Source organism: Eumetopias jubatus, unplaced genomic scaffold (assembly GCF_037043125.1).
Source record: "Eumetopias jubatus isolate StellerSeaLion01/CBP00866 unplaced genomic scaffold, mEumJub1_p1.0 scaffold_3, whole genome shotgun sequence".
In the NCBI taxonomy this organism is placed as follows: Eukaryota; Metazoa; Chordata; class Mammalia; order Carnivora; family Otariidae; genus Eumetopias; species Eumetopias jubatus.
Window position 1 is genome coordinate 139,260,136 of NW_028274809.1, and position 144,179 is coordinate 139,404,314.

General features: G+C 40.7%; 2 protein-coding genes and 1 non-coding gene across 4 annotated transcripts; 2 read left to right on the forward strand and 1 right to left on the reverse strand.

Moving 5' to 3' along the window:
- Nucleotides 1–3,291: 3,291 nt before the first annotated feature.
- GPALPP1 (GPALPP motifs containing 1) lies at nt 3,292–43,226 on the reverse strand. Of its 2 annotated transcripts, none has more exons than XM_028107643.2 (9): nt 43,060–43,226; nt 32,030–32,162; nt 30,919–31,017; nt 28,297–28,405; nt 21,383–21,514; nt 20,804–20,968; nt 16,212–16,310; nt 7,564–7,782; nt 3,292–6,786 (listed from the first exon to the last, which is right to left on the reverse strand). In XM_028107643.2, exons 1-8 carry the CDS (start codon nt 43,172–43,174, stop codon nt 7,564–7,566), a joined length of 1,071 nt encoding a protein of 356 aa, XP_027963444.1. In that variant the 5' UTR covers nt 43,175–43,226; the 3' UTR covers nt 3,292–6,786. The 2 variants fall into 2 exon arrangements, with proteins under 2 accessions (XP_027963444.1, XP_027963435.1); XM_028107634.2 differs by having other exon boundaries at nt 21,383–21,517.
- A 101-nt stretch (nt 43,227–43,327) lies between these two features.
- NUFIP1 (nuclear FMR1 interacting protein 1) lies at nt 43,328–90,816 on the forward strand. The gene is made up of 10 exons (XM_028105710.2): nt 43,328–43,772; nt 45,659–45,741; nt 47,583–47,681; nt 48,424–48,486; nt 49,280–49,356; nt 62,796–62,888; nt 71,740–71,933; nt 81,577–81,693; nt 88,901–89,118; nt 90,529–90,816. Exons 1-10 carry the CDS (start codon nt 43,367–43,369, stop codon nt 90,643–90,645), a joined length of 1,467 nt encoding a protein of 488 aa, XP_027961511.2. The 5' UTR covers nt 43,328–43,366; the 3' UTR covers nt 90,646–90,816.
- Nucleotides 90,817–115,407: 24,591 nt separating this feature from the next.
- Nucleotides 115,408–115,479, forward strand: TRNAE-UUC (transfer RNA glutamic acid (anticodon UUC)). The gene has a single exon. It is a non-coding gene; the product is annotated as a tRNA-Glu (tRNA).
- The last annotated feature ends 28,700 nt before the right edge of the window (nt 115,480–144,179 follow it).

Sequence of the window (144,179 nt, forward strand, 5' to 3'; positions counted from 1 at the left end):
GCAGGGCCTGGATTCTGTCCCAGGCTGTTCTTTCCAATGTTTCTACTCTTAATTAGCATAGTGTAACACCCCTGCGTTAGTGACGGCTCTTGTGACGAGTGATAAAAGAAGCACATCCGTTTCCATCTCAGAGCATTGACTGTATGAAGAGAAAACTTCAGGACTAACTACCTTACCATATGACCTGTTTGGCCAACATTACTCCATCCTAAGGAAACCAAATGGAAGGGTTGGACGGTAGAAAAGTGGTTATCAGAGAGACTTGAATTTAGTTTTGCAGTTCTTTTTAATATTCTAGCATGGGTCCTTGAAATTTTTCAGCCTTAACACAATCATGCCCCTTTGTTTCTTTTTGACATTCTTTGATCTACTGTCATCTTTCTTTTGCTAGGAAACGCAGAAAATGGTATCTAAAAGTAAACTCATTTGCTTTCAAATTCTTTAGTTAAGATAATTTAGCTGTCAAGGCACAGTTATCTAAGACCTCAAAGCACTTCGGTAACACTGATGAATTTTGCTAAGGAAAAGTCAGAAGGCAGAGACCACCTCTGGAGTTCATCATTAGCATCCATTGTGCCCCTGGCCCTTTCAGGGTTCTGCAATTCCAGGGTATTCAGTTCTGCAATTCCAGCATTCAGATCTCATGGGACCCAACAGCCAGGGACAAGAATCTTATAACCTAACTACTCCTCCTAAAGACTTCCATTTTATTTTATTTTAAAAAAGATTTTATTTACTTATTTGTCAGAGAGAGAGAGAAAGAGAGAGAACAAGCAGGGGGAGCGGCAGGCAGAGGGAGAGGGAGAAGCAGGCTTCCCGCCGAGCAAGAGCCTGATGTGGGGACTCGATCCCAGGACACTGGGACCATGACCTGAGCCGAAAGGAGACCCTTAACCGACTGAACCACCCAGGCACGCCCCAAGATTCTTCCATTTTAGAAGAAGCCTAAGAGAAGGCAGTCTCATGAAACCAAATTATCATTGACAGTAGAATGTTAAAGCCTGTAGTAGCTGGCTGGTAAAAATGTTTGAAGAATAAAGACTTTTATGCATCAATTCACCAACAGAAATGACAATCCAGGCGCCTGGGTGGCTCAGTCGGTTAAGCGTCCGCCTTCGGCTCAGGTCATGATCCCAGGGTCCTGGGATCGAGCCCCGCATTGGGCTCCCTGCTCGGCAGGAAGCCTGCTTCTCCCTCTCCCACTTCCCCTGCTTGTGTTCCCTCTCTCGCTGTGTCTCTGTCAAATAAATATCAAATCTTAAAAAAAAAAAAACAAGAAATGACAATTTAATTTCTCTACTCTTCATAATGCAAGTTATTGCTGGTACTAGTGACTGTAGCTATGCAACATAGAACGACTATGTAGATAATAAATGCAGTGATTCTCAAACTTGAGTTTATAAAGAATGACCTGGGAAATTGTTAAAAACAGAGATTGCCTGACTCTAACCTCAAAGATTCCCAACCCCAGCTCTACTTAAAATAATCAGTTTTGGTGACAGGTATGGACAGAAGTTCAATGTGCTAATTTTCTGCTGATGACATGAGTGGAGTACATGCTGTCTTCAGAGCAAGGGCCTAAAGGGTGAATTCAGACATGGTTGGGAAATTCTAGAAGGCCAGTAGGGTAGATTTTTGGTTTAGGACCCATCTAGCTAACTCCTGGGTGATGTTTATGACTTGGCTAAGGTATACTCTTCTGGGGGCGCCTGGGTGGCTCAGTTGGTTAAGTGACTGCCTTCGGCTCGGGTCGTGATCCCGGAGTCCTGGGATCGAGTCCCACGTCGGGCTCCCGGCTCAGCGGGGAGCCTGCTTCTCCCTGACCCTTTCCCCTCTCATGCTGTTTCTCTCTCTCTCTCTCTCTCAAATAAATAAATAAAATCTTTAAAAAAAAAGTATACTCTTCTGGGAGGCTTCCTTTCACCTTCTAAAACTGGGTCAGATGCCCTTATATGGGGTTCCTAGCATTAGTAGCAAGGACCAACGCTGAGCCCCCATATTTCTTATATACCACCCACACAGGTGCATTTCTTCAAACACTTCAGAACTAATGCTTCAAGGCCTTTGCATGTGTAGTCAGTCACTGTTCACACTGCTAGCATCTTTTTCTTTTTTAATTTTATTTTATTATGTTATGTTAATGACCATCATTAGTTTTTTTAATTTTTTAAAGATTTTATTTATTTATTTGAGAGAAAGAATGAGAGAGAGAGAGAGAGAGAGAGAGAGAGAGAGAGAGAGCACATGAGAGGGGGGAGGGTCAGAGGGAGAAGCAGACTCCCTCCCGAGCAGGGGGCCCGATGAGGGACCCGATCCCGGGACTCCAGGATCATGACCTGAGCCGAAGGCAGTCACTTAACCAACTGAGCCACCCAGGCGCCCCTACATCATTAGTTTTTGATGTAGTGTCCCATGATTCATTGTTTGTGTTTAACACCCAGTGCTCCATGCAGTACGTGCCCTCTTTAATACCCATCACCAGGCTAACCCATCCCCCACTCCCCTCCCCTCTAGAACCCACAGTTTGTTTTTCAGAGTCCATAGTCTCTCATGGTTCGTCTCCCCTCCGAATTCCCCCCCTTCATTTTTCCCTTCCTATCTTCTTCTTCTTTTTTAAACATATAATGTATTATTCATTTCAGAGGTACAGGTCTGTGATTCATCAGTTTACACAATTCACGGCGCTTACCATAGCACATACCCTCCCCAATGTCTATCACCCAGCCACCCCATCCCTCCACATCTCTTCAGAAAGACTTTCCTTATCATTTTACCTAAAAAGTTTCTCGTCCTCAACCAACCCTATATAATAAAAAATTAGGACCTTATAAAAAGGGGGGATAACCTCCCCACCCCAAATTATAAAAGAACACATGCTTTCTGAAAGAATTTGGGAAGTAGAGAAAGGAAAAAAAAAAGCTGATAATTAAACACCCCTGAAAACACCTACCATTATAAAACCTTATGATACATAGAACAATGGAATCTTGGTTATAAGCCAGTTCTAGTCCCTCTTGGGCCATGGTGCTCTTAAGAGCATTTCCAATTTGTCTTGCATGTCTAAAGAAAGAGTTACTAATTGTAGTTATATTGGGATAATGAAAACGTGGCAAGTGAGTTTTCTTCCTAAAATGATCTGATTGGCCAGAATATATTTTTGTGGAATATTCTCTTTGCCAATATTGCCTGCTTCAGAGGAGTTAATTATATTAAAACAGAACAAAAATAAAAGACCACAACTTCTCAGATAGAGATGAAACTTTATTTATACATAAGAAATTATACATCAGGAATTCTTTTCTAAAAACAGTCTTTTCCTGTAAAGTTCAAAATGAAAAGGTTCAAAGGGGCAGTGTATAGCTCTTTATAATACTTTACAAACTAGAGTCCCAGTTAGACAATTTTTTAAGCTGCAAAAAAATATACCTCTCCTATAATAGAAAATGCATGGCCTCTGTAAGTGCAGACTTAAATCTCATGATGATGTCAAAAGCCAAAGTAAAATAAATTAATACCATGAAAAAATAGAAGACTTGGCACTGATGTTACACTGGCATTATCTCTAACCACTTCCCACCACATTAATTCTTCCTCTTAGGTACATAACTCAACAGAAAATTGTTTTTTCTAATAATACTTATCATTACCATGGAAGAAATACAAAGGAGACGTGACTGGACTCCTGTAGATAGTTTAACAACATATCTGCCATGATCATATGTTTCTTGAGTAATAATATTAACATTATCCATTCTATATAAGAAATAAAAAGTGCCATCATGTTTGGGGACCAAATAATTTATAGAATAACTACTAATCTATTCTGGAGCACGTAAGCTTCAGTACCATGTCAATTTCAACCTCACTTCTAAAAAAAGTCATTAATTCAAAGAACTATTAAAAGTTCAAGAGATAAATTAAATGTCAAATGGTTGCTATATCCAAATATGATTAAAAACTCTTAGAAAGACCATGGCTTTTTTTTTTTCTTTTTAAGAGCAGGGCTTAATTTACAGTATTTTGCCCAATATAGAAGGCTTTAATTTATCTGATAATGATTGGGTGAAACCATCACCTCTCACCTTCTGTCCCCACTCCCAATTCCCTCACTTCTGAAGCCACCATTTATTTATCAGTAATGTGGTTACTTTGTGGAAGTAACTCAATCTATCTGAGATGACGATTTACAGAGGTGGACAAAAATCATGTAATTTCAGGTACAATGAACTTAGATGTTACCTTCAACAGAAAAGAAAGTTAAAGTATTTGCTTGACCTTTTGAACGTAGTGTTGCTCTTTTTTCTTCTTCATTTTTAAGTTTCACAGGAGGTCACAGTTCTATAAAACTTAGCCAAGACGTATAGGAAATCAAAAAGTTCTTATTAGAAGATGTCAACAATGCCAATTTTCTGCCAGATGGATGGAGACTTGATTTAAGTAGGTTTTTTTACCACTTTGGAAGAGGGGAGGGGCAGACATGGGCACCTTTCCATTCTGCGTAAACAGCAACTCTCTTCTTTTATTATCAATGCTGTTATACTGGGCGTGGGCTCTCTGAGGGGCATAAAAAACTCTGGTCTGGCCTTACATTTCATTCAAACTGCCCTGGGCTGGCATGAAAGAGCATGACACCCAAGCAAGCAGTAAGGCGGCAACTCACGGAAAGCATTAGGCAGAAAGAAGAGGTTTTTCTCCCTTTTGCTGAGGACAAAGATGCTTCAAGGCGAGGGGAAAAACAACAAATGTGTGATATGGAAATATCCTATCTCCTTAAGGTGAAGAAAACAAAAATAAGTAATGAAAGGTGACATTTTTACTTTAAAAAATTCCAAGTTTCTCAAAAATATATGTTAGAAATTTATATAAGGGTGAGGAACTTTTGAAAACATTTTTTCCTTTCATCGGGGAAAAATTATAACACAATTAAATGAGAGCAATGGATGCTTTGCACAAAGTTTTGTGTTCAGAAAATATTGCTCATTAAAAATGACATCTTAGGCAAATGGTGGTTCTGTTCAATTTTGCTTAGACAAGCTTTTTCATTTTGCTTAGGAGAATAATTCATCTTTTTAATAGCTATGCTCCTTGAGTAGGCTACTGTTTATGCTGATATCATAAAAGCAAATAATAATTTGTGCCATAATTTGAACAGTTCACTCAATTGTCATAAAGCCTAAATGAACTAGGAGTCCGAAGGTTTTTCCATTAAAACCTCACACTTTCCACCTAGTCTCTTGTTTTGTGTTCTTTTTTTCCCCACAGAAAACAAAAAACAAAACCTCTCATGCTTTATCAAAACTACAACATAGAACTAGTGAACAGTTAGGATGGTTCTGTAAGAAAACATAACGTAGAGAATTTGAATTTAGGCTTTAACTGTTTAGAATGTTCTATTTAACATCTTAATAGACAGTACCTCAAGCATTACAAACTTACATACTCTCATTAGGGTGGTTATGATTCGAGTTGCCATTTATATTTTTGTATTCAGAGATTATGAACTTGATTTTTTTAAAAGACTATTCATGACTGATATAAAAGATCAGTCCCCAATAAATTAGCTAAAATCTGTTAAATATAAATGGGTAAAATAAGATCACTGCAAAGCAAAGTTTAAAGACTTAGAGAGCTTTGGCTGAGACCATGGAGACCAAGTCTTAGACTTCACACTGCTAATGCTTAATGGCGTATTTTTTTTTTTAAAGATTTTATTTATTTATTTGACAGAGAGAGACACAGCGAGAGAGGGAACACAAGCAGGGGGAGTGGGAGAGGGAGAAACAGGCTTCCTGCGGAGCAGGGAGCCCGATGCGGGACTCGATCCCAGGACCCTGGGATCATGACCTGAGCCGAAGGCAGATGTTTAACGACTGAGCCACTCAGGCGCCCCTTCATGGCATATTTTGTCCCTTAGATTGCCTCCCCTAGAAATACTTATTAAGGTTGGAAAAATCAAAATAGTTTTTCCTTAGCACATGAGATAATGCAGAGGCCCTTCTTTCTTTCTTTTTTTTTTTTTTTTAAGATTTTATTTATTTGACAGAGAGAGAGATAGAAGAGCACAAGCAGAGGGAATGGCAGAGGGAGAGGGAGAAGCAGGCTCTGCACTGAGCAGGGAGCCTGATACGGGACTTGATCCCAGCACCCTGGGATCATGACCCGAGCCGAAGGCAGACACTTAACCATCTGAGCCACCCAGGCGCCCGGCCCTTCTTTCTGACTTAAAAACCAACCAACCAACAAAAACAAAAGCCCAAGCAACAAATAAAAAGCCCTGATTGCCCAAACAAGCAAAATGTGAACAAAACAGATGAAACCTCCGAGTCCTCTATTTGTAAATGTGTATTCACAGGCTGCAGTTCAGAGGGAAAACCCCAACAATTTCAAATTCATGGACTGACTACAAGGACCCGACACACTTACTCCAGGGCAGGTGAGTAATATTTGATGAGGAAGTCTAAGCTCTGGTGGAGATTCAGTGGATAGTCCTGACCAGATCTTATAGGATACTTGTGAGACACCACAGAAATTAAAGAACAGATGGGTCCTCAAAATAATTATTTGAAGAAAAGCCCACACTTCCTCAGAAGCCAAAAACACATAAAACTCTATTCCACATAAGAAATACTGACTTTAGGTTCCCACAGGACTTATAGGACGTACAGCACAAGGTAAGTTTTTAAGACTAAAGTCACCTCTAATCTTAAGGAATTCAAAACAAAGGGATAAAGGTAGATAGATAAAAGAGTATTCTTCAACTTTTCTTCATTGCACAGGGAAATCCCCCTGAGGAATAAGAAAGTTCAGTAAGTTGGAACATATTTCTAACTTTAACTGTATTTTCCTTTTTTTTTAATTTTTAATTTTTTTAGATTTTAAGTAATCTCTACACCCAATGTGGGGCTTGAACTCACAACCCTGAGATCAAAAGTCACATGCTCCACTGACCGAGCCAACCAGGTGCCTCTGTATTTTCCTTTAAAGCCACATTTTAATATTGATGTAGGTTTCATACAGTTAAAAATGATAAAGATTTTAAGAAGCAACCTTAGCTTTTAGGTAATTCCTTACTCACCTTTATGAACCCTTGTCAGATTGAGCTGTGGATGAAGGATATAATGATTTTGAACCTTAATTTATAGAGAGGCTTTCAAAGCAATGAACGTTTCCTAACTGTGATCTTGTTTAACACAGGGATTATAAACACATCTCCTTTCTCCGTTCTTTACAAAAGCATGCATATTTACCCAAGCTTCAAACCACTCTTTCCTTTGCCATTTCTTATAAACTAAACTTTACTTTTAGTGTCTTTAATGGCAATGCCTGGTTAATAGCAGTGCCTGAAGACAAAAGCTACTTTTCTGGTAAAACTACATTTTTTATCCCACAAGGGCTGAATATTCAAAAGAAACATGGTTGACTTATCAAAAAAGATTTCCAGGTTTATAATCTACTTTATTATAAAAGGAAATAGATTTTTACACACAATTATTTATGGATAACAGAACATTCAGAAAAGTTCAAATTTATCAGTTTGAAAGTATACCTCAATGAAATACTTACTTATAAAAACATACTGCCTTTGCCATGGGAAAATCTGGTGTTTAGTTCTCTAGATTTCTTTATCAGAGCTTTTTTCTGAGCTTCGTCAAACCGATTAACCTTGAGATCTTTATCACGGTCAAATGGTATTCTTTCTTGGGGCTTATTTTTCTCTTCAGCAGCCTTATTCTTTAATTTTTTATGATGAATGTCCATAAGAGATTCTGATCTTTTTGATTCCTTGGGGAAAGCAAGAGAGTAGAAATGAAAATCTTTGTTTGTATAGATTACGGACAGAATATGATCGTGAAGCAAAATGATTAAGCAGTAATGATGAACCTTAAGGAGGACTTTTTACAAACCCTGTCAGGTTTTGCCAAATCCAAGACAGGATCTATGAAGAAGATCTGTATCAGAGGGAAATTCAATTCAACCAAAATGAAGATATCTACTAACTACCATTATTATATAATAGTAATAAAAAAAAAGCAAGACAGAGAGGAAATAAACTTTGAAATAACCACGTGTGGTGTGTCATAATTAGAGTCCAAGCCAAGAACATGGGTGAGAAGGAAGAGCAATTACATTGTCACCGAGGAGCCTGGGTAAAGTGTCATGGATGTGCTGGTCTGTGAAGCCTGAACAGGTGGATAGGAAGGAAAGGGCATGGCTAAGCTGAAGCAGAAACAAGGGCAAACCCAAAAAATAATGGCACAGGAGTGACAAAATTCAAGGCCCGCTCAGGATATCCTGGCATATTCCATAAGCTAAGAGATTTTTGTTCCTTTCAGTTTTCTGTTTTCTCCTACATCCCTCACTTTCTTTCTTCTTAGTTGGGACAGGTGCTCACGGTTTCAAATGTACCTAGTAGGATAAAGTCTGAGCAAAGGCCATTGGTTTCATCAACTAGAGAGTCATTCTAGACCTTCCAGTATTGATTCAAGTACAAGAATGAATGGCCCTGGGATGCCTGGGTGGCTCAGTCCTTGGGCGTCTGCCTTCGGCTTGGGTCATGATCCCAGGGTCCTGGGATCGAGTCCTGTGTCGGGCTCCCTGCTCAGCGGGAAGCCTGCTTCTCCCTCTCCCACTCCCCCTGCTTGTGTTCCCTCTCTTGCTGTCTCTCTATCAAATAAATAAATGAGATCTTTAAAAAAAAAAAAAAAAAGAAAGAAAGAAAAAGAAAGAAAGAAAGAAAGAAAGAAAGAAAGAAAGGCCCTGAGTTAAAGGAGCAGGGAGTGGAATGCATCAGTGGTTCTAGGCAGTATAGACCGGCAGCCTTCAGAGGTGGGCAGACGTGGGCCTGCGGGCTACAGAGAGTGGGGTCCATGTGGTATGGAGGCGTGGATAATTTTAAGGTTATCCACCCACAATGCTCAACTTCTTCATGTACCCTCACTTAAAACTGATTTGCTCCATAAGGCATCTTGTTATCTTGATCTCTCTCTCCCCTTTTATTATAGCCCTTTACCACTTCACAAAGGAGAGGCCTCTCAGATTCTTACTGTAAGAATACTGCCTAGGAGACCAAGTCTCCATGGTTTCAAACAAAAATGTGAAATACTGGCATGGGGAAACTTCCTCTGAGGTACTATAAACCCAGGGAGGCTTTGTGTTCTTCTGTGTCTTTTTTTTTTTTAAGACTTTTATTTATGTATTTATTTAGAGAGTAGGAGTGGGGGGGCAGAGGATCTTTTTTTAAAAAGAAGATTTATTTATTTATTTGAGAGAGAGAGAGAAAGGGAGAGCAAGCCTGAGCAGAGGGAGAGAATCTCAAGTAGCTTCCCCACTTACTGGGGAGCCTGAAGCGGGGCTTTATCTCACAACCCAGAGATTGTGACCTGAGTGGAAATCAAGTCAGATGCTTAACCGACTGAGCCACCCAGGCATCCTGTTCTGTGTCTTAAACATATTTCTCTTAAGTGTGTGGTATCCCTCAGAAATTGGTGTTTTGGTTTTTGTTCGAATGTTCTGTGCTCAGACTGAATAGAAGGGCACTGGAAGAAAGGGTCATTTTTGCTTAGCAACCACACCTCTTCCAGGCCCTACCCTGTTAAAGAATGTGTTTGAGAGCAAAGAAGTAAAGAGAGCTTAGTGAAAGCAACACAAGAAGGCACTGGTAAGAAACACTGAAAATGTAGCATCCTATTTCATCCAAGAGACAAACTATCATGCCTACCTCTCTACTTTAGAATTCAGAAGTGTCACTGGAATAATCATCAACACATCTATTTGAATGGAAAAACAAAGCGAGATCTTCTGACAGAAAGTAAGTCTTACTTCGCTGATTTGACAACCAGAACCGACTTTATCAATTAGGTTATGTGGTAGTTATTCTCCATCAACTGAATAAGCTCAATCTGGAGCTATGGGTTTTAACAGAATGTACAAAAGATATCATGTTGGGATGCCTGGGTGGCTCAGTTGGTTGAGGGTCTGCCTTCAGCTCAGGTCATTATCCCAGGGCCCTGGGATTGAGCCCCGCATCAGGCTCCCTGCTCCATGGGAAGCCTGCTTCTCCCTCTGCCTGCCATTCCCCCTGCTTTTTACTCTTCTCTCTCTCTCTCCCCAAAACTCTCTCTCTGGCAAAAAAATAAAAAAATAAAAAAAATCTTAAAAAAAAAAGATACTGTATTAGTTAAGTACGTATTTGAATTACCACTACTTCCATTTTCCTAATCCCTCTCATTCATTTCATAAATCTTGGTAAAATCTTTTAGAAACAAATTTATTTGCATGTCAAGTGCTTTCCAATTCTTTTTTTTTAAAGATTTTATTTATTTATTTGACAGATAGAGACACAGCGAGAGAAGGAACACAGGCAGGGGGGAGCGGCAGAGGGAGAAGCAGGCTTCCCGCAGAGCAGGGAGCCCGATGCGGGGCTTGATCCCAGGACCCTGGGATCATGACCTGAGCTGAAGGCAGATGCCCAATGACTGAGCCACCCAGGCGCCCCTCCAATTCTCTTTTTTTTAAAAAAAGATTTATTTATTTTAAAGAGCGAGCAAGCGTGAGGTGGGGAGGGGCAGAAGGAGAGGGAGAGATACTTGTCAATATAATCATACAAGATTTTCAAGAGTAAGAGACTTTCATTATGATAAAATTCTGTGGCAGAAGAGAAAGAAAATTATGAATTCAAGGAGAAAAAGAGATGAAATAAAATTTCCAAATGTTACAGAAGTGCTTGTTCAGGTATATTTTTTAATGGATAATAACTGATATTGAATTGCTATGGCACTTGGATTCCATTTGAAACATTTAACAGAGTAATGCCCTATAAAATACATTTTTGGTAACTATTGAAACTTACAATAAAAATTTTTAGATGTGAAGGATAAAGGTTTCTTTTAGGGGTTACCAAGCAAAAACACCTGAAGACTGCTGGTCTCCACTCCTGACTGACTGAAAAGAAATACAGATTCCTGAGCCCCATCGTAGATTTCGCCAATCTAAATTGCTAACTGTGAGTCTCAGAAACCCGTGCTTTTAAAAATCACCCAGGTTCTCAGATAGGTGACCCACCAGATGTGGAACCTGCTATGTAGATCATTCTTTCTGATGACTGGGTATTAATAGAGAGGAGAGGGAAAGCAACACAAAGGACATGAAGGGCAGGGTTAACTGGATGATGAGGAACTATAATGTAACAGAATTATGTATGAATGTATAAATATAAGAAAGCCATACGAGAAAACCTTAATCTTTTAGCATCATTTCTCCACATTCTCCCTCCCTTTTTCATGAATGAGAAAATACCTCATTAATGGGGTAATACGGATGAAGGTAGACAGGCTATCAAGAATTGGAAGGGGAAAGGCGTGAAGATCTAAGAAGGTGCTAGAGAAAACAGAGAACAGAGGAGATGCATGAAGATGTGAAAAAGAATGAAGCCGTAGAGGCCCTACTTCACCTAGAGCTACTACTGAGGAACAGGATTGATACTGATGATCAAAACTACACAAAAGGATGGGGGCGCCTGGGTGGTGTAGTCAGTTAAGTGTCTGACTCTTGATTTCAGCTCAGGTCATGATTTCAGCGTTGTGAGATCAAGACCCCAGTCAACTTGCTCTTCCTCTCCCTCTGCTCCCCCATCCCTCTCTTACAAACAAACAAATGTACTGTACAAAAGGTAACAAAAGCAAACAAAAATGGAGAAATAAAGATAGCAGGTTTCAATTTACTGATCCCCTATATTAGTAAATTAAATATCAATAAAAAGAGGAATACATTAAACCACTGGACTACTACAATCAATTCAAACAATTCAAGTGCTCAAATTTGTTATGATAAATGAACTGTTTTATCTGCACCTTCAGGGATACTGTTTCAGCATAACTTGCACATTGTGACACCCATGACCAAACCAATGCTGGAGCTATAAAAAAAATAACGAAAACAACCAGAAACAGTTCACTAAAAATCACCCTGAGGACAATTCATGTACAGAGCAATTTGCTAAATGACCAATTTCTGATTTACCAAATTTAATCATTTAACAAAATGTGTGTTTTATAACAATTTATAAAAGCCAGGGCAATTTGTTTAGAATGAGATAATTTTTTAGCTGCTTTTGAAAATTCATGCTAAGAGTCTAGTTCTTTGGGTTTTTTTTGTCTTCATGTCTTAATGTCTTAATTAAAGAGTGTTTGATTAATCCAAACCAAGAGTTAAGAGGGTGGTTTTTAAGACCATTACTGTTTTGAAAAGTAAATCTTGTGAATAAAATTTCAGCACAAGATTATAACTCTAATCTTTTCGGCATATTTTTAAAATTTATTTTATTTTATTTTAGATAGAGAGGGCGAGACAGAGTGTGCAAAGGGAGCTGGGGGAGGGGCAGAGAGAGAATCTTAAACAGGCTCTAAGCCCAGCACAGAACCCAACTTGGGGCTAGATCTCAGGACCCTGAGATCAGACCTGAGCCAAAATCAAGAGTTGGATGCCTAACCGACTGCGCTACCCAGGCGCCCTTTGATGCATCTTAAAGTAAACTGCAGACATCATTACAGATATCCCTAAGTACTTCAGCATTCATTTCATTAGCTCGAATTCAATATTTATTCACAATTTTTTCCTTCAAGGTAAATTAACATACAATGAAATGCACAAATCTTAAGTGTTACATTCACTGAGTTTTACAATACAAAATCTTATCAAAATCTGGAACATTTCTATCACTGAGAACACTTTGCCCCTTCCTGGTCAATGCCCACACCCCCCTCCAACAGCCAGTATTCTGATTTTTTTCAACCACAGACTCATTCTGCTTAATGTAGAGCATCACATAAACGGAATGGTGTAGTATTTCCTTGTACATACTTCCTTGTACTCAGTGTAATGACTTCGAGACTCATCCAAGTTGTTCCATTTATTTGTAATTGGTTCCTTTTTATTGGTGAGTAGTATTTCACTGTATTCAGTTTTTCTTTCTCTTATTGATTAACATCTGAGCTGTCCACAGAATGTTGCTAATATGAATAAAGCTTCTATGAACATTCTTGTAGAAGTCTTTTTTCTTTTTCTTTTTTTTTAAAGATTTATCCATTTATTTTGCGAGAGTGAGAATGAGAGAGAGAGTACATGAGGGGGGGAGGGCCAGAGGGAGAAGCAGGCTCCCCGCTGAGCAGGGAGCCCGATGCAGGACTCGATCTCAGGACTCCAGGATCATGACCTGAGCTGAAGGCAGTCGCTTAACCAACTGAGCCACCCAGGCGCCCAGAAGTCTTTTTTTTTTCAATGTGCAAATCTTTTTTGTTAATTTAAATTCAGTTAATTAACATATAGTATATTATTAGTTTCACAGATAGAGTTTCTTCTTTTTTTTTTTTTTAAGATTTTATTTATTTATTTGTCAGAGACACAGAGAGAGAGTACAAGCAGGGGGAGTGGCAGGCAGAGGGAGAGGGAGAAGCAGGCTTCCTGCAGAGCAGGGAGCCTGATGTGGGACTCGATCCCAGGACCCCGGGATCATGACCTGAGCTGAAGGCAGACGCTCAACTGACTGAGCCACCCAGGCATCCCGAGGTAGAGTTTCTTGTAGAAGTCTTTTTGAGAACATTAAAAATAAAGCATATTCAAGTCTTTGTGTGGACAAGTTTTCATTTGCCTTGAGTAGATAGATGCCCAAGGATGAAACTCTAGGGTCACGGGGTAGATATATGTTTACTATAGGAAATGCCTATTTGGAAAAAGGCCCAGCTTATTGATCTTTAGCTATTCTTTTCTAACAGAACTCACTAGGGCTCTAATTTTGCCTCTAAGTATCACCTGATAGTGCACTGCACATATTTTTGACATGTGGTATTTTTGTGTTATTCACATCTACGTATTTTCTAACGTCCATTATCATGTTGTCTTTCATGCAAAATTTAAATTCTGAATTTTTCTAACTTCCAGTTGTACAAGGCTTTTAAATTATTCTGAATTTAACTTAAATTCCTTGTAGTCAGGGAACATGGTTTTAATGACAGTAATTCTTTCAGTTGTGTTGAGATTTGACTCTAAAGCTGGTCAGTTTTCATAAATGTTCCATTGTGGGTTGAGTTTTGGTCAGTTTCAAAAAATGTTTCATGTATGCTTCACTGTTTGTGTACTGGTCTACATATGTCCAAATAATCATGCTAAAAATATTTTTAATGCTTATGGAACTTTTCATTAACTAATACACTGGGAACAGAGGTAATTTTCCTTAAACACTTGAACACTGCAGGGGCCAAAGGGTTTAGTGATTTACATTTAGCTGGACCACTCACCAGTTTTTGTTTTTTTAATGCAAGAGAATATAATGAAATAAAATGTCAAATGAATACTGTTTATAAATTTAGATCAAACTGTATCTTAAAAACCATTTTTCTCCCATATTTAAATCCTCATATTGAACATTCCAAATCTGCTTATAATTTAAAATATGAACTGAGGATCTCTAGGAGTTAGTGGGGCTCTTGCTTTCTTTTGTTGTTGTTGTTTAGTTTTTATGCCATAATCATAAACTTAACTCTGCAATCCAGCTGGACTTGGAAGGGGAGCGAGGAAAACATGGAACCCATAGCACTGCAGCGAGAGCACAAAGATTGCTGGATATTTCGAGCAGATTGAGTGAAAGGGGGCTCTCCGGAGCTACAGAAGGAATGGTCTGGTAGTTAAGGTAAAATATAAGTCAAATTTATCAGATTTGTCTACAGTCAGCAATAGGGATCTTAGTGATCTTGCTGGTCTTGCCGTTCCTGGCCCCAAACTGCTCCACGGCTTGCACAGAATTCCTGCCCTCTCTCACCTTGCCCGAGACCATTGGCCTGCCATCCAACCACTCAGCGTGGGCAGTGCCGATAAAAACCTGGGAAGTGTTTGTGTGGGGTCCAGCCTCTGCCATGGACAAGATGCCAGGACCCGTGTTCTTCAGGACGAAATTCTCATCGCAAATTTCTCATGGATGGACCGGCCGCCAGTGCCAGTACGGTGTGTGAAGTCCCCAGCCTGGCACGTAAGTGCCGGAATGATCCTGCAAAAGCGGGCACCTTTATCACCAAATCCTTTCTCCCCAGCGCTCAGAGCACGAAAGTTCTCTGCAGTCTCTTTGGAACTTGATCTGCAAACAGCTTGAAGGTGATGCGGCCTGAGGGCTCCCCGTCCACCACAACTTCAGAGAATGCGGTGGGACTGACCATGGCTGGGTGGTGCAGGCAGCTTGGCGGAGGTGGGGGGGGCACATGGCTGCAAGACCAGGGCTCTTGCTTTCTGATCATCTGTTACTAATCTCTACAAGTTAAATTTCTAGGGGCGTCTGGGTGGCTCAGTCGGTTAAGCGGCTGCCTTCGGCTGGGGTCATGATCCCAGGGTCCTGGGATCGAGTCCCGCATCGGGCTCCCTGCTCAGCAGGGAGCCTGCTTCTCGTTCTCCCTCTGCCTGCCTACTTGTTCTCTCTATCTCTCTGTCAGATAAATAAATCAAATCTTTAAAAAAAATTAAATTTCTAATATATGACTGAAGTAAATAAAATAAAAACTGAAAAGATTACATGAATACATTAAAAAATCCTATAATAAGGATTTTATATAAATATATATAACACAACAGAGTGGACTATTTCTCAGGGCAGATGTACAGAGAAAGACTGAGGTAAAAAGGAAGACATATAAAAGAAAGAGAAAAAATATGGGAAGAACACTGTAGGGAAAAAAAAAAAGCGTAGGGGCCCCTGGGTGGCACAGTCGGTTAAGCATCTGACTCTTGGTTTTGGCTCAGGTTGTGATCTCAGGGTTGTGGGATCAAGCCCCAAGTTGGGCTCCGCGCTCAGTGCGGGGTCTGCTTGGGATTCTCTCTCTCCCTCTCTCTCTGCCCCTCCCATCATGCATGCTCTCTCTCAGATAAATAAATCTTTTATTTTTATTTTTTTTTAAAGATTTTATTTATTTATTTGATAGAGACAGAGACAGCGAGAGCAGGAATACAAGCAGCGGGAGTGGGAGAGGGAGAAGCAGGCTTCCCGCCAAGCAGGGAGCCCAGTGTGGGGCTCAATCCCAGGACCCTGAGATCACGACCTGAGCCAGAGGCAGACGCTTAACGACTGAGCCACCCAGGCGCCCTCAAATAAATAAATCTTTTAAAAAACAACAACAACTTATGACCACTCTGTTAAAAAAAAAGAAAAGCTTATATATTTTATTCTTACTTACATTGTATGAGGATACCTGCTCAGCCAATCTCTTTTCCCTTCCTGACAATATATGTTCTTCATCCTTCTTATTGAATGACTTTCTTGCTTCTTGTGTTTCCTGAAGAATGAACATAGGTAACACATTACTGAACCATATAGTTAAGAAAAACTAAAAAAGAAATACTATTATTTCTACTCATATTGAGTAATAAAAGACTAAACTAAGATTGTTGAATCTTTTCCCACTAGGAATATATATACATATAGATGATAAGGGATCAGTTCGTGTTCTACTTCATGATTTTCTTGAAAACAAGAAAAAAACCTATACAATCAACTAACTGGAAGAAATCACTTATTTATCGAACTCACAAAGGAGTTTGACAAACAATGATGAAATGTAGGAGAGAAAATTAGGCTTTAAAAGAAATCTTACAGGGGCGGCTAGCTGGTTCAGTCAGTAGAGCATGTGACTCTTGATTTTGGGGTTTTAAGTTCGAGCCCCACAGTGGGTACAGAGATTACTTAAAAACAAAATCTTAAATAAAAAAAAAAAGAAATCTTACATTATCTGTTTTTAAAACTAGTAAAACCACTTTTAAGGGAAAAAATAAAGAGAAAAGGTTTAAAAAGTCTGGAAAAGAAATAATAAAACTATCTTTATTCACAGATGACATGATTGTTTATATAGAAAACTCCAAAGCATCTACAAAAATACTCCTGGAACTAATAAGCAAGTACACCATAGCAAGGCTGCAGGATACAAGGTTAATATACAAAATATACCCGCAATGAACAACTGGAATTTGAACTTAAAAAAAAAAATTAACAATAGTGCATACACAAGATGAAGTGCTGAGGTAGATTTCCAACAAATCTCAAAGCGTATTTTTAAACTGTTGTTATCTGCTTAAGAAAACCAAGGAGGTCATCTACAATTTTTATCTTAATAATGTACAAAACGGGCGCCTGGCTTGCTCAGCTGGTAGAGCATGTGACTCTCAATCTCAGGGTTGTTGAGTTCAAACCCCACATTGGGCGTGGAGCCTACTTAAAAAAAAATTGTACAAAACAATGCTGTATTTAATAAAGTACTGTTAAAAACACAGGAATAGCTCAGCTCTTATTTTCTCATAAAAATTTTCCTAGAAAACAGATGCTTTCATTTATAAATCTTAAGGAAAAAATGATGTTATGGTAAGAGAGAGATAAAAACCTATATTAAGAGTTAATCTAGTCAAGACTGGGAGGTGAGGATATGATAGATGTCAGTCAATTTATATTGAACACTTCCATTTTTTTCTAAAGAGCAATCTTACTTCTTTTAGGCCATTTTGGCTAAGTGAATGTGAGAACTTAGTAGCATGGGAGATTATGCTGGGAAGTCAAATATTAAAAAAGAAAGATGAGTAGAAGGAAAAAAATACATGGAAATAAATGAAAATGAAAACACAATGGTCCAAAACCTTTGGAATGAAGCAAAAGCAGTCCTCATAGGGAAGTGTCTAGCAATACAGGTCTACCTCAAGAAGCAAGAAAAATCTCAAATAAACAACCTAATCTTACAACTAAAGGAGATAGAAAAAGAACAAAAAAATGAAGCCTAAAGCTAGCAGGAATAGTAAAGATTAGAGTAGAAATAAATGACAGAAACTAAAAAATAGTAGAACAGATCGATGAAACCAGGAGCTAGTTCTTCAGAAAAAAAAAAATTTAATAAAATTAATAAACCTCTAGCCACACTTACAAAAGAACACAGAAAGGACCCAAATAAATAAAATCATGAGAGAGGAGAAATAACAACCAACACCCTAGAAATACAAACAATCATAAGAGAATATTATGAAAAACTATATGCCAACAAATTAGACAATCTAGAAGAAATGGATAAATGCCTAGAAACATATAAAATACTAAAACCGAAGCAGGAAGAAATAGAAAAGATGAACAGACTGATAACCAGCAAAGAAATTCGATCAGTAATCAGAAACTCCCAACAAACAAAAGTTCAGGACCAGGTAGATGGCTTCACAGAGAATTCTACCAAACATTTAAAGAAGAGTTAAGACCTATTCTCAAAAAAATAGAAAAAAAAAACCTTTCAAATTCATTCTATGAGGCCGGCATTACCCTAATACTAAAACCAGATAAAGATACCCCTAAAAAAGAGAACTACAGGGGTGCCTGGGTGGCTCAGTCAGTTAAACATCCAACACTTGATCTCAGCTCAGGTCTTGATATCAGGGTTGTGAGTTCAAAGCCCTGCGCCGGGCTCTGCGCTGGGCATGAAGCCTACTTAAAATAAGTTAAAAAATAAAAAAAGGTGAGAACTACAGGCCAATATCCCTGGTGAACATAGATGTAGAAATTCTCAATAAAATACTAGCAAACCAAATCAAACAATACATTAAAAAAATCATTCACTATGATCAAGTGGGATTTATTCCTGGGTTGCAAGGGTGGTTCAATATTTGCAAATTAATCAATGTGAGACATCACATTAATAAAAGAAAGGATAAGAACCATATGATCATTTCAATAGATGCAGAAAAAGCATTTGACAAGGTACAACATCCATTCATGATAAAAATCCTCAAAAAAGTAGGTTTAAAGGGAACATAACCTCAACATAATAAAGGCCGTATATGAAAAAAACCATAGCTAAGATCATCCTAAATGGGGAAAAACTGAGAGCTTTTCCTCTGAAGTCAGGAACACTACAGGGATGTCTACTCTCACCACTTTTATTTAACATAGTACTGGAAGTCCCAGCCATAGGAACCAGACAACAAAAAGAAATAAAAGGCATCCAAATTGGCAAGGAAGAAGTGAAACTTCCACTATTTGCAGACGACATGATACTCTATATAGCAAACCCAAAAGACTTCACCAAAACACTGCTGAACTGATAAATGAATTCAGTAAAGTCACACAGAACAAAAATCAATGTACAGGAATCTGTTGCATTTGTATACACCAATAATGAAGCAAGAGAAAGAGAAATTAAGGAATCAATCCCATTTACAAATGTACCAAGACCAGTAAGATACCTAGTAATAAACCTAACTAAAGTACTCTGGAAACTATAAAAGGTTGATGAAAGAAATTCAAGATGACACAGAGAAACAGACATTCCAGGCTCATGGACTGGAATAACAAATATTGTTAAAATGTTCATACTACCCAAAGCAATCTACACATTTAATGCAACCCCATCAAAATACCAACAGCATTTTTCAGAGCTAGAGCCAGTAATCCTAAAATTTGCATGGAACCACAAAAGACCCCAAATAGCCAAAGCAACCTCCAAACAGAAAAAGCTGGAGGCATCACAATTCCGGACTTGAAGCTCTATTACAAAGCTGTCATGATCAAAACAGTACAGTACTGGCACAAAAATAGACACATAAATCAATGGAACAGAATAGAGAGCCTAGAAGTGAACCCACAAGTATATGGTCAATTAATCTTCAACAAAGCAGGAAAAGAATACCCACTGGGAAAAAGGACGTTTCTTCAACAAATGGTGTTGGGAAAACTGGACAACATGCAAAAGAATGAAACTGGACCACTTTCTCACACCACACACAAAAATAAAATAAAATTGGATTCAAGACCTAAATGTGAGGCCTGAAACTATAAAAATCCTAGAAGAGAACACAAGCAGTAACTTCTTTGACATTGGCCTTAGCAACTTCTTCTAGATATGTCTCCTGAGGTAAGGGAAACAAAATAAAAAATAAACTACTGGGACTACCTCAAAAATGAATAGCTGATAGCGATACTATATAGTTTATGCCATAAATAAAGTCTGTGGTACTATATACTTAATATAGTATAGCATAAAGTTTAAGGAGTATTAATAATCCCTTTATGAGTTCACGATAAAACTGAGCAAAACACTTTCTGTACTGAAAAGGATCTAAAGAACTCAAACACAGGGCCTAAAATCACTGTGTTGTCTAATTTCCATTTGCTCCATTTTCTGTGATATTGTCCTCTGAAGAAGACTGCCTGCATATCTGGCTGTAGGCTAGACATCTATTTACCTATAATGAGGAACAGAAGGACAGAGAAAAGCACAACTAAATGTAGGCATGATTAAATCCATGTAAACAAGGGAATGTCTTTTTTGAAACCATCTTAAAGGCTAATTATAAAAATGCCAATACGTTATTTTTATAAAACACCAGTTAAGAAAGAGTAGACAGGCACTCCAGCACCAGTCATCCAAAGTGTGCAGCTCACTTCCACATCTCCTCTTTTGTGGCCTCCTCTGCTGTTATAGAAAGGTCTAGAATAGAATTATTGTTCATTACTTACCAGTCCTCTAATTCCAGAAAAGTTGACCTCATAAAAGTTAGTTTCTCCCTCTAGAAAATGAAGTCAATAAGTCCATGTCTCTGGGTTTTCTTGAGATTTAAATGAGACAGTTCATTGGGACATATTAAGCAATTGGTGTCACTTTCATTATTTTCTTTCAGGGGGAAATCTGTATTTTCCCTTTGGAATCATAATTTTAAAAGTAGTACCCTGAAATAATTATGCTTTATCCCTTTTCAAAATAGAGCAGACATGGGCAGAAATACATGAACAAACAAACCCTCTCACCTTGGCTTGCCTCTCCCTGTCCGCTGGGGTGTCTGTCCAGACTGATCGATCTCCAGATCTGTCATCGGCTCTTCTCTTAAAAGTTCTGGGCCCAAGACCAAAGTCTTTCATTTCTGGAGGAAGCTCAGTCATCCATGATTCTCTTGTCATTGGTTTAGATGAATCCTTTAGGAGAAATAAAAAGCCAAAAAAAAAAAAGAAAAAAGGTAGACTGGACAGTGTGTGTGTGTGTGTATGTAAAATACTCTGTAAGTGGCCATGTTTCTCAGTTGAGGCTTTAAGGTTAAAAAATACACTTTAAGAGAAAGAATTTAATATAAAGGATTGATATTTTGTCATATATGTTACAAATACCTTCATCTAATTTATTATTTTTTCCACTCTGTTATGTTTTGCCATACAGAAATTTTTAGATAGGCAAATCTGCCAGTCTTTTCCTTTTCCAGCTTCTGGGTTACTTTGCTCCTAAATTTTCTTTATATACATTCGTGCATGTATTTTCTTTCATGTCTATTTTTAAAATTTAGATTTTTAATCCATTTAGCTTAGCTCTCAGAGTATAGTCTCTTTAAAACTTACATTGTCTCCTTTGGTCAGTTTTTCTTTCATTCGCTGGGCCCTTTTTTCAAACTCTGTTGTGACGCTATAGTTAACTGGTCCTTTTGCAGGCATTGGTCCAACAATGTCCTCATCTTCACTGCTGTCGGTTTCCTTCTGAAATAAGACATTACCTTTAAACCAGGAACAGAGCCACAGCTTATAGAAAATGATACTAAATTACTTAAAATTTCTCTGAAGCTGAATACCTAGAGACACCAAAACAAAAAAGCAAACAATGCACTGCTGGCTAATCACTGAGCAATGAGGACTTTTTCTTCGCCTTCCTTAAGTACACAGTACTTCCTCGTACTTCCTATGACAAATACACGTAATGTGGATTGTCTCCACCCTCCCATTTCCATGGCAGACCTCATTAAATTATTTCAGTTTTCTTCCCGATGGACACAGATGTGGCCTCACAATTCCTCTCAATGTAATAGTCCAGGTAATTATTACTAGTTGGTTGGAGATGACAAAAGTTGAAACCATTTTCATTCCTGGTACAGAAAAAGCTCTTTGGAATAAGACATACACAAGTAAGATGTTCTTGGAAGCTCTATGAGCCTTCATGACTCAGCACAGTGCACGGAGATACAAATGCTTGCAACAGTCCACAAATACTGGCCCAAATGAGTTAACTTCGTTCCCAAAGCACCCCCTTTATCCTAAAGACCTAACAGTATTGTAATAAGTGAATTGAATTTGTTCTCAAGCAATCATTTGAATAAAGGGTTTAAATGTAAGACTCTGTTAAATGCTATATACTCTAGGGCTTCAAGCAGTCCTTGTTCTCAAGGAGGAGACAGGTTAAGATAAACAACAATAAGACATCTGTCCTCCAGCTCTGACGAGCAGCTTCTTGCTCGTCTTTTTTCAAACTATCAGGATCAAGTTCATTTGTGTTGTTTACATTTTCCCCACAAGCTACTCAGTGGTAACTATCTGTGGTTTCTTCTCTGCACCCTTAACCCAATTGCTATTGGTACAAATAATTAGATAATTACATGTTATCTCTTGGCTTACTCTAAATCACTCACACACACACATACACCCACTTTAACTATGGACTTTGGTATACAATGCATCATTTGATCCTTATAACAACTGTGAAAAGGCATAATTATTCCTATTTTCTTTTCTAGGAAACCTAGGTTTGGAGAAGTATATTTAGAAAGGTTAAACAACTTGTTCAAGGTTATAAAACTGGTATTTAAGATGAAAATATTCTAAGATTAAGAGTATGTTTTATACTTACACTAGAGAATCCCCTATTTTTTTTTATTTCAACTGTTAATGTTTAACCTTAAGTGTTTATAGCTCACCTCTACAAAGGTAAGCTCTTTGATGTCAAAGATACTATCTTAAACATATTCATACCCCTTACAAAATAATACTTGGTGACATAAAATGAAGAAATATAAAAGATACAATGAACTTTTACAAGTATAAGAGGCATGACATTAATATAGTATTAAAGTGTAAGATGATGGGATAAGCAAATGTTGTTTTTACTTCCATCTAACAAGAGATGATTTTATAAAAATAGAATTCGGCATATCTTGCACATCTTGGTAGGATGATGAGTGGAATTTTTAGAAACAGAGATCAAATAGAGTGTTGGGAGTTATAAACTAAGGGAGCAAAATGAAAATCAGGCCCAACACACTAAACTGAAAAAGAAAAACTGGGATCACAATCCAAATCCAATCTAGCTATCTAATCATTTTGGTGTCCTGGTTGAGTTAAATTTTTTTTTTAAAGATTTTATTTATTCATTTGACAGAAAGAGAAACAGCAAGAGAGGGAACACAAGCAGGGGGAGTGGGAGAGGCAGAGGCAGGCTCCCCACTGAGCAGGGAGTCCGATGGGGGACTCAATCCCAGGACTCTGAGATCATGACCTGAGCCAAAGGCAGACGCTTAACGACCGAGCCACCCAGGTGCCCCGAATTAAAAATTTTTTTAAAGGTGAGCTATTTTATCCAGAAGTACAGTAGAAATTACATATCTTACTGATTTATACTGTGGACCGCAGTTAGAACTAGTTTCAAGGCCTCAATTTGCTTTCGTATTAGCATGTGACTTCGGACGTGCTATTTAGCCTTTTTAGGCCTTAGTTTTTTGTCTTTTATATATTTTAAGATTTATTTATTTTAGAGAGAGAGAGAGACGGGGGGGAGCAGAGGGAGAGGGAGAGAGAGAATCCTCAAGCAGACTCCCCGCTGAGCATGGAGCCTTATACGGGGCTTGATTCCAGGACCCTGAGATCATGGCCTGAGCTGAAATCAAGAGCTGGCTGCTTCACTGACTGAGCCACCCAGGAGTTCTGGTTTTTTGTTTTTTAGATCGGGATTATAACAGCTCCAAACAGTAACTACTCTATTTTTAAGAGAACCCATGTTTTGTTCATCCTCTTTGGAGCCATGCCTTTCTCAGGAAACCGGGACTTCTCTTAACTCCTGGGGAAAAATGTTGGTAATTCTTAGCCAATCAATTTGGTTGAATTCCTCTTGCCCAACTGACTAGCCAAGGCGTGGGCATGTGATCCAATTCTGGCGGAGGAAACCCGAGGAGAGGCCTACAGGAAACCTGGAAAGGTGTTCCTTCCTCTACAAAAGGGGCACAGGGTAGGATCATTCCCTCCTCTGTCTGGACATTGGCATGTGCGTGGGAATCTTAGAACTTTGACAGGCTTCCTGCTATAACGAAGGGTCACCCTAAGAGGAATTAACATACTGTAGATGACAGAAAAGACGAAAAAGCTGCAGGCCTGGATATCATTTAGGCTGTTCAATCAACCAATGTAGCATGACCCTAGTTCTATACCTTTTATTACATAAGAAAGACATTTTCCTTATTTTGGGAATATAGATTATATATCACCCAGGCAATTACATAAACAGGCCATTTGCTAACTAAGTAGGTTAAGACAAAGTTCCATTTTGAGTGGGATTTTCTGTTGTTTGCTGCTAAAAGCTTTTTGACTGACACACCATTTCCCAGGATTGCTGTTTCGATTAAATTCAGTTTATGTGGCCTGGGAATATAATTAAGTCATGCAAATACATGTTTATGTTGTGCTTTGCAGTGTCAGGCTTATGGCAATTGCTCAACAAATGCTAACAATTAGTATTATTGTGTATGTCTTAATTTAGGGGTATATGTTGTGAATGAGAGACTAAGAGAAGTCCCTCTTTGAAAAAGGAAAATATGCAACAAAAAGAAGTATTTTTTGAAAAAGGTTTCGTTAGAGGGAAAGGATAAAGCAATTATTCGAAACCGAAAGTACTACCAAGCACAACAGATACACAGTGGGGTGAGCCCTGGTCCACCCTTACCCTCACCTTCTGCCAAGAGAAGTAGAAAATACAGAACAGATACCACCAGGGAATTATATAAACTATCCATCTGTTGTCTAGGTGAATTAGGACAAAATTCCAAGCATGAATAATGCTGAATTATGCTACACTTTTAACAAACTTTTTGGAAAATGTAGTTCCCAACTAACACCCATGTATCCTCACCCAAATTCATCAGCTGCTAACATTTTACCATATTTATCTTTCTTTCCCCATTCCCCTGCCCCTCTGTGTGTGAGGCAGACAGACAGACATATTGGGAATCATCTGAAGTAGGTTATGGAGAGCATGAAACTTCCTTCCCACTTTCAATGGGCCGCGGTTATATTTCTCCAGGACTCTTCTTGCAGACAGAGTGGAACTCTGAGGCTGTGGGTTTTATTCAGAGACTCAATTCCCCCTCCTCTGCCTGCACAGCCGAAGCTGCAGCTCTGTTCCCCAAGCCCAACTCTAGGGCTATGGCTGGCTTCCCTAAAACCACCCTAGTCCTCTGCTGTGTTTCCTGCCCTAGCTTTGAATTCTCTCAATGTCACTAGCACCTGTAGACTTCCCTTTCTTTTGAGCTTCGCTGTGTATTAACTTTGTTGCTATTTCCCCCCAGCATTTCTTTGGGTTTGTGGCAGGGAGACCCAAGCATGACCTGTCAGCTCAGTCTTCCATGTGCCTGGGGGTACTTCCTCTGGGAATTTATTCTTGTATTTAGCAACCTTGCTAGCAGGATTCCTTATACTTAGACTAAATTTTTCAAAGATACTCTCATGGCATCAGTAGTGAAGATGGTAAGAATAATGACAAGAGCTACTATAAGTTGAATACCTACTGTTCTGACTTAATCCTTGCAACAACCCTCTAAGATAAGGATAACAACCCGCATGATACTGACATGAAACTAAACTCACCCAGGATTCGAAGCTCCAGTGGCTCTTGCCTTCTCCTTCTTTCCACGCTACCAACCACACTGGACTTCTTAAACCCCAACTCTCCCTCCCCATACTCTTTTGCCTTCAAAGAAGCTATCTGTACTTTCTGGAACAATCTTTCCTGCCGTCTTTGCTGAGATATCTCCAACTCATCAATCTTTAGACATTTTCTCAAAGACTTTGTCTCATTTCTTCAGATTAGTTTAAAGTTGTCTGTCATGCTTCCACTATATTTTGTCTTGCCTTTGGAACCACTCATAATGTTGGATGTTTGTTTAATGTCTGTATTCTCCACTACACTGCAGGTGTGATTAGCTGGGACTATGTCTAACTTATTCATTCATTCAACAAACACTTCTGAATATAGAGAGAAGACAAAAATCTCTGTCCTCAATGGACTCACATTCTAGGGGGAGAGGTCAACAATAAACAAAAAGAAGCAGTAAAATAAATGGTATCTGAGGTGGTGATAGATGCTCTGGAGAAAATTAAAGGAGGGAAGGAGATAGGAGGGGAAGAGGAGTTAGCAATTTTGAATTAGGAGGTCAGAAACGACCTCATTAAGGTGACATTCCAGGCAAAACGGAAGTTCTGGGAGGCAAGCCACACAGATATCTAGGGGAAGACCATTCTGGAGAGAATTACAGGCATCAATACTCAGGGGTAGGAGCCTGCCCAGCATATGTGAGGAGGTACAGCAAGGAGCACAGTGTGGTCAGATTAAAGTAAGAGAGAAAAGCAGGGAGCTAAAAGGAGACCAGATTGTAGAGGTTCCTGTAAGGGCTTTTTTTATTTTTCATTTAAAAAAATTATTTATTTATTTATTTATTTGAGAGAGAGAATGAGATAGAGCATGAGAGGGGGGAGGGTCAGAGGGAGAAGAAGACTCCCTGCTGAGCAGGGAGCCCGATGAGGGACTCGATCCCAGGACTCCAGGATCATGACCTGAGCCGAAGGCAGTCGCTTAACCAACTGAGCCACCCAGGCGCCCTTCATTTTTTTTTTTTTTTAAGTAATCCCTACACCCGAGGTGGGGCTCAAACTTATGGCCCTGAGATCAAGAACTGCATGCTCTACTGACTGAGACAGCCAGGCGCCCTGGGCTTCGGCTTTTACGCAGAGACAGGAGGAGCAAGTCGACGGCTCTGAGTGTGGGTGACACGATCTGACTTCATTTTATCCGGGCCACTCTAGCCGCTGTGTTGAGAAGAGGTAGCAGAAAAACAAGGGCTAAAGTATCAAGACCAATAAAACAGGTGAAATATGATATTGATTTAGATCAGGGTGGTCGCAAAAATGGCTGGATTGTGGATATCTTTTGAAGGTAGGAACAACAGGATTTGCTGACAGACTCATTTCTGTAACTATGTGCCTGATACATTGTAGGTACTCTATAAGTATCTGTTGAAGGAATGAATAAATGACTCTGAAGTTCATGATCTTAACCACTGTGTTACATTTTCCTTAGTAACAACCTCAGTGTAACTGCTGAATTCTCAGTAGAGATGAATGTACAGGAAGCTACTGTAGAATAATAGATTGAACAGGTGATCCAAAGTCTTAAGAACTGAGTTTAAGGGGTGCCTGGCTAGTTCAGTTGGTAGAGCGAGTGCCTCTTGATTTTGGGGTTGTGGATTCAAGCCTGAGTTGAGTGTAGAGATTACTTAAAGATAAATCTTAAAAAAAAAAAAAAAAACTGGGTTTAAGCCTTGGCTTTGATAAGTATAAACTGCAATCTTAGGATCTTGGGTAAGTTACCTAATTTGTTTTTTTTTTTTCTTTTTTTTTTTTAGCATCTGTAAGGTGGCAGATCATATCCATTGCATACGGTTGAAGAGAAGATAAAAATAATATCCAACCATAGACAGGGAAAAAGCATTACAAGTTATAAACGACTCTATAATTCTCAGCTATTGTTAAGGACTAGGCCTCTAGGGGCGCCTGGGTGGCTCAGTTGGTTAAGCGACGGCCTTTGGCTCAGGTCATGATCCCGGAGTCCTAGGATCGAGTCCCGCATCGGGCTCCCAGCTCAGTGGGGAGTCTGCTTCTCCCTCTGGCCCTCCTCCCTCTCATGCTCTCTCTATCTCATTCTCTCTCTCTCTCAATAAATAAAAATCTTAAAAAAAAAAAAAGGAAAAGGACTAGGCCTCTAACAAGAAAACAGCTTTTATACTTGACTCTCATATCATTTGACCTGTCTTTTCATAAAATCACTTAACTCCCAGCTTCGTTATATACAGACACCAGAGCTGTATAGGTACGAGCTGATTTCAAGGCAAAGATCATTGTCAACAAATTCCTCGGCTTTCTCTTTTTCAGGTCAAATCACAATGATTCTTTAAACTTTTCATCATGTTCTATTTCCTAGCACTTTAAAGCTTCCCTTTAAAGGTAAGGCCTTTAGGTAACACCTTTGTCACCATGTAACTGCCTTATTATTTTTCTAACACCTTGGTTCTGGGACAAGCTTTTGATTTCATCTATCTACCTTACAATCCTAGATTAATGGGAATAGCATTGCATATTTGTTACATTTGAGCCAAATGGTTACAATTATTACTCTGTAAAATCTTGAGTTTGCTACATCTTATTCTTTAATCAAAAAATTTCCAAACCTCAGAGTTGAAATATGATGATACTTGTGGTCCTGGATCATCTCTGCCTTTGTCACTTTTCTGTGTAGATTTAATAAAACCAGGTGGTAGTGCAGGACCTATTATAGGCCTGAAAAATAAAATGTACCTTTAACATTCTCCCTGACTTTAAAAAAAGCAGTTTTTAGAATAAAAGATCACAAATATAAAGCCAAATAATAGCAAATGTTGAAAATGAGAATTTTATTTAACATACTATTTTTATTTTATAACCTAGTATTTTCCCACTTAGTAGTATCTTTAAAAAAAATCTAATTTTCTCATTTTTATTTTCTATTTGTTAGTCAATGCTAAGAAACTAAACCAGTAATTCTCAAATCTCTGTGGCAGTGGTGTATACCCACTTCCTAAAAGAACTACATTAAAGAAAAATAACAGTTTTTTAAAAGTCCTTATTAAGAATTAAAGCCTGTGAAGATCTTTTTCTATTTTGTGCTTTGGCCTTCACTTTTGATCGTCACTGTCCATTGACGCATTCTTCAGGGGCAATCTAATTATAGTCAGAACTCCTTAAGTAGAAATTGAGTTCTAAGAATGTAAACAGCACATGCATACAACAGATGTTGGCAACTTATAGGTTACGTGTGCCAAGGTAGTATAAAAATCTAAACACCATCCTCGCTAATGATCTAATAAGTATGTGGAGGTCTACAAGAATGAACGTAAGTCACGCAAGACCTCCAGACAAGGGAAAAGGTGCTGTGCTAACCACATATCAACCAGAGCACCTTTCTGTTTCCTTCAAACAACGCTGGTTGGTATAAGTCACTCCATCTTCTAGGTGAGCAAAATCATGCCCAAGGACATCACAAACTAGTAAGTGGCTGAGCTAGAGTATGAACCCTGGTCTCCTTGATGCCAAAGTTCATTTTCTTTCAAGCTGCCCCACTGCCATATTTCTGCGGAAACAGATCAGTCCAAATGGGAGAAGTGCCTAAAATCTGGGTCTTAAAAAGAGAAAGCCTTACGTCAGGGGAAAAAAATAACAGAGACAAGATATTTTCTCCTTTCTTTTGTGCTTTTTAGTTTCTCCATCCTTTCTTTCATACCAGTGTTTTTCCGAGATGTCACTGTGCCAGGATTACCAACCAGCATGGCACTGAAGTCCTAAGCTGAATTTTCCAGGTTGCACTGTGTTCAACGAGAGCCTCAGACACAAGCTTCTTGGCAGAGAGAAAAACACTACCCAGAATCAGCAGGTCTGGGTTCAGATCCTGGCCATTTTATAGCCAAAATATAACTCTCAAGAAAGAATTTGCTGTACATCTAATAATGTGTTTTATTGAAAGGAATGTTATGCCCCAGTGGTCAGCAAATTTTCTGTAAAAGGCCAAATAGGACATTTTAGGCTTTGAGGGCCATCTATAGGGCTCTTAGGCATGACTGTCTTTGTTCTTTAAACGATCCTTTAAAGATTATGCTTGGCTTGGGGGCCATATAAAATCAGTGGAGAGTCTATCTCTATTAATCTAAAAGGACCAAGGTAATATGAAAATTGGAGCTGACGAATGTGATTACAAAGTTTGAATGTAAAAAGTACAATGTACTTTTCTATTTGCTCTTGCGTATTAGTAATAGTGTTCTGGTATAAACAATTTGGTGCGCAACTTCATATCCAGCATTTAAAAATTTTATAATTCTGAGAAGAAGATAGGAATCAATACTTACTATATACTTACTTGGGGCCAGGCATCACGTAAGAGACACACACACACACGTGTATATGTAAATATGAAATCTCAATCATCACAACAGTTTTGAAAGGTACTTGTTGTTATCCTATTTTTCAGATGGCAAATTTGAGGTACAGAGAAGTTAGTCAAATTGTTTAACGTGGCATACAGGAATTGTTTCTTCTGTCACCAAATAACTAAGAAAGCGTCTGATTTTAAAGTCAAATACCAGGATTCCAGTCCCAGGCCAGATAGGATACTCACTATGTGTGCAACCTTATGTATTTAAAAAAGGGGCGGAAGAAGGATAATGTTCCAGTCTACTATAAAACGCTCTTTGAGCGCTGTGAATTGTGCAAGACTGTGGAACCACAGATCTGTACTTCTGAAACAAATAATGCAAGATATGTTAAGAAAAAAGAAAAAGAAGAAGATAGCAGGAGGGGAAGAACGAGGGGGAGTAAGTCGGAGGGGGAGACGAACCATGAGAGATGATGGACTCTGAAAAACAAACGGAGGGTTCTAGAGGGGAGGGGGTGGGGGCATGGGTTAGCCTGGTGATGGGTATTAAAGAGGGCACGTTCTGCGTGGAGCACTGGGTGTTATGCACAAACAATGAACCATGGAACACTACATCAAGAACTAATGATGTAATGTATGGTGATTAACATAATAAAAAAATTTAAAAAACACACTCTTGTGAGCACCAACTAAGAGATGTGGAAGTTTTTTTATAAACTACAATTAAATAATCATTTTTTGTTATAGGAAACAACTACTTTTCCCTATGCATTTCAAATGTTATATAAATCTCTAAGTTAAACAACAATTTCGGACAACTCTTCAGTGAATTAACAAACACTAACCGAAATATTTAAAAAGACAGGCTTAAACTATCACACATTATTACCTTGGAGGAGAATCATCCTGCTTTTTAAATCCAGGAGGAAGAGCTGGTCCAAAAAACCCTTCATCATCATCGTCATCATCTTGATTTCTCCTCTGTTTTCTAAAAACAGAGTAGCGCAACTTTATGCAATTTTTTCATAGAGAAATTTTAAGGTTTTTTTTTTTTTTTTAAAGATTTTATTTATTTATTTGACAGAGAGAGACACAGCGAGAGAGGGAACACTAGCAGAAGGAGTGGGAGAGGGAGAAGCAGGCTTCCCGCGGAGCAGGGAGCTCGATGCGGGGCTCGATCCCAGGACCCTGGGATCATGACCTGAGCCGAAGGCAGACGCTTAACGACTGAGCCACCCAGGCGCCCCGAGAAATTTTAAGTTTTAAAGGAAGCACTAACTTCAACTAGTTGTATAAATACTGAAACAATAAATTAATCTTGCCCAGTAAGAACAAATGGATACCACAGTAGATCTTATACTAACCTTTTCCTGGAATTTATTTTTTGGTTAATTCTCTACAGGAGGAATACTTTATCAGTTTTCTATATCTTCTACAGTGTTAAAGATTCCACTTGCTGAGGTTTTGAACCTCAGTCTACATGCTGAAAAGTTTTTGAGCAAAAAGTTCATGACTCTTGATTTTAATCTCATTCAGGAAGGGTTTTAAGTTGCTATTTCTGTCTCATAATCTTTAAAATACATCAAAAAAAAATCTTGTCCCCCAATACTAAACAAAGATTCTACTTCTTATTTTCATGGACCTAGAGTAAATAAGATTGTTAGAGGGAAATCATTCATTTACTTAAGCAAAAACCATCCACTGCATAAATAATTTTTAAAAGAAATGCTATGGCTTATTTAGAATATTTAGTCACTTCAGTAGTCCCTTGGGGAAAAATCCTTTCTATAAGAATTTAATTGAAATCCTAGGTATCTCCACAGCTATCTGCTACTAGAATACATTTCTTTCTCAAAATATAGTTCATGAGGCAATACCATATGAAAGGATTTCTTTTTGTGCTGTAAAAATACAGATACGGTGTTCTCTGACTAGCTTCTGTTCCAGCCAATGTATACTAGGTTTGAAGCTTGGTTCATCATTTAATTTAAGTGACTGACCTTGCCGCTGGACCGGTGTCATCTTCTTCAGATTCTTGATTTTCTTCTTCGTATAATGAACTACTGTCCTCATCGCTGTCTGAGGACTCTGAGCTACTGCTTTTATAATTAGGGGGCAGAGCTGGTCCTGCAACTAAAGAAAATTTCATGTGTAAGTCCTAACCAGCCACAACTGTTTCAATGAACCCCCTAGCTGACATCTTATATTTTCTTTTCTGAAATTCACAGCACTCGCTGGCTATCACTTATTACGAACTTGAATTTCATTTGTTCCTGTTTTGTGTGCGCTGGTTTTGTCTTTCCAACTCCAGGAGGGCAGAAATCGTGTCTTATGTAGGATGAGATTCACAAAAAAATTAATACCCAAACTTGTAACTATAACAATGGCATATAACTTCCCTGACATCTTACAATTTTTGCATTGGTTGCCATTTTGGTTGGTGCAACTGCCAAAATAGTTTCACGAGTTTTTGTTCTTACAGACAGCATTTGGTAGACAATATTTAAGGCACGGTGCTAACCAAGCAACAAATTTGCCATTCCATACTCTAATGTGCTAGGTGCTAACCAAGCAACAAATTTGCCATTCCATACTCTAATGTATCAATCATCAAAACTATCCATTCTGGTTTCTGATTAAGAACCACCACTTTAAAAAGTATCTTTCCTGGCATCACCATAATTCTCCATAATTTTCTCTCCATAATTCCAATTTCTCTCCATAATTTCTCTCCATAAAAATCTCTCCATAATTTTTTTTTTTAAGATTTTGTTTATTTGTCTGAGAGTGAGTGAGAGAGAGTGAGAGTGAGAGAGAGAGAGCATGCACAAGCAGGGGCAGAGGGAGCGGGAGAGGGAGAAGCAGATTCCCCTGCTGAACAGGGAGCCTGACTTGGGGCTTGATCCCAGAACCCCGGAATCATGACCTGAGCTGAAGGCAGACGCTTAACTGACTGAGCCACCCGGAGGGCCCCTCAGTTTTCTTTTTGAGATGATTTTTCAAGCAGAAATAAAAATTAGAGTCACTCTAAGCTTTACTGCTTACTAGTAGAGACACAGAGAAGAAAATGAAGCTACACCAGGATGGGGATGCCAGGGAGGGGGGGTGGGAGTCTTCTGGACCCACTCACCACAATGACTTACTCTCACTTTACAACTTAGCAAAATTATAAATTACTGCGTGATGCCAATGCATGATGTCATGATGTCACACATGTCTATGTAGAACCTGAGTAGTGATGCTCAAACTCTACTGCCACAGTTCCCAAGCTTGGGTGTTTATCACAATTGCCAAAATCTTTTAAAAAAAAAAAGATTCCTGGGCCCTTTCCACAGAGATTCTGATTCAGCTGGAGTAGGGCATGAAAATATGATTTTCCAAAGAGCTTCCTTGATATGCTATTAATAACAGCAAAAACCTGAAAATAATAAGTATAAGAGAAATAACATGTCTTGAGTTGTGACATGCTATGCACTTTTAAAAAAAAGTAATCTCTACACCCAACATAGGGCTTGAACCCACAACCCTGAGATCACGAGTTATATGCTACACTGACTGAGCCAGCCAGGCACCCCTTCTACATCCTGTTTTAAGATAGTCACATGCAGGGGTGCTTGGGTGGCTCAGCTGGTTAAGTGTCTGATTCTTTTTTTTTTTTTTTTAAGATTTTATTTATTTTTCAGAGAGAGAGAGAGAGAACACAAACAGGGGGAGTGGCAGAGGGAGAAGCAGGCTCCTTGCAGCTCATGACCTGAGCTGAAGGCAGACGCTTAACTGATTGAGCCGCCCAGGCGTCCCTAAGTGTCTGATTCTTGATCTCAGCTCAGGTCTTGATCTCAGGGTCATGAATTAAAGCCCTGCTCTGGGCTCCATGCATTAACCGTTAACTTATTTAATTCTAAGGTAAGTAGTAGTATTTTTATTTTTCAGATGAGGAAACTGAGGCAGATAACAACTTTCCCAACTTCACACAATTCAACAAGGGAGTTGGGATATGAACCCAGGAGTCTGATTTCAGAGCCTATACCCTTAATCACTATTACTGGACAACATTCAACAAAGAGTCAACATCCATCCATCCAACAAATACTTACTGAGTAAATACTTCTCTTCTACAAAAACAACATAAAAAGGAAACAAATATAAAGAGTGACTGTGAATATGTGGGAAAGTAATTTTAAAGAGGTCAGGGAAGGCCTCTCAGAGAAAACATCTGAATGGAGACTTTAATGATGAGATGACAGTGGCCATCCAACTTGTCTGAGGAGAGAACATTCTAGATGGAGAAATAGCGAGTGCAAAAGTCCTATGGAGAAAACAAGCTTGATATGCTTGAAGGACAAAAAGACTTGTGTAGCTAAAGCCAAGTCAGTAAAAGGACAAGATGAGGCTGGGATAGTTTAAAGGGGCCAGACTGTATTCTCTGGAGTCACTCTTTGGCTTTGAATTCCAGCTTAGCTGCTAACTAGCTGTGTGATTTGGATGTTATTTATTTATTAAAGATTTATTTATTTATTTGAGAGCGAGAGCATGTGCAAGCAGGGAGAGGGAGACTCTCAAGCAGACACCCCCCCCCGCCCACGTGGGAGTCTGACACAGGACTTGATCTCACAACCCTGAGATCATGACCTGAGCTGACCAAGAGCCAGTTGCTCAACCGACTGAGTCACCGAGGTGCCCCTGGATGTTATTTAACCATCCTGTGTTATACTCTTGATCTGTAAAATGAGGTTAATAATATTTCCAATCTCACTAGGCTGTTGTGAAGATCATGTCAGTTAACACATGCAAGCATCTAACACAGTAGCTGGCATACAGTAAGCACTCGATACATACTAATATAAGATGTGGTAAGGAGTTTGGATTTTAATAACAGGCAGTCACTGAGAGGTTTTAAGTCTGGAGAGATAATCTGAATTACCTTTTTTTTTTTTTTTTAACATGTCTGCTTATGGACAATAGACTGGGAGATCGGGAGCAAGGGAGACAAGTTAGAAAGCTGGTAAGAAATGGTTTGATTTCCAGCATAATTTGAAGGAAAGGCAAAGAGGATTTGCTAATGGTCTGTATGAGAGAAGTGACGGGCGGCGGGGGGAAGAACTTGAGGATGAGTCTTAGGTTTATGGCCTGACTGGCTAGCTAGGAGGATGGTAACTCTATTCTCTAATATGGGGAAGACTAAGAGGGAAGCAGGTTTGGGGGAAGAGTCAAGAGTTTGTTTTCCACATTTTTTTTTTTTTATTAAGATTATTTATTTAAGTAATCTCTGCACTCAACATGGGATTTGAACTCATGACCGCAACATCGAGAGTCACAACTCTTCTGACTGAGCCAGTCAGGTGCCCCGAGAGTTTGCTTTTCACACTGTAAGTTTAACATGACCACTAAACATGTCAGTGGCACTTCCAGTGGTACTTGGGTATACTGGTATAAAGCTCAGGGGAAAAGTTAGGGCCAGTTTTGGAACATTTGGTCAATTTCTGAACCTTCTTTTCCTATCCCCTCTTGATGTATTTTTATAGAACAAATACTCAATATACAGTAAATTGACTTAAAAATCCAAACTTTTATCTTAAAAAATTTGATGCATTTTTTCCCAATATTCTTCTATATGTCATTAAATAAAGGTAGGAATTTTAGAACACACTAAACTAGTAATATAGCATGCCTAGAAAATAACAGTCAAGCAGCAAAAAGGGGAAAATATTAAGAATTCAGGGATAAGATCGTGTCTCCAACCCCTGTTCAAGAATGAGTGAAGTTAGCATGTGAGTGTTCTCCAACTATACATGGAGATCATATCTGACTTGCAACCTTAATGAATAATGTCTTCGCTAATTTCTAATTATCTCTTTATGTATATTAATTCCTAGAGAAAATACCTTTTAGACTATAGCGAGAAGGGGAGGCTACCACCTTCCATAAATACACTTCTTCAAAACTCTAGACGTCACAGCTTGACCACGAAGACTAGAGGATTACATTTGCCTTTCATAGTGATTGTCTCTTACGTCTTCCTCTTCATTCTGCATGTTAAAGAGAAGATTTTTTTTTTCTTTTGCTTCCATCTTTTCTTTTATGAGAGTGTTACCAATGTAATTTGTCAATTTGACATTAACTGGCTAATTTTGGATTGGTTTGGATCAAAAAGAGATTTTATGGGGCGCCTGACTGACTCAGTCCGTAGAGCATCTCTCTTGATCTCAGGGTTGTAGGTTCAAGCTCCACGCTGGGTGTAGAGATTATTTAAAAATGAAATCTTAAAAAGAAAAAAAGAGATTTTACTATTCTTTTATATAGTTCAAATGATTAAAAGACTAAATGGTCTAAATATGTGCTATCCTTGGTTTTATAACTAACAGATAAATTTGCCTTAAATTTTTATGTTTTGTTTTGTTTTCTGCCTTAAATTTTTAAAGAAACCAGTGTGTCATATAAAAAAGAAAATAGTTAAATAGGTGAAGAGAAAAACTCATCCGAGAAGAATGCAAAGCCTTATTTCTTAAAAATGATCTCAGGAAAAATAATGTAAAAGAGTGAGATTCCACTTGGGTTGTATCAAAGGAAATAACTATTACATAATGAAGTAACAGAATATTAAGAGACAGTGACCTAAAAAGGAAAAAGAATATTGAAAAATAAGTTGGTATAAGCCACACTATAGACTTTCTAATAAAATTAAGGACACACCTGGCTTCACTTTTTTATAGTTATCCTTCTTTAGAACCCTATAAATTGTCTCAAAATTATTTTAGGCACTTGTAATGAACTAGTTCATCTCTGTCCTAAAACAATAATGTTATATTATAATTATTAGGGTAGCTCTCCCACTGCAATGGTAATTTTACAAATAGGTAATCAATTCCATGAGAATAGGGGTTACGCCTTTTATTTCATTATTTTCCCCTTGTAACATCTATAACACGAAATTACGCACAGAAAAAAATATATTCGGTATGGTAAATAAGACCTCATTATAGGGGCACCTGGGTGGCTCAGTTGACTAAACATCCAACTCTTGATTTCTGCTTGGGTCACGATTGTAGGGTCATGAGACTGAGCCCTGCGTCGGGCCTGCACTGGGCTTGAAGCCTGCTTGGGATTCTCTCTCTCCCTCTCCATCTGCTCCCCCACCCCAACCCCCATGTACACACACGTTCTTTCTCTTGAAGAAACAACCTTCATTACAGATCAGCTATGGATTCTGATTATAGGGAACACTAACTTAGAACCCCAGTTAAATGAAATGTTATTCCCACCAAAAGCAATCCCATTCTTCTCGTTAGTAGACTTATATACAATAAAATTGTACTCCTTTTTATGTTTTGAATTTCAACAAAAATTTATGAAAATTTGTTTTCTCTCTTATTGTATACATACTTTCACACTAATCTTGATTTTGCCTGTTAACCTGCAAAGCCTAAAATGTTTACTATCTGGTCCTTTATAGGAAAAGAATGCTGATCCTGTGACAAGATTAAGCACGGAAATATCAGGGGCGCCTGGGTGGCTTAGTCGTTAAGCGTCTGCCTTCGGCTCAGGTCATGATCCCAGGATCCTGGGATCGGGCCCTGCATCGGGCTCCTTGCTTGGCGGGAAGCCTGCTTCTCCCTCTTCCACTCCCCCTGCTTGTGTTCCCTCTCTTGCTGTGTCTTTCTCTGTCAAATAAATAAAATCTTTAAAAAAAAAAGCACGGAAATATCAGTAAGGAGAACCCAACTCCGTCTTTTGTAGGGAATAGACAGTTACGTCACAGAATGTTTCCTAGAGAAAGTGATGGTTGGGGTAGGGCTGAAGGATTCAAGTGACTTAGCTGGTGAGGACTGGAGGAAGGGCAGTCCAGGCAGAGGCAAAAGCATCTCCAAAGAACTGGAAGCATAAGGCCTACCACATTTAGAAAAACTGAAATGTGATCAGGGGGCTGGAACCAAGAATGGACAGAAAGGAGGGATCCATGGGGTTAAATGTTACTGTGGGGTCAAGCAAGGTCAGGACTAAAAAAGAGTGCTTTGGATTTTAGCAAAACGTGCTGAAAAACAAGTGGTGGGTGGTCCTTATTTATTTTCACAGTGGATTTAGTGACAGCATCCTCAGCAGACTGCCAAGAACAGAAGCCAGAATGTAGTGGGTTAAGAAGCTACAATGCAGAGGGTAAGGAGAAAATGGAGAGGATTCAGAGAGAAAGAGTACTAGCTACAGGGGAATGTAGAGTAGAATTTTCATAAAGATGGGAAAGACTGGAATGCTTTGGTCAAATGCTACAGGCAAAGAACCCTGAGAACAAATAAGGGAAGGGATTCAGAGTAAAAATGGAAGGCTTAGCTTTAAAAGAAGGTAGTGTACCTTTTCTACTGTAATCAAAGGGAAGACAAAAATGCAGGGCATACATTCAGGAAAGTTTTAGGCATAGTGACAGAAAACTGAGGAAGATCTTTTAAGATGGCATTTATTCCTAAGCAAAGTAGAGGGAGAGACAGTCTCAGAAAGGAAAAGAGGCTTTTAGAAAACCATGGTTGATAATGGGAAAGAGCTGCATGGGGAAGCCTCTGAGGATTGCTGGGCAGAGCTGAGAACCCAACTGGAGAGGGGACTGTAATTTTTAGTAACATTAGCCTGTGGAGATCTGAGGTTTTTTCTAGCAGCATTTGGAAGGCTGGAGGTAGGCTCATGAGATGTCAATATTTGGATTCCCAGAGCTGGGTTTTTGCCAGATGGGTTTAACGGAATCCTGAATGGGTAAGACAGTTGAAAATACTACAAGAGACGGGATGAAGTGATGGATCGTGAAGTCTAGGTCAAGCAGGGGCAGAAGTGATTAAATGGAGGAGCCCAAAAAGGACAGAGGGCAGAGAGAGACTGCATAGCTTAGTGATGTTTTAAAACAAAAATAAAAAAACAAGTATAACAGGAATAACTGAATGAGAATGATGGCTGAGTAAGGGATTCTTGCTCTGAATGAAATATGAATTTAAGTCTTCAGAGATGGAGGAGTCCAGTGTGTGATTACAAATATAGCTGAAATTAGTGGAGGTGAAGGTCATTGCACATGAGGAATCTGGAGTTGGGGTCAAAATAGCCAAGGCTCCACGTAGCTTCCACAAAGCAGCATCTGGAGGATATGGCCTGGTCTTGAGAAAACATTTCCCCCTACAGTTTTTCTAATGACATGATCTGAGGGGACATTTCCCAGCATTCAGTATTCTAGAGTATTTGAATAAAGTTAATTTGTTCCATCTCAGACCTGTGTGCTCACTCCCTCCTCCAAATTCTATCAGTGATCTCTTTCAGGGACGTAGCTGAGTATGAGGGACACAGGGCAGATATCCGACTGGGTTTCTGGCGCATGCTACAACATTGATGAACCCGAAGACATTATGGTAAGTGAAATAAACCAGTCACAAAAAGACAGATACTGTATGATGCCACTTATTTTTTTTTTTTAAGATTTTTATTTATTTATTTACGAGAGAGAGAGAGAGAGACAGAGAGTAAAGGCAAGCTGAGCAGGGAGCCCGACGCGGGGCTCGATCCCAGGACCCCAGGGATCATAACCTGAGCCGAAGCAGACTTTTAACTGACTGAGCCATCCAGGTGCCCCTGTATGATTCCACTTGTATGAGAGACCTAGAGTAGTTAAATTCATGGAGACAGAAAGTAAAATGGTGTTTGCCGGGGGCTGGGGGAAGTGGGAACGGGGACTCACTGTTTAATGGGTACAGAGTTTCAGTTTTGCAAGAGGGAAAGTGTTCTGGAAATGGATAGTGGTGATGGTTGCACAATGTGAATGCACTTAATGATGAATGATACATTTAAAAATGGTTAGCATGGGGCGCCTGGGTGGCTCAGTTGTTAAGCATCTGCCTTCAGCTCAGACCATGGTCCCAGGGTCCTGGGATCGAGCCCTGCATCGGGTTCCCTGCTCAGTGGGAAGCCTGTTTCTCCCTCTCCCACCCCCCTGCTTGTGTTCCCTCTCTCGCTGTGTCTCTCTCTGTCAAATAAATAAAATCTTAAAAAAAAAAATGGTTAGCATGGTAAATGTTATGTATATTTTATCAGAATGAAAAAGAAAAAAACTAGATGCACATATATGGCCACATGATATATAAAGATGACATTACAGTATCATGGAGAAGGGAGGGTGATGGGTCAATTGGATATCTGTGAAGAAAAAAATAAATCTTCACCCCTATCTCACACCATACACAAATACCAATTCCAGATGAACTGCAAATATAAATGTGAAAGCTAAAACAATAACGCTTGTAGGATAAATGAAGAACAACTCTGTAACCTTAGAGGAGGAAAAGACTACTTAACTAGGGTACAAAAAGCTCTAACCATAAAAGAAAAAAAAAATCTTAAAAATCAGAATATGTTAAAATTAAAACCTTCTGTTCATCGAAACATACTGATGAGAGAATGAAAAGGGGAGCCAGAGAATTAGAGAAGATATCTGCAACACACATAACTGATAAATGCCTTGTCAAAACTATGTAAAGAACTCAATAGCTCAGTTAAGGAAAGGCAGACAAATCAGTGGAAAAATGAACAAAAGACTGACACACATCCGCATTTCCAAGAAAAATATGAAAAGGTAGTGAACTTCATTTGTTATCAGAGAACTGCAAATTAAAACTACCATGAGATACTGCTAAACCCATCAGATTAAAAAAGACAGAAACAACTAAGTGAGAGCATAGAATCATGAGAATTCTCATCCAGGCTGGTGGGCGTGTAAACTGGTACTACATTGGAATCTGTTTGGCAGTATCCACTAAAGCTGAATAGATGCATATCCAATGATCCAAAAATTTCAAAAGGAATGCAACATGTGTTCACTAAAAGACATGTACTATAATGCACAGCAGGACTTTATTAACTGCCAAAAAAGGGGAACTACTCAAATGTCCATCAAGAGTAAAATGGGTAAGGAAATTGCAGAACATTCACATAATAGACTGCTAAACAGCAGTGACAATAAACAATCTGTAGTAACACCCACAATAATTCATCGACATGATGAATCTCACAAAATAATGTTATGCCAAAATATAAAGCCAGTTACAAAAAAGTTCATATTGTATTTTTCCATTTACATACAGCACACAAAACCAATCTATGATAAGTCAAGACAGTAGTTCCCCTTTGGCTGAAAGAGGGATGGGGAGGCAGGTAGTGACTGGAAGATGGCATCAAGGGAAGGTCTAAGGTGCGACCGAGTGTATTTCAAGGATACTGGTACTGATAAACTTTTTAAGAAACCAGACAGAAGAAGAATGAGATAAAAAGTATCTCAAGATGTTTTGGCAACAGTTTTAGGATCAGCCATCTAGGAGGTTATGAGGGGAACAGAATTACAGTGGGGGGATTTTATGTGTTAAAAATGACATGATGTGTGCAAGAGGTTGTCCGTGGTGAAGAAGTGGCCAACAAATATCTATCATGGATCTTCTATGCTCCAGGAAGAAGGAAAACTTGGTCAAGACGGGGGGGGGGGGGGGGGGGGGGGGATACATACACACACAGTGTTAAGTGCTGAGAGTGGGGGTGAGTAGAGAAGAAATACACAAAAGAAACAAACATAAGAGAGTGGTCAGAGAAAGGAGTACCTGAAATAAATGCTGCAGAATGATGGAAGTAAATCATAATAAAAGTACCTGTTTGGGAGATAGTGGTTATTTACCTGCAAATCCTGCCTTGGTTTAAAATCAGGGAATATGGTGAACCAAAAAACAACATACACGTAGAAACCCAACTAATAAACCTGGTTAACCCCACTTTTCTTCAACTGTAGTTGAACGGGTCCTTCCTTGCTAAAAATAAAAAATATGACTTGTTAGCCGTTATAACAGAAAGGAAATCTGGAAGAAAATCTCTAGGTGGAAACATGCCACCCTTCCCCCCCAGTTAAAGAATGAAAATTAGATTAAGAAATCGGAGGGTTAGGGGCGCCTGGGTGGCTCGGTTCCTTAAGCGTCTGCCTTCCGCTGGGGTCGTGATCTCAGGGTCCTGGGATCCAGCCCTACATCGGGCTCCCTGCTCAGCGGGGCGTCTGCTTCTCCCTCTCCCTCTGCCTCTGCCTCTCCTCCGGGCTTGTGCTCTCTCTCCCTCTCATTCACTCTCTACTCTTTCTCAAATAAATACATAAAATCTTAAAAAAAAAAAAAAGAAATGGGAGGGTTAGTTTTCCAGCTTTAATCTTTTCAACTTTGGTGTCAATCTGTCTACAAATTAGAGCAAACATTGAGGGAGATAGATAGGAAGCATTTATTTGGTAAGTGCCCACTCTGTTAAGGGGAGATCATACTGTCACGGTGAGGCAGATATGTCACAGGTTATTTTTTAAAAAAAATGTATTAAATATGTAATTAAGTAGAAGAAAACCCCGTGGGGGAAAAAGGAAGGCGTAACAATTCTTGGGAGAGTTTGGAAACGCTTCACTGACATTTAAGTTGGGCCTTGGAGAATGGAGTAGGAGCTTGTCGGGTATGTCAAGAAGTGGAGTGAGGCCAGAAAGACCCTAGAGAATTGAACGGCGCAGCTGGGCTGTGTGTGTCGTATACAATGAGAGAAAGAGGGGCTAGGAAGGCAGGTCGGGGGCTAGGGAGCAAAGCATCTTCTGCAAGAGCCAAGAGCATCACACGTCAGAAAGCAATATGGCACAGAGATAGGAGCACTTGGCTGTGTTCTAAATCGGGCTCCACCGTTTACCCGCTGTGTGATATGGGCAACAGCCTGGGCCTCAGTATTCGCGTTTGTAACATGGAAATAATCTTTACCTTATACAGTTGCTAGATCGTTTAGCACAGAGTCCAGCCCATTCAGCGCTAAATGAGAATACATCATCGTTGTATGATTACCAGCCCCCTCACCTCCCCGTGACAGCTAAAGAAGCAAAGTTAGCTCGGGCCGGCCGCGCCCACTTGCCACTGCTCCGCCCTTTCAGGCCTTAGACCTCTATTCAGAGAGTGGGGCCGGGCCAGAGAAAGGGCGGCCGGGCCTGGCGGGCAGCGTGCACGCCGCCGCTTACCAGGGCTGGGGTCTCGCTCCTCGTCCTCTGCTGTCCCGCGGGCCTTGAAGCCGGGCGGCAGCGCCGGCCCGATCAGATCCCTCGCCATCCGCGGTAGCGGACACGGGTCAAGCATACAACTCTAACCACGCAGTCAAGTCTACCCCAAAAGGCAGCCCGGGATCCGTCGCAAACGCAGGAAGTTTTTCCGGCGCCTACCAATGACGTAGAAGCCCGTGGTTGGCAGAGTCGTGTAATCGCGAGAACGGAAGTGACGCCTAAGGTTTGTTCCACATTCGCATGCTAGGTTCCCTACCTGGCGGGAGGCATGGCTGAGCCGGCTGGTGGTTTCGTGACTTCTGCGGCGTGGTTTCCAGCATCCGAAGGGACCCCCACGTTGGGGCCTCTGAGCGACACTGCCGCACCGCGGGACAACTGGATGCTCTGGGCAATGCTGCCGCCGCCACCACCACCGCCTTCGTCGTCGCCTCCCGTAGTAGGGTCACAGCCTTCCTCAGAGGAGCAGCCCCCCCAGGAGGCCCAGGCTCTCCCCGAGGCGCCTCCTCCCTTCGACGCCCAGATTCTTCCCGGGGCACAGCCTCCCTTCGACGCCCAGTCCCCCCTTGATTCTCAGCCTCACCTCAACGGCCAGCCTTCCTGGAATTTCCAGGCTTCGACATCATGGTACTGGAGACAGTCTCCTGGTGTTTTTCCTGGGCATCAGAACGCTCCGGGTAGGCTGTTATCCTCTCCTTACCACCCCTTTACTTTCCCTCTCCCACCTTCCCCCTTTTCCTCTCTCTACTTCTGATTCTGCCCTGCACTCTTGGAGTCTGTTCATTAATGTCCACAATTTGTCCCACAGTAGTGTTTTCCCCGCCTATTCAGTCGGTTCAGCAGTTAGGATAAAGCAGTGTGTATTAGAAGGCAATGAGTGCCACGGAGAGAAACAAAGCAAAGAAGAATGATAGGTAGTGCAGTTTTAAATGTCAGTGTGGTCATAAACAAGGTGACATTCGAGCAAAGACTTCAGGGAGGTGAGGGATCAGAGCTGTGGTGAATAGGGATGCAAGCAGGATGAACTGAAAGTGCAAAGACCTTGAGGCAGGAGCTATGGATCAGAACCAAAGCCCGTGTGGCTAGAGAGGAAGGAGCCTGGAATTGAATTGTAGATTGGGGAAGAGGGCAGACCTGCTAGGGCCTTGTAGATGATGGGACTTTGACTTTTTACAGCTGTGATAGGTGTAGTGCGGGGGAGTGACATGATTTGATTTATATTTTAGAAGGATTAATGTGGCTACTGATGGGAATTGACTTAAAGGGCAACGAATTGAGAAGCTTTTGCAGGTTATCCAAGTGAGAGATACTGGGGGCTTGGACCAGATGGAGCTCAGGAGGTGATGAGAAGTGTTGGATTCTAGATCTGTTTTGAAGGTAGGGTAGGGCCAACACGATTTGCTGAAGGATCAGATATAAGGTGTGAGGTAAAAGTGAGACAAGAGTAACTTAAATTTTTTTGCCAAACAAGCAGAAAGGATGGGAGTGGAACAGATTTGGAAGGAAGACCAGGAGTTGAGTTTGTGTGAAGTAGAGATATTGAATAATAGGCTGTTAGTTTGTACTTTCCAGGGGAGATTTGTGGCTGGAGCTGTGAATTTGGGTGTCATCAGCATACAGATCATATTTAAAGCCACGAGATTGTTAACTTAAAACCGTTATCTAACTGCATAAGATTTAATTTACATTAACTTTAATCCAAATCAGTGTTTACTGTGTGCCAAACGCTGGGAATAGGAATGTGCCTAAGACAGTTCTAAGTCAGATGAGATGGGCTCATAAGTGTAAATCAGTGCAGCGTGACTGGTGATGGAGGCATATGAAAGGTGATTTTAGAGTTTAGAGGAAGTTGGGGAAAGCTTTTGGAAGAAGTGTCTTGGGAGATGTTTAGGATTTAGGAAGAGATACTTTTTAGACAGGGCAAAGAGGTGTGAGTACAAGGTGAGTTCTGAGAATTGCACTGTTCTGGTGTGACTGAAGCAAAGTAAAGTGGAGGTATGGGGGGAAGTGTAGGATGAGAAAATAAAACGGGTTCTCATTAAAGGACTCTGGGAAGTCATTCGTAGATTTTCCAGCAGGGTTGTGACCAGTGGAGGATTATTTTTGTGGTGTCAGTGTGCAGGGTCTGTTGGAAGAGAGGGCTTAGGAACTGGAAGACAATGGGGGAGGCTGTCAGAGTAATTGAGGTGAAAGATAAGGGTTTCAGAGTTGGGTCCTGGCAGTAATATTTCACAAGGCTCTGTTTTCCTGGGATAAAATTGATGCTGAAAGCACTATATTGGGATTTTATTGTTTACATTTCTAATGTTTGAAATAACTACAAGAAATTTCATCAGGTTAGAGTGGCCATTCCTTTCTTTGACACCTAAAGCATGTATGGGCATGTAATCTTACCAATTATATATTCATTTGGTAGATAGTCTTAATCTTTGTTAATTTGTTTGAACTACTTTTCTTCTTAGAAGAGGTAGTTTTTACTCAAGTATTTGTGACATGTTAGGGTAAATAAAAATTTAAAAATTGTGTAGTTGGAAATATTTATGGATTTCTTTTTGTTTTTTAGTTAAACATCCTTATTTTCCACGAAAATATGATCCAAAGTTCACTGATGTCAACTTCCCTCCCAGTAGAAAACAGAAAAAAAAGGTATTTTTAAAGATATTCTTGAATGTGACACTTGGGTCCCTATGTCACTGTTTCATGCCTTTTGTTTCTATTACAATGGTCTCAGTGTTTTGCACCCATTTTTGACACAGTGAGGCCTTGCTATAGTAGGATCTTTAAGGATCTTAGCTTTAAGTAAAAACTTTAAGCAAAATCTTTTTGAGAAATAAATGGAGAAATTGTAGAAAAAAAACAATCCATTTCAGTATATTTTCATGAATAAATATAATTGAGAACTACGATTACTAGTAAATGTAAATGTTATTAAACCTTAGTGAACTAAAAAAAAAAATGTATATATATACATGTACATTAGTGAATTGGGATAGGAAGGGTGGAATTTAGGGAGAAGAATGGAAATCCAAACTCTTCTCTTGTAAAATTGAAAGTATGGAGTTAAGAACAAATTACAATGACACAAACCTTTTTTTTTTTTTACAATTTTTCTTCATGACATGGATTTTTTAGGGACAGATATTTCTGTGATTAAAAAAAGCATTTGCAGTATTTCTCGTGTTAAATTCAATTAAAATTAAATTTAATGTTAATTTAAAATAGTTTATAATTAGTTTATCTTCTGTGCCTGAAGTAATGTCTGAAATTGTTCAGACAGGGTTTGTATTATTATTGTTATTTATTATTTATCTTAACTCACTGTAATGCTTCATTTCTTTTCAGTAGTGGATATTTATCATTTTTATGAAAAAAGTTATTTTTTTTAAATCAGGATCAACTCTTGGTTATGCTTCAGAGACCAAATCTTAAAAATAGGCTTCTTTTATTCTTTTTTTTTTAAAGATTTATTTATTTACTTTAGAGAGGGAGAAAGAAAGAGAGAGAGAGAGCTTGCGCACATGTGTGCACAGGGGGAAGGGGCAGAGGGAGAGAGAATCTCAAGCCGACTCCCCACTGAGCATTGAGCAGACCGGGGCGTGATCTCAAGACCCCGAGATCATGACCTGAGCTGAGATCAAGAGTCCTGGACACTGAGCCACCCAGGCGTCCCAGGCTTCTTTTATTCTGATGAAGCTTATCAATCTGGTCTGTTTTAAGGTGTATAAATGTCAGGGTGCCTGGCTGGCTCTGTTGGTAGAGCATGTGACTCTTGATCTTGGGGTTGTAAGTTTGAGACCCACACTGGGTGTAGAGATTACTTAAAATCTTAAAAAAAAAGTAATGTCATTATTTTAGAATGAGTTGAATAAAGTCTACAGCATGAAATTAGTATCGTTCATTTTGGCATGGCAACTATGTAGCTAATACTAAGAAAATATTGTGCATGTATAATGTGTTAACATAATCCCAACATTAAACAATGGGAGACCATTTCCTATATACTCTTATCATTGTAGTAATTTTTTTTTGTTTTATGTTTAAGCATAAAAATAGCAAATTTGGAACAAATAACTGACCTTTACTAAATGATTCTTTTTTTCCTTTTTGGGGTTTAAAAAAATGTGATATATTTGTTTTTCCTAAAAGTTGAAATGCTGTTTTTACCATGAATATTAACTATTAGATCATTTTGACATATGCTGTACTTTTAATTAGATTACCAATTTGAAATCTACTCACAGATTATATTAGCTCTACTCAGATTTAAAATTTCTTTATCATGCCTGGCTTTTCCTAATGTACTTCCTAAAAATAAAATAAAAGAAACAGAATTATCCCTTCATTAGAAATGTATTCAGAAGTTTCTCCCACATACAGGGGTTATGTGAAAAATCAAAGTACATACCACCGGAAGGATAGTTAATATTTTTATTATTGATTAAACATTTTTTATCAAAAGCCTAATGCCTTTCTGTTTTTATTTGCAGAAAAGAAAGGAACCAGTTTTTCATTGTTTTTGTGATACCTGTGATCGTGGTTTTAAAAATCAAGAAAAGTATGATAAACACATGTCTGAACATATGAAAGTAGGTTTTTCTTGGTTGCCCTGAAATTTATAGAAAAATGGGTATATTTGGTAGAAATTTGAGCATTTTTCCTTAAAAGTTTATAGTTTTCATAGAAAAGTTGTTTGATTACTTGACAAATTGAGACCGAGACCCTGGGATGTGCGGTTTGAGGGTGGGGAGCCCACTGCTTCAGGAAGAGGCAAGATGGCAGCAAAGAAGGGGGGTCTGACAGCTGTGTGTGTGCACCTCCTCTGTTTTGTAAGTGTTGGGCCTCGCCTCCAGCTCCTCTGTGCACCTTTGTGTGTTTTTTCCCCTTCAAGGCTACCCTTGACCGTTTAACCACACCGTAATTTGCCATGGCCCATCACTCTCTAAGGATGGTCTGGACCTTATTAAGTACTTTTAGGAAATTTTTAATCAGAATGTTCTTAATTTGGAAAGGTTCTTTTCAATTAATAGGAATGCCCCTTCAACTTTAGGAATTAGGAAAATTTTATAATGTTGCTGATGTCATGCATTTACTAAGTAGAGAAGTAATTGATATATATTACTGTTCTATATGCTTTGAGGGTGTCATTCCTTTTTAAATACAATCCTGTTTTGGAGTGCTGTTTGTTTTGCTATGGACGTAAGTATGGGATGATAACACGACGTAGATTGGATAACTATGTAATTGAACCAGATTACGTCTGAATATGTGGTAGTTGGGTAAATTTAATATGGAAAACATTGAATGGTCTTTTTTTCTAAACTCTTGCAGTGTCCTGAAGTAGATTGTTCTTTTAGTGCCCATGAGAAAATTGTCCAATTCCATTGGAGAAATGTAAGTTCTTGTGTGGGTTTTTTTTTTAATTCATGCTCTTTTTATTTCATTGATTTGCTATCTTCACAGCTCTTCATTTACATAGCCTAATAATAAGTAACATTCAAGGAGTACTTTGTACTTTGTATTACTCAATTTTATCCTCACAAACCACTATGTGAAGTAGATAGATACTGGCCAGAGTTAATAGATTAAAAAAAAAAAATGACTGCTCAGGGCCTTAGTGCTGACTCTTGCACTTGAGTTTCTTGACCACACATTCTATATGTGTTTTACTACACTGTGCTGCTTCAAATCGTTCTGTGTATTCATTATTTCTTTAGCTACCTCAATCGGTTTTGGTTGGTAGGTCATTCATTTGGGTATTTGATGTCAGTTGAGAAATGGTGACATACCTACTTTGTAACCAGAGTTATGTTACTCCTTTTTTCTTTATCAGCACTAATCCAAACAAGAAATTACTCTTTTTCCTTTAAAGGAGAAGTCATAATAATGGATAGATAAAACCTGCTTACTTTGTTTTAAAATTGTCTCTGCTAGTAAATTTAATGTTGAGTACAGAGTCTCCATTATCCCCCATGATACTGGAAATTTAGTCAGAAACATACAATATGAGGGTGCCTGGCTGGTTCAGTTGGTGTAGCATGTGACTTGATCTCAGGGTTGTGAGTTCAAGCCCCATGTGGACATGGAGCCTACTTTAAAAAACAAAAAATTAAAAAACAACAACAACAAAAAAACGACCAACACATACAATATGCTTCCTGATGTTCAGCAGGCTTTTTCTCCCTAGATGCATGCTCCTGGTATGAAGAAGATCAAGTTAGACACTCCAGAGGAGATTGCAAGATGGAGGGAAGAAAGAAGGAAGTGAGTCAAGAGTTCAGAACTAGTGAAATAACTTTCTTGTACTGTGGCAAGGCTGAGTACTTCCAAATAATGCCTGTTCTGGCCCTAATGAGTAATTTGAAAAAGGAAATATGGTGTTTTTTAACATTGCAAATATTCCTCTGAAAATGACTAGTACTAATTTTGCTGTTCTTCAGAGTTGGTATATAGTGAATTTGAGATTGTTATTTGATGTTTTAAAAATAAGCATACAATTTTTACTAGGGTAGTTTTGATTCATTGAATTCCCTTACAGTGTTGGTACTAGGGAATGTGGCTGTGAGCTATGTTATATGAAGTTATTATTGAATAAGTTTTGAGAGGACCTAATACAAACTCTTTGTAAATAACTGGTGTCATAATGGGACCGTACTCTACTCTTTGAGGGGAGCTACTACATGCCAGCTATGTTAGATGTTCAGTGCTCAGATAATCATGAGTGGGTGCTCTTATTAAAAAAATACATAATACTTTGCCATGTTTTTCTTTTGATTTTTTTTTTCCCCCAACAAAAGTTTGTAATGACTGCAGTATGCTAGGTAGAGGAAGTATAGCAATGATACATGGGTTTATCCTTAATTAAAAAAAGACCAGGAATTCTTTCCTATGAGTAATGGCTAAGAAAATTGAGCCACAGTGTGACTTGTGGCTTTATGCTTATCAGGGAAGAAAGTTTCATAGAGGTCTAGCTAGAATATTCTCATGAAAACTCCCAGGAGGACACTCTTTTACTGTCTTCTCAGAAAGGAATATGACAGCTCACCCTAAAGCCAAAACTAGGTAGAATTATTAGAATGGTTAGATGCATTTTTAAGTCAGATGTTTTTCTGGAATTAAAAAATGAGGAGAGCCTGAGATGAGAAAGGGGATAGTTATCTTCTGAGGTCAAGAAAAATACTTAAAACTCTTTGGACCGGCAGGTCAAATTTTTGCTTTGTTGAACTTAATTTTTTAGTTTATTTTTAAATTCAACATTTTTATTTATAATGAATAATTTGAGACCGTGTTGATGTTATGAAAAGAGGATGTTAGTAAAATTATGGGTATTATTACCACTGTCATCATCCTCAAAGTCTTGGGTATGTGAGTAAGGTAAGCTTGATCAGATGCCCAGCAAACAATAAAACGTGACATAGCATGTTTTATTAGTTTGTTAATATGTGCTGTGGGTACAATGTGAGGTGAGTAAATGTATAAATGAAATACACCCCAGGGCATCTTAATGCTTTTATATAGCACTCACTGTCTCACTTTTAAACCTCTTAAAATACATGTTTTTGGTTTTTTTTTTAATATTTGAGTATAGTTGGCACATAATGTCATATTGGTTTCAGGTATAAAGTGTAGTAATTCAACAAGTCTGTGCGTTATGCTGTGCTCACAAATGTAGCTACCGTCTGTCACCATACAACACTATTATAATACCATTGACTACATTCCTATGCTGCACCTTTTACCCCAGTGACTCACTCATTCCATAACTGGAAGCCTGTGTCTCCCACTCCCCTTCACCCATTGTGCCCCTCCCTCCCCCCCACCGCCCCTCCAGCCACCATGAGTTTGTTCTCTGTATCTATAGGCTTGACTCTGCTTTTCGTTTATTATTTAATTTGTTTTATTTTTCAGATTCCACATATAAATGAGGTCATGTGGTGTTTGTCTTTCTCTTTCTGACTTATTCCACTTACCATCATTCCCTCTAGGTCCATCCATGGTATCTTAAATTTTTAGTTTAGATCCATTTACATATGTAGTGTCGTGGCAGATATTATACTGTTAGGTGAAAAAGTTAGTGACTGCCCTTTAAAACTATAGAGGTAATTCTATGGGAAGCCAGCATAAACATAAAGATTTAGAACCAACTGAGAACAAATAGAATTTAGTCAATGTGTGTATAAGTATCAGTTATGAATATTGTAAAATGCAGAGATGGATGAGGGTGAAGGGACAATTAGAAGAATTTAATTTTTAAGCAAGTGGAGTCTAGCCAGTCAGCATGGACGTGGTGGATTTAATAGAATTTTAGTCACATCTTTGACTAACAAATGAAGGCGTTTAGGCCACCAGGGGTAGAGTACACTAGAATGCCTTTTTCTCTTTATCTCCTTGGCAGAATCTTACTATCTTGAAAGACCTGTTTCAGATGTCCCCTGATTTATCACTCTCTTCTTAATCTTCATTTTATCTCAGTGCTGCAGGGTGCTAGTCTGTAATAAGATGAGAAACTTGTATCAGAATGTAAATTGATACATTTTTTACTGAGAGAAAATCTTGGTAGGAAAAGATGTCAGCTGATTAAATATTTTACTTCGTAACATAGTTGGTTTATATTCTGGCATCAGCATGTGGATTGGCTGCCAGTCCACAGACCACCCTACCCTAAGGCACTATTTACTACATCATCTGTGACTAAGTAGTTTATGAATACAACCACAGTAGCATCTGTTGCATTATATCAGTTATCCCTAGTCTTGGACATCTTTGGTTCTGCTGCACTTTGGGCTGTTCCTGGAATTTAGTATGTGGAGAATAAATATTTGTGGATTGACTTTCTGTTAAATGGTGCAGGGTAGGAAGACCCAGTCTCAGCATGAAGGGAGCCTAGCCAATTGCATAGTCAAACTTAGAAGTCAGAGTAGTTAGGACCATGACATGGTTTGACTTAGTGAAGAATTCTGAAGCATGGCATATTGCAGCATCCTGCTCCATTTAACTGGCTTCTTTATATATACAATTTTTTTCTCCTCACAACTCCCTAAGTATATGGTTATTTTGTTTTGTTTTTTGCTTTGCTTGTTTGTTTTTATCAATAGGTTATATCTTTTTATCATTTTACACAGAAAAATAATAAAACAAGAAGAATTAACTCCATTTCCTGTTTGATACTTAGTTTTTGAAGAGCAGATGCTGACGGTGTTGAAGATTTTATCCTGCTAGATGGGGTGGAAGTGACCTAAGTGCTAAAACAGTAGGCTGTTCCCCTTGCTACTTAGCCCTGACTTTGATCAGTTGGAAGTTAGTGCAGCTCATTGGTGCCAGGCCTTTTTATAAATGTTTAATTCTTTTGAAGAGGATGACAATGGCTCCTAGTCAGCATAGATTATAAAGCAGTTAGGAAGTTAACTAAGTTGTTGAATCTTGCAAGTTTTGAGTTCACTTAAGTCAGTAGGAAAGGTCTGAGATGAGTTTCTAATTTGCCAGCTTTGGTTCTCTTATCTCTAGTGGCTGTATAAATTGAATCATGAACTCTGAGAAAATTAGACCACTATTAATAATGGTCACCACTTTCTTCCTTTTTTTTTTTTTAAAGATTTTATTTACTTATTTGTCAGAGAGAGAGAGAGCACAGGCAGGGGGAGTGGCAGGCAGAGGGAGAAGCAGACTCCCTATTGAGCAAGGAGCCCAATGCAGGACTCAATCCCAGGACCCTGGGATCATGACCTAAGCTGAAGGCAGACGCTTAACTGACTGAGCCACCCAGGTGTCCCAATGGTCACCACTTTCAATGACTCTGTTCTACAAGTCTAGCTATTTCACTTTCTCACAATCCTTCCCTGCTTCTCAGCATGTAGTCTGGAGGAGTACGGTGTTTCTTGGCAAAGGGAGGTTGAGCTGAACTCAGATCTTACTAGGAAAAGATGAGGGGAGGCAGGGATAGTATCTAGATGGATGGGCGTGTTCAAGGAACTTGAGTATGGGTAAGAGAGGATAGAAGTTCTTGGAAGATGGCAGGGATACGGACAGAAAGAACTAGGTGGATACAGAACATCTGGGAGGTAAATGGGCACTCTTCGGAGATTGAATGTTAAGAGGTTGAGGAGGAAAGGTTTTGAGGAAACTTACAGGTTCCTGATGTGAGCCCCTCTATATAGTGAATCCTGGAAGAGGGTTTGGATGTATTGATTTTGGACATTGTTGAGTATGAGGAGATTCTGAGATATTTATTTGAAGATGTTGCATAGGCGTTGGGTCTTGGACCAGACTGGGCTGGAGATATATATTTTTAAATAATAAGGTTATAAATATAAAGACATTCCCCCCAGAAAGAGAGGATAGAGTGAAAGAAGACAGCCTAACAGAGTAAAAATCAGTAAGACTGCCAAGTGAGAGCTGGAGAGGTAGAAGAAAACTAGGAATATGACATGTCATGAAAGCCAGTAGAGGGGAGGATTTCAAGAAGGAAGATGTGATTAGTAGTAGCAGTGTAGTTTGCTGTGGAAAGGTGAAATAAAACAAAAAAAGTGACTGATTTTGTGACAGGTAGGGCCTACTTGATGTGGACGCAGATGATTGCTCCTTCACCCTTCTTTGAATTTCCTGCCATCTGTCTACACAGCTCTCTGCAGTTCTAACACCCTCCCCAGTGACTCGTAACAAGATGGGTTGCAGTGGGTTGCAGTTACCTTTGCTACCTGCTGTTGGCATATTAGATGCTCCAACAGAAGCGTGTATACTTTGAATTCCTCTGACTTTTTGAGACTCATAGCTTATAATAAATAGTTCATTAGGGCCTTTTTATATTCAGATTTCCTTCACCTCCATGCAATTTTAGCCACTCACTTTCATGATCACAGTCTGGATTTTATACTCTGGATTTTTGCCCTGGAAATTCTAAAGCTAGGCATACTCGTCTTTCTATAAATTAAAAAAAAATTTTGTTTTGTTTTGTTTTTAAGTAATTTCTACACCCAGTGTGGGGCTTGAGCTCACAACCTTGATCAAGAGTCGTGTGCTCTACTGACTGAGCCAGCCAGGTGCCCTTGGGCATACTCCTTTTTGATCATAACTTCCATTCTATCCAGTTCTCACTGTCACCTCTACGTGGTCTTGCACTAGTCGAGACTTCCCATCCCTTACCCCCTTTACTTTCTTCTGTCATCCCCTCTGTCTTCACCTCCCTACCCAGTTTGTTTGTTTGTTTGTTTATTTATTTATCAGACAGAGTGAGCACAAGGAGGGGGAGTGGTAGGCAGAGGGATAAGCAGACTTCCTGCTGGGCATGGAGCCTGATTCGGGAACCGATCCCAGGGCACTGGGGTATGATCTGAGCCAAAGGCAGATGCTTAACCGACTGAGCCACCCAGGCGTCCCTTTATTTATTTTTAAAAAAGATTCATTTATTTTAGAGAAAACACGTGCATGCGTGCACAGGTTGGGGGAGGGGCAGAGGGAGAGAATATTCAAGCAGACTCCCCACTGAGTGTGGAGCCACAGTTGGGGCTTGATCTCACGACCCATAAGCTCATGACCTGAGCCGAAACCAAGAGTCTGACACTCAACCGACTGTGCCACACAGGCACCTCTCCTTACCCAGTTTAACTCACTTCAGCTACTCTGGTCAGTATCCCAGCTCCCTTATTCCTTTATCCTTCATTGCACCTACCTGGCAAAGTCTCAGCTCTGGCTCAGTTGCTAAGTGCTGTTCAAGAAAATCACACAGTTGAAGTGTTCTCTGCAGGCGAATACTCAGCAGTGCTATCACGCTTAAGGAGCTGACTTGACGGATGAGAAGGTTATGTTATTTTCTTTGTACTTGTGCAAAATTGTATGTTCAACAGGCATGTATTTCTTAGTTATATAGGTCACTGTAGAATAAAATAGAAAAATAAAGTCGTTAAACTAATTGTATTTGTTTTCGCCAACTAAAATGCCAGTGAAGACAAAGCTCCTTGAAACTGGCAGTCAGGATTCTGTAATGTGGGCTTAACATGTCTTTTCTGATTATTCCTACATTACTTGCTCATAAGAGCTCTTTCTCCTAGCCAGACTCGTTATTTAGCATATCCCAAACAGGGGTTTTGACCTTTCAGCCTCAGTTTTGCTCATGCTCTTGCTTCTAGAGTGTCTTACCTTCTCCATCTTTGAGTTTTCCCCTTAGACCACCTGAAATCCTGATGCTTGAGGGTTTTTTTTTCCCCCCCAATCTGGCTAGAGGAATATCTTGTCGTTCTTTTCCATCTGCCACTTTGGTATAGATGTCCTTTATGATCCTGTTAATGAACTTCTTTGCATATGTGTCTTTAAAAGAAAACTAAATTATAGTCTTTAGAAATATAAGAATTATTTTTTATATGACTGTTTATATTCCCTGGTGCCATAGATCTAAAGGATGGTTGTAAATGTTGGTATATGTAAATGTGGCTTGATAATGTTTTTATTATGGGTGTAATTCTATTCTGGTATACCCAAGTAAGTGGTTGTAGATATCTTGCTAAGACTTATGTTTTTAATTCATGTTTCAAACTGTACCTTTGTCATTTTAATTTTTAATTTTTTTACCTTTGTTGTTTTTAGTTTTTACTTTTTTAAGATTTTATTTATTTATTTATTTGTCAGAGAGAGAGAGCAAGCGTGCGTGTGCCCAAGCAGGGGGAACGGCAGGCAGAAGGAGAAGCAGGCTCCCTGCTGAGCAAGGAGCCTGATGCGGGACTCGATCCCAGGACCCTGGGATCATGACCTGAGCCGAGGGCAGATGCTTAACTGACTGAGCCGCCCAGGCGTCCTACCTTTGTTGTTTTTAAAGAAATTGGGTAAAAGTGTGTTGATCCGATTAATAATTGTGGTTGGAAATTAGTAATAATAACTAATGATACTTAAACTGCTGTGGTTTTGAACGTTAAATTGTCACCACATAGGACAGACCATCACTAGACAAACCAAATTGATCTGCGTTTGAATGCATTGTTTTCTAGAGTAGCTTTCCCTCTGTGAATATGAACTATGCCCCCTTGTGGTTTTGTATAAAAAGTGCTTTAAAGGAAAAAAATTACACAGGCTAAAGAAACTTAAGGTATATTAATATTTGAAGACAAAAACCAGCTTAGGTAGCAAGTGTAAAGGCTCTGGTAGAAGGCTAGTTTGATTTTCTAATGTTAGTGAGAAATCTTAGTAACCTTTGAATTTATATTATGTTAATGTAAATTATGATATGTTTGTTAGGATACTTTATGTTAATGTATGTTAGGATACCTTTGGCTAACTTCTTGACAGTCGTTTAGCTTAAAAATTAGAGGTAAACATTGAGTATTTGAAAAGGCAAGGATTTTATTATATATGGCTGAGGTCACCAAAAACATATAGGAGTAGACATTGCCTTACCTTTAAGACTCTTACCCTAATATGAGATATAAGATAAATATATGTGAGATGGTCATGAGACCACAGGCAACTGAAGCAATAATTTTAACCATGTAGGGATAATAATGTCTGGTCAAGGGGTACTTGAAATCTTTGGAAGGCAGGGCTACTAATTTGTTTTGCAAGACTTCTTGTAGGAGGTATAGTGCCTGCCCACCCATCCTCCCCGTTTATTTTAAGGTATGTTATACATAGAGTGAAGTTCATCTTTTTTAATACGTAGTTCTGACAGATGTATATCGTCGTGTAATCACGGCCACAATCAAGGCATAGGACTGTTCCTTTAAGCCCCCAAAATTCCCTCATGCCCTTTGTGGTCAACTTCTACCCCCAGCTCTAGCCCCTGATAACCACTGATATTTTTCCTGCTCCTATATTTGTATCTTTGCAGAACACGATATAAATGGAATCATAGTGTGTGGCTTTTTGAGTCCGACTCTTTGACTTAGCTGTAGTGCATTCGAGATTCATTTATGTTGTTGCGTGTAGCAGTAGTCTGTTCCTATCCTGTTCCCTTGTATGGATATACCACAGTTTGTTCATTTATTTCCCAGTTGAGGGACATTTGGGATGTTACCCGTATTTGGCGAATATGAGTGAAGCCTTTGTAAACATTATATACAGGTTTTTGTTTTGTTTATACTTTCTTTTTTTTGACTTGGGTAAATAGCTGGGAGTGGGATTGTTTGTCATATAATAAGTATAACTTTATAAGAAGCATATGGTTAACTTTATAAGAAACTGCTTTGAGGAGGCAAGTTTTTAAATGAAGATATGCCTAGTAGGGCGTGATCAGCATTCTGATGAAAGAGGATGGCTAGGGTGCAGTGCTGCTTGCATCAGTCAGGGTCCTGTTTCAGTAAATGGAACAGCGACCTTACTACCTTAGCTTAGCACAAAGAGCGCTGTTTTTCCCAGGTAGAAAAAAGTCTTGGGCTACTGTATCAGGCACATTTTCTTGCTTGTTGCTCCTTAGTAGGTGGCTTTCATCTTCATGTCCACCAGGAGGTTCCTGCATATCCAAATATTAAGCCCTCATTCTAGGCAGGCTGATGAGAAAAAGTCAAAAGGCACACAGAGCTGAATTTGCCTCTTTTCATTGGGACAACAATAGCTTTATTTTTCAGAACCAACCAGGAGACTTCCACGTAGCTCTCATTGGCTACAAGGGGGTTGCTTGACCACCTTTAGTGACAACAGAGTTGATGGAATATCCGCAAACAAAATTGTTAAGGAAAAGGGGGATAACAGGCAGTTAGTAGTGTTTGCCTCAGTGCTTGGTGGCAGAGTTTAAAGCTCATTGTATTTCAAAACTCTTTTAGAAGATTTATTTTTAAAGATTTTATTTATATATTTGACAGAGAGAGACACAGCGAGAGAGGGAACACAAGCAGGGGGAGTGGGAGAGGGAGAAGCAGGCTTCCCGCGGAGCAGGGAGCCCGATGCCGGGCTCGATCCCAGGAACCTGGGATCACGACCTCTGAGCTGAAGGCAGACGCTTAACGACTGAACCCCCCAGGCGCCCCTGTTTTTCAAAACTCTTAAGTGGTATTTGGAAGCAGGTCTGTCTTGAATAAGGAATAAACTTGGGCAAGTGTTTAATATGCTTATTGGTGATGATTTTTATGTAAGATAGGTGAGGGCACAGGGGCTAGGATAGAGTGTAGTTCAAGTTTCTAGAATGTAGACTGAAGGTACACTGTGATAGTGGACAGAAATGTCTCGGAAGAGGAGTGGGCAAAACCTTTGAAGTGAATAAATGAAATTACGGATTTGTGAAATTTAGAGATGTTTAGAGAGAATGAGGAAATTGGGTGAGGATGACTGGGATGAAGTTTATTGGTACCTGTGATATGGACTTGTTAATACAGTGTTCTGAAATTATCGCTTGGCACTTGCTGATTCATCTGAGGTTATTCCATATCTTGTTTCTGAAGTTCTTTTGCTGTAACATGCTCATACATTATTTCTATAAATGTACTTTATTAATAAAAGTATGGGAAACATTTCTCTTTTGGCACATTTGATACATTTCTCAAGAATACATTAACATTCTCTCCACTAGCAGTTTTTAAAAAAAACTTATTATAAAAATATATTTACTTTCTAAATTTCTATCGTTCTGCATTTAAAAAAATGTTCTTTGAAGGCCTGAAAAGAATAAATTTAATGTTGATGTGGCAGAATAGTCGTTATGTCTTGAATTTTCTTTTGAGGGCCACATTCTTCCTGAGGAAGGCACTGTATTCTTTAATATGCAGGAAAGATAAGATCTTTATGTAATTGTTATGTTAGAAAACCTTGTAAAAGACTTTAATATAGCAAGAATTTTAGAGTTGGAAGAAAATGCCAAAGATTTACTTGGTATATTGTCCTTTAAGGAAGGCACATCTTTGCTTATTCCTTTATCTAGCCAAACCCAGAGATGCCCACTGTGTTTAATTAAAAACTTTAAGGCTTTCTAATAAGAACTTTCAACCCACCCCTCACCCCTCACCCCACCTCACCCTGTCAGAAGTGATTCTTTCTTAATTCCTGATCTGTGAGGTACAAATGCTGTATGATTGGGCATTATAGAAAACACTGGTAGAAGTTTGCTAGAAATATCGAAACATACTTTACATAGATTGTGAGTCCACTAGGTGGAGTAGTTTTGTGATCTATATTTAAATGGTTACTGTGGTGCTGAGGAAATCCTTCTAAACTGTATCTCCATTTCTTTCAGAATTCCAACAGAGGGGGTTGGCTTCTAAAAAATGCTATGTGTTTTTGAAGTTCAGAAAGAGTTTGAAATAAAAATACAGTGGTATGGCTTGTTTTGAAGCAGTTGTGGGTCAATGCCAGTAAAGAGGGATTGTGTTTTTATTCTTTTTTTTTTAAAGATTTTATTTTATTTTATTTATTTTTTTTAAAGATTTATTTGAGAGAGAGAGGATGAGAGATAGCACAAGAGGGAAGAGGGTCAGAGGGAGAAGCAGACTCCCTGCTGAGCAGGGAGCCCCATGTAGGACTCGATCCTGGGACTCCAGGATCATGACCTGAGCCGAAGGCAGTCGCTTAACCAACTGAGCCACCCAGGCGCCCAAGGGATTGTGTTTTTATAGAGAATAGGCTTAGGGGAAAAGTCAATAAGTGGGTGGTGATTTGAGAGGGAGAGTCAGAGTATAATGTAACCAAATGATATGTGCTCGGGTCAGAGTTGGCACAGTTTTGCCCATTTATTGATGGTAGTGCTTAAGGATTGTCACTGCAGACTTAAGGCTTAGGCAAGGGGAGGGCAAAGAGTAGGGAAGACATGAAAGAAGGAGGAGAAGAAGAGACATAATACAGTTTCAGGGCCAGTTCCTCGTGGAGTATTGGGGAAAGATGGAAGTACAGGGAGAAAGTGATTTTAGCAGGTAAAAGCAGAGAAACCAACTGTGGAAATAGCACTTGTCACAGGCTTTATAAGTTCATAATACCCATTCTCTAACAGGAGACACTGGACTAAGTTTCGTCTGTATGTAATTGTGTAATGTAAGACAGTTTGTGATTTTTTTCTCAACAGTCTTTGGATTTATTTCAAGTGTACTTTAGGAACTTTAACTGCATTTCATTTTTTTGTTTATCAAAGCTCCAGACTTTCCCTTATTTTTGTATTTCAGTATCATGTTGCTGGAGGGGGCTTTCTGATTTTTTTTTTTTTATGTGTAACAAGGTTTTGTGTTTCTGGTTTCCTTTTTTTTTTTTTTTTGGATCATTTGCTTTCTAGTGCCTTTGTTTTTCCTAGTTTTTAGTCTCTGGGTTCTGTGTTAATAAGAATGGTATACATTTTGGAAGAGGGTTTTATTTTAAGCCCTGAAAAATGGCATCTTCTAGCTTTGCAAGGGACATTGAAAGATCCCTTACCTTTCAGGAAGTGTTACTTTGATCTGCCAGAAAGAGAAAGTGAGCTGTTTTAAAAGACTTCCACCAAAGGAGATTGCACAACATCTTTGATATCTTATTTAAGGAATTCTTTCTCAGATCTCATGTAAAATCCACTTGCTATAACAAACATTGACATTTTTTACCTTTGGGAAGCACTTAGGTAGCATCTGCTCGCTTGTACGTGGTACACTGTAGTACCACATCTTTACTATTCAGCATATGGCTCAACATGTTAAGGGTCTGCAATACTCAAGAAAAATTTTGAAGAGACCCCAGTAGTAAGAATAAGTGCATTTCAGAGATGTGAAGGGTATTGAGTAGCTGTGAGTTATATGCCTAGACAGCGCGGGGCCTGTGAAAGTCATCACTGATTTTCTCACCATTTCTGCTTCTGCATATTTCTGTCTTCAGATTGAGACCAGCTGGCTACCATCCTTTCTGTTAGAGCATTTACTGTCACTTCTCTTCCTCTTTTAGAGGCTACAAATTGTTCCAGTTCCTTTCATCTTTCCTCAGAGGTTTTAGTTTTCAGCCTGTTAATCATCTTTGAGTCTCTTCTGAATCCCATCCAACTTTTATTTTTCCTTAACATTCCTTTTCAGTTTAGAAGCACAAAACTGAACACAGTGCCCTGAGAGTTTCTGACCCCTTTCGAGTACTACCAGAGGAAGATTTCACACTTGTACATGGGCCAAACTCCAATTCACATAACCTTAGATGATGTTTGCTTTCCAAAAGTCCAGTCATATGGTGCTGACTGGCTGTCAGATTTTTATCTCCTATGACCTTGATCTTTTCCTCTTATGTTTATTTATAGCTTGTACATTCATCATCTTTTATTTATGGAGTTTACTTTTCTTGGCTGGATAGATCTTGGCTAGATTGCTTTGCACTGTCCTCATTGAAATTCATTGCCTTTTTTTCTAATGACTTCACCACTTACTCAGTGTCGTTTCCATGCTTATTTTCCAGTGTGGCCAACCCAAAGGCTTCATATTGTCTGTGCTATTCAAGTCATTGATGCAGATGTTAAAAAAAGAAAAAAAAAAAAGAAGGGAGGGGGGAAACAATGTCTTGAAACAATGGCAGAACACAATTTATTGGTATTTCTTAAAACTTACTCTGATGACTAGCCAAGCTGAGTGGTAGAGGGCTGTCTGTGTTTCCCCTCCATTTGTACTTTCATATTCCTAGGATCTCTTCCCCTTACCACCAGTTTGGTGCTCGCATCTCCATACAACTGTGCCAAGGAACAAAGAAACTTTGTCAGAGCAATTCACCTTGCACACTGTTGTCAGATTTAATCTTAATCACTGCCTTGTACACATCTCTCCCTGTTTATAACTTTCAGTGGCTCCCAATTGTCACTGAATTAAATATAAAATTTCTTTTTTTTTTTTTTAAAGATTTTATTTATTTATTTGACAGACACAGCGAGAGAGGGAACACAAGCAGGGGGAGAGGGAGAGTGAGAAGCAGGCTTCCCACCGAGCCGGGAGCCCTATGCGGGGCTTGATCCCAGGACCCTGGGATCATGACCTGAGCCGAAGGCAGATGCTTAATGACTGAGCTACCCAGGCACCCCTATAAAATTTCTAATCTGGTATTCAAGGCACATTATTTAATGGCCTTAGCCTCCCTTTCTGTCTGATTGCTTGTAACGATACAAAACGAACCAGTTGACATTCCCTGGATATCTTGCGCACCTTCTGAGGCCTTGGTTTGTTTGCATTGTTTGCTCTACTTAGAACCCTGAAGGTTTTCCATCTAATTTCTGTTTATTAACACCATGTAAGATCAACTTCTTTCATCTTTCTTTTTGGATTTCTGGATTTCTCCAGCTAGATACGATCTTTTCTTCCCACCTCATCTTTATACTCTTTGGGGCACTTTTACTATGTTTTGATCTTTGTTATAGTTATTTGTGTGCTTTTCTCATCCTTCTACCAGACTACCTTTTTTGAGAACTTTTTCTTCCTCATTTTGGTAACTTTAGGTATACCTAGTATGTATTTGCAGAAGTATTTACATAGACTTACTTTTTTTTAATAGTATTTACAGGTATATGGCAAATAAATGAACTATCTCAGTTTGAGCACATTTTAGGATATTTGATTCAAATTCTATAAACTCCTTACGTACTCATAGACTGGTAGCAAAGTTTGTGGACTGACAGCTGGTCTACATTTTGAATAGTATTGGCACAGTCAACTTGTTTTCCCTTAAAAAAATTCTAGAAAGTATTAAAGGTTTAAAATGATTTATTGTATTAGTCATTAATTAAACAAAAGTTGCTAAATGCAGTAATTGCTTGATTGCATAATTAAATTTGTATTCTAAAAGCCCTTTTATAATTGACTTATATTGTTTCCTAGGAACTACCCAACTCTGGCCAATATCGAAAGAAAGAAAAAGTTAAAACTTGAAAAGGAAAAGAGAGGAGCAGTTTTGACAACGACACAGTATGGGTAAGTTCCTTAAAATTGCTTGCATTCTCCGTGCTTATTTCAAATGAGTGTTCTTACAGATAATAAACAAGAACATGTACCAAACAAAATCTTAAAATTTCTACACTCCTAATTCTGAAATCTTTGCTTTTATAATGTTTTTTACTTCAAAATTTCTTTAAATTATATTTTTAAATAAGTAGTACCTTATATTCATGTGGTTTTCAAAAAGATACAATAAATCTGTTGTCTTTGTCTCCTAACTAAACAATTATCCTTCCCAGAGACAATCCATTTTATCCTTCCAAAGATACTTCATTTGTATATAGCACATAAGATAATAGTCTTTTTTTTTCCTTTTTGACACTATAATGCATTTTGCTTTTTTTAGCCAAATGATATACTTGGAGATATTAATGCATAACTAGCCTTCTCATTCTTCAAGGATGTGTAGAACCCTAAGGGTGTCCCACAAGGTTGGTTTGTTGTTGTTTTTTTTTTAACCCAATTTCCTATTGACAGATACTTATTTACCAGTCTTTTACTAATAAAAATTTGCCATTATTGCCCTGTACATGCATTTTACACATATGCAAGTATTCCTGAGGATGGATTCTGAGAAGTGGATTTGCTGAGTCAAAAGATAATATGTATATATATATTTTTTTCAAATAAAGATTTTTTAATTTATTTATTTGACAGAGAGAGACACAGCGAGAGAGGGAACACAAGCAGGGGGAGTGGGAGAGGGAGAAGCAGGCTTCCCGCAGAGCAGGGAGCCCGATGCGGGGCTTGACCCTGAGCCGAAGGCAGATGCTTAATGACTGAGCCACCCAGGCGCCCCTGTTTTTTGTTTTTTTTTTAAGATTTATTTATTTATTAGAGAGGGAGAGAGAGCATGGTGGGGAGGGGCAAAGAGAGGGGGAGAGGAAGAGAATCCCAAGCACACTCCCCACTGAGCGTGGAGTCTGACTTGAGGCTCGATCCCACGACCCTGAGACCATGACCTGAGCTGCAGTCAAGAGTCGGAAGCTTAACTGACTGAGCCATCCGGTGCCCCATATATATTTGTATTTGTAATATTAATGGCTAATTGCCAAATGTCTGTCATAGTTAACTCTCCAACCAGCATTGTGTGAGACACCCTATTTTCTCCAATCCCTCACCTTCATAGAATTTTTTTCAGAATTTTTTCCATTTTTTTACTGAAGTTTATTTTTAATATAAATGAAAGATACAAATCGCAAATGTGCAATTCAAATTCATACACATACACACACCTATACACCCATGTAACCTCCACACAGAGTAATAATATTGAAAACATCTTCACCTCATAAATTTTTCTTAAGCTCTCCGTAGTTCATTGCCTCCCCACAAAGATGACCTCTTTTCTGATTTCTGTAATAGATTTATCTTTCGTGCTCTTGGAACCATATATAAGTAGAATTATATGTATTCTTTGGTGTGTGATTTCTATGATTTGTAATTGTTTTGTGGTATTTACCCATATTGTGTGTAGCTCTAAACTGTTCATTCTTATTGTTGTGTAGAACTTGTTTGTGAGAATATCCATTCTACTGTTGGACATTTGGGTTGTTTCCAGTTTGGGTTATTATGAATAAAGCTGCATTGGACATTGTTTTACATGTCTTTTGGGGACATAAGTACTCGTTTTCACTGGTCATATATATATGCTGAATCATTGGGCATCTATATATTTAGTTCTAATAGATAAAGCCAAACAATTTTCCATAAAGGTTGTACCAGTTTATGCTCCTACTGATTGTGCATATAATTGCTCTGTCTTTGGTTCATGCTTGGTTACACCTTTTCCTCATGTCCTCCCATTTCCCTCTTGACTAATGCTGTTGGACACCTTTTTATTTTTTAATTTTTTTAAAGATTTTTTTAATTTATTTGAGAGAGAGAATGAGATAGAGCATGAGAGGAGGCAGGGTCAGAGGGAGAAGCAGACTCCCTGCTGAGCAGGGAGCCCGATGCGGGACTCGATCTCGGGACTCCAGGATCATGACCTGAGCTGAAGGCAGTTGCTCAACCAACTGGGCCACCCAGGCACCCTGTTGGACACCTTTTTATATGCTTATGAGCCATTTTGATATTTCCTTGTGAAGTGCCAGTTCAAGTTTTGACCAGTTTTTAATTGGGTTGCTTTTCTTGATTTGTAGGAGTGATTTACTTAGACACAAATCCTTTCTTGAGTAGATAGATATATTGTAAATATATCCTCACAGTTTCTGACTTGCCTTTTTACTCTCTTAATGGGTGTCCTTTTTTCCCCCCATATAGTAGTAAGTACTAATTGTTCAGACATCTGGGGTCATGTGGGGTTCAGTTAGACATATCTGCTGATCTTGACAAGGCTCAGTCACAGCTGGGGGTTGGTTAGCTGATGGCTGATCTAGCCTGGCTGAAGGCTGAGATGCCTACAGTTACCATTTCTGGTACACTTCATTCTTTAGTGTTGATCCACCATCTGATAGCATTTTCCTTTTGCCTAAAAGGAAAGTTTTTCTTTGGCATTTCTTGTACTGAGGATCTGCTGGAGGTCTAAAAACGTCTTTGTCTTTCTTTTTGAAAGATATTTTTGCTGGATATGCAATTCTACTTTAACAGGTTGTTTTGTTTAGTTTTAGTTTTTTTGTTTTTTTTTAATTTAAGGATTTTCTCCGTTGTCTTTTCACTTGCATTGTTTCCAAAGAAATCTGCTGTTATCATTATTTTGTTCCTATATATAAAATGCTTTTTTTTGCTAGCTGCTTTTAATATTTCTTTATTGCTGGTTTAAACAATTTGATAATGTGGCTTTGTATTATTTTCTTCATGTTTCTTGTGCTTGGGATTTGTTGAAATTCTTGGTTTATGGGTTTATAGTTTATCAATTTTGGAAAAATTTTGACCATTATTTCTTCAAATATTTTTTTCTATCTCTGTCCTTCAGATACTCCATTTAAATGCATATTAGGCTGCTTGAAGTTGTTCCTTAGCTTGCTGGTGCTCTTTTCACTTTTAAAAATTCTTTTTTCTCTTTGTCTCATTTTGGATAGTTTCTGTTCTTATGCCTTTATGTTCATTAATCTTTCCTTAGGCAGTATCTAATCTTCCATTAATCTCTTGGTGTATATTTTGCATCTTTTACCACAAACATTGTGGTTTTCATCTTAAGTTTGGCTTGGATCTTTTAAAAATATCTTCCATGTCTCTACTTTGAATTTTTTGAACATTTTGGAATATAGTTTTTTTTTTTTAAAGATTTTATTTATTATTTGACAGAGAGAGAAACACAGCGAGACGAGAGAGGGAACAGAAGCAGGGGGAGTGGGAGAGGGAGAGGGAGAAGCAGGCTCCCAGCTGAGCAGGGAGCCCGATGTGGGGCTCGATCCCAGGATCCTGGGACCATGACCTGAGCCGAAGGCAGACGCTTAACGACTGAGCCACCCAGGCGCCCCCATTTTGGAGTATAGTTATAATAGCTTTTAATCTCTTTTTTTGCTAATATTCAGTTCTAGATTCATTTTGATTGATTTTTCTCTTTACCATGGGTCATATTTTCCTGCCTTTTTTGCATGCCTGGTAATTTGTTATTGGGTACTGGACATTAGGAACTTTATCTTGTTGGGTATTTTCATATGTCAATAAATATTCTTGAACTTTTCCCTAGGAACACAGCTAAATTACTTAAAAACAGTTTGATCCTTTAGGTATCTTGGTTTCTCTAGGATCTTAACTCTGTTTTCTCAATTCAGGGAGTCTGCCAGATGCCAGGTTCTCTCGCTGCACTGCGATCTGAAACCTTCTAAGGCAGTAAGATAGGGTAGTCATAGGGCTCACTGCTCATTTATTTCTTATTTTCCCATATTCACTGCTCTTATTATCTGATGTCCAGCGTCTTAAAAACTGTTGTTTCTGTGTTTTGCCTAGATTTTTGGTTGTTTGAGGTGGGAGAATAAATCTAGTCCCTGTTACTTTATTTTGGCCATAAACAGAGGTCCCTGATGGTGTCTTTTGATAAAGAAGTTCTTAGTTTTCCTGAAGTCCAATTCATAACCAGTGCTGTTTATGTTCCGCTTAAGAAATCTTTGCTTACAGCAAGGTCGTGAAGCTATTCTTCTGTTTTCTTTTAGATTTATTTCTTTACTATTCACATTTGTGTCTTGAATTAATTTTTATATACAGCATAGGGATTAAGGTTCTTCTCCTCTCCCCATATGAATTGTAGTTAATCCAGCACCAATTTTGCTACACCACGCAAACACCAACCAAAAGTAACCTGATACAATGGTATTAATATCACACAAAGTAGCTGTTAAAAAAAGAAGTGTTACTGGCGATACATATGGATTTTTATTTTATTTAAGATTTTATTTATTTATTTCGCAGAGAGAGAGACAATGAGAGAGGGAACACAAGCAGGGGGCGTGGGAGAGGGAGAAGCAGGCTTCCTGTTGAGCAGGAAGCCTGACACGGGGCTCTATTCCAGGACCCTGGGATTATGACTTGAGCCGAAGGCAGGTGCTTAATGACTGAGCCACCCAGGCGCCCCCATATGGGTATTTTATAATATTAAAAGGAACAGGAAGCAACAGAAAGACAGAATAAGCTGTAAATCTATATGCAGCTAATAACATAACTTTAAAATACATAAAGCAAAAATTATTGACTGCCTCAAAGGAGAACTAGATAAATTCACAGAGTTGAAGATTTTTAACACACCTTTCCCTGTATTTATTAGAAAGTGATCTATAGGATTTTAGAAGATTTGAATACAACCAGTCTAAATCTAGAATATTTATATTCCCAACAACTTTTTATTTACACAAAGAATATACATTATATCAAGCAGATCACAAAACAACTATCAATAAATTCCAAAGGATTGAAACAATAGAAAACAATTTTATTTTGACCAACATAAAATAACTAAAAATCAATAACAAAAAGATAGCTAAAAAAACTCCAGTGCTTAGAAATTAGGCATTTATTTACAATTTATTTTAAGCAGTACATTTAAAATGCAAATTACTAAAATTGACTCCAAAAATCAGAATAGTTTTATATTTGCTAGCAAAACTAAATCCGTAATTAAAAACCTTTTTACAAAAAATTCTGTACATTTGTAGAACAAATGTCAATCTTACAAAAATTTTTCCAAAGCAAATAGAAAATAAGGGAACACTTTCCAACTCATTTTAAATTTTTAAAATTTTTTCTTTTGAGGGAGAAAGAGCGAGAGGGGGGAGGGGTGGGACAGAGGGAGAGAGAGAATCTCAAGCAGGCTCCACACCCAGTGCAGAGCCCGACTCGGAGCTCAATCTCACAACCCCAAGATCGTGACCTGAGCTGAAATCAAGATTTGGGAGCTTGACCGACTGAGCCACCCAGGCGCCCCTCCACCTCATTTTAAGAGTCCAGTATAGTCTAGATAACAAAACTTGACATTACAATAAAGGAAAATCAGAAGCAAATACCTGTTGAACAGAGACACAAAAGTGCTAAAATGTTAGCAAATCAATCTGGAAGTAGGAAAAAAGGATATACATCATTACCAAGTGGAATTTATTTCAGGAGCAAGGTTAGTTTGGTATTTGAAAATCAAATGTTATTCATCACATGAACAAAATAGAGTAAAATGATATGATTATCTTAATAAATAACAAATTTTTTGATAAAATTCAATATCCAGTTATGAAAAAAAACTTTGTACATACTAAGAATAAAAGATAATTCCCTTAATTTAATAAAAGATATCTACAAACAACCTATAGCTAGATTATTCTTAGTAGTGAAATATTGATTGTTTTCCCCCTGAGATTGAGAATAAGACAGAGATGGCCACTATTACCACTTTTATTCAACATTATAATGGAGGTCTTGGACAGTATAATAAAGCCAAAAAAAAGAAAATAGGACATATAAAATTTGAAAAGGAAGAAGTAATGTCAGTTGTTAAAAGTTGACATGATTGTATATGTAAAAAAATATCCAAACAAATCTATAATGAGAGTTAATAAAGTGAATTTAGCGAGGGTGCTGAATACATATAAAATCAATATTTTAAAAAATCAGTTGTATTTTTACATGCTAACAGTAATTAGGAAGTGAAAATTTAGGAGATACTATTTATGATAGCATCAGAATACCAAATACCTAGGAATACATCTAATGAAAGACTTGTAAGACCTCTATACTAAAAATTGTAAAATGTTGCTCAAAAATAAAGGCCTAAATAAATGGAAGGATATATATAATGTTCATGGACTAGAAGACACTGTATGATTTTCTCTCCAAATTTATCCCAATCAAAATGCCAGCAAGTTTTGTTTTGTAGGGTGGTGGAAGCAGTTAGTATTGATAAGCTTTAAAATTTATATGAAAACCCAAAGGATCTAGACAACTAAGAAGGAGATGAAGGTAGTGTAGCATTGTCCAAGAATATAGTCCACAAAAGATCCTCTGGTAAACAGTCTCCTGACTTAGGGCTGGTGGCAGTATGGTGCAGTGGGGAAAGGAAAGCATTTTCAAGCCTTTCCTTTTAAATTTTTGTATCCATATATTTAAAAGTCTATTTCTTAAAGAATATATAATTTGATCTTATTTTTTATTATCTAGGCCAACAATCTTTATCTTTTAAATACATTTAAAGTAATTACTAATATAGTTGGGTTTCAGTCTATCATTGTCCTGTTTGCTTTTTTTAAATATGTCCTTTTGTTCTTCATTGTTTGTTCCTTGCCTTTTGTTTGTTTGTTTTTTGTTGTTGTAGACTCCATGCCCAGCCCCAAGAAGGGGCTTGAACTCACGACCCTAAGATCAAGACCTGAGTGGAGATCAAGAGTTGGACACTTAACTGACTGAGCCACTCAGGCACCCCCCACTTCCTTCTTTTGGATTAATTGAATAATTTTTAACCAACTGAGCCACCCAGGTGCCCTGGATTAATTGAATAATTTTTAATATTCTACTTCTCCTCTATTAACTTTTTAGTTATAATTATTCCTTAATCTCTCTATTTCATATGTAGGTATATCTTTACTTACATTATACCTTGTCTAAGTATTTTTAAATGTTGATTAAATAAGCTTTTCCTTTTAAATGATTGTCAATCAACAGTGTAAAGGAACTACTTCCTCAAAGGTAGGGGTAGTACAAATACCAGATATACCACTTTCTAGGAAGTCTGATTGATCTGAGCAGGTAAATGTCATTCTAGGGGCATCTGGCTGGCTTAGTTGGTAGAGCATGAGACTTGATCTTGGGTTTTTGAGTATCTAGCCCCATGTTGAGTGTAGAGATTACTTAGAAAAAATAAAAGCTTAGGGCACCTGGGTGGCTCAGTCGGTTAAGCATACGCCTTTGGCTCAGGTCATGATCCCAGGGTTCTGGGATTGAGTCCCACATCGGACTCCCTGCTCAGCAGGGAGGCTACTTCTTCCTCTCCCTCTTCACCTCTCCCCCATTTGTTCCGTCTCTCTCTCTCTAATAAAAAAATTAAATCTTTAAAAGAAATAAAATCTTAAAAAAAAAAGTCATTCTAACCCCACTAATGTGAATACCTTAAAATGATCATTTAAAAGCCATCTGTGGTCAGGCGCTATAGGAGCAGGATACCCAGAAGGCATCTGTGAATGGGAGCCTAAGGAACATGGCATCTCTTCATTATCCTCATGGGGCCGGTGGGCCAGAGGCAGAAACTACCTGTTTTGCCTGTGATGACACTGTCGAAGCCTGACTTCTGTGGTTGCATATTGGAAATTGGTCCATGGTTTTCTGCAAAAATTGTAGTATATATATGATTTTTTGGAACGAGACTCTGTAAGGATCATGGCGACCCTAAAAGGATTAAGGACCTTTGGATTGCAGAAATATTAACCGAATATGTTGGTTTAGAAAATTATTTAGAAAGTGTTATGATAATAACTACCATTTATTAAGGGCTCACTGTGGTACTTTATATTAACTCTATGTCTCTATGATTCCCTTTCTACAAATGAGGGAGTAAACAGATGGAGGGATATCAATATTGTCCCAGAGGCACAGCTAGTAAGTGCAAAATTGGGATTTGAACCCAGATTCCTAATTTCTGTATTCCTAACTGTAGCCTCCAGTATTAATGAAAAAAAAAAGAATTCTGCCAATAAATGACAAGTTAGGAAAAACATGTATTTTTGTGAAAACTCAGCCCTACTAAAGGATGCCTTGTATTGTTGTGTATTGAGAATCTATAATGAACCTTTTTTTGAAAATTTGTTCCTACACAGTTTACCTTAGAATATGCTCATACAAGCATTTGTTTTCCTTCTAAGAGGAGTAATTATAGTTGTTGAGAGGGCACTTGATTTGAGGTAGCTGTGAAATTGTGCTGTTTATGATCTTTAAGTTTATCCTGTAAAGTGAAGAGAATAGTACCTGTCTAATCTACTTTCAAAGAGTTATCGTGAAGATCAAACAAGGCAATATATTTGTAAATGCGTCAGAAACTTGAAGACTCCTGGAGAATGAATAGATAACAGTTAACACACTTTAAAATCAGAATGAAAGAATTCTGCCAGTTAAATTGACCTGCTGTTGATCATACAACATAGACCATTTTCAGAGGGGTTAAAATATGGGAGGAAATATGCATCTCAGAATTGATATAGTATATTGTGGTATATTATTCTTTTAAAGATCTACCATAAAGTTCCCTGTCTTTGGAAGCCATTGAGTTTATTTATTTTGATTTCTTTAATATACTAGGGCTACAAATAATTGATATGGCAGCTAAGTTTCTTTTGCATTCAGTACTCTTCTTTAGATTTTTCTTGAGAGGTCAGTGCCTTTTATATATAGAATTGCATTTTTCTCACTCCAGCAAGATGAAGGGGATGTCCAGACATTCACAGATGGCAAAGATCAGAAGTCCTGGCAGGCATCACAAGTGGAAAAATGACTGTGTTGGACAGAAAGCAGCCATTAGATCTGGCAATTGCTTGCGTGATTCGAAGCCTGAAGATCCACCTGAGGCAAATGCAGACCCTCTGGGTGTTTTGGTAAACACTGATTCTGGTAAGTTAAAAGGAAAGTAGCATGTTTATAAGTGTATAGATCATGATGCTGAAGTTGATTCTTCACAGCTTTGTGGAGAATTTAATGGCAAATATGTTAAAAAGGAAAAAAAAGAACAATGCTTTTGTTTTTATTCCTAGTAGGAGTGTCTTGTCAAAACCCTCATTTCAGGACATCTTTTCTGAATCTTGGGGAGTGGGTGCATGAGGCAGGCAGGATATGGAAGAAAGATGATTTTGGGTAATTTTCATAGTATGGTGTAATCTTGGAAATGTTAAGATTGTTTTGTACGGGGGCCCCTGGGTGACTTAGTTGGTTAAACCTCTGACTCTTGATTTTTGGCTCAGGTCATGATCTCAGGGTCATGAGATGGGGCCCCGTGTTGGGCTCTGCATTCAGAGGGGAGTCTGCTTGGGATTCTCTCTCTCTCTCCCTCTGCCACTCCCCCTCAACCCATGCTCTCACTCTCTCTCTAAAATAAATCTTAAAAAAAAAAAAAAAAGATTGTTTTGAATGTATTGGTGCTGTAGATTCAAATTTGCTCAATTATGTTAATTTTTCCCCACCTACGAGGTGGGTAATTTCAGTGAAAGCCAGTATTATTTATGCTGCTAAGCATAAATATGATCTCTTCAGGTAAATAATAATATTTCATTGTATTTGATACTGTTCTTCCTCAGCACATAGAATATATTTATATTAGCTTTGAATTCCCTTACTCTTGCTTAATAAGTTGAAAACCTAAAGGACCAGAATGCTGCTAACCACACAGAGATACCATCCAGCCTCTGAGACTCCATTTGCCCTTCTGAAAAATGAAAATGTGGATGTAAATATTTCTACCATCTTTATCTTATTGTATGTGTTTTCTCTTCTGCAAAGGAGTAGTTTTAGTGGTGAACTGATGCTAGTAGGCTCTGTTTAGCTTGGAAGACAATGACTTCTGTGATAAGCACATGGCAAATAATTAAACTTATGGGTGGCAAGAAATGGGATAACTAATTCAATGACTGAATTAGGATAGAAAAGATCTTGGCATAGGGAGTGTTGGGCTAAGAATAATAAGATATAATTTAGTTAGAATAATAGTAATTATTTTAACACCAGCTGACACTTAATTGAGTAAGGTACTTAAGGTGCTCTACCTGCTTTATACATGTTAACTCTTTTCCTTTTACAATGCAAATGTGCTGTTGCTACTTGCATTTTAGAACTGGGGAACACAGGGTAAGTAATTTACCTTAGCCCAGCTGTTAGTTGGCAGCGGTACCAGAGTTTGAATTTAAGAGTCGAATTCCACTAGACAAGGCTTCTTCTTCTTTTTTTTTTTTTTAAGATTTTATTTATGTATTTGACAGAGAGAGACACTGCGAGAGAGGGAACACAAGCAGGGGGAGTGGGAGAGGGAGAAGCAGGCTTCCCGTGGAGCAGGGATCCCAATGTGGGGCTCAATCCCAGGACCCTGGGATCATGACCTGAGCAGAAGGCAGACGCTTAACGGCTGAGCCACCCAGGCACCCGCACCCCTAGACACTGCTTCTTCTAAATGTGAAGTCTGAATTTATCTAAAAAAAATAGTGTATGAGCCTAGGATAGTTGAGATGTGGAAGAGAGTTTAGAAAAGGCATCTTTTTATCCTTGCTGATAGCAAGGAAAAGGCAGATGACATTTGGGGCCAGTGCTGAGTTTACTCTTGGGCACTGATTTTTTTCCTTCAAAAGATATTAGAGCCCACACATTTCTTCAGATTTACAATGTGTGACCTTGATGATAAAAACTGTCTGTATCCAAATATAAACTTTCATGTCATTAAAATACTTGCAACACAAATACAAAGACTACTATTATAATTAGTAAGTTACTAATCTGAAAATTATGTAATTCTTCACTTCATGCCATTCTCTGAATGAGCATTCAAGCGACTCTAATGTTGAATAGTCTCATTCTGTTAGCTTGAGAGGTCAGTGCCTTTGGTAGATGGGTAATTCTGTTTTCTTTCTCTCTTTCTTTCTTTTTTCTTTTTAAGTAATCTCTACATCCAACATGGGACTTGAACTCGTGAACCTGAGATTGAGAGTTGCATGCTCTATGGGCTGAGCCAGCCAGGACCCCCTCTGTTTTCTCATTTTTATTTTTATTTTGTTAAGATTTTATTTACTTAGAGAGAGAAGGGGGTGGGGAGAGAGGGAGAGCACAGAGGGAGAGGGAGACGCAGGCTCCCTGCTGAGCAGGGAGTCTGTTGCAGGATTCGATCCCAGGACCCTGAGATCATGACCTGAGCCGAAGGCAGATGATTGACTGAACCACCCAGGCGCCCCTGTTTTCTCATTTTTATTTTATTTTTATTTATTTATTTTTTAAGATTTTATCTATTTATTTGACAGAGAGAGACACAGTGAGAGAGGGAACACAAGCAGGGGGAGTGGGAGAGGGAGAAACAGGCTTCCCGCTGAGCAGGGAGCCCGATGTGGGGCTCGATCCCAGGATCCTGGGATCATGACCTGAGCTGAAGGCAGTCGCTTAAGGACTGAGCTGCCCAGGCGCCCCTGTTTTCTCATTTTTAAAGAAGTATTTCAGTATGTGGTAATCTGGTGAAATACCAACAAAAAGATGATTATATATTTTGCTCTATTTAAGTCTGTATCTAGTTCTTCAGGAGATGCTTTAGATGTGAGAAACAGTAGTATCTTTCATCCTCATGGTGGAAAGCGTTTAGTCAGATTCCTAGGTGCAATTGTATGAGAGACCTCAAGTAATTTTGTTTTGGTATAAATGTGGAAACCTTTACCTATACTGAGGGTCAAAGATAGGAATGTACCTATATTGAGGGTCAAAGATGATTATGTAAGTCTTGAATATAAAAATCTTACAAGTAAGTTATAAATTTATAATATTATTCTTTAAGAAAGTCAACCAATGATCAAGTTAGGGTAACTAAATTTTGTAGGAAAGATTTCACTTAAATTTATGCTATCCTTTACCTGGGATTTCTTCTGGACGTTTACATTTTCCAAATCAATGTTTAGACCATTGGTTCTTCAACTTTTCACTCCAGGTATAGCTACAAAAAACTATGTGGACCATTTTTTCACACGCTCAAATATTCTCAGCATGTCTACTCTCTAATCTGTCCGTCTTACACTTGTTTGGAGGCAGCTTCCTTCTCCCCGGGCCAGAGCGAGCCAACCTTAAGATCAGTTGTGCTCATTATTCAGCTTGTCATTGGTGGGGCAGCACTGCAGTGATGTGACCCTGTTCGTGCTCTCAGGTGGCAGTTAATACTTTTCATCACTAATTTCACTTTTAAAATGAAGATCTCCTGATGCCTTACATTTTCTACCCCTCCCCCCTTTTTTTCTTTTTGGCTTGGAGCCTTATCTAGATAACAGCATTCACATTTTAAACAAGACAACAGTTCTTGAGGATCTTTACAGACTTCAGATCATCCTTAGAAAATCAGTATTTTTTGTGATAGTTGGTACTGTGTGAACGCTCAGTAATTGTATAGGTGCTTTAAACTGGGGATTAGTATTGTTTCAAAGGGAAAGCCTGTCATTTGGAGTCTCCCAGTTTATCAGTTTTGAATATGGTCTATTTTCACTAGATGTCCTTAATGGCGCCGTATTTTTTTTTTTTTAGTTCCTTCTGTGTTCTGCTAACTAGTGTCCTCAGGATGTTGTTGTTGTTTTAAATCTTTTTTTGGTATTTCATTAGTTAGCACCATATTTATTTTGTGGCTGTTGTTTAAATGTATCTGCAACATATTTTATGACTTTCCTGACCTGTGGTTTTAATAAGTGTTGTCTGAGCTAGAAAGAGGTGCTGGTCAGTAATGTGCATCAAGCATCACTGACTGAAGTGCCTCAGCATCCACAAAATGAAAAAGATCCAATCTGTTAGTCATTTGTTATAGTATAAATACAGCTCTTGTCATAGAACACTGGGGGAACATCATGTATGCGCTGACATTGAGCTAGGTGGGCTTCTGGTGTTTAAAAGGTAGATGTTAAAATAAGAATATAAACTAGCACATCAGCTGTCATGAGTGCTCGTTGTTAATGTTTGTTTTTGAGAGTTGGATACCATAAAGCAAGGTTTCCATTTTTTAGGGTGACTTTTTCAACGTACTGCATTTTCTTTAGGGTACTTAATCTACCTGTAGATCTTTTTGGGGCTAGAGCATGTAATTGTGTTTCACTTCATAAAGGCAATAAGAAATAGTAGGGGGATGAAGAGGGAGAGACAAGTAAAGAAGTAAGTTGTAGAAAGAATCCAGACGGGAAGCTTTTACAACTAGTGTTTATACTTATGCAAGACTTACAAAGGGCAGGGTTTTTTTCTTTTTTCATTCCAGTAGGGATTTACTTGAGGTCCTTTATTCTCTTTGTCCATCATTGTAATTCAGAGATGTTTCTCCCTGACTTCAAGAAATTCATAGTCCAGTGATAAATTTTAGATTTATATATTTTTATGTATATATATATATATATATATTCAGAGGGCACATGGTGTGTATGTATGAGAGAGAGAAGTGAGATTTACTCTAAGAGAAGTATTGCTAGGGTTTTAACAGTAAGAGAAATTATTTGAGCTGGTATTTTATAATCATTTTAAAGTTTGATTTTATCATCTTCATTGCTCCTATCTTTATACTGGCATTTTTAGTTTAGAGAGGTGTTTTGGCTGTTTTTGTTAAAAGGTGAGTGAATTTTGTTCAGTATTACTTTGTCAGCCAGTACAGTGCCTTCAACATAATCTTTCCAACTGCTGAAAATGCCTATATTCAAACTGCTAGTAAATCCAAGGGACTTTGGGAACAGGCTCCCCCCCCCCTTTTTTCAGATGAAAAGTCACTGTAGAGGGTATTTTAACAGGGCCAAAAGGACGATACCTCTTTTCAAAGTGTTATTACATGTCATAGATTCCTGAAACGTAACTGAGGGAGAACGACCTATGGGAGCAATTGTTCATTTGTGTGAACTCCTCTTACCCATGGGGAGACATTCAAGGATAGTGAACTTTGTGACAGTTCTGGTAATGAGTACACCAAGCATCCAGATTGTGGTTTTACCATTCTCCAGTTGAAGAGACCAGGGCCTTTTGGAGAAATGATTGATTATAGAGCTGGGACAGAGAAAATACAAAGTGAACCTAGAGCATCTTAATAGTGCCAGAAGGTTAGAAAGTGCTCAGAAAACAATCAGGATTGTGGGCATGTCAGAAGGTTATAGGGACCAACTGGAAAATGCCCCGAATAGCCAAAGTTGGAACAATTCGAGCCACAAAATAAATAATAATAGATTATAACCCAAAGAATAAAATAAATATCCATGAGTCCATACTGATATAAATAAGAAATGGGGAAGGAGGGACAAATCTTTTGAAAAATTCTAATTAATAAATGTAGAAGACATGAAGGAAATAAAAAGTCACCATTAAAATACCACAGTAATAATTGTTTCAGGTAAGACCCACTGATGAATGGTAAAATTAGTGACAAAACTTTAAAACAGGGTATTATGTAGTTTCAAAATATCTCCCCCTAAATAATTAGTTACTGTGGTAGTTTTAACATGTCTAAATTTCTTTTATATTCCTTACTCTAAGAGGGGGGAACTTAATTCCCTTCCCCTTGAATGTGGGCTAGACTTAATGAATCATTTAAAAAAAAAAACAATGAAAGAGAAAAACCATAACTTTATAGCAAAGAAACCAGGCCGACTACCAAGAGCTCAAGGTTAACATCACTAGTAATAAGTCATGTTGATGTCATGGACTCCTGGTATGATGCGATGAGAAGGGCACTACCTAAAATCCATAGCTTCCGTGTAATCATCAAAAAATATCAGGTAGACACTAGCCTAAGAGCCATTCTACAATAACTGACCAGTAGTCTTCAAAAGTGTCAAATTCATTAAAGACAAGGACATACTGACAGATTGTCACAGATTTAGAGAAGACACAGATAAGGCACCATGATGAGTAAATGTATAATGTGATATGATGGATTGGATCCTGAAGCAAGAAAAGGGTGTTAGTTGAAAAACTAGTGAAATCACAATATAGTCTGTAGTTTCAGTAGTATTATACCAATGTTAATTTGGTAGCTATGTTAATGTGTCCTGGTTATGTAAGGGGGAAGCTAGATGGTAGGGTATATGGAAGTTCTCTGTACTATCTTTGCAACATTTGTATAAATCTAAAATTGTTTCAAATATAAAGTTTTTAAAAAAGGGAAGGCAGGAAAAGGGGTGATATGTAGGTCTATGAAAGCCTTGCCCTCCACTTCTTGAATTGAATTGTGAGGAAATACTTTCCTCCAGGGTTTATTTTCCTATGTTTTTCTATTTTGTTCCGATTATAAAAACAGAAAAAACTGAAGATCATTTAAAAAACTTAAATTACAGAGATAGCCACTGCTCACATTTTGTTGTATATCCTTTTAATATTTTTTGTATCACATGTGTAGGATTTTTAAAAATAAAAATGGAATCATGTTATTAAAGAAAAGAAAGAAAGAAAGAAAAAAATGAGCTTTAAATCCAGACAGAACTAGGTTTGTGTTGTGGCTTCATCTTTTCCTAGTCCTATCGTTCTGTACCAGTTAGCCTTTTTGAACTCGTCTTTACCCATTCATGCAACGGTTTGTTCTTCAAATATTTGTTCGGCACTTACGTACTGTTCTAGGCTCGGAGGGTACAGTACTGAACAAAGCCAAACCCTTTCCCTCCTGTAGCTTGTACTTGTTTACGTCTCAGTACATCAGATAGTTGTTTAGAGTTCGGCTATAAAAGGGAACAGAGAAATGGAACCATAGCTGGAAGAAGACATTTATTAGCATTATTACTGACCATAGAGACATTTTGGTAGGTTGGCTTCATCTTAATAAAAGGACTTTATGTATCTGTAGGACAGATTCTAGCCCATTAGTTAAGAATTGGGATTTGGAGTCAGAGTTTTGCTGTAACAGGCAACAGAGAAACGGAACTATAACTGGAAGAAGACATTTATTGGCATTATTATTGACCATAGAGACATTTTGGTAGGATGGCTTCATTTTAATATGAGGACTTTATGTATCTGTAGGAGAGATTGTAGCCCATTAGTTAAGAATTGGGATTTGGAGTCAGATAGCCCAGATTTAACTTTGTCCAACTGTTGTATAATTTTGTTGCCTGAAGTTAAAGTTAACTCAGATTCTCTGAATTTTGGTTTCATCATCTGTAATGAATAGTGAAAATGATGCCTCCTAAGGATTAAATAAGATCGTACTTTTAAAGAGCATTGTAGTCAACTGTATTATGCTTTTTAGTACCTCTCTTTGGGTCTTCGAAGGAAATAATAGTTTGGCTTATCATTGTTCAGTGAGATGAACAGTCTCCATATTAATACTGTTGTAGATTTCTGTTTAGTCCACTAGTAATTTTTATGTAGAACTGCATTATTTTCCTTTCCCCTTAGTTCATGAGAAAAGATAGTAAGTTAGCTTAAAATCGACAAGGAGCAGTTTTCAGAGGGCGTGGTGCTGGGTAGCGTGGATGGGTGGAGGAGAGGGGATTTCACTTCATCCACCAGCAGGTGGTAGGTCTATATTCACATGGAAGTACCCCCATTCCTACTGGCCTGTTTTGTTTTCCCCTGGACTGACTTGGTGAATGTTAAATGCTGTCTTGAAACGTTTCATATTGGTTGTGGGTTGAGCTGGTACATTACATAGACCGGTTACTTCCTGTCTTCATTCTTCAGTGAGGTTTTATTTTTTATTGGTTGTTTAGACTAGATTTAATACATTTTTAGAGCTGCCAAAAACAAATGTAATAGGTGGTATCCTGAGGCTACAACCAGGCTAACTGGGCTCTGATCAAACACTACCTTTGGCAGGCTCTTTGATTCTTGCCAAATTCTCTGGCTTGGCTTGTTTACTTAAGTTCTTAGAAGTTCTAAATGATAAAAACTTTGGGTGAATTCATTTCAGCATAACTCTTTGACTAAACCTTTGTATATGGAATGGTTTAAATATTATTTGTGCCCTCAACTGTATTTTGTATCTGCACAAAATAAAATTAAGATAATTAATTGGTAAATGTATCAAATTTCTTAAAGACCATATAAATAACAAAACACCTAATCATCATATATTCTGAAAATTGTAGTGCTGTATACTCCCAATTTTTTTTTAATCATGAAGTGTTTCTGCACGCCATAATCACACTTAACTGGGTTAATTTTTCACAAACGTATTTGTGATATATTTGATCAAACACTGCTGACTTTAAGGTAATCCACATGAAGTCACTGTAGTAATTGAGATTCTAGGTATAGTTAGCAGTTAAAATAATTTCATTTTGTTCTTCTAAGGACCCGGTCTCCTTGGAGCACAGAGTTCATTAAACATTGCTATTAGGCTACATATGTTCTCTACTTACATAAAGGGTTGGATTCTCCCTCTTGGGGTTCCTAGTCTGCCAACTTGCTGTCTTAAAAATATAAAGTCTCAGGGTACCCGCGTGGCTCAGTTGGTTAAGCGTCCCACACTTGATTTCAGCTCAGGTCATGATCTCGGTCATCAGATCGAGCCCTGCGTCAGGCTCCGTGCTGAGCGTGGAGCCTTCTTAAGATTCTCTCCCTCTCCCTGTGCCCCACCCCCCAGTTGCTTGTGCTGTCTCTCTCTAAAAAAAGTGTGTGTGTGTGTGTGTGTGTGTGTGTGTGTATATGTGTGAAGTCTCTTTCTCAGGCACAGCTTTAAGTCCTTGATTAGAGGCAGTGTTGACAGCATTTTATAGCTGATACCTTCTGTTACCCTTAGAAAAATCCAACAGCAACAATTGTATGATGGTAGTAGTCTTCAAAGTATTCTAAAACTAATTCAAAATGAGTGAAATGTGAAATTAATTGCCCAAGAACAGTAAGAGCTCCTGTCCTTTTTGCCTACTGAAAATAAAACTGAAAACCAAAAAAAAAAAAAAAAAAGGCAGGGCGCCTAGGTGGCTCAGTCAGTTAAGTGTCTGCCTTCGGCTCAGGTCATGGTCCCAGGGCCCTGGGATGGAGCCCCACGTCAGGTTCCCTGCTCCACAGGGAGTCTACTCCTCCCTCTGCCCCTCCTCCCATTTGTTCTCCTAATCTCTCTCTTTTTCTCTCTCTCTCAAATAAAAAAAAATAAAAACAAAAAAGGTAGATATTTTTATATTATTTATTCCTAAATCTAATTTTTATAGTCAATCATCCTAATCCAGTGAAGTTAAATGAATTTCTGGCCCTGGCCTTTCTACTACCTTAATAAAATTAATTAATAGCATAATAGCCTAAATAAAGTAGAATAAATTAATTAGTAGTTAAGACTGTATAATTAATTTAGAGAAGGCCCAAATTCCATAACCTGTGAAGCATGGTAAGTAACTGAGCTGTGTTATAGCTTCCATTGGCCTTCTGTCTTCTCTTTGGGGCAAGTAGCTTCTCTGACCACGGTGGTTTAAACCAAGGGAAAATGTTCAGGTTTCCTGAATTTTGTTTTTGGGGAAGATTAAGGAAATGATCAAAAGTGACTTTTCACTAACATATGAAGGAGTTGGGGGTGCTGACAGCTTTCTTTTTTATGGTGGTGGATATGTTTGGTATACTGTTTTACTTTCCTGTTCTGTTTCAGAGTCTGATAAAGAGGAGAAACCACCACGTACTGTTATACCCAAAGAAGTGACACCAGCCCTGTGCTCACTAATGAGCAGCTATGGCAATCTCTCAGGGTCAGAGAGTGAGCCAGAAGGTGAGTCATAGCCTCAATCGTTAGACAAGATATGTCAAGCACATTCTTTAATCTTCACATTTTTCATTTGATGTTAGCATGGGATAAAGGAAAACTTGAGAAATGAGGAAATGTATTGCTCAGTTGTGGGAGAAAAAGGCAAAATAATATAAATAATATAATGACAGAATAGGAAGGGGAAGAGCTAATATTCCATTAATGGAATCAAAATTCTAAAAGATACAGAAAAGAAAGTGAATGTCTTTTTTCTACTCTCAAGAGCCCTTGTCTCACATGTTTATAGCACCTTTGGTAGGTGAAGAGAGGTCCTTTGTGACAAAGTGGATGACAGAATTCCTTACATGTTTATAGAGCGTTGTTTTTTTTTAATGGAACACATTTACGTAAATTACCTCATTTGGAGAACACAGTAACCCTCTACGTGTGTCGAATCAGCCTGTGTGTTTTAAAGACTGGATGAAATGGAATCCTTTCAAGGTTCTTTCTGAGTAGCCAGTGATGTACAGTTCAGGATATGTGTCTAACCTTTAAAGATGACAACAAACCAGCTTAATCTAGAATCTTTTTTTAGGGTCACCTAAAAGTTGTGAGTATGTTACTGATCCGTTGTAGTGTGGCAATTGTAAACCCAAGGTTCATAGAGATAATCAGCATACGTTTAGTGAATAAGTCTTTGCTCTTCTGTTGTGGAAACCTGGCTCTGCACGGTCAATTTATTTGGGCTTTACCAGCCAGGAGAGAATTCATGTGTCTATGTCTCTGGACAAGATGTGTAATCACAATAAGAGCTGTATTGAAGGTAAGAATACAGGGCCTACAAGTGAGTGTGTAGAACGAAGGGAAGATTTGAGTGTAATTGGATGAAGATGGCGGCACTTTTAATGTTGATTAAGCTAGAGATAATCACTGTTTGTATAGTTGGAAGATGTACGAAGGAGAAAGAGTTGGGATTTAATATGAAGGATAATGTTTAGATGTATCGGTAACATAGGGATTTTTTTCTTCTTTTTTAATGGACCATGGTTTACTGTGGTAGCTGGTTAAAAGCTACTTGAATTTTGAAATATAAACTACTTTGGTTTTATTGGAGTATTTAACAGATGGTTGCCTCTTGTTTTTATTTTGATTTTAAGAAAAACAGTATTTATTTCTTTACTCTTGTTTCCAGTACACTGATATGAAGATGGAGTTATTCTTTAAACACATATTACATTTCCTGCTTATCACTTGTATTTATGACAGGTGATAGCAATGAAAGCTATTACCAGATTAGTACTGAATCTTATAAAAACAAGTTATACTAATGCTCTCTTCTCTCTCTTAAGATAAAACATTTAATACTTTCATTCTCATGTCTTTATTTGCGTGCACACAAGCGGGGCGGGGGGAGCGGCAGGCGGGCAGAGAAGCAGGTTCCCTGCTGAGCAAGGAGCACATGAGGGACTTGATCCCAGGACACTGGGATCATGACCTGAGCTAAAGGCAGACACTTAACCAACTGAGCCACCCAGGTGTCCCTCATGTCTTCATTTTGAGGCTGCCACCATTTTTAAATTAGAAGGAAGAAAGGAAACTGGGAGGCATCTTTGAGGTCCCACTACTTCATTTGTAGAAACTTAAGCTTAAAGAAGACAAGTTTACAAAGCTAGTATGTGGGAGAGCTGATGTAAAGCCTAGGTTTAGGGACTTAAAAATCTAAAAAAAGCCAACTGTATTGCCTGCCTTTCATTATAGTCGTTCTCTGTGTTACATTTGCTGTCTTCCTGCACAGAAATGCATAGCTTTTTCTTGTAGGTAAGAGAAGATATTATCTATTAAAAGATAAATTTTATCTTATATGAATTTTTTACTAATTGTCTAAAATGCTCTGCCTGAAGGAAAAAGCCCTTGCTTTACATTCCTAAGGCTTAAAAATTATTGTATGCAGTTTGAATTCAGCTTTATTAAGCCATCCAGGTCTCTAGCAAGTTTCCAACTGCCATTGTAAATTCTGGTTATAGGGTAGGCTGTTGACACATAGGGACTTTGGGAGAAATAAACCAAAGAAATAAAGTGGGCTTTCTCTGAACCATGAATAGCATCTAGAAGACTGCTTATTTAAGTGGATTCTAAATAGAGAGGAGCAGTTTGATTCCTCACAGATTTTAACAATTGTATCATCATAGTTACGATCTGTCTCAACTTAGGAATTAATACAAAAGTGTATAGAGGATCTTAAACATGACTAGTGCTTTTCCAGAAAGAGTTTTAAACAAGGAAGGGGTCCCTCAAGAAACACTGAAGCAAAACAAGAGGCTATGCTTGGCTCTGCGGACATCAGAATCATTAAGGTATACATAGGAAAGAAAATTTCAATGAGTAATATTTCCAAATATTAGTTTGATATCTGTTCCGGATTTTGCATGTTAGTTTTCTGTTTTTGTTTTGCAATGTTAGAAGTTAAGCATAGTTTTGTAGTTCTCCAAAATTGTTTTTTTCAAACTGGTTTGGGCTATGACTGGGGGTCCTCCAAATTGAAAACTCATTTTAAAAGGCCACAAACCAAAAAGTGTGATTTATAGGTTTGAAAAAATTCAGTGGTTTGATAAATATTGCATTAAAATATGATACTTAAGCTGGGAAATATTGTGAGCCTCAAGAAAAATATAAAAAGTTCCAGTTCCTCATTCCTTAGCAGAAAATAGACAATGTAAGCTCTGATTCATTTGACTTTTGTATTTCTGGATTAGAACATCAATACTTTTTTTTTTTTTTTAAGATTTTATTTACAGGGGGAGGGGCAGAGGGTGAAGCAGACTCCCCACTGAGCAGGGAGCCCATCGCAGGGCTGTATCCCGGGACTCCAGGATTGCTACCTGGGCCGAAGGCAGCTTAACCAACTGAGCCACCCAGGTACCCGGAGGATTAACACTTGAAGGGGAAGGAAATAATAGAAAATAGTACCCTGGTTTTTCTTTTTGCCTTTTGTTATTATTCCCATAGTTTTGGACTCTAAAAACCACTTTGAATTCTTTGCTCCATTCTCACACAGTTACATTTCTCTTTTTCTTTTTTTTTTGTTTTTCTTTTTTCCATCACTTTGAAGGCACATCAAAACCACTGTCATCACAGAAAATTTTTTTTTTTTTTTTGAGATAGCATGCACGCTCATGTGCACTCGAGTGGGGTGGAGGGGGAGAGAGGATCTCAAGCAGACTCCATGCTTAGCACAGAGGCCAGCCTGGGGACTCAGTCTTACAACCCCAAGATCATGACGTGAGCTGAAATCAAGAGTTGGATGCTTAACCAACTGAGCCACCCAGGTGCCCCCATCATAGCAAATTCTTATATAGTGCTTATTCAGTGTCAGGCCCTATTTTATGTGCTTTACTCATCTAATTATTGCAATAACCTCATGAAGCAGGTGCCATTATTTATGAGAATATTTAGGCAGAGATAAGTAGCTTGCTCCAAGATCACAAGTAGTATGTGATGGAACTAGAACTTGAACTTAACAGTTTGGGACCAGGGTTTGTGCTTCTAACACTTACTCTGTACTTCCCTTCAAACTTAACACATTGGTCCTATGTAACACCTGGGTTATGATTAGACTCATAAAGGTTTTGAGGGATATGATTAGACTCCTACACTCTTGTCCAGGCAATTGAACCCAGTCTCCAGACTTCTAGAATAGAACTCTTTATATCACATCAGCTTGTCAAAAATACAGAATAACCATTTTAGGGGTGATAGGAGGGGATCCTTAAAACCTGTGCGTTTTCAATTAATCATAGTTTTTCTTCTTTATTCTGTTAATATGGTGAAATACATTGATTTTCAAGTATCAAACCAATCTTGTATTCTTGGAATAAAATCTACTTAGTCATGGTGTATTACCTTTTTAATACATTGCTGGATTTGATTTGCTAATAATTTATTAAAGATTTTTACCTCTATGTTCATGAAGGATTATTGATCTGCGTTTTTCTTTTCTTGTAATGGCTTTGTCTGGATTGGGTATGAGTTGGGATCTGTTTGCTCTTCCTATTTTTTAAGGGTTTGTGTAGGATTGCTACTATTTTTTCTTGTTTGTAGAATTCAATAGTGGAGTCATCTGTACCTGCCATTTGGGGGGAGGTAGATTTTAAATTATGAATTAAATTTCCTTAATAGGTGTAGGACTGTTCAGATTTTCTGTTTTTTCTTGTTCAGCTTTGGTAATTTGTTTCTCAAAAAAATCTGTTTCATCTAAGTTGTGAAATTTTTTTAAAATTTTTTATTGTTATGTTAATCACCATACATCATTAGTTTTTGATGTAGTGTTCCATGATTCATTGTTTGTGCATAACACCCAGTGCTCCACGCAGAACGTGCCCTCTTTAATACCCATCACCAGGCTAACCCATCCCCCCAACCCCCTCCCCTCTAGAAACCTCAGTTTGTTTTTCAGAGTCCATCGTCTCTCATGGTTCGTCTCCCCCTCCGACTTACTCCCCTTCATTCTTCCCCTCCTGCTATCTTCTTTTTTTTTTCTTAACATATATTGCATTATTTGTTTCAGAAGTACTGATCTGTGATTCAACAGTCTTGCACAATTCACAGCGCTCACCATAGCACATACCCTCCCCAATGTCTGTCACCCAGCCACCCCATCCCTCCCACCCCCCACCACTCCAGCAACCCTCAGTTTGTTTCCTGAGGTTAAAAATTCCTCATATCAGCGAGGTCATATGATACATGTCTTTCTCTGATTGACTTATTTCACTCAGCATAACACCCTCCAGTTCCATCCATGTCATTGCAAGTGGCAAGATCTCATTCCTTTTGATGGCTGCATAATATTCCATTGCGTATATATACCACATCTTCTTTATCCATTCATCTGTTGATGGACATCTTGGCTCTTTCCACGGTTTGGCTATTGTGGACATTGCTGCTTAAGTTATTAAATTTATTGGCATAAGGTTGCTCACAATATTTTCTTGTGATATCTGTAGGATCTATAGTAATGTCCTTTGATTCCTCATATTATTAAATGGTATTTTTTTCTTTTTTTCTTGATCAGTCTTGCTAGCTGTTTATTTTGTTAATCTTTTCAGAGTGTACCAACTTCTGGCTTTATTGATTTTTTTTTTTTTTTTTTGTTGGCTGTTTCTAAATCGTTGATTTTCACTCTGTTATTTCTTCCCTTCTCACTCTCTGCCTCCTGTAGTGGAAGTTCAGATAATTAATTTTAGGCTTCTCTTCATTTCTTTTTTTTTTAATTTTAAACTTTTTTCTTTTTTCTTCATTTCTAATAAAAGCAATCAAAGCTATAAATTTGCCTCCATGCATTGCCTTAGCTGCCTACAAATTTATGTTATGTTTTCATTTTTATTGTTTTAAAAATATTTTCTAATGTCTCTTGTGATTTGTTCTTTAACACATGGCTTATTTAGATGCATATTGTGTAGTTTCCAGAGATTTGGAGGTTTTCTAGATAGTTTTCTGTTAATGATTTTGCTTTAATTCTGTTATGGCCAGAGAGCATACTTTTTACACTTTTCAGGGTCTTTTTGTTTTTTGTTTTTCCAGTTTATTGAAACTTGTTTTATAGCCTAACACAAGTGAATGTTCATGTGAACTTGACAGAAATGTGTACTGGGTTGAGTGTCAGTTGGAGTTGTAAGTGGTACTCAGGTCTTCTATATCCCTGCTCATTGTCTGTCTGTCTGTCTGTCTTTCTTTCTTTCTTTCTTTTTCTTTCTTTCTTTCTTTCTTTCTTTCTTTCTTTCTTTCTTTCTTTCTCTCTCTCTCTCTCTCTCTCTCTTTCCTTTCTTTCTTTCTTTCTTTCTTTTTTTTTTTTTTTAAGATTTTATTCATTTATTTGACAGAGACACAGCGAGAGAGGGAACACAAGCAGGGGGAGTGGGAGAGGGAGAAGCAGGCTTCCCGCAGAGCAGGACCCTAGGACCATGACCTGAGCCTAAGACAGACGCTTAACGACTGAGCCACCCAGGCGCCCTTCCCTGCTCATTTTCTATTTAATTGTTCTTCAGTTACTGAGAGCAGAGTGTTAAAAGTCTCCCACCTTAATAATGGATTTGTCTGTTTCTTGTTTCAGCTCTGTGAGCTTTTGCTAAATGTATGGTGGAACTCTGTTATTAGGTGTTACTGTTTTGCTTTCTTGAGGAATTGATTTCTTTATCGTTTCGAACTGTCCTTCTTTGTCCCTGGTGATAGTCCTTGTTCTGAAGTCTCCTTTGTCTGATATTGATATAGCCAATCCAGCTTTTTTATGATTGGTGTATGCATGGTATTTTCTTTCCTCCTTTTACTTTTAACCTGTGCCTGGTCACAGGCAGCCCTTGCTTTGTACTTCCTTGGTAACTGAGATTTAATCTCAGTTCTGTTTGTGAAAGCAAGAACTGCCTACAATTTAAAGTTGGTTTCTTGTAGTCAGTATGTAATTGGTATGTAGTGGTCTTGTTGTTCTCCACCACCCCGCCCCAGTCTGACCACTCACCCTTTTAAGTGGGATGTTTAAACTATTTATATGTATTGTAATTATTGATATGGCTTGTTTCTTTTTGTGTCACCTTTTTGTTCTGTTTTCCTTCTTTTCCTGCCTTTGGATGTATGCTGCCTTACTATTGGGGCAGTACAAATATGGGTTTATTCATTTAACCTCTTTGTTTTACTTTTTAGGAGTTGGTCTATCTGGAGTTTATAGTATGCAGCTTCAGCTTTTCACAGTCTACTTTCAGTGATATTATACCACTTTGTATAGAATTGAAGAATTTTACAGCAATATACTTACACTCTCCTCTTCCCTTTGTGCTTTTGTTACCAGGTTTTCCTACAGATGTTATGAATCCCACATACATTGTTACTATTTTTGCTTAGACTCGTCAGTTATCTTTAAAACCTTTTTCAAATCAGAAAAAGTGTCTTGTATTTATCCACATATTGACTATTTCTGACACTCTTCATTCCTTTGTGAGTTTCCGTCTGGTATTATTTCCTTCATAGAGATCACTTTCTGTAACTGTTTGTGGTAATCTCTTCAGTTCTTGGCAGTTATATTTCCGCTTTGAAAAATATCATACTATGTTGAAAATGCCTAGTTTTTATTAATAAATAGCCAGTATTATGGCTGCTTGGGGGAGTATTATGGCTTTTTTGGTTATTTTTGGAAGTTTACCTGCTGTTTGTTGTTATCTTTGTATTTGTTTCTCATTACATTTAGAAGCTCCCATTAAGACTGAAGCAGACATTCTGGTGGAGGATGAGGTTCTTCATAGCAATACTCCTAAGAGACCAAGTCCCAGTGCTAAAGTGACTGCTAGAAAGTATGAGAACCAAAAGAAAAGTTTTAAAAAGACAAACCCTAAGAGAAAAAAAGATTATCACAACTATCAAACGTTGTTTGAACCAAGGACACACCATCCATATCTCCTGGAAATGGTAAATGATTTTTCTTTACATTCTAATCTTTGTATTCTTCTCAGATGGTGAAGATAGAGCCACTGGGTTTCTGCATGGGTTCATACATGCATGTTTTTAAAGTTTACCAAAGACATTTGCTCCTTGAAGACTCATTTGTGTATCTTAATTTTGAAGCTGCATTTGGAATACAGCTGATGTTCAGTAAATGTGGAATAGTGACACTTTTCAAAACTGCTGAAAATAAAAGAATCTATAGATTTAACTGGTAAGGAAATATGTATGGAGGTGTACTGACGTTTTTAAAGTTTCCATTGAAATCACAACTAAATACAAAGGCCGACTGAAGGGAGAAAGAGGTTTTTATGTGTTTATTTTGTGCATTATTGGCTTTATTCTTAGTGTGATGTGCTAAAAAATCTATTTCTTCACATTTTAAAAGAGGAAACAGCACATCTTTTGATTCTAAGTAATGGACATGAGGCTGTTCAAAGATCCAGTTCTTTCATGCTAAAAGTAATAGAAAATAGTCCAAAATTTTTACTAGAGTTGTAGAACTGTTGACAATGTGTGTGAAAGTTGTTTTTGCTCTGTCAGCTAAATGTTTATGCTATAGCTAGTGTTCTGTGGTTATACCTTTGAGGTCTTACATGCAGACACAGTTGCTTCTTGTTTAAACTGATCTGAAATGGACTCTCTATTTTGTGAATTTCAGTGCTTATATAAAGTAAATTGCATTTTTAAAATACTTACCTTGTAAGTGGTAAATTAAATTATCTCTTCACTGAACGTTCATTCCTTTGTAATGTTTCTAAACTACACTGATGACATCAGAAAATAAATTGATCTTATCCTTCTCGGCAAATCACATATGATTCCTTGGTTGTGTATTTCTTATAAATACCAGGGATTTTTAGATTTCCTTCAATTACAGTAAGCACAAAAATGAAAAGTTGTGAAAGTCCAGGAATGTTGAGATTTTTTTACTGCTGGTTTCATCATTACTACATTTATTATATCTGCTTATCAATTTCTTTACTGTTTGTAGGTTTGGGTTTAGGAGGGTCCTCTTTGACATGATTTGTAGATTAAAGAATTGCAGACTTTTAAACCTGTATTTCCTGTCCTTTGTTAGATACTCCTAGAGAGGACCCCAAATGTGAACATTTGTGTTGTTTAAAAAGCTAGATAGTCTTGGTATAAGTTAAAAGGAAATGTTCTTACATTATTTTTTTAACAAAATAATTTAAATATAGTATCTATTTAAATAGGTATTATATTACAAATTTATTATAAATTATTATAAGTATATAAGTATATATATCTTTATTGTTCTGTGTTCTTTGTATGGAGAAGACACATAATATTTTAGATTCTGTTTCTTGGATATATTTTATTTACCAGCTAATCCTTTTATTTATTATTTTTTAGCTTTTAGCTCCAGACATTCGACATGAAAGAAATGTGATTTTGCAGTGTGTTCGGTACATCATCAAAAAGGACTTTTTTGGACTTAATACTAATTCTCCAAAAACTAAAGATGTATAAGTATTTGATGTTTCAGCACTCATGTGAAATAGTCCCATCCTAATGTTAGTGGAGGAAACCTTTTTAAAAAACAAAAAACTGGATTAGTAATTAAATTGTAGACCCCATGGGATATTATGTTGGATTTTTTATTCTTCCTTTTGAATCTATGCAAATAAATACATAACTGATTTTTTAAGACTGTGTCTGTATTGTTGGGGTTGTGCATAGTATTTGTTGGCAGAATTCTATTTTTTATTTATATTTATTTATATGTATTGTTGTCAGGTAAGGAAATCTGCTCTGGGGACAGTTAAGAATTGAAGATTCTGGTTTAGTAGTAAAGAAAAAAGTTTTAAAAAAATGTTACATTCAGCTGAGCAAAACTGTAGGTTAGGGAGAGAAGTACAGTCATTTTGTTTTTAATGCAGGAGAGCAAGAATCATTCTTTAACTGTAGCAAGGGGGATTATTATTTTTTTTTTTAATTTAAAGATTTTTATTTATTTAACAGAGAGTAAGCATAAGTAAGCAGAGCGGCAGGCAGAGGGAGAGGGAAAAGCAGGCTCTTCGCTGAGCAGGAAGCCTGATGCGGGGCTCGATCCCAGAACCCTGGGATCATGACCTGAGCTGAAGGCAACCGCTTAACTGACTGAGCCACCCAGGCGCCCTGGGATTATTTTAAAAATAAACCATATCAAATTAATATACTCAGAAGGTCTTGAAATTTAAAAAATTTATATTTTAAAATTTCCCTGTTTATTTCAAAGGACATTTTGAAATTCACCTATTGGCACTAAATAAGTATTTCAAATATCGAATGTTTGGAATATTAATATAGATAGACCTTTGTGTATGTTTAGATTCACTGAAAGTGCTTCTTTGTGGTATGGTTCGCAGTTGGACCTTTTTAATTTCTCTGTTGAAAACTATATAAAGCATGTTACTTGGACTTGATGAAGTCCATCTAATTTATAGCCAAAACAGTAGTTTGTGAAATAATATAAAACCTTAAAACCAGTTTTAAGATTTAATTAAAATTCATCCTATGAGCATATTAATTGAACCCTTTTTAAATGTTTTAAATAAATAGATCTTTTTGAGTCCTTTAATACCAGAGATTTTGATCTTATGTTCTAGTCACTTGTACTAGCTAGAGCTGGAGCCCTCCCCTTTTGATGGGGTTTTTAAAAATCAGTCTCTTGGAGTTGAAAAATTGACTTTATCTGACATTGTGATTATTGAAGCCCATGAATCTTGCCTGCAAGAAAAAGGCAAGAAAGCTGATGGCGGCCCTGAGGAAAGACCTCTTGCTCCTATATGTTTGTAAGATCCTATCCAGAATCCTAGAGCACCTGGCATGTAACACTATGATATTACAGACCTGCGATCAAAATTCATATTTAGGTCAGTGTTTCCCAACTTTGTAACCACCATACAGACCTTCTTATTCTGTTTCATTCTCCTCCTCCAGTGAATCCCATGTTTTAGAAAATTATCTGTCCAGTACATTACTTAATTCAGTTTATATAACACTGTTGAGTGCCTACTTATGTGCTGCCAGTAAGCATGGTTTGAGAATATAAAAATGAATGAGGCCTTGCCTGACTTTAAGGAACTCAGTTTAATTTTTATATTATTCATAGCTGTGACTCTTACACCAATTCATCTCATCAGGATGAAGTAACCAGTATTACAAAACTGGGATGATACTCTAACATATGATTTAGTCTGTAGTTTTATCATAGGTTGGCATGCAAATTCCATAGACTTTAAATACGGAATTCAGACTCCTAGGTTGCTTTCACAGACCCCTGTAACTTCAGGAATGTTCACAATCACTGCTTTAAAGTGCGTTGTGCAAAAAGTTTTATTTTCAATTTCTCTTGCTTTCTAATAAATGTATTTAAGACTGAAAATGCTCTTCTGAGTACTGCCTTGGCTATGTGTCTGGCAGTACACCTTGAGCTCTGGTGACTATTTTTATTTTATTTATTTTATATTTTTAAATATATATATTTTATATTTTAGAATTATATAATATATAATAATATAATTATTATATAATATAAATATATATTTTTATATTTTTTATTTTATGTATTTTTTTATTTCTAAGTGGATAATTTCAGATTCATTTGCCTTTTTATTTAACCCAGGAATTTTTCAAGTGTGTTTAAAATTTTTAAGCACCTAGAATACAGCCCATGTGGTTTCTACTTTATGGAATACATGGTCAATATTTGTAAATACTCTGTGAGTGTTTTGGGGGGGAGGGGTGCCTAATCTTGGATACAAAGTTTTTTAGATTTAGCTTGTTATTGTTCATACAGTCTGCATTCCTGTCTTACTGTTCATATAATGAATTGATTTCTGAATATGAAAGAAAGCATTATATGATGACTCTTGGTGAGTTGTGCCTTTTATAACTGCGAAATACTCTTATTTGTCCTCAGTACTCTCTGCATTGACCTATTTCCCCCAGTTAATGTAGTCAGAATAGCTTTTTGGGAGTTCAGTGTAATAGTGTCTGGGGAATTTAATCCATTTATATTAATTGAAATTGTTGAAATGTTTGGACCATCCCTGCCATCTTATTTTGTATCTTACTTCAGCATTTCAGCAGCATGATTGAGTATTGTTTTTTCTCTTAGTTTTTCTTTCTAGTGCTTTGGAAAGAATTAAACCTATTGCTCTTCCTTTAGTGGTTATTCTTTTCTCTGAGTTTGCAGATACAGTGGCTGTATCTTCCACTCTTCTCCGTTAGCGTTCTTGCACTTACCCACTCGGGCGTCTCCTTCTAGTGTAATCCTGTGGGATTTGTTTCAGATTAATCTCTGTTATCTTGGTGTATGTGTTTGTGTGTGTTTTAACAGTATGCATAGTTATTTAGACAACTATAAGTTTTACTGTTTCCTTCTCACTGCTTTTTCTTACAAGGTTAGTTTTTTGGTTTACTGCAGCATATCATCAATCCTCAAGTTGAATCCTCCACTTGAATTTTTTTTTTAATTGAGTTTAGGGTGTTAGGTTCAAAATCCTTTCCCTTCAGAATTTTGAAGCCCTAACATGATGGTTTGCTAGCATCCAGTATTGCTGATTTAAAAACCAGACACCAATCTGATTCTCTCACCTTCTCTTTTTATTTATTGATAGAACCCCGTTTTTTCACATTTATTGAAAAACTTCTGGGTTTTCTTTTTATGCTTTGAGTCCTAAAGGTTTTACCATTGTGTGTGTAGGTATGTGGTACATTTGTCATACCCCATGGTCCTTTCACTCTGAAGAATTGTACCATTCTTGGATGAAGAGCAGTTTCTAAAATGATTTCTTTAAAGACTTTCCATTTTATTGGTTTCATTTTTCTGGAACTCTTACTGAGTGTAGGACCTCCTGCCTTGATCCTCTGTCACTGGACATTTATATTTTTTCTTGGTCTTTTTGCTCTATTCTGGAAGACTTCTTCAGATGTTATTGTCCAGATCACTGATTCCCTCTTCAGGCATGTCCATTACATTGTATTTGAGCTTTTATATTTCATTTTAAGTTTAGTAATTTGTTTTTAAATATTCAAGATTGCTTTCTTGGTCTAGTTGCTTTATTCATAGATGTGGTACCCTTACATTTCTGGGGATATCAATTGGAATTTTCACATTATTTTCTATTCCTTCAGTTACTTGTGTTCTCTATTGCCAACTGTTTTAATTTGTTCAATTTACTAATTATCTTTACCACTATTTGTTGTCTTTAAAGGATCATTTTTTTTTAAAGTTTTTTTTTTAAATTTATTGGAGAGATACAGAGAGAGAGAGCTAGAGAGCACAAGTGAGGGAGAAGGAGAAGCAGGCTCCCTACAGAGCAGGGAGCCCAATGCGGGGCTCGATCCCAGGATCCTGGGATCATGACCTGAGCCGAAGGCAGACGCTTAACGACTGAGCCACCCAGGTGCCCCTAAAAGATCATTCTTATACATGAAAGAGATTCACTTGATTAATGTATTGGTATTGTGGATGTGGATTTTCCCTACATTGGTATAAGCCTTCTTGTCTCTAAAAGACTTTCACCTTGACTGAGAAAAGGGGGGTTGTTCACTCATTCTTTTTAGAATACATGGATGGGGAGTGGGCAGGAGATCCAGGCTCTTGTCCCATCCTCACCCCCGTCACTGGAGAGTCACCGTGTCTCTCTTAGCCAAAATACAGAGAGGGCTTGATTCTGAGGATAGAGCTCTTCTCTCCAGGGCAGAACTCTCCCACTCCCACCAACCACTTGGTTTTGGAGGTGGGCAAGGTTAGGACTTGATAGTTGGAGCTGGAGGCCCCCACCTTTCTGTCACTTGTTGATTCAGAGTATCCTTGGGTTTGTTTTACCTTTTTGATTGTTGTCTCCTGGGCTGGTTGGGGCTGAGGCTCTCCACTGTTTTTTTGTCGGTCTGATCAGCTTTGCAGTGGTTCCCCAACTTCAGTGGACATTGAAATCACCAGAAGGCCTTGTTAAATCCAGATTGCAGGACCCTACCCCTAAAGATTATAAATAAGGAGATTGGGCTGTGGCCTGTGAATTTCCATTTTTAACAAGTTTACAGGTAATGCTGATGAGGTTTGTCTAGAGGACCACATTTTAAGAACCACTGTGAGGAACTTAAGAGTTCTCAAAACCACTGGCACCCCAATATTACCCTTTATTTTGTACTCCTTCCCTGTTGTAAATCTCCAGTTCTTTTAAAAAAAATATCATTTCAAGGAATTTGGAGCATAAGGAGAGGGGTAGTCCACTGTTTTAATCTAGACTTTTAATTTCTTCATTTGTCGTATTCCTCAGTTTTAGAGTAAGCCTCTAAAAAAATTTCTCCTTTTTATGGCTTTTCCTTTTTTAAAGATTTTATTTATTTGAGAGAGAGCGAGAAAGGGAGAGCAGGAGCAGGGGGAGAGGGAGAAGAAGACTCCCTGCTGAGCAGAGAGCCCAACGTGAGTCTCAGACGCTTAACCAACTGAGACACCCAAGCACCCCGTTTCCTTTTTATGGCTTTTTAAAAAGCATTTCATTTTGGAAAATGTCAACTCTATGTAAAAGTATAGAGAGTAGTGCAGTGACACCCGTCTTCCCAACTGCCATGCAGCTTCAATACTTTATCATCTGTGGCCAGTCTTATTTTCATCCACACCTCACCTATCCCTCCCCACCCGACCTGAGATTATTTTGAAGCAAATGCCCAGGCATCCTATTTTTTTTTCAAGATTTTATTTATTTATTGACAGAGAGACAGCGAGAGAGGGAACACAAGCAGGGGGAGTGGGAGAGGGAGAGGGAGAAGCAGGCTTCCCGCTGAGCAGGGAGCCCGATGCGGGGCTCAATCCCAGGATCCTGGGATCATGACCTGAGCCGAAGGCAGACGCTTAACGACTGAGCCACCCAGGCGCCCCTCAGGCATCCTATTATTTTATTCCTATATATTTCATTATATATCTCTAGAAGGTAAGGACTTAAAAAATCCCCACCATATCTTTAAAATTAATAATTCCTTAAGATCATCTACTGTCCAATCAGACAAGTGAAGTTTCTGTCACTTATTAAGATAACATAGTTGAGATCATTCTGTGTATTTCATTTTGTACTTTGTTTATATATCACAAGTGCCAGATTGGAAAAATATATTTTGGACAGATTTAAAATTTCCTCAATTTGCTTATCGTATTTACTACTATTGTCACCTTCCTCTTTTCCATGAAAAAGTAGACATTTAAATTCTGAAATGGACTACATATCTTCATTTTAAATGTGAAAATGGCAGTGTCAAGCACAGTAGAGCTCACCGCTGCTACTGTTGTGAGGGAGAGGAAGATAGGAAAGCTCTGCTGAAGGAATAGGCCAGGGCCAGGGGTTTTGCCACATATTTAATAAGCGTTTGAAAGTTGCCCAATTGACTTCCTTTGCCCAGTAACGATTTGCCTGATAACCAAGGCTGAAAAGGACTGAATGGTCACTCTGGGAGAGGAGAAACTACTTCGACTATGGTGGAAGCAGGAGCTTCGGAAGGCAGACTTGTTCCAGAACAGTCTCCTGTTAGCATAGCTGGGGACTTCTTGGGAGTGGCATAGGAAACGACGATTATTTCAGAATTGGGAGAGGAGGGAACCAGTAAATGTGAGTACGTGGAGTAATAGAGAAGACAGGTACTCAGAACATACCTGAGTTGAAATTTCCGTTCTTGATCACTGTTGCCTTCGACTGTGTCCCGCAGTGCAGTGCACCCTATGAAGCCCTGTGGCTACGGTTTGCAACCCTTTCAGGGTCTTCTGTTGATCTCTTGTACCAGTTGACTGGAATGTGTCTTTGTGCACCCCCAGGACAACCTATAATGTCTTCACTTCAGAACTTTTCATAGGTTGAGTGAGGGTTTCCATATTGTGGTTTCCGGCTGTCTTTATCTGACTATTTAAGGGCAATACCACCATGTCCTGGGTCTAGTATTTGCAAACATATAGCATCTATATGTTTTTTTGGTTATCTTTCTGTTTTTATTTAATTTGTAAAGCTAAACTGTAGGCTTTATTTGTGTTTCTCTAGTCCTCCATTGTGTCCTTTTTGATGATTGAGTTCAGGATGCCACACTGCATTTAGCCAGTGTGTCTCTCAGTTACCTGGTTGTTCATTTTGTTGATGTTTTTTTATGACGAGAGTAATATGCTCATTGTAAAAATTCAAATAATCCAGTAGTATATAAAATAAAAAAGTGAGGTTTGTTTTGCCCTATCCTCTTCTCATCAGATTACCCAGAGATACCACTGTTAACAGTTTGGTGTATATTTCCAGACCTTTAAGATACATATATTTACAAATATCTAAATATGCTCATATAAATTTTGTTTTTAAATAGAAAAATTATCATAGATATTGCTTTGCAAATTTTTCACTTGACAGTATGTCATGAATATTTATGTATATATGTAAATGTATGCATGTATGCATATATATGCTTTCACTTTTTAAATCATTCCCCTATGGGGAAATTTGTTTCCAATTTTTCTCTAATGTTAATGAGACTACAGTGAACACTGCTGAGTTTACGGTGATACACACTCTGTGTGAGTGTGTGTGTGTGTGTGTGTGTGTGTTTATGAATATTTCTGTAGGAGTCTTGGGCTCAAAGGTCAAATGGTCTTTAAAAGGCTATATCAAATTACATTCTTAGGAAAAATATGTTTAGAAAACATATTGAAACTTGAAATAAGGAAAATGGATCCCTGTGTGCCCTTTCAGGGTCATACAAGAGCAGTGGTTCTCAAAGTGTGTCCCAGGACCTTTCAGGGGACCCATGAAATTCAAACTATTTTCATAATTCTAGGACATTATTTGCCTTTTTCACATTCTTTTATGAATGGATAGTTTTCCAAAAGCTATATGATATGTGATGCTGTCATCACTTTGACAGCTCATGAGAAGTGTCGATGGCTTTTCTTGTGTTGTCTAGAATTTTCTAAAGTGGTAGGTTGAGGATAAACATACATGAGTTTTTAGAGCTTAACTCAGGTTGTTCTCAGTACTCTTACTATCTTTGGTTTTGCCTGTTATAGTCTTTGTAACCTTATAATTATTGAATTGATGTCATCAACAAATTATTATTTTGAAATGCCAGTGACCTGGAAAACTTTAAAATGATGCCACTCAGCTCAGTACTATTTTTTTGTGTTAGAAAATAGAGATTAAAAAAATGTTATTTATGTTAATATGTGAATGGCTTGTTGTTTTTAGGTGCATCAGTATGCTTAAATTTTGTTTTAATTTCTAACGCTATGTATATTAATAAATATAACCCACATAAACAAAAGCTCTTGGAGATCTCAGTAATTTTTAAGAGTGTGAAGGAGTCCTAAGACCAAAATGTTCGGTAAGTCACTGTACTAGAGCAAGTATCTAACAAATCCACCTGATGGTTAACTAACCCTTTTTGTTTGACTGACTGATTAGGGCCCAGACTCTGTAAGGCTGGTGTTAACTTGTACAATACTGATAAGCTGCAAATGGTTTTTTATTTGGTAGTATGACCTGTTCATTTTCTCTAGGAGAAAGGAGGTCATAGTTGTTTAGCCTTGTAGGACATTAATCATTTGACTTTGTAATCTTACTCCTGCATTCTCTTCCAGTATTGTCTTTTATCATCCTTTGGGATCCTTTGGTAATAAGTTAAAGAAATCTTTTGACCTGTGTTTACTGTGTTGTTTCCAACTTCTGAAAATTATTCTTTGACAAGTTCACAAGAGTTTCTTTTTATCCATGCTCTTGCCAATGTATCACAGATCTTTTTACTGGTTTTGCTGATGCATGAAATGTGCCAGGGTGTTGTAAGACTTAAGGACTTAAAAGTTAAAAAAAATTTTTTTAAACATTTCCTCAGAGTTCAGTGGGTCTGCTTTCTGTTCAGGGGCCTGAAGAGGATTCGAGACTCTAAGAGACGGACTGGGTGATCCCACGTGGCGTGGGCTGGGGAGGTGTGCCTTTCCTTTGAATGCTCCTACCCCGGGAGGCAGTCCTGCCAGCCGCTGTCAGTCCAGAGCAGTAGTAGTAGCTCCTCAGTGTTGGGCCTTTCACATGGAACACATGTTATATTTAGAAAACCTCGTTGAGGGACAAGAACGTCCCAGAACAGCAAATACAGTAATTTTGTTATTTGGTCGGGTGAGAGAATGGCATCTTTTTTTTGCATTTTCCTGACACTAGTTGATGTGGGAAACAAAGACAGAAGAAAAATTATTAAATTTCCTTACTACCTACAGCCCACTGACAAGTCCTTGAAACAGGCAGAATGACCTTCCTGTAGGGACTCAACTGCCTCAATGTTAACACTTTGCTAAAAGGGCAAAAGACAATCCTAACCCGACCCCCCACCACCCCTGCCAAGATCCTGTAAGTCTATTTTAATATATAAAAATTCCTTTATCTCTAAACCCCCCAAGATACGTGTTGGCAATCACCCCCCAAGCATGTGGCCCACCGATATACATCTGAAGGGTTTCATGACAAGGGTTTTATTTTACCGTAATAAATGAACCTTTCCCCAACAATAGCTAGTCCCCTCAAGGTCCTGGAAACCTTGCTTCCAAATTCCATAGAGACTTAACGCTATCCCTAACCCCCTCCCAACTTGAAAGTATATAACAGGCCACTCCTCATGACCCCAGTGCAGCTCTTCCTGCCCACAGGTCCTGTCCCTGTGCCTTCATAAAATCACCTTTTTGCACCAAAGATGTCTCAAGAATACTTTCTTGGCCTCAGCTGTGAACCATAATGTCTTTCCCACATCACTAGTGAGGCCAGCCATTTTTCCTATTTTTTTTTTTTTTGGCCATTGCATTCTGTGAATTGCATGTTCTAAATCTTTATTTTCCTGTTGGTTGCTTGGTTTTTTCTTTCTGATTTACACACACACTTTATGGATCTCAATCTTTTGTTATATATTGTAGTCTCTTGCTAGTATTTTTATTTGGGGGGAAATTCATTCTATTACTTTGATGGCTTCGTGGCTTTGTGTCATCCTAAAATATACATATTTTTTTCTTCTAATACTTTTGTGATACTATATTTTGAATCTTTAATCTGTTTTGCATATAGCATGAGTTAGGCATCTGTTACTTTTTTAATTCCTTATTCTATAAAACTGTAGAAGAGAACTTAAAACTTTTTTGCTGTTCTAATCCCTTTATTTTTACAGGTAAAATGGTTTACCTTCTTGATACTGCCTTCTAGTATTTGTGCTCTATAGAAGGGTTTCTGATTTTCTTTTTCTTTTTTTTTTTGAAGATGATACCATATAATAGGAAGTAATCTGTTATTATTATATAATTTCACAGTGGTTCCTTTTTAATACCATAAGGGGCAGCTATTTAATCAAGGCCGTGTTTTCTCCCCCGGCTCTTTGCCATGTCTTCAAAACTACTGACATTGTTGCCATATCTTCCGGGAGTGGTAGCGGCAGCCACTTCCCAAATTTTGATTCTATACAGTCAAAGATAGCTGCCTCTAACCACTAAACTATCTGAAGATAACCAATAACTGGGGCCTTTTTTTATGTCACAGTGACCACCGGTTATTTTTGGCCCTTTCTCACTGGACTGTGGCCTTCTTACATCTTGAGGGAAGGAAGTCACATATTATTACCTTGTCTGAGAACACGTAAAATTACCTGCAGTAGACCAGTCAGTATTATTCGCAGCCGAGCTGCATAAATCCCAGAATATGTAAGAATTCCAAAATGGGAAAATTCTTGAAAATGTTATTGCTTTAAAATGAATCTATGATAATATCTGTTCTTTCAGCTCTGAAAGTATTTTCTGGTTTTTGTTTTTCGACATAATATTGGCTCAAATTCCTCCCATATTTATTTGTGCATATGTATTTAAAACAATGCTGAATCATTGTGAGAACATCTACTTCCTTGCAGAAGCAGGAAAAAGAAAAAGTTCTGAATTAGATACATATTTGTATTCCAAGGCTGGGTCCTGTCTTTGGGGACATTTTCAAGAGCAGGTTTTAGACCACAACTAAAATCACAAGGTTTGAATTTGGTAGGCACTTATTTTAAGATCTCATACGGTGTTTGGTGGATGTGATGATAGGAAACTGTGAGACGGGAGACGGTCATCAAAAACCATCAAAATAAGAAGAGGTATCAAGTCAAAATAAAAAGGTATCAATCAAATTATGTACTGAGTCAGACTTATAGAGCCTGTGGTATTCATTGCCCTTAATTCCCTAGCAAGGAAAATGGCATTTGAAAATTTAATTTTTCACTATGTCAGTCACTATTATTTGGTATCAACAACCAGTGGCTCCCAAACCAGGATGATCATCTGAATATAAGTTCCTACCCTGAGATTCTGGGTTTTGTGGATATTAGGATGTAGCTCAGGAATATGTTAACAAGTTCCCCAGGTGAGGTGATGAATGTGGTCTGACAGGTTTGGGAAGCCCTGGTGTCGACCACTGTGTGTGTGGGAGAAGCCCCTGCAGGGCGTCTTGCTGGTTAAAATACAGATTGCTGGGTCCCCCTCCTCCCAAGTTTCTGACTCATAGGTCTCTGGTTGGGCCTGAGAATTTGCAATTGTACTGAGTTCCCAGGAGACGGTGCTGCTGCTTTTCCTGGTCCAGGACCACACTTCTGAGTACTCCTGACATAGATCTTCCCCAAGACTTCCCAGTCCTAGACTGGTCACACTCAATAAAGACAACAAACTGGATTCTGTGGCAAGGTCTCGGGTTTTCTTGGCTCAAGCCTTTGCTTTTCTTTTTCATGTTCTACGTGGTGATTTTTCTTCCTTGGAAGTGAGCATTAATCGATGGACCTCTATCCCTAAGCGTAGTTTTGAGTGGAAAGAAGATGATGTTTGCTGGTTAGGGTGGCTTGGCAGGGGAATGAAAACAGCTGAGGAGTTGTGCAGATCTGGGCAGAAATCCCTGTGCTTTGACACTGGTTTTATTGTGATCTTGGGCAGGTCCCCTAATCTGCTTTCCAGCCATGGGAGCTCCAGCCCTGGTGCCTTGCCATGCCTCCCTCCTGCCAAGAGGCCTTTACTCTTCTCCATACCTGGAAGGCTCTTCCCTTTCCCCAGTGTCTTGTTATTGCTTGCTTACACTTAGATCGTTGCTCAGCAATCACTTCCTCAGAAAGCCTTTCCTGACCCCTAAGTAGGTCAGGTCCTTCTTTACACACCCAGAACCATGTACCTGCCCTTCCCAGCATCACCACAGTTGCATTTGTATATTTACTTGTGTCATAACTTGATTTGTCTCTCTCTACTAGACTGTAAGCCCTGGGACTTATGCTGTAAAAAGGTGGATCAGTTTGTGTTTCCTATTGTGGTCCAGCCACAGACACTGTGCCTGGCACATAGTAGGTGAACGAATGGGGTCACATATACAAACAGCAGCACGGGCAGGGTGGGCATCCCAAAATTGGCTGCATTCTTGCCTATGGGTTTCTAGAAGACACTTTGTTATTCTTTTTTTTTTTTTTTTAAAGATTTATTTATTTATTTGACAGAGAGCACAAGCAGGGGGAGCGGGAGAGAGAGAAGCAGGCTTGCCGCGGAGCAGGGAGCCTGATACGGGGCTCGATCCCAGGACCCTGGGATCATGACCTGAGCAGAAGGCAGACGCTTAAGCAACTGAGCCACCCAGGCGCCCCGACACTCTGTTATTCTTATAATAAATTCCCTATTGTGCACAGCTATACTCATTGGTTTCTGTTATTTGAACTACAGTTTATTGAGTACTTATATATGTCAGGCACCAGCTATAATCTCATGTTTGGCATTGATCTGGGAAGTCAAGAATCTCAGTCTGCTAATATCTTGTTAGTTTTTTCCTACGAATATCTGTTACTTTTTCCTACGATTCTACAAGCCAATGTGTATTATAAAGATACGATCTATAGATAGAAGATATATTTCCTAAAGGAAATATAAGGAAAAACAGCAGAAAACAATTTTATGTTCAAAGTAGATCTCTAAGGTAGTATTTGGGATTGGGGATAGATGGTACCAAAGGAGAGTAAGGTAATTTTTAACTACTTGCAAACATGACTGCCCTCTCCATATAGTAGGATCTTACAATGGGTAGCATCTGGAAAGTGTATTCATTTTATAGCAATGGGATGCTTTAGTTACTGGCCATCAGAGAGTAGAGGGTAGAAATAACCAGCACAGGATTTTAATTTTTATTTATTTCTTAAAAGATTTATGTATTTGAGAGAGAGGGGCGGGGGGCCAGGAAGGGACAGAGGGAGAGAATGTCCAAGCAGACTCCCGCTGAGCGCGGACGCTGAACCAGGGCTCCATCCCAGGGGCCATGAGATCAGGACCTGAGCCAGACCCAAGAGTAGGATGCTTAACCGACTGAGCCACCCAGGTGCCCCGGCACAGGATTTTTAAAAGCCTGTTTGACTAGAGGTTAGAAAATGGGAGAAGGAAATTGCTTATTACCTGGGGGCAGACTCCTGAAGAGTCTCCAGCATTAACTTGAACCTAGTATCTTTAAGCCAGGGAAGGGAGTAGTCACGGACAGCTAACTTGGACATCCTGTATTATTGCTTAGCACCATGGGCAATTACCTGGCCTGTTTTGTGGGGTATGCTGGATGGAGGCAGGAAGAAACATGTTCATATGATCCAGAGAGATAGGCCCACTGGCAACTTTATTAGATTGCATACCATTTTATGAGCTTGTCATAGAGCGTGTGCAAATTCCCATGTCTGCCCACACCCTGATAATGACTGATACCTTTTCTAAGAGATAGAACACCACAGATGTTTGATTATATTTCACCCATAATTTGTGGTCCACATGACTTCGTTGTATATGAGCTGATTTATAAGCTGTAAAGTATAATGCAAACGAGAACTGGTATTTATTATTTGTATTCTTTCTGGTCCTTGGCTGAGTTCCAGGGAGGTTTCTGTATCCAAGGGAGGTTTTCAGAGGAGACAAAACAGAGAGCAAAGAACTTGCATAATCAACAGAGCAGTTTTATAGTTTTAAGATTTGGCGTATATAAATGATGGCTCTCCTGAACATTCTTTTTGAAGTCAGAATTTGGACCCAGATAAGTTGGACAGATATCTCAATAAAGGGCACTAGTCCATGTATTTTTGCTGTTTGAAAATGGCAGTGACTGACTTTGACTATGTCAGTATCTGAAAGTTTAATAATAGACATTTTTTTCAAACTCCCTTTATTTTAATTGAATGGAATTTATTTAGAGTCTGGTACCAGAAACTGGACAAAAGCTCATGCCACACCAGACTTTCATGGTGGATAATGGTAAGGCCTGAGGTGTTCCAGACGACAATCTGGATCTAGGTAATGGGCATTGTTATAACAGGGTGCTGGTCTGTCATCCTTTATTATACCTACCCAGTTTATTTTGTTCGGATTAAGAATGTGGAGAGGCCTATTTCGTTGTTATTGCCTTAAGACTTTTAGTTTAACAGTTATCATAAGTGACAATTGAATCGGTAGCTGGATAAGATATATATATAATATAATAACTATAATATCTATAATATATATAACATAATATATATAATTACTTCTCAAACAGAGCTGGGAAGCTTTTTTCCCCTAAACATAGAGGAAATGCCTTTGCTATGTTTCTAAATTTAACAAGAAAGAGGGCCTGAGGAGAGAAAGATGCCCCCTGACGTTAAACAGGTTACCAGAAACCGCTCTGACTGGTGGACGGGAATTGCTTCCCACTTTCCTAAGGCAAAGGTCGTCAGCCAGCAGAGCCATTCATTGACTACACACCTTTCTGAGTGGGGCACTATCCCTGGCCCTGGGCAGTCCTGGAAAAAAGGACACAGTCATTGCTATTTATGTTAACACCATATGATAAATACGAGTGCGGGTAAATAAGTAAATGACATGTGAACACTTCAGCAAGAAGGGGAACTGGAACCTTCTGGGAGGCCTGTCATCAAGTCATTTCCAAGTGGTTTTGAGTGTAAAGGAGAGCTCTTGCTCATGCAAGGTAGGAGGGACGGTTCTGGCAGAATGGAGGGAAGAGTCCATGTTGCTGGGCCATAGGTGACAGGCCAGTCTGGAAGCGGAAGGAAGGAGGAAGGAGTAGCTGGATTGTGTGTCTTGGCCTGAAGAGGTGCTTTGAAACTGTTGCAGCTACTAACTAACCCTCTTGGGAATCAGAGACTTGAGTGTACAGCCCGAACTCTGACCTATACCCTGCAGCAGCCTGCCGGGGAAAACCACCCATGCTCTATAATGAGACACCCAGGAAGGCAGCGTGCCACGGGTCAGGCTTGTAGGAAGTCCGACGGCTATCTCTAGGAACCACCCAGGACGCTAACACTAACCTCTGTAACAATCAGTCCCAAATGGCCAGGACTTGATTAATAACTGACAGCTTCCCTATTTTATCTCCACTTCCAACTAAGGACCCATCAGAGAAAGCTGGATAGGCACACCCCCCACCCCCCAATCACATGGACGACCCACTTCCAGTTAGCCTGACTCCGGCTTCCCCATGCCAACAGCCTCCAATCAGGGCACTCTGCAGCCTTCCCTCTGTTTCACCATACAACTTAACCCACTCCTCTGCCTGCCTTTTAATCTCTGCCAAAATGCAAGTGACAGAGGCTGACCACCTTGCAAATAGCCTTTGCTTCTCTCATTGGATTGGTCTTCATTTATTTCCACAGGGGTACTGCTGCTGCTGGTTCGGGTTCATCTGCTGCACAGCTTCCCCCTTACATTTCTGTTTCTACTTGAACAAGCATCATTTGTCCTTTGCTTGGCATTTTGCCAAGAGAAATAATAGCAACAGATAGATTAACAGCAATGCCGATGGGAGTCTGCTTTTTGAGGGTCACTAGGAAATGCTGTTGAGTGTCTCCTTTTACATAGGGCGGCAAGAACATGGGCTCTAATGGAATCAGCGATGGGAGACAGTGCCGTTCTGATGTGGTCTGAATGGCTTTTTAATTTCCAAGGACCGCTAAGGGGGAATTCAACTCCTCTTGGATCAGTAATCAGTAGCTGACCTACCCTGCACTTAGTAGTACATCCCAGTCCTCTTTATAAAAGTTTTACCATCCTAAGAGTGGCTCCAAAGAAAGCTACTGTGGTTCAGTGGTGGCTAATGGTTGGGAAGTGTCTGTCAGCTGCATGGAAGTTAATTATATGTTCTACTGAATGCTGCCTCTGAAAATCACATTTGCTTCAAGATTTGGGGCAATACTGACTTAGCCTGCTTTCTAATTTGCTGAGTCTCAGCCATATATGCCTAATGGTAGTACAGGCAAATCATAATATAGAGACTGGAAGAAGAATTCCAATTTGTTCTTGAGTTTTCTTTTTATAACTTTAGTATGTGCATTGCTAAAAGCCCTAGTTCCAGCCTCCAGATGTTTGGGTTGAAGCTGCTTTTCTGTGCTTGGGAACAGTAAGCTAACAGGTAACACAGGTTCCGCGAATAGTGCAGTAAATATGACTATCTGAGAAGAAATCCTGACATCTACTTTCCTTACGCCCTATCGTCACATCACGTGTTTGACACGCTGTGGTTGCAGAGCCAACTACGAATATGGTGTGGACAAATCAAGTGGGAAGTAAGGCTCCATGTGGAAGCCTTCGCTTGCATGCGAAGCTTCCTCAAGTGCCTCAGCTTAACTTTTTGGCATTATCTTCTTTTGGACCTTCCCTTCCAGGCACACTGTCTGCACGCAAGTGCGTCTTGCATGTATTTGCTCCCAGGGTTTTGCTCCTGTTCCATTCTTCCCCGTTGTGCTCTCCCCACCACCTGTACCTGCCCAACGGTTTCTGAGTTGGGCTCAGGGGCGCCTGGGTGGCTCAGTTGGTTAAGCGGCTGCCTTCAGCTCAGGTCATGATCCCGGGGTCCTGAGATCAAGCCCCCCGTCCGGCTCCCTGCTCAGTGGGAAGCCTGCTTCTCCCTCCCCCTCTGCCTGCTGCTCTGCCTACTTGTGCTCTCTCTGTCAAATAAATAAAAAATAAATAAAAATCTAAAAAAAATAAAAATAAAGGCACAGCTCAGATTCCACGTACTTTTCGACATTTCTGTGATTGCCCTGACGAGAAATGATCTTTTCCCTCTTAATTCTCGTAGTGGTTATTGTCCGGACCACTCAGAGTGCCCTTCAATGCACTCTTGGTGTAACTGTCTTCATTCGTTCACTTGCTCAATAAGTTTTTACTGAATGCCCACTAAATTCTAAGTTTTGCTCAGAGCAGGGGATCTATCAGTGATCAAAACAGCAGAAGTGGGGCGCCTGGGTGGCTCAGTCAGTTAAGCGTCTGCCTTCAGCTCAGGTCATGATCCAAGGGTCCTGGGATTGAGCCCCGCATCCAGCCCAAGCCCTGCATCGGGCTCCCTGCTCAGCGGGAAGCCTGCTTCTCCCTCTCCCACTCCCCCTGCTTGTGTTCCCTCTCTCGCTGTCTCTTTCTCTGTGTCAAACAAATAAAATCTTAAAAAAAAAAAAAAAGAATTAAAAAACAAAACAAAACAGCAGAAGTGTTTGCACTCTGGTAGGAAAGGCAGACAATGAGCAAGATAAATAAATACATAAAATACATAGTGTATCAAGTGCCAGTAGGTGCTCATGAGAAAATGTAAAGCAGGAAAAGGCAGGTTACTGAAATTTGTGATAGGGAGGACAGAGAAAGTCTCACTGAGAAGATAATTTCTAACGGATTTGAGAGGGGTCAGGGGGCAAGTTATGAAGGTATTCCCCTGCTAGGGAAAGCTCTCTCCTCGCCACACAAGTGCAAAGGTCCTGAGGTGACAGCATACCTAGAGGATGTGAAGATGAAAGATGACAGGTGAGTGGTGTGGCTGGAGCCAAATGCACTTGGCCGAGGGGGGGCGGATAATTAATGGGAGGGGGTGGTTGCCATGTAGAGCCTTGTAGGTCATTGTCAGGATTTTGACTTCTATTCTTTGTGAGATGGGAAGCCATTGGAGGGTTTTAAAGAGAGAAGTGACATGACCTAATTTGTTTTAAAAGAAGCCCTCTCCCACTCCTCCTGCTTGTGTTCCCTCTCTCGCTGTGTCTGTCTCTGTCAAACAAAACAAAACGAAAAAGGTGTTAAGAAGCCCTTAGGGGTGCCTGGGTGGCTCAGTCGGTTAAGTGTCCGACTCTTGATTTCTCAGGGTCATGATCTCAGGGTCGTGAGATTGAGCCCTGCGTCGGGTTCTGCACCCAATGGTGTGTGCTGGAGATCCCCTCCACCTTCACCATGCTCTGTCTTTGGAATAAATAAATAAATCTTTAAAAGAAGCCCTCAGGGGCGCCTGGGTGGCTCAGCCTGTTAAGCGCACAACTCTTGATTTTTCAGGGTCACGGTCTCAGGGTTGTGAGATCGAGCTCTGCATCAGGTTCTGCACTCAATGGAGAGTGTGCTGGAGATCCCTTCCATCTCCATCGTGCTCTGTCTTTCGAATAAATAAATAAATCTTTAAAAGAAGCCCTCAGGCTGCAGGGTTGAGAACAGGCTGCAGGGATGGGGAGCTTGTGGGCTGAAGCCGGAGTGAGACTATTATGGTGGTCCAGGTGAGCGATGATGGGGACTTGGGCCAGAGGGATGGCGAGAGGTGATCAGATTCTGGATATATTTTTATGATAGAGCCAATAGGATTTCTCAAGGGATCAGATGGAGAAAAAGAGCAAGAGAATGGAATCAAGGGTGATTCCAGGATTTTTGGCCAGAGCAACTGGGAGGTTGTGGCTGCCATTAACAGAAACAGGGAAGAAGGTAGAAGGTTGGGGGGAGTGGGAGTGGTGGATGCTCACGAGCTCAGTTTTAAACATGTTAGGTTTGAAATGCTCCTTAGTCATCCATGAGCAGATGTCAAGTAGGTTGTGGTTTCAGAAGGACAAAATGTTTTATGCCTCATGAATCTTTGTGTCTAGGTTGTTGATTGCATGACTCAACTAATTAATCAACAGTGAACAATAATTCTGAATAGAGGTTTGGGGAAATTTCTCATCCTGGACTGCGAGAGAGGAAAAACATTAATTTGTTTTTGGATAATTGTGAAGGTGGTATGTCTGAAAATGGGAAGATGATGATGAGAGAGAAGGGACCAGGGGTATTGTCTCTGTGCCAATGTCAGCATCTATGAAGCCTTAGATCATGAAATGTTTATTTTCATTGGTTTAAGAAGAGCCCATAACATCTTTTCTCTCCCCTGAAGATGCCATCAGGCCTCAGGATGTATGTTGTCACTGTTGTTGAAGGCATTGTCATCATTATTATTATTGCCAATGCCAGCCCCCTATTCTATGCACTATGTATAATAGTAGAGTCAGTTTGATATTAAGAGTTCAGATTCTGGGGCGCCTGGGTGGCTCAGTCGGTTAAGTGTGTGCCTTCCACTTAGGTTGTGATCCTGGGGTCCTGGGATCGAGTTCCACATCGGGCTCCCTGATCAGCAGGGAGCCTGCTTCTCCCTCTGCCCCTGCCTCTCTCTCTCTCTCTCTCTCATGAATAAATAAATAAAATCATTAAAAAAAAAGAGTTTAGATTCTGGAATTCTTGAATTCTGCTTCTACTGTTTTTAAGTTGTAAAACTTTTAGCAAGTCACTTAGCCTTCCTGTGTTTCAGTTTTCTAATCTGTAAAATGGGAGTAATATTAGTACCTATCTCAGCGAGTCGTGAGAATTAAATTGTTAATATATTAAAGTGTTTAGAATGATCTGGCACATAGTGAATCCTATATGTGATAGCTATTGTTTTTATATCAAGCACCGTCAGATATATACTGGGCGCCATGACAAGCATTGAACTTGACATAATTCCTGGCTGTGGATCTACTGATGGTAATTGAGACAGATATCTCACATGGAAAGAAGAAAATGAGTTTAGAAAGCTCACTCAACTCAGAACTGCTGGTGGGAAGTTCAGAAATGAACCAGAAATAGTTTTAACCTCCCATCCACCTTGATTTCCACCTAGCACTTAAGTGGCAAAGTAAACTCATTGAAGGTCTCAGAGGGCCATAATTTTGATATTTGAGCAATTGCCACACGGAACAGGAAACTACAATGCTGGGCACATTTTCTAGATGCCAGGCCATGGAGTTGTGGACTCGTACCACTCTGGAGTGTGGGTCTCCAGAAAAATGAGAAAAGCTCTCTCTCGTCCCAGGGCTAGTCCCTGGTAGGAGGACACATCCAGGGGAGTATGAGGGCGGTCTGCCAAGGCTCTTCCTGTCTTCTGTGAGCAGAGCAGATGAAAGGAAGGTATTAGGAGAAAAAGAGAGTATCTGTGAGGTGGGGAAGGATATTAGCAGACAGCGATGTGGTTTCTTGGTCTATGCTGTAGTTGCTCAGATGTTGAAATTATGGTCCCCTTGAGCCCTTAGTCGCCTTGCCATTGACGTGCCACGTGAAAACCAAGACAATTCCTCTGGGACTCACTGATTCCCGAATGAGTAAATGAATCAAGTAAAAACCACTCCAACACTGACTGAGTATCAGGAAAGATAACCATGTTGTAGAGCTTATTTGTTCCTGACAGAAGAATAGTTTCTTCCTGTTATTTGTTGATTTGAGGAAAAAAGTAACCTTCATACGAGGGTCCCCAAAGAAACAAAGATATTTTAGGAGACCGATTCATTCAGTAAATGGTTCTATGTGCCAAGCACTGTGCTAGAAGCTGGGAATACGACAGAGTAGGAACCGGACTCTGCCATCGGGAGTGTATAGACCACCCCAGAGAGGGAAGCAGGGAGTTCGTCCAGCCTCATGATTTAATAGGGTGCATGCACAGAACAGCACCTAACCCACTTTCAGGAGTTCAAGGGTATCTGCCCTGAGTCATAGGATGAGTAGGAGTTGCTAGATTTGGGGTAGAGGTGAAGGGGCAGAGTTAAATAATTTAAACTAGCCCGGAGGAAACTCTGTCCTCCCAGGGGCCTCCTGAGCTCAGATCCAATTTTAGAAACTGAACCTAGCGTTAGGCCATGAAGATTAACTCACCCCAACTGGTCAGCAGGGGCAGGTGCTGTTACCCAAAAGAGCTTGGAGGTTAACTTCGTGCCATAGGCTGGGTCTGTGCTGGCCAGAGCTCTCCCTGGGAGAGCAGAATTTAATTGGTGCTTATTTTCAGTGCCCTTAGAAAGGGTGACTCCTGGGCCCACTGAAATAGAAACCATCCCAACTCCTAAATGACTGGCAGGCGGGGACCTGAATCGCACCCAGTGCTTTGGCTAATATAGATGCCCAGCAAGTACAATATGTTTGGGGCTTTTTCCCAGTATCAAATGAGGCGGCCTTAGATGCATGGGAACAAGAGTAGCTGTTCCTTGTGTCAACAAGGAGGCTTTTTTTGTGTGTGTGCAGAGCTAAAGAAATGCAGCTCACTTACTGGTCTGGCTAAACTTCAAAAATTTGTGTTGTGTTTTTTTTTTTTTCCTCCTCCCAGGAACATTATGTTCATGCTGGTGGTTAAAAGGGGGCAGCTTTCACATAGAAGTACAGCAGGAAGTATTTAAGTTGGTTAAAAGGAAGGACTATTTGGTGGAATGATTGAGTGCAGGACTGGGTTCCCAGGGGGATTATGGAGTCCAATTTTTATTCATGGACTTTCCTATTAAATAACTCAAATAATAAGGGTGGCAAGGCATTTTAGCCCATGTCACCACTTTTTAAAGGCCTGTGCTTTGGGATTCAGAGGAAACGGGAGTGACTTGTGACCAGGAGGACCCAAGGCATCTTCATGGGGGTGAGCTGGCCTTGGAGTTGGGGTCAGATGTGGAAAGAAGAGTGGGGAGGGCATTACACAGAGCGAAGGGATCAGGGCGGGAAAGCATGTGGGACAAGCGAGATGGAGCATAGAGGGTGATTTGGAATGTGGTCTCTGAAGAGGGGCACGGGAGGATAATATTACCAGGGTATGGGACGGCTGGATTATGGAAAGCATGGAAGGCTTGGCCAGGGAATTTAGATTTTTACCTGTCAATCTAAAATTGTCAGGAGGCAACAATTAAGCAAGAGTGTTTTATTTGGGATCAAAGAATTGCAATTCAGGGTACACAGACTTGAGTAATAACCCAAATTGTGTCCCACTAGGGGACAAAAATCGGGGATTTTTAAAGCAAAAATGCAATGCTTGTATGCATTGTTCTTAAAGAATTTTTGATTGGTGTTGGTGGCAGAAAGCTAGTCTTAATATAATTGGTTGCTAAGTCTATCACTAAACGAACTCTCTTATGGTAGCAAGTTTTGTGGGTGTTGGGGCTCAGCCCTTGGAATATTTGCAGTTTGGCTCGGTTCAAAAGTGTGTGGTTCCACCAATGAGGATGTGCATAAAGCCCATCTCCTTAATGGCCTCCTGGCTCCATTTTAAAACCCCTCGACGTAAGTGACCCCATTTCATTTCACTTTTCACATACTCAATAGGCAACTACAAGCCTTTTTTTTTTTTTTCTTTCTTTCAGGTTTTTGAGCAGGAAAGGGAAATGATGGACTTTTAGGGATCATCGTCTTGTAGAGACTTACAGTTTTAGGGAACTTACAGTTATGTCATTGTTTCTCAAACTCTAGTGGCATTAGAATCATTGCGGGGGCGGGAGGGGGGGGCTTGTTAAAATTCAGTCTCCCAGGCCCCCGCTCCCAGAAGTTCTCGTGTCGAAGTTCTGGGTGGGGTTGGGAATCTGCAGTTAAACTCTGCCACTGGTGATCCTGGGACCAGTGGTGAAAGACCCCCACTGGGAGAACACGGCTGGCCTCCCGGCTGGAACACTGTCTAAGGACCCCAAGCACGGAAGCCTCGGGTGAAGCCACGGAGAACCACTGAGAAAGAGAGTCAGCTCTAGAACACATTCAGGCCCAGAAAGCAGGAAGCCAACTTTTGACATAGCACCAGGCCGGTAGGAACTTTCACTTCTCCACTCTCTTGCCCTCCCTACACTCCGATCTTGGAGGGCCTGGGAGTCTCAAAAGGAAGAAGGCCAAAGAAAGTGAAATAAGAAGTGGATCACACCCTGTTCCCTTGACAAGTAGACCTTGGCCCAGTGTTCTGTGGGTAAATATTTAACCAGTGCACCACTGTTTTTTAAGCAGCACACCAGCTCCTGAGGTAAAAAGCCATGCCTTGCAGCATTTGCCTATTCCTGTGGTGGTAACACTGCCAGCGTGGCCATCCCAGGCTACAGACTGCCCATGTGATGTCACTGAACACAGAGTGGGAAGAAGCCCACCAGCGTTCCTAGCCTGAAATCATGCTCCAGCTGAGATGGAGGGGCAGAACTATTTAGAAATGAAGATTGATTTGTTGAAAAGCATATTGTCCTGCACTGCGCTTTATTAAAGTGCTCATAGGGCTTTCCATTACTGCCCAAGTTTTCACCCAGTGGCAGGGGGAGATTTCAGTTTGGGGACAGAAAGAGACAAAAATAAAATCGCATTTTGGTTATATCCTAAAGATGGTGCCTGTTCAATGTATGGGTTACACTGGGAACTTTTATCTTAAGAACTTGCAAGTTACTTTTTAAAAAGATTATCATTGGGGCCCCTGGGTGGCTCAGTCGGTTAAGCATCTGCCTTAGGCTAGGGTCATGATCTCGGGGTCCTGGGATGGAGCTCCACATCCGTCTGGCTCCCCACTGAGCGGGGAGTCTGCTTCTCCCTCTCCCTCTGCCCCTCTCCCTGCTCGTGCTCACTCTCTCACTCTCCAATAAATAAATTAGAAAAAAAATAAAAAGATTATCATCAAATGGAAATACAGAACTGAAAGGTACTTGAGAAATCATGGCCCTTAACTGAGAACCACAGGATGTATTCTGTAATTAATGAGGCTTGTTTTGGAGACTTTTCTTTAGTGTTCCCAGATGTCCCCAAAAGGAAGACAACTGTCTCACTGATTAAAAAACAAACCAATGAAACTGCTCAAAGATGCAAAGACAGTACAGGAAGAACCACCAAAGACTGGGATAAGACCTATCTCACAGGTATAATGTGAGGATTAAGTGAGCAGACATATTTGAATGTGTCTAATGCCCATATAGATTTGCAGTCAGTAGGTTCTAGTTTTATTCGGAGCTTCATGAAGTTCCAGTGATGTTGGGGTATCCCTCATTCCCTGTGAGGGAGCTTCATCTGGGTTAATAAATGCTAGGCAGAATAGTTTCTATTTCGGGTCTCTGGTCGCCCCTCCCCTCTTGCTGCTGAATGTCACAATTGAAGCCTTAGAGGGCCTCAGTTAGTTCGGGGGGGGGGGGGGGAAGCCAGGACCTGCACCGTTCCTTTGGCAAGTGGGGAGTGGGTTTTTCAATGCACTCCCAAGTGTCCGCCTTTTGTAAAAACAACTTCTGCGTAGCCTAAGTAAGCCACAACGAGGACACCAGAACCATAGCTCTCCCCACCCTGGCCATCCTGAATAACTGACTCTTTGTACTTGCCTAATCCAAACAGTAGATCGCTAAGGCATAAACTGCTCCCAATGAAATGTTCCTTCAACCCCAGGACGGGTTTGGAAACCACAAAGAATTTCCACCAACCAAGACTGCTTGCAGGAGGGGGCTCGCTCCAGGTTTATAAGCTACTTTTACAGACCACCATCGCCTACTTTGGGTGACATAGATCCTGCCTTTTGCCGTTGAGTCAACAGAACCTGGAATGCTGCGGGCTTCCAGGCAGCCCCCGTTCTCGTTTCTGGAGAAGAAAGAGAAACTTTCCCGGGCCGGGCGGGGTCGGGGGCGAGGGCCAGGCCCAGCGCGAGCCGCGCGGCGAGGCGACGCGGGGCGGCCGGCGGGCACAGCCGGGCCCCGGGGGTGCCGGCGCGCAGCTGGTGCCGACGCGGAGGCCCCGGCGGGGCGGAGGCCGGGCGCGGCGGGCTCCGAGCGGCTGCTCCGCGGCTGGGACACCCGCTCCAGGCTGGCCTCCGCTGTGGCGGCGTGAGACTCCCCACGGCACCGGTTTCTTCTTCCCGAGTCTAACCCTCAAACATCAGTCCTTTCGCACTCTGCGGGACTTCCTGTGCGGAATTAGGAACAATGACTCATCCAATCTACTCGGGTGGAGACGTGGTGTCTAGAACCAGGGGACTGGATGAGCTCAGAAAGGACGCGAGGGTGGAAAGATTCCGCGGCTCTTGGCAAGGAGCGGAGCAGGGCGAGGGCCCGGAAGGGGTTAAGGGCGCCACAGGATCCCCGCAGGCGCAGAAGCAGGTCTGACGCCGGAGGGCGGGGGAGGCGGTGGGCGGAGGCCTCTGAGAACGACTCAATTTACCGAGGCTTGCAGTAGTAGTCGTTGTCTCCCACATGGTCTAGCGGTTAGGATTCCTGGTTTTCACCCAGGCGGCCCGGGTTCGACTCCCGGTGTGGGAACACCAAAACTTTTAGGAAAAAGAAAAGCCAATTCAGGCCGTCCTCGGCTTCTTAACCAGAAGGCTGGTGTTTTTAGAAAAACCTATAACCCAATTTCAGAGCGGCAGGGAATCTTGGCCCTGAAGAAAATCCGGGCCTCCCTCCCCAAAGCAGGCACCGCTGGCGGAAGCAGGCGGAAAAGCAGTAGCTACGACAGTGAGCAAGTTAGCTTTTCGCAATAGGGGATTGAATCCGAGTGAAGAAGGCGGGTCCGGTGCTAAAATACATGTTCGGCTGGTACTACTGCTGTAATTGCTCCTTGTTCTGTGGCTATGGAGCGGGTGACTGAACAGTGCCCTTCTTTGAAAGAAAAAGAAAAGACGCATGTGGGGACATTATAAGGCTTTTAAGTTGCCTAAAGCCATTTTATTGAGGACAGCAAGATTGCCAGAAAAGACGTATTATTAAGGGCAGAGTAGCTCCGCGTCCGGTCTGTGGGGTCAGCCGTCGGGAGAGCTCACTAAACTCGTTTTGTGGGGAAGGGGAGGGAAGAAGGGAAACGTCGATTATTGTAACTATCGAGGAGCGAGGCAAGGGCAGAGAACACCACATCCTTCTCCAGCCCTAACATGTATTTGACACATTCTGTTTTTAAAACTTCTAGAACTCATGATAGGCTGAACCAGAATTAGGAATTTTAGCGTCGATGTGTCACAAGACGGCTTTCAACTGTTACCCCAAGAAGTGTTTCCTCGGCTGTAATCGTTTATCTTGCTTATAGCTCCAAACATTTGCCATTAAGAAAATCCTCAAGGCGTTCAGAAGCCACACTCCTTTCCCACTGACTGGTGTTGAATTTTTGGAAGCTTCCCCTGTTCCCAGACTGCCACCAACACTAAGACATGACCGTGAAAAAGACTTGGTGTCCCTGTGACTTTGAAATTTGCTCTCCTTTAAAAGTCCTTTGGGATTCTAAGGGTCACAAAACCAAATGTCATCCTTCATGAGAAAATTACTCAGCGGAAAATATACATTTATCCAAAATTCCTAATAAAGGGCTTGGAGGAGAAATTTATCATCCGCCGATATTCTGCATTTATGGAATCAAGTAGGACAGAACTGATAAGAAGATAAAAAGCTCAATCATCATAATAATGGGTAATATTTATTGAGCACTTGCTATGAAGCAGGCTAAATGCTTTACGTACCTTTTTCAATTTAATCCTTATTTTGTTATTAGATAATATTATTATGCCTCTATCAGCCAGGGGCCCAGTAGGAAACTGATGACAGAGTCTTAGCAGAGAATTTAATAAAGGGACTATTGCAGGTTTATTTAGAGTTTAGGGAAACAAAGAATAATGCAGTCAGTCCTGGGGCTCCTGGGTCTAAATGGAGAAGGGGAGGGAGGGTCGCTGATGGAGCGGGCTGCCAGTGAGGAGTTGTGGGTTTTTTTGTTTATTTGTTTCTTTCAAAATTTGCTTTTATCTAGCAGGTGAGTTCTATTCACATGAAGGCTGTCAAATGTACTCAACCTATGAATAATTCATTTTCATAAAATAGATTTTGGGGCTCACGGATTTGACAAAAGCTTTCTTTAGATGCCTATGATACTTGAGGCTCAGAGCATAGTAGATATTTCTAAAGACATGCTTAATAAAATGAAAGAGTTTAACTTTTGGGGGAAATGGTTGAGTTATATTCGGCATTCTCATAGCCTTGCATTTTTGCAAAACATTTTGCCATAATTTTTATTAATCATTCTCATAATCAGTCTTTAGATTCAATGACTATTTGAGCTGCAAAGATACTTAGCAGTTATTTAATTGAGCCCCTCATTTTAGTCATGAAGTCATGGGTCTGGGATTTTATTCCTCTGATTCCTTGGTATTGGACTTTCGATTTACCCAAAAAAATGAAGTCTCTCTGCATGGTGCCCTGGCCAGATACCACTCTGTCCAAATCCTGGCTTCAGGGAAGGGGCTTGGGTACAGAAAACATGAATTTTAAAATTTTGTTGTATCTGGCTTTTGGTCAGTGTTCACCGAATAGCTACATGAACATAGTCATAACAAATTTTGAGTTTTTTTTTTTTAATTCACCATATAAACATTTCTAGACAGTGAGGATCTTTATTTGGGATATTTGAACTAGTCACAGGTTCTCGATATGCTTCCATTTTTGCATGTGGTCATAAAGTCTGAGAGAGTGTGCATGAAGATTGCTGTATGCTCATCCACGTGTGTATTTATAGTCCTAGAGATTTGTAAGTATGTTCCCTCAGAGATATAGGCTGCATGCAAAAAGTATCTTAAATAATCACAACATTAAAACTTCATATTAATACAGGAAAGGGACGGCAAATACAAAATTTAATTCACCCACATTGTAAAGCTGAATAACTTGGAAAAACACTGAATACTTGGAAAATCACTGGAACAAATAATCAAAAAATCAATTTGCAAACACCTAGAAGACCACAGGGTCCTGGGTAATCATGGCACATAGCTTTGTGAAAAACAAAGCTTATCGGATAAATCTCATTTCCTTCTGTCACAGAGTGACAGGCACAGTGGATGGGGGGAGCGGTCAAGATAACGTATCCCGATTTAAGAAACCCTAGGATTTTGCCCTTTGTTGTGTACTGGTGAAGAAGACGTAGCCTATTGCTGTCTGGCAAGGACACATCAAACCGAAGTTCAAGGCTGGGCTTCCCCCAGATGGTCAACTTACACTCTGTGCAAAAATGACCTCGTCTTTTCCCAAGCCTCTGCTTGATTCCTTCAAGCGTCATTCAGGTGGTGTTGATGCAAATTACTTCATCGGTTCCTCAGTTTCCTGGACTCTAGAAGGGGGGTAATAGGGACCCGCGTCATGGTGTTGTGGAGGTGCGATCTGAAAGTGCACGCAAAGGGCTTGGCCCAGGGCGGGGCCAGTGGCCACCGGTGGCCCTCACCCTTAGTGCGAGCATCACCGTGGTTATCACGTCTGCTTCCTCTTTCTCCTCTACTTCCTATCACAACGTTACATCTGATCATTTCTACCTTTTCAGTGGTGCCCACGTATGTTGGCATTGATTTCCCCTGCTGCTGGGTCAGATCGTCTTGCTCCGTGGACTGGTCGGAATAGGCACCGAACTGGTTTCTCTGTCCCCAACTCACCCATCTCTTCATCTCACATTCCTTTGCTTGTCACATAGCTTAGAGCTGAGCACGCTGCTGCCCTGGGCCTACACCTGTGGGGCTTCGCCTACTGTGAGCTCCCAACCCACCTTTGCAGCCTAATTGCTACCTCTTCCCTCTGTGCATCACAGATTCCTGTTAATTTCTCCCTGGGTCCTGTATCTGCCTTCACTCCGTGTTTCCTCTGTGAAATGCTCTTGTGCCCTTTCTCTAAATTAATCTGTGTCTTGCGCATCCTTTAAGGCTTACTTCAAATGTCATGTCCTTCTCAGAGCTTCCCCTACCTTTCCTCCCACTGGAACCTCTTCTGATTCCCCTTAGTGTCCTGTGTACCCGCCTTCTGATACATATTCCTCTCTAACTTCGAGTCTTACCTTAGATGTCCTTTCCTCCAAAGGTCTGCCTTCCCCACTGACAGGTGACATGCTTGGCTCTGCACGTTTCTCTCTCATTGCATTCCCCACACCTGCCATGGCGCCCCAAGATTATGTGTTCCAAAGCCAGTGCCTTGCACACAGTAAATACTTAATAAATGTGTGTTGAGGGAAGGTGTGAGCTGGACAAGGACTGTATTGTCCTGAGGAACACCTTAGACTCCAAGTTACAGAAAGTCACTGGAACTAGGTAGGGCCCAAGGGAATCATTAGCTTATGTAACCGAACTGTGGGAAGTGGGGGTAGTAGGATTGGCCTCAAGAACCACCAGCCCGGTGTTCTCTCTCTCTCTCTCTCTCTCTCTCTCTGTCAGATTTATTCTCATCTCTCACGGGCCAGCTGCTTCCACACGGCAAGGGATCTGGGCCCTGCCAGCTCCATGTTCATTCCGCACAGCTTCCCCAGCCAAGACGGAAGGCCTTTCTTAGTTTCTGTTGGAAAGTGCTGGGGAGGAATTCGGCCTCACCTGGGGCCCATGCCCTCCTGATGGTTGATGCGCATGGGGTGTTGTGGTTGGCAGCCCTCGTCAGAATCCCACGGTGGAGAGGAAGGAGGAACAGGGATTCGAAGTAAGCCAGATAAATTAAATAGTGATGATGGTCGCACCGTTTTGTGAATGTACGAGAAACCTCTCAGTTGTGAAAGACTGAATTTTATGGTATGTGAGTTATATCCCAATAAAAAAATAATAATGAAAAGGTAAGCCAGAAATAAAATCTTGCTGAAAAAATAAACATTTTTATATTCCCTTTATTCGAGCCATTCATTTATTCAGCCAACATATATAGTGTGCCTATGATGTGCCCGCACTGATCTAGATTGACAGTTTAGTTGGGGAATCACACACACACATCAGCTAAGAAACTTGGATTTCATTCTCAGTGTGATGGGAAACCTCTGGAGGGTTAAGCATGGAGACAGTTCCACCCCAGGATGAGACTCCCTGGATTCGAGGGCCTTTGAGAATCTTCTGGCCTGGCCCTCTGCTTGTGGTCGGCACTAACCACACTTTTGTAGGAAGAGGAGACTGTTTTGGCAGGTCTCGTGAGATGGCTTCATAACCTCATTTTCAGAATTTGGCAACTTTGTCATAAAATAAAGTTTCCTTTTGGGGTAACCTAGATCACTTTATACTTTGCTTTCAGCCCATTTGCCCAAAGTTAACCAAACTGCAGAGTTTGAAGGCACAGTTGCCAAGACTGCCCTCACTTTGGACACCAATTGCAAGTTTTGAGGGGCTTGCCAAAACCACCCTCAGGTTTGATGCTGTGCTAGAAGGACCCACAGAACTCATTGAAAGCTGTAGTACTCATGGTTATGGTTTATTACAGGTAAGGATGCAGAATGAAATCATTCAAAGGAAGAGATACAGAGGGCAGAGTCTGGGGGTGTTCCAAATGCCAAACGTCCATTGCCTTCTCTCTCCATGGAATCAGGATGCATTACCCTCCCAGTATTGGTATGTGACAATATGCATTGACTATTGCCCACCAGAGAAGCTCATCTTAGTTTTTATTGGGGCTTTATTATGTAGGCATGATTGATCGATCACCCATGTGGTTGAACTCAGTCTCTAGGTTGACTGATAACAAGCGACCCAGAGCCCTGACCCTAAGTCACATGGTCTTTCTGACATGGCCAGCTCGCCCCTAAAACTATCAGGTGTGTCCAACACCTGTCCTAAGGAAAGCTACTCTATCAGGTATGACATAGATTACTTCCCAGAGGCTGAGGGCAAAGGCCAGACCTCTTTCCGGGCAGTTTCAAATTCTTTACTATGCATCATTTTTTTTTTTTTCCTAATTTTCTCCTCATTAGATGTAGAGGAGAGAGGATTGGTTATTGCCACAAACTGCCAAAACATGGGTAAGTGCTCGGGACAGCAGCTCACCCTGGCTCTGGCCGCCCTCCCAGCTTCTCTCCAGACTTCCCAAGGGGAAGTTCCAAAAAGAGGGGTTTGGAGGGGCTGTGGGGGATAGCAGTCTTTCTCCGAGGCCCACGCTCTTTGGCTGGCTGCCTCACAGCCCTGGGCTCTGATTTTAAAATGGAAACAGTGGGCCCTTGGGGTGTGTTTGATGCTTCATCAGAACCCCAGGTTAGTTTGAGGAACGTCAGCTGCATTAGGATTTCCACTGGAAGCTCAAAAGCAAAAGTTACAGAATTGCATGTGGAAAATGGAGGCCTTATAAGGAATTTGTCCAGATCTGGCAGCATTTGAGAGTGGACCTGGGGAGCTCCCCCTGCCCCGTACTGCCACCCCCAGTGGGTCTTGGCTATGTTGGCTGACATCTGCAGGAGTCTGGGTGCATCACCTTCCACCCTGACCTTCTCACTGTGTATAAACTTAGCGAGTCTGTCTGCCAAAGGCAGTGACCCCCACCATTTATTTCTTGCCTCTTGGTGCTTTCTGGTCTAGTGCTGTTTTCCATTCTAAGCTCTAATATAGACAAATTGGAAGTGGGGGAATGGAGAGGAAGGTAGGAGATTTTGTAAGCATCAAATGTGTTCATTGAGTGGAGGTGGAGACGGTGAACCTGACAGTTATCAGAAGCCGGAGTAATTTTCCATAACCTGTGCTTGTTAATGTCCTGATTGGGGTTAATGGATTCAAGGGAGGCAGAGAGAGTGGCGCGAGGAGGGAAGGAAAGGAGGAATAATCAGGAGCTGGCAACAGCTCAGCGGTGGGGTGTGAAGGGAAGGGATGATTTGTTGACAACCCCAAGATGATAAGCATCCCCAGAGAGATAGAGAAGTGGGGCAGAGAGAATGAGATTTGTCTCCTCTGACAAATTCAAGGCCGGGACCTCTAAATGGAGCAACCTAAGAGCGCAGGCCATCGAGGGGGTTCCAGACACCTAGCAGACACCTAGGGGGCAACTGTCATTTTCAGGCAAATAGGAGACTGAGGGGTTTTCTTGCAGATGGGGGGGGGCAGGCTGTTGCAGGCGGCCGGTGGTAGGAAGGGAGGAGATGGAGGAGCGTGTGCATGGGAACGTGGCTGGGGTTCTGTTGCGTAGTTGTCCTGCCATGACAGACCTCTCAGGAGCACCAATGGTGCCCTGCACAGCTCCACGGGCCTCTGGTCCCATTGCAGCCAGCATAGATTTGATGTTTCGGATGATGATTTTCTGGCAAATGGCAGCAAAGTGTCTTGAGGGAGATGTGACTTTCCTAATTTGCACCAAGGTACTACATGAGCTGACAGAGGCTCTGGGGTCCTTGTTAGGTTATTTTTTATAAGTCTTGCAAATTTCCCCGTCCCTTCTGATCTTGCTACACTATGTGAGGAATCAGTCAAAGCCTCTGTGCCACTAATTATTTTGTAAGTTGGGCACGTTCGTGTTGGCACATAGCTTCTTGCACATGCTTTGTGTGTGATTGTGGGACACACAGGAAAGGTGAGTTGTGCAAATTTCACGCAATGCCGCTTAGCATATAACACACAGCAAGAGCCAAAAACATGGTTCTTCTTTTCACCTGGTAATTCTACTTCCAGAAATCAACTTCGAGGGAAGAATCAGAGAAGAGCAAAGAAATAGGTTTATGAACGAGGATAGATTTATGAGCAAGGATATTTTTCCTTACAGCATCGTCTATCATCAAAAATGTGGGAAACAATAAAATGATAAAAATAGGAGAATGAATGAACAAATGGTATATCCATATGATGGAATATTGTACAGCTGGTGTTATTTACAGTCAAGATTATTTTAGGATGCAGAAGAAAGCAGGATCCCAAACTGTAGTGTGGGTCCAACTTTGTATCCCATATTAATATGTTTATATAAGTAAACACACACACATAAAAACTGGAAAGAAATATACTAAAAAGTTAACAGTGGCTATTTCTGGATGGTAGAATTCCAAGTGATTTTGTCCTTTTATGCTTATTTTAACTTTCTAACTTCTTTGAAATGAGTATATATTGCTTTTATAGTCACAAACATTTTTCCCTGAAATATATCTATACATCTTGGGAGTCTATGTTGAGTGTTAGGAAAGGTCCTTTCTTGGGCTTTCAGCCCCCCCCCCGCCCCCCCAGCACAAGGAGAGTTCAGGGCTGTCCAACCTTCTGTCAGCCTTTACTTACTCTTCTTGCCTTCCAGACTCGGGGCTCCGGGCTGACCCCTTCAGTGGGCAGTGCAGGCAGTGAAGGGACAAGGCTCCAGGCCCCGCTACACCAGCCCCCCATGCCCTCCGCCAGGGTGGGGTGGGCAGTCCATCTTCTCATCCAGAAACAAAACCTGGATGCCCTAGGCCTCACACAGTAAATGCCCGGTGAGTCGTATGTGAGTCTTTGAGTAAACCAATTATCTGGTAACCCTTCACGAGAGGCTCTTCTCAAGAGTTTAAGGACTGTTTAAGCGCACAACTTGGATCTCGTTAGATTTTCTTCATCTGGTAACTTCCTCTTGTCAGGGCGCTGCCTTGCCTGCCTTATTGCTCTGTTGCAAATGAAAATCAAAGCCGTTTTTTTCCTTTTAAAATTATTTTCAGGTTGAGTTTTGATCCATTACCCCTTCGCTGGATGTGGAAGGCCCTGGGGAGATTTATCAAAATGAATTTCTATTTGAGTTCTTATCTGAGGGTTAGCAGAAACAACTGGTATTTTCACAAGCTGTAAAGAGTTCCATGTCAGGTGTTACAAATACGACAATAAAAAGGGAAAATAGAATTCATTCCCTATGAGGCTCCGCAATGATAAAAACATAATGAAAAACTTGGATATTTCAAGAGAGCTCTCTACCTTTTAAATTTGATCTTCTGATGACATGATATAAATATACCTCCATGCATATGCATATATACAGAGAAAGTCATTCTGATTCCAAGAAAGTTAGACCCCAAGGGTTCATAAATTTCCGGTCTCCTATCCAATTACTCCTTTGCTCAGGTGGTGTCCGCCACAGGGCCAAGAGACTTCTAGGAAAGGGAGACAGAGCAAGTAAGTCTACAGCTCTTCCCTCAGGTAAATTACGATTCAATTTGAAATGTTTTGCAACTTCTGGTGAGTCTATGTCAAAATAAAAAGTTTGAAGAAGGGTGCCTGGGTGGCTCAGTTGGTTAAGCATTTGCCTTCGGCTCAGGTCAGGATCCCAGGGTCCCTGCTCAGTGGGGGGGTGGGGGGGTGGGGGGGGTGGGGTCTGTTTCTCCCTATGCCCCTCGCCCTGCTCATACTCTCTCTCTCAAATAAATAAATAAATAAATCTTAAAAAAAGAACAGTTAAAAGAAGTGAGAAGGATAAACATAAGGAGCCAGGGGATTATGTAGATTTAACGCACTGATTGCAAGTCTGCCACCATCTCCAGATCCGTGACCCAGGGGTAAATGTAGATGCTGGTGAGTGAAGGGTAACCGGCTTACAAGTAGAGGGTAGAGTGCGGGCAGAGACACCGGAAGTGAAAAACTCGGGTTCTACCTTTCCACTACCAGACCAAGGAAGCAACACTTGTATTTTCCTTGAACACTTTTTGGGGTCAGGTTGGCGGAAGAGACTTTGCTAGCGTTGGTGGTGTGGGGTTATTTTTTGTTTTGTTGTTGTTGTTGTTGTTGACTTTTGGATGGCTTGGTGTAGATGTCTGTTCCTGGCGTTGCAGCTGAATTCCAGTGTGGACACTCGAGTTCCTTTCCTCACCACTGACTTGCCCGATGCCCAGGGCTGAGTTGGGTCAAACAAGTGCAACAACTCTGAGGGATCAAGTGTGCAGCCAACGGAGGATTCTTTCTTAAGTTCATGTCATGAATTCGTGCACCAGACTCTGCTTGGGCCACCAGCCACTGACGAGTAAAATGACCTGAGCAACCAGATGCCAAAGCAGAAGGCCTTGCCCTCGGGACAATGTTGCTTCACTGGTTCTGCCTGCCCTGGACGCTGAAGCTAGACCAAACCTTTTCGGGCAAGATTCTCGACCAGCCAAAACTTTGCAAAAGCCAACATTTCTGGTCAGGGAACCTTGGCTACTTCCACGAGCCTTTTGGAAGCACAAAAGCTGGTCCCCCACAGCGAATGGTTGCCCCGGCACACAGCTCTGAATGGAGTGCTTGGCAAATCCCTTTCACTTCACCCTGTAACGGGAGCTCAGGCTCCCTCTCTGGCAAGAACACACTGGAAAATTCCCCGGACGACGTAGAGAGCTGGCTCTCTTTCCTAGCAATTCTACGAAGTTCTCTCTCTGTGATGGTAAAAATGGAGCAGCCTACACATCTTCAGATCACTGGGATCTAAAACAAAGAGTCCCCGGGACACTCTGACAAGAAACAGGGCCCCACTTTTCAGGCTGGAGCTTTCGGAATTTAGAATCAATCCGGCCTCCAAGGTTCGGTCACAGTGACTGCTTCAACTCGGGGCCTGCTGGGACGTTAGTGGGTCCCCAAATATTTTGAATTTCTTGGCAAAGCTGTCCCAGACCGCGTAACCTTTGTCATCTGAAAGCAGAGACAAATAGCTACTAGGTTTACAGAGAAATAAAGCTGGGGGGCGGGAGGGGTGGGGAATCAAGCAGCCCTGGGAGCACAGCTTCAACTTTGACAGACGCGGAATCGATTCTGCCGATGTGTGACCTTAGGGGCAAATTCTGTATTTTCTTTAAATCCTAGTTCTTCATCTGAAAAGCAATAGAAAACGCAGCGCCTATGTGGTAAGGTCAACATGCGGATGGCTAAATGAACACATAAAGTGCCCAGGAGGCACTCCCAGATTCTTAGCCTTCTTTTTCCTCCTGCTCTCCACCCCCTTCTCTGGTCTCCAGAGCTATGATTTTCAAACCATTTTAACTGCTGGAACTTTATTATTTTTTTTTAAATTTTTAAAAAGATTTTATTCATTTGTCAGAGAGAGCACACACAAGCAGGGAGGGTGGCAGGCAGAGGGAGAAGCAGGCTCAAGCCCGACGCGGGACGCCACCCCAGGACCCTGGAACATGGCCCGAGCTGAAGGCAGACACTTAACCGACTGAGCCACCCAGGCGTCCCTCACTGCTGGAACTTAAAAAAAAAATTTCAAATGAATGTGTAGGTAGAAGCCCAGCATAGAAAACAGATAAACGCCCCAAGCGGCTGCCAAGGAAGGCCTTGCTTTGTCCCCTGTTCTCCTCTGTGGAAGCTTCCTGCAGTTTCGATGCCATCGGGCTGGCCTTTCTCGTTTGCTGGGAGACCCTGGGGAATACGGGCACTGTTGATAGCTGCCCTTTGTGCTGCTCGCCACCTTCCACTGCTCCCACTCCTCCCAGATCCAGGCAACTGGAATCTTCCCGTGGAGGGCTCCGGTGTGTCTTAGGTTTAAATGAAAGCACTTTGGATCAGAGTTCTTTCTATGCTGGTGCGTGTACTTTTCGGAGGGACAGTGCGACTACCGCCTGAGAGCTCTTGCTGAGCCCGGGGCGTGATTATTTTCATGCAGGAGTTTGGTGAGAGCTGTGTGAGTTCTTGTTTTGTGCTCATGTGTCAGCAGAAATGGGGGAAGTGCTTAGTGCCTACCACCCTTACTCGGGTTGGTGTGCTTACCAGATTTTTCTTAGCACATGAGAAGGACGGATGGAATTAGGCATGTTGGTGCAAGAAGGGGGTCAGAGGGTAAATCACAAGACACTTCGTTGTGAACTAAGCTCCAGTGTGACCTGGGCTGTTGTAGGGCCCGGGTCTGCTGTACGCGCCTCTACCGCTGGAGGTAGGCTCTGCACGAGGCTGTTCCTATAGGGACTGCCTCAGAACATGCCCAGCTGGGTGGGGAAGCCCCAAGGGCCATGAGGGCTCTGGCAGGTGCGGCCCCCACCCCACCCCCACGGCTTGCCCTACCTCTGCCTCCTTCTCAGGTTGCCCACCATTTCCTTTCCCGCAGGATCATCTGTCTGGAGGCTCGTGAGAAGGGGTACAGTCCTTCCTCCCAAGGAGGAGGAATATTTGAGGGCTGGGCAAAGGGCTTCTTTTCCTCTCCGTGTCTCTGATTATAGATTGCTGGGTCTGGAGTCCTGCCCTGAGCCGGGAGTTGGAATGTACAGTAGTGCTTTCGAGACCTTAGTCATCAGTCAACAGAGCTATTATGCTCTGTGTCTCATGTGCTCTCTCTTCTGCTGGGTCGTCTGTGGTTGCCATGGATATGGCTTTGTCTTTGGAGGCCTATAACCAAGGAGGATTTAAGTAAATCCTCATGGGTCAATATTTCCATACCCCACCCCACCTCACTGCACACCCCCTACCCCCCAAGAAAAGAGAGAGAGAGAAGGAAAAAGAAAATAAGGCCACCCTTAAACAACTCCAAGAAATCCTTAAACAGTTCTGCAGTCGTCACCAAAACAACAACAGACACTCCAGGCTTTAATTGCCGTGACTTAAAGGGCACACATTTTTAAACAGTACTCAGAATTAGAAAGATGAGGTGCATTAAGGGCTCTGATTGCAGCAAGTGGGAATGAGGGTATTTCCCGGTTGAGTGTTTTGGACAATATAAAGTTACATTTTGTTTTCTTGCCAGTGCTTAGTTTTTAGAATGCTTCTTGATCTGCTGTTTCTAAGATGTGTCATATTCCCGCATATAAACGAACCTGTGTTTCAAGCAAACAGTAGTTGTTTCTGACACGGAGGATTTGGTGACACTTGGGAATGACTACGGAAGATGGGTAGATTGATTGAAGAAGGCTAAAAAAGGAAAGAAGACTGGGTCCTGGGCAGGAACTGAAGGGCTCCAGTGTCTTTGTTTGAAAACACATGCACACTCTCCCGGGATTGCTCATAAGTCACTCCAGAGAAAGGTGCTGTCACCTGGTAAAGCAGAGGTCAGAGGCTGAGAGCTGGGGTGTGACCACAGCCCCTCCGTGCTTCGGTTCTTCACTCAAGGTCTGTATCCTTTTTAATGGGATACCCTCCGCGTATGTCTCTTCGTGTGTGTTTCCAGGGCCCACACTGCCTCGGCCAGAGAGGCAGGCTATGGACGCAGTGTGGAAGGGGCTTCGTCCATAGCAGTGTGCAGGCTGCCATCATCAAGCTGCCCCCTGTCCTCACGGTAACAACCTGGGGTTTGGTCGTCCATCCCGCTGGCTTCCCTGGTCACTGTCATTGGCAGCAAGACACTTCCAATGAAGAAGTTGAGTCCGAGCTGCCGTTACCCAGTGATCTCTTCCACTGAAGGGGGAAAAAGTGATGTTCATCTCCTTTCCGTGGGCTTGAGTTTTCACCTGTTTGTACTTAAACTCTGGATTAATCCTCAGCCTCTCCTCGCTTGCCTTCCTCAGCTCGCCCCAATCTCTGCCCACCGTGTTACCTGGCAACCGCTGGACCTTCCCGAGTGGAGGATTATGACTCTCCTGCTTTGACTCCAAGTGACCCGGTGCAAAGCCCCCTGTGATTGTCAGGAACAGAGACGGTGATAACGCTGCTGGCTATTGCCCCCAGGGTCAGTGGTGGACTGCCTGGACAAAGAAGGGAAGCTCACGCTTGAGCTGCCTTTGGGGGGTGCTAGGAGAAATGGCCTGCCTCCTAGACCGGGTGTGAGTTGGCTTCCACCTGGCTCCCATCCTGCCTCCAACTGCCTGGGAGGCTGAGGCAGTGGTCTAAAGTGGCGGGCCAGCAAACAGAAGCCCAGCTTCTGGGTTTGATGAGGTCTATGGGGAGGTGTGTCTGGGAGGCCCAAGACAACTTTGGGATGTCCCCAGATTAACAGCTACTGGGTTGTCTGAGCTGCCCTATCAGACTCTCGATGAAATTCTGGTCCTCAAGGCTTCCATAATAGTTCTTCCGGGGTCACCACCAAATGGGGTAGATTTCATGGAAAAGCTGAGGGGTATGCTGATCCTTCCTTGGTACCAGGCTGAGAGAGGCAATTTTGATCTGGGTTAAAAGGAGTTTTCTGATTTTCCAAGTTAGTAGGACGGAATGGGGGGATGTCTGGGGGGTTTGGATTTGAGGGTGACTTAAAAGGACCCAGGAAGGTTATGAACCTTTAAATAACATCCTATCTGTACCATTACAAAAAAATCACAAGAAAGAAAAGGCGAAAGCAGCCAGCGAATGTGGTGTAGAGGGAAAGCCACCATAGCTCGGATTTTAAATGAACACAAACAAAAGACGGAAGGAGGGGCATGTAATGAAGGGTGTCACAAAAGAATAGCAGGAATCTGTATATTAGTGTCAGGAAAACTGAAGTCCAGAATATGCTAAGACTTGTGAAATAGCAGCTGACATGAGAATAATGCTCTGTAGTTTGCAAAGCATTTTCATGTAAATGATCACATGGATCCTCATAATAATCCTGCGGGGTAGTAGGCGGTGGTAGTGGGGGTGGGGGAGGAGTTATTATCCTCAGAGTGTGTGGGGACTTCTCAGAGGCAAAGCTGGGATTTGAGCCCAGATCATCTTGGGCCAAATGCTGGGTCTTTCCACCACACCACATCACTTTCTGTTACATGCTCCGAAGTATATTTAGAGAAAGATGGGGCGGGGCCATGATTCAGGAGACTGTGTACTGCCGGCAAGTGAGAGAAAGCAAAACTAGTTGCTTCTATAGTTTTTTCAATTCATCACGAAGCAACACAATCTGCAGAGGATAGAATAAATTTCTTAACACGGATGAGACCTTCAAGGAGAGTTGATTTCTCCAAGCCCAGGCCTGGTCATTGTGGATGGTTGTTTTCAAAGGGACCTGAGTCTCTCTTGTATGGTGCTTACTCCAGAAATTACTCGCTCGGTATCTGTGTTCCCTACCAGACTTAGTGTCTTGAAGGTGGGGACTATGGCCATCCTGTCCATCATGGTATCCCCTTCGGCTGCCCAGGCAATGAATAAATCACTAACCACAGACCCACCATGGGAGGTATGCCACAGAGAGAGGCAGAAGTCCTCATGATTTACCAAAAAAGAGAAAAGGTAGATTCTAGAGTCTACTTGCCAATGAGCTGACGTTAGTCTCTAAAGTATTTGTGTTCATTTCAATGATAAAACTGAGGCCCAAATATATAAATTGAGTCACATGAGCTCATCTCAGTCATCCCAGAGGCCTGATCAAAACCTCTATTTTGGGTCAGTCAAGGCTGAGATTAGGCCGTCGGGGCTGCAATGTCATAAACGCAGGAAAGAAAGGGTTTCGAAGCAAGAATCTTTTGTTTTAGACTCAAGGCTCTGCTTTTAGAATGAGTTGTTCTATTAAGTATTCAGGCTTAGTAGAAGAAGCTTTACTTTCTGCTTGGCTAGAAGGTACATATTTTAGAGAAGGTGGGAGAAGATGCATTTTTTTTTTAAATTTTATTTATTTGAGAGAGAGAAAGAGAGAGCACAAGTGGGGTGAAGGGCAGAGGGGAGAAGCAGACTCCCTGCTGAGCAGGGAGCCTGATGCGGGACTCGATCCTGGGACTTCGGGATCATGACCTGAGCAGAAGGCAGAAGCTCAACTGACTGAGCTCAACTGACTGAGCCACCCGGGACACGTTTAACACCAAAGCTGAGCGAGACTGTCCATTATCAATATTACCCTCGTGGCCATAGGCACTGGTCACACAAGTGTGAACACAGGCAGAATGCTCTCTAGAGGAGATCGGGCTCAGCAGAAGCCAGATTTCCAGAGATTTCTTAAGCTCCTCTCTCCTCAGGAAGGACATTAGTTAAGATTAAGCTTCTCATCTCTTTTCCTGACCTCCAGGCACACATTTCCAGCTCCATGCATGAACTTTCGTGGGGCTGCAAGGACCTTGTGCTGAGTCCATCTCAAGGCTTCTCCTCCTTCATGTCACGGGAGTCATGGGGGTCTTCCCTTTACCCCTCAGCACATCTGGGTGTTCCCACCCCAGAGCCCTGGCACCTGCTGTTTCCTCTCCCGGGACCCTTCTCTAGATTGTTGTCCTCACCACTGGCTTGGTGTCATTCAGACCTCAGCTCAGAATCTCCCAACAGAGACCTGCCTGACCCATTCCCCTGGTATTTTCCTCATAGCGCTTTCATCACAATACAGAATTGTTTAATTTCTCTTCTCTCCCTTCTCCCCCCCTTCTCCTCTCTCCCTCCTTCCTGTGCCACCTCTTCTTCCTTGTTTGTCCTCCACTAAAATGGGAGCTCCACGAGGCAGCCCCTTATCTGTCTTGCTCGCAGATGTATCACAGTGCCTGGGGTGGCACCTGAGCAGGTGGTGCTCAAGATACATGTGTTGTGTGACTACGTTAACTCGCCCCACCTTCTTCCTTGGCTGCTTCCATTTAGAGCACTTGTGGACAGTATGATTATCTATTTTCAACAAAGGGTAAACGAGGGAAGGGAAATGGAGATCATTTGAAAGCACTTTGATATCAGTAAATAGTCTTAATGTTCGAGGGGTCTCTGATAACCTGAAAACGATCCACAGGGACAGGCTCAGATCACCAGTTCTGGAGACCTCTGTAAGGCAGAAGGAACTGTGCTTCTGTCTTGCAGTAAATAACACCTCAGGGAAAGCTGAGGAAAGGGAATGGGGTGAGTCCATCTGGGAATGAAAAAAAACACTGCTGGCAGGAGATAAGTCTGCTCAGGGTCTCTCAAAATGTCCTTTCTTCAGATCATGCTGTGCCACCTGATCGGTGTCCATGGGCAAAATCCAGCTTGGAAGGAGCTAGGAGAAGGCCAAGGATGGGAAGTAAAAGAGAAGCTTGGGTGGCCAAGGAAGCTGAGGAAAACATGTCCCAGCAGGTACTGGCTTAAAGCTAAGCATTTCCACTGATTTTACTGCCCAGTGTGGGCACGCCCCCTCTTAACCTTGGTTTGACCAAACGGGGGTGGGGGGTGTTACTGCTGACTTTCTTAGTGGGGAAGGAAGGAAGCTGTGAGGCTATCAGCCATCTTTTGGAACAAGATCCCAACTAACAGTCAATTAAACGAAATTCTGAACTTCGATGCAGGGCTGCACAGCAGCTAGGATGTCATTGATCCACTTTCCTTTTCCTCATTGTTCTGCCATTTTGGACATTGCCTTCATTTGGACTATCACGTCCACACTTAAGCCAGAAGAGGAAAAGAAGGGGAAGGCACTCAGCTTTCAAGCTCACCATGAAGAAGGTGCACACATATTCTCCATTCATATCCCACGGGCCAGAACTTTGTCCATGGACGTACCTCAGTGCGAAGGAGTCTGGGAAATGTGGTCTTGAACTGGGTGGCCACACCCCAACTAAAAATTGTACAACCATGAAAGAGGAGGAAAAGATGTATCCGGAAGCAGCATCTCTGCTACAGGTGACTAGAGGAAATGATGGCAAAATGCCTTGTGAATACGGTGATGGTTTTCCTTTGTAACTGGCCTAGGGAGGAAAATCAATTAGAAATTGAGAGGTTCTCTGCCAGGTCTTTGCACAGCAAACTGTAGATTTTGATAAACGGACCAATGAAAATTTCTCCTTAGTAAGAATATAAAGCCCAGTGATAATAAATCATACAAGTGCCATAAAACATATGTGTAACAAGTTTGATGTCTTCGTCAGAATGCAGCACCTACCAGGTAATTTACCTAATTACCTTACCAGGTAAGTTACCTGGTCAGAATACCGCTTCCTGCTTCCACCATCAACCATTTGGAATTAACTATAAAGCAGGTCTGCTGTGGAGTCTAAATCTAGAAATACTAGAATGTAAGCTCCGGAGATATTAAATCAGAGGCAGGCAATTAATTATTCATTCCACGTGTAACTACTAGGTATCGAACGCACCATGATGCACTATGGGGGTGGGGCGCCTGTGCTCCTGAGAAGGACAGAGGTGCACCTCAAGAGTTCAGTAACAGATGACCTGCATATGAATGAGGGTATTCATTCATTCAATAAGTATTTATTGAGCACCTACTTTAAAAAAAAAGATTTTATTTATTTATTTGAGAGAGAGCATGAGCAGGAGGAGGGGCAGAGGGAGAATCTCAAGCCGACTCCATGCTGACTACAGAGCCCAACGTGGGGCTTGATCTCACCACCCTGAGATCATGACTTGAGCAGAAATCAAGAGTCCCACGCTTAACCGACTGAGCCACCCAGATGCCCCTTGAACACCTGCTTTGAGTCAGACTCATGGTATTATGACAAGGCTGGGACATATTGATGAACAAGCTAGACAGGGTTCCTGCCTCAGAGTGTATATTCTAGTGTGAGGAACAAGGCAGGAAAGAAGAAAGCAAGCATGTGAACAGACAGGATACTATATAGTGATAAACACCATGAAGGAATCAAACAGAGTGATGATGGAGAACTTGGGGAGTGAATAGGAGGGTCAGTGAGGGCCTTTCTGCGGTGATGGTTGAAACCTAAAGGATAAGAAGCCAGCCACATAGGGAGCCAGGAGCAGGGAGGTGGGAAAGAGCTTGTGTGTTAGTGGGACAGCAAGGAGACCAGTGTGGCTGGAGTGTGTTGAGTGAGGGGACGCTGATTGAGATTGACAGGGGAGGGCTGGTCCCAGAGAGTTTCTGGAAAGGGTGGAGCTTGAGCTGATCGTGGCCCGACACGCAAGGCTTGAGTCTGAGAGAGGGAAACGTTCGCAAAGTAGGATAAGCTGTGAAGGGCTTGAGCCAGGTATGTGCTGGCCCAAGGTGGTGAGTAAGAAGGGTTCATAAGTGGGAGTAGTGAGAGAAAAGTCTGGAAAGGCAACCTCGGGAAAGTTCCAGAAGGTCTAATAGGCCAAGGAGCTTGAATTCTCAAGAACAATGTGCAGCCATTTGGGCAGGAGAGAGACATGCTCAAAGTGTGGTTTTAGAAAGATTTTCTATAAGCTAGTTAGTGGCTTCCAATCTTAGCACTGTTACTGTTTTGGGCTGGATCATTCTTTGTTGTGAAAGGCTTTCCTGTGCATTGCAGGATGTTTAGCAGCATCCCTGGTTTCTAGATGCCAATAGCTGCCCTCCTAGTCATGACAACTAAACATGTCTCCAGATAATGGCCAAATGTCCTGGGGGGTGGGGGAAGGGCAAAATCACTTCTGGTTGAAACCAATAATTTTTTTTAAAATTGGTTTTGTTTATCTTTATTTTATTATTTTTTTTTGAAATCAGATTTTGGACCTGAAATATCTTGATAATTGACTGTTTCATTTTACTATGATTGTGTGGACGTAGGAACTGCACATTTAAATAGGAAGGCAACCTTAGTTCTAGTTGCTGAATATTTTTTTACTTAAATTTTAAGAAAAGTTTATACAAAGCTTATACAAGTAAGTTTTAATTCACTCCAAAATGAGCCTTTGAAAGGCCCGAGGGATCTTTCTTCTGTACATCCATCCCTTGACATTTCTGGTCTTCTTCCAGTGTGTCTTTCTCTCCTCAGCCCCTGAATCTGGGAGGTGGGGGAGGTGAGGCACAGAAGGATGGGCCCTTTTCGCGTGAGGAGATGTGGACCCTGAGCTGAAAAAACATTAAGGAGGATTGTTTTGAATTTTTTTTTTTCTTCAGGTCCCTACATTTAAATTAGCTTTGTGGGAACTCTTTGGGATTAACTCCCCCTCAAAACACCTCCTAAAATATATCCTTTCAGTGCTTCCCTTCTCTAGATGATACTTGAAAGATACACAATATGACGAAATCCAGAGAAAATTTATTTTTAAAATCTATTTATCTTCCTATGTCTTTTCCATAGCGAATGGGGTTGAGTCCCCTCCCGCGCGCCCCCACCCCCCAATTCATGTCCACTTGGAACTTCAGATTTGGAAATAGTCTTTGCAGATGTAATTAGTTAAGGTGAGATCATACTGGATGAATGTGGATCCTAAACCCAAAGAATGGTGGGCTTAAAAGAAGAGGAGGGGAGGGGCGCCTGGGTGGCTCATTCGGTTAAGCGGCTGCCTTCAGCTCAGGTCATGATCCCAGGGTGCTGGGATCGAGCCCCGCATCGGGCTCCTTGCTTAATGGGGAGCCTGCTTCTCCCTCTCCCACTCCCCCTGCTTGTGTTCCCTCTCTCGCTGTCTCTATCTCTGTCAAATAAATAAATAAAATCTTAAAAAAAAAAAAAGAGGAGGGAACATGGAGAGACACACTGGGAAGGAGGCCGTGTGAAGAAGGAGGCAGAGGTTGGACTGAGTCATTACAAGCCAGAGAACACCAATTGTGGGGAGCCACCCGAAGCTGAGAAGAGGCAAGGAAGTATCTTCCCCTACAGCCACCTGACACCTTGGTTTTGGACGTGTAGCTTCCAGAACCCAGATAGAATCGATCTCTGTTGTTTTAGGCCATGCAGTTTGTGGTAATTTGCAGTAATTACAGCCCTAGGAAACCAATACAAATGGTTATTTTATAATCGGGTTTAGTTTTCTATTAACACGTGGGCTTGCTAGTTTCTGCTTCAGACTCCTTGCTTTTTGGAGCTGGCATGAACCTGCAGGGAGAGGTTAACCTTTGGCCATATGCTTCCCCGATGCTGGATTGGCTTTCAACACGACCGCAGCAAGTTCATTCCCACGGCACCCAAACCACAGCCCGAATTCTGTGCGACAAACAGGTTTCCTGTCAGAAGGCTGCACGTGGCAGTAATGCTTCCTTGAGACCGAATTCCAAGACCTGGGAGAGCTGGGCAGCCCTCTGCGGTGGGTGGTGGTGGGGCATGGCTCCAGTCTTCTAACTAGAGGAGAGGATCCAGCAACCCTAAATTGAAAGGGAAAGGGGGAGGCATCTGGTCAGATCCCAGAGAAAAACAGTGGGAGGTGAGTCAATGGATAACGGGTGTGGGAATAGGAGGGAGAAGCAAAGGGTGAAGGGGTTGGGGCGGCGGAGGAGTGGAATGTCCGGGGGTGGCAGGGGGAGTGGGGGAAGAGACCGGGAAGCAGGACAGCTGAATCCTTTCAAGAGGAGAGGAAAATGGTCTTAATTTGCCATAGGCAAAAACAAAAAAGGAAGATTACACAACATTTGTAATGACAGTGTTTCTGTCACTCACCCTGATAGTAGTAATTATGTCTATTATGCAGATTTGATGGTGAAGGTGCTGTCCTGCTAGCCAGGGCTACGGAGGGGATTCATGGAGGACGTTTTGTCTCTACCAAATAGAGCCTGGGAGGTTTGGACGTTCTCATTTATAATTCTGCAAATACACAGTTTCTTAGGAAATAAGCTCTTCAAATGAACTAAAACAGGTAGACATTTTCTCCCCCTTTAAGCTGTGTCCTTACTATGTCCTGTGTTTATTTTTCTGCCGTTGGAGGTGGGTAGACACTTGCCTGGCTTGATCTTTAGCCAAAAGAAATAATTTGCACACATGTTTTTAGAGGAGAAGTGGATATATTGCTTGTCTGGAAAACAACTCAGAAATTCATCTCAACTTTAGGTGAGGAATGAGAGGTGGTGTGGGGGGAGTTGGGTGGGAGCTCACGGTCCCCAGGGCAGCCAGAGCACAAACATGGCCTGCTCTCGGCATTGGACAATTTTACGTCATTTAGAAACATTTATTCAGCACTTTTTTTGTTTTTTAAAGATTTTATTTATTTATTTGACAAAGAGAGAGAGAGAGCGAGAGCAGGAACACAAGCAGGGGGAATGGGAGAGGGAGAAGCAGGCTTCCCGCCGAGCAGGGAGCCCGATGCGGGACTCGATCCCAGGACCCTGGGATCATGACCTGAGCTGAAGGCAGACGCTTAAGGACTGAGCCACCCAGGTGCCCTATGCAGCACTTTTGTGTGTCAGGCGCTGGAATAGGGGCTTTGGATATAGAAATGGCTTTTAAGAAGGGGTCTAGTGTTTAGTAGAGAGATTGATGATTCATTCATTCATTCATTTACTCATTCATTCATTCATTCATTCTTGACTCCCTTCCATGTGCCAGAGACTGTTCTAGCACTCGGGGTACAAGGGCAAGCTGAGCAGATGAAGGCCTGAAATCGAGGAGGTATGTGTTGAGCGGATGGAGGAGACCTCCATTGGGCCTGGGGGAGTCAGAAGCTTTCCCAGCACATCTGACAAAGCCTGGAAGGTGTTGAGGACTGCTGGCTGCCCTTTTAGCTGAGACTTTAACGTTGTTTCAAAATTTGTATGTGATATATCACATTTGCACTTCCTAATCACTGAAAAGTGACCTGGCAGAGACAACTCAGCATCTTCAACAGAGGACGAACCTTAAGATGAGGTGTTTTTTTCTTTTTATGAAGTCTTTTAAAGGTTTTTATTTATGTATTTGAGAGAATGAGAGAGAGAGAGAGAGAGCACGAGAGGGGGGAGGGTCAGAGGGAGAAGCAGACTCCCCGCTGAGCAGGGAGCCCTATGGGGGACTCGATCCTGGGACTCCAGGATCATGACCTGAGCCGAAGACAGTCACTTAACCAACTGAGCCACCCAGGTGCCCAAGATGAGATTTTTTTGTTATTCATCTGCTCACGCCTGCTATCCAGACTTGTCCACCCTGCACGTGCTATCTCCCTGTGGCTGATGACCCCAAAGGCATGATCCCCGAGCTTCAGGTTCTCTGTCCACCTGCTAGCTGCATGTGGCCACCTCCCAACCTCAGTGACTGGCATCTTCCAGACATCTTACTAGCCTGGGGCCACCTGGCATTCCTCTTCTCGCTCTCCTCATGCTGGATTGTTCCCTGAACTGTCTCCTCCTCACCACTGCTTGGGACTGACTTTCCCTGTGCATATGACCTGGGGCGCTTGTGTATTTGCCCAGGATGTGAGGAGCCAGGGAGGGCCTGAGTGGCTCCCCGACAGCCTCCGGGCCTTCCCTTTACAGGCAGGGCGTGCAGTCTCCAGCCCATGGCCCATGGCGCAGTCAGAGAGAGGAGGAAGCTCCTTTCCCTGATTACTCCCCGGAGGGTTTCTTGAGCTCTCCTACCACCCTTACTACGAAAAGCAGGTGGGTTCTCTCCAGCTCTGGTGGGTTTCACATTCTTAGGCTGTGAGGATCCATTAGAGACTCCCTCCAAGGACTCAGGACAGAAGAAACGTTTTGACAGCCGCTGTGCTAGGCCTGAGAGTACCAGGGAGAGGTGGGGAGGGGGGCGCCTGCCTGACAAACTCCCTCCTGCCTTCAGAGGTCATGGGCTCCTGGCGGGAGGGAGGTCAGGCTACTCTGTCATCTCGGTAGGGTCACCACTCCTGCTGCGGGGCCCCTCTTTTTGACCTTAGTGTTGGTATTTTTCTGGCTGGGAGACAGAAGGCGGCGGGCTTGGCCGTGTGTGCCCTGGTCATGTGGGAGGCTCAGCGTTTGCCCCACGACTCCTGCTAAATGAATCATGTTAACCTAATACTTGGAAGCAGCCTCCTTCTGCACCATGGCTACACCCAAAACCAGGCAAGGAGGACCTTCTGAGCCAGGCTCTCTGTTCCTTGGCAGGGCCTCACTCCGGGTCCCACCTCCTGCATTCTGTACGGATGCTGTCACCCCTGAAACGGAGACATCCGAGGGCCATCACTAATTCACTAGGTGTCTTCCTTCAGCCTGGCATGCATTTTTAATTAACTTTTATATCAAGACTCAGGTGACACAGCCCTACCCCCTTCTTTGTCCTCATGGATCATAGCTGAAGTCAGCCGGGGGCTGTTTTTCCACACAGAGCAGCTCTTTCTAGCCTCCTCCCTGCAAAGGAGCACCTGCCACTTACTTGAAGCCTATTTTAAATATTTCATGGAATTAATTTCAGATTTAGTGCCTTCCCTCAGCTTGCCAGAAGAGTACTTGTAGATTAGTAAGTCCAGGCCTCTAATTTTATAGTTGAAAAGAATGAGATTCAGAGATGTTAAATCACTTTCCCAAGGTCACACAGTAAGTCTGTGGTAGGGCCCAAATGAAAACCTAGGTCGTCTGAATCCCAAGCATAAGCCCCTTCATCATATTATGAGGGGTCTAAGATGATACATTTAAATCCAGGCAGTGGCCTGAACACCCTCAACCCCCAATTCCAAATGAAATCATGAAACAAATCTCTAAAACGACCAGATCTCCAAGAGAAACAGTGAAGTATGGTCATCCATGGAGAGTGAGTAGTAGCCACTATGTTATTTGGTTCTTTGTTGTTTTGGATCTGTAGTGATAAAAGGGATTAAACTCTCAAAGCAGAAACCAAAGGCACAAACTCACACAAAGAGAAAATATACAATAAAACCTCAAAGAAAATAGAACCTGGAATATAGATCGTAAGTTATGGTAGCTTGCATGTAAAACGCCATCAGAGGTGGGGTACAGAGTGGCCGCAGGGCCCCTCGGAAAAGGTAGACACGATTTCGAATCTCAGTTTTAAGCATTTACTAAGTGTGATTTGGGGGCAGTTCATTTCCCAGAGTTTCAGTTTCCTCCTTTGTAAAATGGATCTAACATCTGTATTGGAGTATGGATGTGGCGACTGAGTGAGAAAAAGCGCAGGTACCCAGTGGTGTCTTGCATGCAGCAGGCGCTCAGAATATGCTGGGAGGTATGATGACATCTAACTTGACTTGCAGGGGAGACCCTGGCATCCTGAGGCCAGACCCAGCCCCGAGCAAAAGTTTTGGAGCAGGACTAGAAGATCTCTTGCTCTGTCTCTAGGGTCCCATAGCCCAGTTCTGCTCGGGAGTCCAGCTGTGCAGGCCCCAGAGCTGTGGAGGGGCCCGGCGGGACCAGGTGACTCAGGTTTGTCCTTCCTGGTGAGGATTTAGAGCACTTCCTCTCTGTTCTCAAGCCTTCTACTAGGCTGGTTTTTACCTGTGGGTGCGCAGGAGCAGTTTTGTCCCCAGGGGACATTTGGCAATTTCTTTCTTTTCCTTCCTTCCTTCCTTCTTTCCTTCCTTCCTTCTCTCTTTCTTTTCTTTTTTTAAAAAAAGATTTTATTTATTTATTTGAGAGAGAAGGAGAGCACACAAGTAGGGGGAGGGGCAGAGGCAGAGGGAGAAGCAGGCTCCCTGCTCAGCAGGGAGCCCAACGTGGGACTCAATCCCAGGACCCTGAGATCATGACCTGAACTGAAGGCAGACGCTCAACTGACTGAGCCACCCAGGTCCCCCTATTTTGGCAATTTCTGGAGACATTTTTAGTTTCATAACTGGGGGTAGGGTGGAGACCAGGATGCTGCTAAACATTCCACAATGTCCAGAACAGACCTCCCACAACAAAGAATGATCCAGCCCCAAATGTCAACAGTGCCGAGGTTGAGAAACCCTGTTTTACTACATCAGATGGTGTTCATCCTTTTTAGACAAACATTCAGGTCTGTCTTGGGGATGCAAAGCTAAGCTTTGCAGAGGACGGGAGAAAGAGCTCTGATTTAGGGGGGATTGTTTATTTAGTTCGGATTGTGTGGTGATTTTTTTCAACCTCTTCAACCTACCCTATGGGTGTCCTAGGCCAGAGCATCAGTTTGACCCTTTGATAGACTCCTCTTATTGCCTACCCTCCTCCCTCTCACAGCAGGACCCTAATTTCCCTTGCCAAACTGCCGTCCTTTACTCACTGTCCCTGTGGTCTGGGTGGAGCTGACTGCAGGTGTGGGAATGTGACCATTGTACCATCTGCCCACAGTGGCTGGTTCCACAAAAGACGTGGACCAGTTAATGCCAGAGGTTCCATGAATGGTGGAGGAAGGACTCAGTTTCCTCTGGGTCCACTGAGCAGAAAGGACACATGCCTCAGGGTGCAGAAGGTATCTTGCATACAGGGAGATCCATAGTGATAATGGAGGGCCTTCCAGGGAAAGCAGAACAGAGAAATAGTGAGCCCCAGTGACACCATTCAGGCCGCACCCAAATATGTCTGTACTGTTTACTTATTTGAGCCAATAACACTCCTCCATTTTAAAAAGCACAAAAGAGTTTTGATTATGTTTCTGTCCTTTGTAACTGAGAGTCCCGGTTAAGACAAACCAGGAGGTCGGATGTAGCAAGCTGGGGGGAAGCAGCAGCCTCCTGAGAGCACTTCTCTAACCTGAGAGTTTCCATAGAACCATACTGCTCTAGAAGCATTTTTCTTCCAGGAGGACACTTTGCAGCTTTTATTTTGTATTATTATTTTTGCCTGCGCAACATCTGAACCTCTTTCCTGTAGGAGTCGTAGTGGGACTAGAGTTGCTGGAACAGCCAGATATATGCCCCCTTCCCAAGAAGGCCAGGCTTCGGTACTCTCATCTAGAGGTGGCCAATCAGATTCTCTGGCTCAGACTTGGACTCTGGATCGAGAGAGGCAAGGAGCAAGGATGGGGGTGGGGGGGACTTTGTTCCGGCAGCAGCAACCATGGATTCCAGAGCGGCCATCGCCACGGTCACCCCAGTGGTGTCCACTTCCCAGTGCCAGATCTGGTGTCCAGTCAGTGTCCAGCAGTGGCCGCAGGAGTGTGTCTCCAGGTGGTTGCTGGGGTGTAATTTTGGGCCCTGTGTTCAGTTGCCCAGCTTCCCTTTCTCCTGCCTATTTTCCAGAGGCTGCCTCTCCAGCCTTCTCTTGATTCTGTCAGCAACTCACTCTTCTCTCGATAGATTATTTCCTGCTTAACATGGTCTGCCACTTCCTGTTGCCAGAACCATGGAAAGGCCTCCTGAGAGAAGTTGCCCTTGCTACTCGCGTCAGCAGATATTGCTGCATGACAGTATGACTCAGCGGCTCAAAACAATGGATATTTATTATTGCTCAATAACTTGGTGGCTGGAGGATAGAATTTCATTTCTTTCTCAGATAATGGTATGAGGTAAATGTCCCAGATTGGCATGTGGGTCTGCTCCACACAGTCATTCAAGGATTTACACTTCTTTCGCTTCACTTGTCTGCCATCCCCTAGGGTGTGGCCCTCATCTGCGTGGTTCAAGTTTGGTTGCTTCCTTGCCAATGTCCAGCCAGCAAGAAAGGAAAAGTGTGCAAGGGAGACACACCCGTGGTCTTGGGGCTCAGGCCAGAATGGTATGTGTCCACTCCTCACATTCCACTGCCAACTGCAGGGAAGGGGGGCTAGGTAATATGGAAGGGAAAGTGGAAACTGGTGGACAATTAGCAGTCTCTTCCATAATATCATTTTGAAGGAATGAATCAGATAGGGGAAATTGGAAGCACAGTGATACATAGGTGGAAAATCTTTTTTTTAAAAAAGATTTTATTTATTTATTTGAGAGAGAGAGTGAGAGAGAGAGAGAGATCAAGAGCAGGGGGAGGGGTAGAGGGAGATGCAGACTCCCCACTAAGCAGGGAGCCAGATGTGGGGCTCCAACCCAGGACCCTGGGATTATGACCTGAGCCGAAGGCAGACACCTAACCGACTGAGCCACCCAGCCCCCCCCCTTTTTTTGATGATAAAGGTGATTCAGAGTCTTTCAATTTTTGGGGGGGTACATAATTTGAACTAGACAAAGGGAGCAAGCCAGCATGGGGAGACTTGGGTTTGCATTTAGGCCCTGGTGTATTCTAACTTTCCATCTTTGTTTATAAGATGGGGATTGTAATAGTTGTCCTGTAAGATTATTGCAAGGATTCAATGAGATAAATGATGTGCCCAGAACTGTCCCTGGCACCTACTGGATGCTTGGTCATAATTGAGATTATGACCTTACAGATCAGTGTGCTAGAGCATGCATAAGAGACGAGGAGTTTATTCTTCTGCTACTTGCTGGCTCTGGGAATGTGGGAAAGAGTCCTTTAACTTCTCCAGGTCTTAGGAGCTTTGCCTGTAAAAGGGATAACTTTTTTTTTTTAAAGATTTATTGATCTATTTTAGAGATTGAGAGAGAGAGCACAAGCAGGAGGGGCAGGGAGAGGGATAGAGAATCTCAAGCAGACTGAGCACAGAATGTAGAGGCCAACATGGGGCTCCATCTCAGGATCCTGAGACCATGACCTGAGCAGAAACCAAGTGGGATGCCTAGCCGCCTGCGCCACCGAGGCGCCACAAGGGATGATACGTTTTTATCTGACATCTGTGGTTTCTTTAAGAACCTATAAGGCTATGGAATTTGTCCATATCATATTTCATATTTTGAATATCGCATTTAATCCCTCCTCTCTCTTGTAGGAAATGTTGGCGTGGCCGCACACCATCTGTAACAACACTGGGCAATTTATTTAACCTTTCTAACTCGGCTTTTCCATTGTGGTGAATTATGAATCATTTCTGTTTTGAAAGATTGTTACAAACATTAATTGGGGTCACATATGTGAAAAAGTATTCACCAAGAGACTCAAAAGATATTAGGCATTATTGTTTTTATTAAATGTGAGAATGAAGAGGCTGCTGTATTTTGTGTCTTGAAGAACAAATCTGCCAGAAACACTGACGTGGAAACAGGATCTTTCCTCTCCACTGCATCTTCCTCAAATAGTTATAATCCTTTGTTTGCGACACCACAGTTAGTTGCCACTGGAGAGGATTCTAATGTCGCGGATAGAAGATTAAGGCTTCGAGTGAGTTGTAAATGGGAGCAGGTGACCATTTTCAAGTGGTTTGGTTTATTGGATTTGTTAACGATATTTTCCCTCGCCCTGCCATTCTAGTGACAGCCAGTTAAAGAGAGGTGGCAGTCTGAAGGTCTTGCAAAAAGAGTCTGGAGAAACTTCTAGTCTCTGGTCTTTGCAAATGTTATGCCATGGTGAATGTTGCGTAGAAACACTAGTATGTATGTTATGGAAGTGCAAGGTGGAATGCCACGCGGTGCTATGATGAGCCCTCACTTGTGCTTCTGTTTGGGTGCACCCCAAGAACAGGCTACCAGCCATCCCTCTGCAGCCTTATTCAAATCCTATGTGATAGGAAGAATAGCTTAGGGCAAAGTCCTCTAGGTTTATAGGTAAAACTCAGTCTAAGAGAAAACCGTGTGTACAGGGCAAGGATCAAAGGCCTGAGAGTCTGGGAACTTGGGTCTAATCCCAGCTCTGCCATTAATTAGCTGTGTCCTTGGACAAGTTTTGGAAATTCTCTCAGTATTCGTTCTGCTGCTTGTAAGAGAGGGGAGGGACTAGACTTGCACCATCGCTAGATGATCTCCTAGGTCCCTCTGGTCCTAAATTCTGTTGCTAGGGCTGCCTTTTCAGATCCCAGCAGACCTGGTTTGTTTGGGGCTTGGTGAGGCTAAGTGCCCTGCTTACTAACCTTGGAAACCTTTATTCCAACACTGGAATAAAAACAGCCCTGTGAGAACACATTGTGCAAAGGAACAACAGGGATCGGAGAGAAGAAAACAAATTGTTTCCCTACAGGCAGTACATTTATGCTCAGAGATCAGACATGAATGCTTAGCTACTGGAACAGGGGAGAA

Bases quoted from the DNA above. Each gene is read 5' to 3' on its own strand.
- GPALPP1 (XM_028107634.2), bottom strand. From the start codon at position 43,174: ATGCTTGACCCGTGTCCGCTACCGCGGATGGCGAGGGATCTGATCGGG. The intron at 28,406-30,918 runs GTAATAATGTGT...TTTATTTTTCAG, and splicing joins CAGGATGATTCTCCTCCAAG to GCCTATAATAGGTCCTGCAC. The intron at 16,311-20,803 runs GTGAGAGGGTTT...TTCATTCTTCAG, and splicing joins ACAGGGAGAGGCAAGCCAAG to GAAACACAAGAAGCAAGAAA.
- NUFIP1 (XM_028105710.2), top strand. From the start codon at position 43,367: ATGGCTGAGCCGGCTGGTGGTTTCGTGACTTCTGCGGCGTGGTTTCCA. The intron at 45,742-47,582 runs GTATTTTTAAAG...TTTTATTTGCAG, and splicing joins GTAGAAAACAGAAAAAAAAG to AAAAGAAAGGAACCAGTTTT. The intron at 81,694-88,900 runs GTGAGTCATAGC...CATTACATTTAG, and splicing joins GTCAGAGAGTGAGCCAGAAG to AAGCTCCCATTAAGACTGAA.